At 39.9% G+C, this 144,179-nt stretch overlaps 9 protein-coding genes and 1 pseudogene across 11 annotated transcripts in view; 4 read left to right on the plus strand and 6 right to left on the minus strand.

The window, feature by feature from the left end:
• The window catches only part of LOC135703074 (U6 small nuclear RNA (adenine-(43)-N(6))-methyltransferase), a 1,585-nt gene extending 119 nt beyond the window's left edge, over positions 1-1,466 (minus strand). Inside the window, exons 1-2 of the mRNA XM_065224185.1 lie at positions 1,308-1,466; positions 1-1,233 (exon numbers count right to left, since the gene is read on the minus strand). The exon at positions 1-1,233 is cut by the window's left edge and continues 119 nt beyond it. Coding sequence (XP_065080257.1) covers positions 1-1,233; positions 1,308-1,412 — 1,338 coding nt within the window. The 5' untranslated portion in view covers positions 1,413-1,466. The remainder of the gene's footprint in view (positions 1,234-1,307) is intronic.
• Positions 1,467-3,029: 1,563 nt separating this feature from the next.
• On the minus strand, positions 3,030-3,602 carry LOC135703076 (large ribosomal subunit protein eL20-like; annotated as a pseudogene).
• Positions 3,603-7,400: 3,798 nt separating this feature from the next.
• Positions 7,401-53,812, plus strand: MAPk-Ak2 (MAP kinase-activated protein kinase 2). 2 transcript variants are annotated; one of them, XR_010517731.1, is made up of 9 exons: positions 7,401-7,612; positions 9,755-10,180; positions 30,411-30,550; positions 33,712-33,776; positions 34,566-34,848; positions 49,811-50,021; positions 50,096-50,224; positions 50,304-52,393; positions 52,546-53,812. XR_010517731.1 is itself a non-coding variant. In XM_065224297.1 (8 exons), exons 2-8 carry the CDS (start codon positions 9,974-9,976, stop codon positions 50,385-50,387), a joined length of 1,119 nt encoding a protein of 372 aa, XP_065080369.1. In that variant the 5' UTR covers positions 7,401-7,612; positions 9,755-9,973; the 3' UTR covers positions 50,388-53,812. The 2 variants fall into 2 exon arrangements, 1 of the variants encoding a protein (XP_065080369.1); XM_065224297.1 differs by having other exon boundaries at positions 50,304-53,812.
• Positions 40,145-41,627, plus strand: LOC135703077 (uncharacterized). The gene is made up of 2 exons (XM_065224187.1): positions 40,145-40,621; positions 40,748-41,627. The coding sequence occupies exons 1-2, from the start codon at positions 40,318-40,320 to the stop codon at positions 41,608-41,610; spliced, it is 1,167 nt and encodes a 388-aa protein (XP_065080259.1). The 5' UTR covers positions 40,145-40,317; the 3' UTR covers positions 41,611-41,627.
• Positions 53,374-55,321, minus strand: LOC135703176 (N(4)-(Beta-N-acetylglucosaminyl)-L-asparaginase). Its single transcript, XM_065224298.1, has 3 exons — positions 55,026-55,321; positions 54,584-54,966; positions 53,374-54,526 (listed from the first exon to the last, which is right to left on the minus strand). Exons 1-3 carry the CDS (start codon positions 55,153-55,155, stop codon positions 53,939-53,941), a joined length of 1,101 nt encoding a protein of 366 aa, XP_065080370.1. The 5' UTR covers positions 55,156-55,321; the 3' UTR covers positions 53,374-53,938.
• A 13,055-nt stretch (positions 55,322-68,376) lies between these two features.
• Positions 68,377-84,563, minus strand: Sou (Souji). 2 transcript variants are annotated; one of them, XM_065224295.1, is made up of 4 exons: positions 83,773-84,563; positions 82,586-83,409; positions 82,367-82,521; positions 68,377-69,769 (listed from the first exon to the last, which is right to left on the minus strand). In XM_065224295.1, the coding sequence occupies exons 1-4, from the start codon at positions 83,906-83,908 to the stop codon at positions 69,706-69,708; spliced, it is 1,179 nt and encodes a 392-aa protein (XP_065080367.1). In that variant the 5' UTR covers positions 83,909-84,563; the 3' UTR covers positions 68,377-69,705. The 2 variants fall into 2 exon arrangements, with proteins under 2 accessions (XP_065080367.1, XP_065080365.1); XM_065224293.1 differs by having other exon boundaries at positions 68,377-69,787.
• A 3,613-nt stretch (positions 84,564-88,176) lies between these two features.
• Positions 88,177-93,457, plus strand: LOC135703078 (putative helicase MOV-10). The gene is made up of 7 exons (XM_065224188.1): positions 88,177-88,485; positions 88,542-88,853; positions 88,912-89,653; positions 89,715-89,886; positions 89,945-90,246; positions 90,305-91,996; positions 93,313-93,457. The coding sequence occupies exons 1-6, from the start codon at positions 88,443-88,445 to the stop codon at positions 91,752-91,754; spliced, it is 3,021 nt and encodes a 1,006-aa protein (XP_065080260.1). The 5' UTR covers positions 88,177-88,442; the 3' UTR covers positions 91,755-91,996; positions 93,313-93,457.
• Positions 93,458-102,117: 8,660 nt separating this feature from the next.
• Positions 102,118-116,586, minus strand: LOC135703079 (putative helicase mov-10-B.1). Its single transcript, XM_065224189.1, has 6 exons — positions 116,294-116,586; positions 104,564-105,263; positions 104,377-104,505; positions 103,837-104,319; positions 102,741-103,770; positions 102,118-102,676 (listed from the first exon to the last, which is right to left on the minus strand). The coding sequence occupies exons 1-6, from the start codon at positions 116,316-116,318 to the stop codon at positions 102,311-102,313; spliced, it is 2,733 nt and encodes a 910-aa protein (XP_065080261.1). The 5' UTR covers positions 116,319-116,586; the 3' UTR covers positions 102,118-102,310.
• Positions 116,587-123,906: 7,320 nt separating this feature from the next.
• Positions 123,907-129,013, plus strand: LOC135703080 (putative helicase MOV-10). Its single transcript, XM_065224190.1, has 6 exons — positions 123,907-124,133; positions 124,261-124,306; positions 124,366-125,230; positions 125,294-125,618; positions 125,681-125,985; positions 127,085-129,013. Exons 1-6 carry the CDS (start codon positions 124,092-124,094, stop codon positions 128,703-128,705), a joined length of 3,204 nt encoding a protein of 1,067 aa, XP_065080262.1. The 5' UTR covers positions 123,907-124,091; the 3' UTR covers positions 128,706-129,013.
• Positions 129,014-136,304: 7,291 nt separating this feature from the next.
• LOC135703150 (putative helicase MOV-10) overlaps positions 136,305-144,179 on the minus strand; it is an 18,131-nt gene continuing 10,256 nt past the window's right edge. Inside the window, exons 3-6 of the mRNA XM_065224255.1 lie at positions 140,196-141,069; positions 139,837-140,128; positions 139,423-139,730; positions 136,305-139,360 (exon numbers count right to left, since the gene is read on the minus strand). Of these exons, the coding sequence (XP_065080327.1) occupies positions 137,794-139,360; positions 139,423-139,730; positions 139,837-140,128; positions 140,196-141,069 (3,041 nt within the window). The 3' untranslated portion in view covers positions 136,305-137,793. The remainder of the gene's footprint in view (positions 139,361-139,422; positions 139,731-139,836; positions 140,129-140,195; positions 141,070-144,179) is intronic.

Genomic DNA, 144,179 nt, shown 5'->3' on the forward strand with positions numbered 1-144,179 from the left:
AGCATCTTTTCCAGCAATGCCGCTTAAATAACTTAAAGCTAGATAGTACCCGTCTTCCCTACTCTTCAAGGCAAGTACTGACTTTAGGACTGGTTCAGTATGACTGTTGTCCGCTTTCAATCTCTTGGAAGGTGTTCCTTCGGTACTAGGAGAAGCACCGTTTTCACGCTCTTCGTTTGTTCTATTTTCGCTGCCTGGACTCGGTTTTCTTTGCGCTCCTCGTCGCCTCCGACGTTGATGTGACCAGCTGTTTTCTTGCGCCGACAACTCCCACATGCACTCTGCATCGACCAGAGGTTTCAGCTCAAGGTCAAGCTGCGATAAGACAGCCAATAATTTGGAACGTGCTACATCTAGCGATGGAACGTCGTCTAGAGACAAAATTCTTCCGTCAAGAGGCTTTCCCGGCGCTTTTCGCTTGGACGATTCCTGTTCAAATCTGTCAGGTACTTTAGCCAGAAGAGTAGCGCTAGAAAAACTCCACGCAATTCCCCACCGTGTAGTATTCCCTTGACAAAACCTCGTGGTTGTAATATTATTTATAGAGCGACTTTTCATAATGCGAAGAATTTCCTCAAAATTTCTCTTATGACCAATCATTGAGGTGTAGATCGAGATTCGCTCTTTTAACTTCAAACTTTCGTCAATTATCCTTTCAACAAAACGTAATTCTCCCCCTTCTATACGCAATTCTTGGTCGCAACCGGTAGCAGCATTAGATGGCTCCTTTCTCCTAGATGTACGATTTTCGCTTTCTGATATTTCATCCTCATAGAACGGAGGGTTGCACATGCAAAAATCTAATTCCTCTTGCCCTTCCATGAACCCTGTCAGAATGTTCTCGCAAAATTTTTTCTGCTGTACCACTTCGATATATTCTGCCAAACCATTCCTTTCAACGTTTCTCCTGGCAAATTCGACACTATCTTCGAGCAGCTCCAAACCGATCATTTTCCAACGATGCTTGGAATGTGACACTCCGAGCAAGGGGTATATGCAAGATGCTCCACATCCAATATCCAACCCCCTTACCTCGGATCGGTTTTTCCACCCGAACGCCTCCTCCAAATCCTCGAGCCATAGGATGTAGTTCAAACGCAGGGGCAAGGTCGGCACTAGCTTATCCGGTGGCAGGTCCAATTCCAGACCGAAATCCCGTTTCAGTAGGCAAGCCGTTAGCAGCTGCAAAGCCTTCCGATCTTTGTAGTCAAGTTTGATTCGGCCATTCAAATCCTGAATAAAAATAAAGAATCGTTTATCAATCGTTTCAAATTATGCCTACACCGTTTTTTGGTAGGAACACTTACCACAGTTGCGACTTGATTCATTTCTGGGTATTGCTTGACCAGTACTTGAAAGTCCGGCTTTTGTCGATAGATATTGCGTGGATGCATAAACTTGTTCATAGACATATTTGAAAATGATATTTTTAACAAAAATACAAAGAATTTGTCTTGGTCAACCGTTTGAACCGTGCAATCAATAACATTAAAAACCGCGTGATGCGCGTTATTTTTCTCTTCTCGGTTTTTGTTTTGCTCACGCGTTCATCACAACCAATGAGCTGGATTACCGCAATGAGGTACAGAGAGAGGTGGCGCAGATCGTGAAATAGGGTTGTATTAGTAAACCAAAAAATCAACGTAAACGCAAGTAGTGACGTCACTACTTGCGTGTACTTGCGTGTATCGTACAGTGGTTGTGTGAGTGATTGCTTCACCTCGGTAATCCAGCTCATTGGGATTACCGTACTCTCTGTACCTCATTGCATCACAACTCCTCTCATGAGACGACTCGGACTGATCAGTGTAAACAGAGCTGAATAATGTACAGTATGCCTCCACTAATTCGATTAAATTATGTTTTAATCAGTCTCTACACGGCCACTGAGAATAATGCCGCGGATACACTTGTATGACAAACTATGAACATGAGCATTATTTGTATAATAAATTATGAGCACATCAATAGCACACCTTGGGTCACACTTGTATAGTTTTTGTATAGTTGTTGTGTAGTGCTCATAATTAGTATACAAATAATACTCATGCTCATAGTTTGGCATCACACACAAAAACACACTCCGACACACTCCAAACACCTTGTCACCCAGGCCGAGACCCAGGCAGCCTCCACATAACAGATAGTTTTTCATCAATCCAAGCACTGAAACCGTGTGTTCATCAATCCAAGTGCGGAACCGAACTTTTTGTCAGTGCGAACCTCAACCTGGGCTAGGTTTTAAAAACAAACGATCAAACTGACGTTTGCCAGAAAAAAAAAGCAGACCCGATCTTGATACCCGATCCAGGTTGGAACCAGCTTGATACCTCACAAATAACAATTCTATCATACAAATTGGCATGACCAATAGATCGAGGATTGTCCTCTAATTGAAATGGGCGATATAGAGAACACGATCGGGATCGAAAGTGACCATCAGCAAAATGGTGAAACGACTCATTTCACCGAGACTCAATGTTCATCAACAATACCGTCTCCGTTGGTTGCCAACCTCAAGCTTGAGTCGACAAATGCTACCGAACCTGACGAAGATGAAGATTTCATGATGATAAATTACAATCAAATTTGTCGATCACCCCTTTCTCTATTCCGTTGTATGGGAAATCCGTTTCGAGAGACTCGTGCCCGTAGAGAACTACCAGTCTTATACACTTAGTACGGGGCGAAGTTTACCAGCTGTGAGCTTTCATTCGCGAGTAATCGACGTCTAAAGCCATTGTTTACAAAAGCAATTCGGCCCTTTTGAAATGTTCACACCGCATTACTCAATTACAAAAGTCTGTCATTGCTAAATTTAATGCGGCATGAAATCGCCAATTCAAACTCATCCATCTTCACAAAATAGTTGTTCTCAAGGGAAGCATTGAACCAACTTCCTCCAACCAGTAGGATCCACATTTTAATCCACTCACGGATTTTCTTTCTCAACGAATCACGAAGAATGCTCCCATGGTTTCTTACGGATCTTCCTCGGGATCTTCATCATTTTACTCCCTAAAAAAGAGTGGAATTAACAGTACATGAACGGCGGCTCCTGGTTTACTGATAAAAAGTATCCGGTCTTCGGAAACAGAACAGCTTCCTGTAGCGCTTGTGGTGGTATCTTTGCACCAGCGGGAAGCGGATCTTCGAGTCATGGAACTGCTTGATGTGAGTCCGACGGGTCTTGGAGGCCTCAACTGATTCGACCTTGATGATCTGTTGGGAAAACATTCGCATCAGTGATTCTTTCCGGGTCAAAACTACCAAAAAGCAACTCACCTGAATGGAGTGGGCACGGGCACGGTGGCGCGAAGCCATATCGCTATAGCACTGCGTGACAGCACCGCCAACGGTCAGATCACGATACTCGCGGTACATGTTGTGGGTACGGGACGGGAATCGTAGCGCAGCCAGATGCCGAAGTTCTTCACGCGCAGCGGAGTTTTCTCCAGGATACGCTTGACCGAGACAATCTCACCGGTGGCCTTCTTGAACTTACGCAGCTGCCGCAGGAAGTACCAGAAACGGGACTTGGCCACGATCTGGTCCGGTGCGAAGATGTGCATCAATTCCGCCATGTATCACGCACAGACTGTCGTTTGCTAATTGGATTTTACAGGATTTAACCAGGAGTAAAGAGCTATAGCTGTATACAGTCACCGTCAACGCCAATAAACAACGACGATCGCAGGGGGATCTGTCATTTTCAGCGATGTGGAAGTCATGGTTGCCAGTAAACATTGTGTGTTGCCGCTTGACGTTTTGACAGCTCATTCGACACAGAAACACCCTGAAACACCCAAAAACACACAAGAAACACAATCAGCACAGTCACAAGGTGGCAGAGTGACTTACCCCCTGAAGTGTGGTCTAATTGAAACCTGCATCAAGTGCATCAAGGAGGATTTTTTTTAAAGCTTTATTAAAGAGATTTTTAGCCTTATAGTACGTTCAGACTACAGAGTTATAACAACAATCAATACGAAACTAACGATTTTAAATTGGCTCACCACTTTAGTAGCCTATTGGTCCCAAGCAAACGATTAACGTACCCTATTCTAGTTGAAATTCTATTACTACACTATGTTTGTTTTGATTCGCTATGAAAGTTTGACAGATAACATCAGGGGTGTGTGGATTCATGCAGAACATGCAGGGGTGAGTGAAATAGCTTGGGACTGCTTGGGACCGTTGTTCTGGTACTGAGTGAGCCAAAAATAATAATGATTTTCTTCGGGACCCAGTGGTCTTAGAGTTACCTCTATGCTATTAGGCTAGTTCATCTCTAGCATCACGGAGGAGACGGCAACGCACATCCCGGACTCAAACCGATCGAATTCGACGGATAAGAGCCCGGGTCTCTGTGTGTTGTAGCATGGAAGTTGCCGAACAGGCGCGAAGCAACTGTTGATTTCGGTCGAACTGCTGATTCTAGCCCCGGGAAAAGCCTTACCAATGAAACCCCCTACGAAAAGCAGGTGGAAAAGGAATTCAGGTCATTTTTTCCACTCGGCCAAAGTTTTACCGTCTCTGCTGCTGGTCAAGGGTTCGGATAAGAAAGAGCTAATGGTGAAGTAAGACACCCACCGGCTGATGTATTTCTGTGCGAGAATATTGCGAATCAAATTCCCGTCCAAATACAGCTGGGAATATTAACCGGAACCTTGTAATCCATCGCCATCACCCGTTCCTCCTAGTTTGCAGTTCCGACCTATTCGGTGCGGAACCGTTTTCGGCACTGTGAGCTTTGGTTATTATAGTTGGGCGGTGTCCATTAATTCCGTTTTGCTAAAAATCACTATTTTTGACCCCCCCCCCCCGTTTCGAACAAAAAGTTACACTGAAAATGACCCCTCTCTATTTATTACGTAACGCTCTATAATCCCCCCCCCCGCCTTTTCATTTAATTAATTTTTGATTTCTTTTTGTATTTTTTTTTATTTTTAGGTAATTAATTATATTATTAATATTCAAAACAAAAACAAAAGATCAGCGTACCATCGAGTACCTGCTTTTCAAATGTTAAAGGATAGCAAACATCTCAATTTATAAAATTAAAACAGATCCATTTTGCAAAGCAAGATTTAGTGATGACAGCCTTCGTTGTTGTACCAAAAACGTCAAAAAAGACCTGTATTTTCAAACTTTACATCAAGAAACAAAAAAAAAAAACAAAATGTTCTCTTAGTTACGTAACGCAAAGGTTTACTATTCCTCCCCTATGTATAATTCGTAACGATATAGGTGACACCCTCTCCCCCTATAAGCGTTACGTAATTCATGGATGCTTCATTGCAGGAAATTTTTCTTCTTTTTACACCTATCCTCTTCGCGTTCAGACTCGTATACCTCTGAAATTTTTAACACCCCTCACATCACATTAATTGCCTGATCTATTCCCATCAATTTTTTCTATCCCTGCTCTATTTTCGTCATCACGACACACTCAAAAAAATCCCATCAATTATGTTTTTCCCCGAAAATCCCAATGAATTACTAGACTGAAAAAATACATCCAAATGAGTGTCATTCCCCCTGAGAAATGCTGTACTTTATTGCAGTTTGTTTTTGTAAAAGATTATTTTTACAGTACATTCGTTACAATTTTTACAGAATTGCGGAATCGCAACCATTTACAGTTTCAATCAGCAAATTTGATTTACAGTTTTCGGTAAATTTCTGCAAATTACGGAAAATCAGCAGTTATGATTGCGGAAAATTGGTAAAATAATATTGATTACAAAGCATTCGGGAAAAAATTATATTTCACCGAACAAATCCAGCAAAAAAAGCTCGAAAAAAAGTACCGAACAAGATTTAAGAAATTTGGTGTGTAATTCCACCCGCATAAACGCGAACCATAAATTGACCTTACCTAAAATGGTTAAAAATTGTTTATAATCCCTGCTAAACTTTAACTGAAATGGTTATGGAACCTTACATGAACGTTTGTGTGATAAAGTTTTAACCTTATGTATTATGGTTTTTAGGAAGCGGACCTTACAAATAATGGGTCGTTAAGAACCATTACCATTCCAAATTCTTGTTTTCTCCATACATTTTCGGAAAAAGAACTATATTAGAACCTTTTAACTTATGGTTTGAGAACTTTAATGGCAATGGTTATGGTAGTCAGTAAGGTCCACTAATGGTTTTGTAACATCGATCAACTTTATGTGGAATATATCGCGAATTGGTTGCCTGTAATTTACTGATTACCAATTCACGATATATTCCACGTAAAGTTGAGCGATAATACAAAACCATTAATGGACCTTACTGACTACCATAACCATTACCATTAATGTTCTCAAATCATAAGTAAAAACGTTCTAATATAGTTCTCTTTCTGAAAATGTATGGAGAAAACAAGAATTTGGAATGGTAATGGTTCTTAACAACCCATTATTTGTAAAGTCCAGTTCCAAAAAACCATAATACATAAGGTTAAAACTTTATCATTAAACGTTCATGTAAAGTTCCATAACCATTTCAGTTAAAGTTTAGCAGGGATTATAAACAATTTTTAACCATTTTAGGTAAGGTCAATTTATGGTTCGCGTTTATGCGGGCAGTTTTCAACTGAAGCACAAATACTTAATTTATTTTTATTCGGGTTAATTTTGGGTACTTTTATTCGGCAGTGTTAACGGACCTGATTCATCACGACCCTGCACTTTTTTCGCTTTCGTTTTGATGGAAAATTTCGCGTCACCGTGAACGTCAAAAAGCAAAAGCCCAAAAATCTCGCGTAGCTTTTCAAAAAGCCAATTTAACATATCCGCCATTTTAAGAAAATCGAAGTTGAAGTTCCATCAGTATCCATCATTTCAAACTGTACATGGGACCATTTTTGACCTGATTATCTTAAGTAAATTTGGATGGGTGTTTGTGTATCACATACAATGTTAGAAGAGAAATAGGTTGTATCGATCAACTCGATTTGTTTGCATTTGTTACTTAGGACATTTTTAAAAGTTACGCGAGAAATCAGCTTTGCGTGACGTTTTTCTTTATGGTCCGTCGTCGTCAGGGTGGCCAGACCTACCGATTTATCGGTAGTCCTACCGATTTTCGGGGTGCCTACCGATTCACAGACGAAAGGTTCAAAACTACCGATATTTCACTTTTCCTACCGAGAATCACAGATTTTTAGATTATAAATAGAAAAATTGATTTCGACACAGTTAAATCAGAAGATCTGAAGGACAGTGTATTGTTCTGGAGCACAGAGTATTCCCCCCCCCCCCCGCTCATAAAAGTGTCAATTATCGGGAAATCCTTCTTAAGTCGACCTACCGATAACTACCGATAAAAGTTTTGAGAAGCTACCGATAATGAAAAAAATAATCTGGCCACTCTGGTCGTCGTCCCCATCCAGACCAGATTCAGCCATCAGGCCAAAGTGGTCACAGTCGGAGTTAGAAGTTGTCGCATCTCGCGCGTGTCGTCCATTATTGTCGTTTAAAGTTCTGCCGAAAAGGAAAGCAGTTTCCTGTTCCGTGAGCGTTCTCTTCCAGTGTTAAGTTTCTAAAGTTCCGGTTTTGTGTCTTCGTTAGTGCGAGGTGCTAAAAGTTTTTTTTTTTTGCTTGGCTACCTGTATGAAGTAAGTAGGTAGTGATAATTTCTTTCCTCATCGGATGACGAAATCGAAGCTCCTCGTCCGAAGTGTTTGCCACACAGAACACAACGAGACGTCAAAGAGAGCAAAAGGGTTGTGACGCGTATCACGAGTGAGTTGAAACAAGCAGATCACGCGTAAAAAGTTAAACGTGTGTGTTCGGTTAATGAGGGATGACCATCCATCAATAGAAGTACGTTTAGGCTTAGGAGATGGTTCCAAATTTACTATCAGGTGATCGACCTACCCTTGTGTTAGATACCGAAGAGAATACTGGAATTAGCCGGATTAGAATTTCACAACCGCTGTAAGGAGATCGGTGTTGCCCTTTTTATAACGGCACGAGAAAGGCGGAGTGATCTAGAAAAAAATGAAGCTTTCCGGATGTAATTGTTCAGTGATGCATGACTCATAACGCACATAACATATTGTTTATCTCAGAATTATCTTCTGCGTCTTTCTTTTTTGCATAAAATATACAAGGGCTTGGTCCTTTTAACAATTTGCTGCCAGTCATGTTTACCCGGTAAAGCAAGGTTCACATCAGTAATTACAGGTTTCTAGTCATACATTCCGCATCTCCCAAACCGTGTGTGTACATTAGGGTGGGTCAAGTTTGTATTACGGATCAGAACCCCCTGCTCGTTTGATCGGTATTGAGGTCCCCAACTGTGTCAAATTTGAAAGAATTTTGTTACGGGCTAGATTTTTCGAAGAACTTTAAAGTTTGCATGGGAAATGCAACAAAACTATTCAATTACTTGTTAAATATTCAAAAATTACTAAAAGTCCCAAACCTGGGTTGTGAAAACTGCAAAACAATTTCGTCGAAGATCGTAAATCGATTTGACTTCTGTAGGAAAAGATATTATTTTTCAATTTTAGGCAGTGTGTTTCGCGTATACCAGGCGTAATATTATATGAGCTTGTAGGCGCGGAGCACTTGGCCTAAAGTTAAAGATTAATAACTTTTTGCACAATCAATTTGTTATCTTCGACGATGTTGTTTTACATACTTCCCTCAATCTAAGTCTCGGATTTCGTAAACATCAAGTAATTTCTTATTTTATGTCAAGCATATGCATAAGCGGCGCCGGTATGGGCCTGTTCATTAACTACGTAGACAGCTTTTTTTTTTTTTTTCTTGCCCTTCTCATCCGGCCTCCTTGCGTAGACAGTTGTCCATACTTTTTTTAAATTTGTATGGGTCGTGGATAACTGCCAACCACCCCCTAAACTGTCTGCGTAGTTTATGAACAGCCCTTATTGTAGTGGTAAGCGTGATTGCCTCTTACCCCAGTACCCCTCTTCAATCCCAGTCGGCACCGCCTGTATTTTGTGAGGCATCAAGGAAGTTAAGCCGGTCCATGAGTTGATGGGTCGATAGGCAGGGTCCAGGGGTGGGTGCTGCATTCCTGGCGTCGGTAGCATTGGTACTCAGTACGGAAAACAAATCAAGGAAAAAAAAAAGCAAATTAATAGTTTTGTTCCGTTTCCCATACAAAATTTAAAGTTCTTCCGCAAATCCCGATCATAACCAAATTCGTTCAAATTTGGCACATTTGTTTGAGCAGAGGGTTGTAAACTTGACGCACCCTAGTGTACATGTATGAACGCAAGGTATTTTTTATTATTTGCGTTGATGACACAATTGATTGACTGAGGAAGGAATCCATTGAGACCCGCACAACCGAACGGAACAGAAGAGAGAGCGCTAGCTCTGAAAGATAGTGGCGAGCTTGGGTCGAGAATCGCAACACACAGTGCTTTGCTCAGCGAAGTTAGTGACAATCGCAGATTTCAAGCGAACAAGGGTAGTGATTATGTGTGAAAAAATGACAGGCCGTATGCTCTGCTAGGATAGTGTGTGCAGTCGGAGAAGCCATCTGGTCGATACGTGTGCGTTTTTATCTGAGAATCCCATCTGAAACGAATGCGGTATTATATAATTGAACTCCCGACATCAGGCACCGATATGGCCTCGCCAGAGTTTCGCAGATAAAAAATCGTGTCACGCGTCGATATTGTGTTGTACCATATGAGCATTTCTACGAAAACTACATATTGGGGAAAAACAACATCGATTTCAATCACATTCTCAGAAAGGCTTCGTTTTATTTTTCCCAGGCAAAGTTTGGCAGTATACAAGCAATAGGCTGAACATCATCAACCTTTGAAGTGCAGTGAAAACAGAATACAAAAAGTGCTTGTGAATGAAAAACGAAGAATACCGTCAAAACGGATCAAAGCAATAGCAATAATACCACCAGCAACAACAATAGTGGTAGCAGCAGTGCCAGCAGCAAACGCAGTGGAGGTGGCGAAAGTCGCAAGCGAAAGTTAGCCATGTACAAGATGCCCGAAATCAAGTCGATTCCGATGCAACCCCAGCAACAGCTGCCTCAAGGTGGAGGGGGTCCAAACGGGCGCCAGCCCAAGGCCACCCCCATTACGGACGACTACGAAATCTCCAACACTGTGCTGGGACTGGGAATCAACGGGAAGGTAGTTCAGTGTACTGCTAAAAAGACAAGCAACAAATATGCGCTGAAGGTGAGTACCTCTACGTACAGATCAGCATTGGAATTTCGAATTGTTTTTTTGAAAGATAAACGATTGAATCATCATCATCTGATAAATAGAAATAAGCAGTTTGTGACACTGCCTACGCAAACGTGCCTTTATTTCCTTTATTGAGTCATGATGCATCCGGCGGCGAGGTGGGTAATTCAAGCTCGCTGATGGACGGTATCAGAGATCAGAGTGGACCTGGGGCGATGAGATAATTGAAAATCGAGCTGGTACAGCCGTGGCGGTACCTACATATATAGCTTTTGTAGGTGGTTCGCTATCATAAAGCAGATTTTGAATGGTGCAATTTGTTCGCCGACATATCAATCACTTTGATGGGTGTAGGCTGCTCTAAGAAATGTTCGCTGTTATTTAATGAAGTAACCTAATTTGTTAAATTCGTAGTAACAAAATATTTCGCACAACAAGCTCTTTTCATACATTCTTAATTCAGCTTCTTCAGCCATTCGTAACAGTCGCTCAACATTTTTGTTTATTTTTGTTTGCTTGGCTGACACTTTCATCATCGCTCCCGGTCATTCATTCCAATCAGCCAAGTGACATTGCACTTTTGATCGCCCTGTGATAGCGAGGGATCATCAACTATCAAAACGTTGATTTTCAGCTATTTTCTACTCAATATTGTGAAGAATAATAATTGGAAGTAAATGTCATAAAATGGGGTTTCTTAGCTTTTTATTTGACGATTCTTACAACTTTCAATAGATATTGCCCAGTTAATTTCAAGAGATTTTTTTTTGAAAAAAAAAACGCTCCTAAAATGTTGGAAAATTATCTGAACTTGAAAAAAACGAATGGACTTAAGTAATATTTTTTTTAAGTACATCTTTAATGTTGAGCATGAGCATGATTGACCACCCACGGTTGCTACTCTGTTATTGCCAGACCAGCTGTAATTACACAGAGGAACCAATAGACGATGCTTGGGACTAGCAATCATCCTCAATGTGTAAAAACTGGTGATCTCAAACTAGGCAATACCAGCGCCGGCCGCGCCCGAACGCAGGTCAAGAAAGGAAGGGGTAGGAATGTGTTGACGTGACACTCGCTTTGATGGAATTCGAGAACACCTCTGCACTTCCACGAGGAATCACTGGGATATTGGGTAATAGGGTTGGGTTTGCAGCAGGGTTCGTTTTGGTAAACGATAAGCTGAATTGATGTCCTAACAATCATATAACGCGAAGGAGCTTGGGATTGAACCCACGGTCTTCTGCTAAGTAAGCAAAAACGTTTGCCACTAGGCATACGAGCTCATTTTTAATCATCGAGTTGCTGTTATTACCATGTAGTCATGTTAACAAATAAAACGATTGACGAATCTTGAATGTGGATGGGCTTGAGATTAGACTCATGATGTTCTGCTCAGTAAGCAAAACCTGTTGCTCTAAGGCCACCGAGCCCCTTATATCACATTAGTAAGCAAGCCACTGCAACCGACGATCTTTGAAATCCTAAAACTAAAAGCTACGAAAGAGGCCTTCATCAAGATCCACTTTCACGCGAAGTTCAATGTTTCGATTTTCTCTTTACGCATGGTTCAGGCAATCATAACAAGCTATGACCGACGTGACGATTGTTTAAGACCTGGTTAAACAAGCTATTCAAATGAAATTACGTTCTCGAATTTCACTTGGCATGTAATGAACAACAGTAACGGTAACTAACGGTACTGCCTACGACTACGACGGCGATTACGACAGCGACTACGACAACGACAACAGCGAATTTGTAACTTACCATCTGTCTAGCATAAACACTTCTGCCCGGCACTTCCACTGGTTCTTCATGTCCGCTATCTGTCACTGTTTGCAAAATGTCCAATAGCAATTACCTTTACCTGTATTGCCATGGTCATCTGGGAGGAGGGTCGCATCTAGTGCTTTCCCCAGGAACCGTTCACGGCCACCAGCTACCGCCGTCCAGTCTTGGGCGTATCCAGCGAGACATCCTTCAGCTTACTCACAATCTCCGCTAGTTAAAAAAAAACACACCCGTGCAAAGAAACGGATCCAACAAACGTCACTCTCGCGAAAGCACACCCGTCGTCGTCGAACGGCAAAAAAAGGAATCGGTGGGCAATTCTGTGATACGGATTTCCACAATCAACCGGGAATGCACGAATTTCACCACACCCAACTGCGAAACACGTTCAGAAGCACTTTTGGTACACTTTCGTTCGAAAACACTTAATTTTTTTCAAAAATAGTTGCGAGTGAACCAACATCATCACCGCGTAAATAAACTAAAATAAGAATTATCACTCGCGATTCCACAAATTTCTGGACCGGGAGAAAAAAATCAAACAACGCAGATAGCATCAAATCTTCTGTTGCTTGCAAACATGATGAAACAATATTTTTTCTTGTTATGTACATTTTTAATGTTTATTAAAAACTAGAGAAACATCCTGTCATATAAGAAACCAATGACAATTTATAAAGCTGCTGAAGGAATATCAACTGAAAATGACAACTGATAGGCCTTTTTTTCTGATTCAGAAATCTTATAACAGTTTTGACATTTTGAGCTAGTCTAACATTTTTCGAATATTTGCTCTAGAGTATTTTGTTAGACTTAAATCAAATGGATAGTTAAAGTAGGCTTCAAGCATTACGCCTGCAACAGATTTTTTTGTAAAATATGTTCAATAAGTTGATTTTTAAGCGGGTACCCACATTTCCCCATTGACCATATTGTCCCACTTTCCTCTCAGTGAAATTAGAAAGTTAGTTTTTGAATTTCAAATAGGGGAAAAGTTGGCTTCGGCAATACCTTAACCTATTATCGTCAGGGGGGTAAACAACGTCCTTGAGAGCTCAATTTTGGCATGTGGATTCATTGTGTTTCAGAGCAACTATTGGCCAAATTTGAGTGCTCTAGGACTTTGTTTACCCCCCTGACGATAATAGGTTAAGGTATTGCCGAAGTCAACTTTTCCCCTACTTTCTGGGTCACCCTAATGTTTAGAACCTCCAAAATAAGGAACTGTTTAAACACAAAGCAAAGGCACCAAACGTCTTACTAATAAAACAAAAGTTCTAGGGCTACTTTCCTGCTAAATTCCCACCCTAGGCCACTGTACAATGTTAGGCTACATTTCTTTAAAATAACGATCTCTAAAATACTTTCTGAATGATTTTATTGAAGCTTCAGACATAATCACCCAATTATACTATTCAAAATTGGGCCATGCTGAGAATTTTGTTCGAAGAAAAAAAAAATTGCGAGTCCTTAATTTAATTGTATTTGAAGAACTCAGAAGCTGGCTTTAGGGTCGGCACGTCATAGCTGCTATCCGAGCTACTATCAGGGTCTAGAAGAGGTGCCGAACAAGGTTCCAGCCCAAGTAACATTGAAAGCTTTATAGAGGCTTTTTAGCATTCTACAAGTCTGCATCTTCGGCTATAGAACCCGCATACAACCAAAATTGTTACTAGAGAGGCAAGATTCCAATAGTAATTCAGGGCCAAAATCAAATAGAGTCCAGGCAAGATTCTGAGCGGGATTCAGAAAAAATTGGCGAGGTTTCGGACGAAAATCCGGAAGCTGTGAGTGATGATTTTTTTTTCAAGCCGCTCAGGGGCTGTTTATTAACTACGTAGACAGTTGAGGGGGCCACGGCAAAAAAACCTAAAGACCTAAAAATTAATCCTATTTCACGACTTTCCATTTTCTGGATGATTTTATAAGCTTGACATATAGTTAATAGTGTAATCTATCATCATGCATCACTAAAAACTAAAAAAAAACACATCTAAATCTAAATCTCAATTCTAGCGAATAAATCTTCGGAAAATCATCTTTCATTTCTCGCATCTACTTGCATCGCGCATCATCTTTTTGCAGGAAATCTTCAAAATCGTGATAAATCTTCTTTCTATCTACTCAGCGTACGCGCAGTTAGCCACAGAAAAACACAATATTTCCTGCATCGTAGATAGAGTCGTCCCCCTCGATACGCTCTGATAATTTCTTACATGTTGTTACCCCCCGAATCTTCCATTCTTTGAACTGCCAACACTGGTGATACGCCGTGGAAATACACCCTCGGGATTTTTTGTTTGTTGTTCCGCCTTGGTTCTTCGTTCGCAAATTTTGTGAGAGTGGAATTACGCCCGGAGATTTTTTGGTCTTCTTATTGTTCGTTGTTTACACGTGAAATATCAATCGGATACATCGGGCGTGACTAGATACAACAGAATCAGTACGTTTGGCATATTAAAACAATATAATTCGTAGTTCTGGTGCAAGGCGTAACAACCAGATGCATCATAGAGTTGAAAGTTGGAAATACGTTATGTCAGAAGAAACGCTTTTGGAAGATTTGAAGTGATATTTTCTTCTACTTTTTCGTGTTTATCGAGTAGTTTGTGAACTGTTCTCTCTGGTTTACATCTCACTGCAGTCTGAAAAATTATCGAGAAAATCTACCATAGAAAAAATTGTAAACAGTACCACTGAACTGTCATCAGATTGAGGTTAACCCCGACGGTGCAAAACTTTATAGGGGGACTTTTATGAAGAGAGGAAGAGGAAGTTTGCCATTTATGGCACTACCCGAGCAGGAGAAAATAACTAATGAATACCTAATTCTGACCTGATATCAAAATTTGGTATTGATCAGCATGGCATAAGAGGTAAAATACCAAAGAATAATACCAAAAAATTACATGCAAAATACTTTGCAAATAACAAAAATTGATATTTTGATACCAAAAGAATACCTGTGTGGTATTGTTTTGGTATTGCATTATCATAATTTGGTATTGGAATGGTATTGTGGGAACATTTTCTTGGTATAATTTTTTGGTATTTTACCTCTTATGTCAGGCTCATCCATACCAATTAAGGGTATCGAGATATTTGTTCCTGCTCGGGTAGTGCTCCCCTAATTTACTATACAGCCTAAATCATGGTCAAAATAAGTTTTCCAAATTTTTCAACGTAGGCATGCAGAACAGAATTAAGACTAACGTTCTGTGGAGGTTGTTTGAATTTAATAATAATTTTGAGCTTTTAGGCCATATGCCAATTAGAGGACCACTAGTGTCATAACTGGTACACTTCCCTTAAATACTTAAATGCTCTCTTGGAAGACTTGATTAGTACAAGCCAGTGGTGGGTTCGAATTTTGGTACAGTCGAGGGAATTTTCTCGTCTTTACTTTACTTAAGTAAGTATTCTAGAAAGTTGCTTGTTTTGGTAAATGAAAAAACTCGAACATAGTATGCCATGAAAAAATCAAATAAAAATGTTATGGTTGAAAAAACGATTTGAAGGGACCTTCCTTAAAAAATACTTCATATTTCAATGATAACGATGATTTAAACAATTCTCGATGAACATTTCAAATGGTCCTATCTGCTTTGATCGATTCTCTTCATCGACTTTCTCTTTCGTTAATAACTCAGCTGCAAAACCTTTCCCTGTTGTATTTGACGTTTTGGACGCTAGATAAGAACCTCCTTTATTAAACTATGCGGAAGAATTAGCGCGAAATCTGTTTGCATAGCAGTGGTTATGAAAAGAGAAAGTCGATGAAGAGAATCAATCAAAGCAGATAGGACCATTTGAAATGTTCATCGAGAATTGATGTTTTCAGCAAAGTTTGTGGAAATGTTAAGATCTACAACTTTGTGGAACATTTTATTTTTCTAAACCACATAGAAAAAAGTTAGAAATTTTATTTTTTGTCTTAAGGGATTTAAATTATGGACGACCCCTTCATTAGATGCGCCTTTTCTCAAATCTAAACTTGCTTGAAGACATCAACTTGATTAAACTGCATCTTTATGCACTTTTTTTTATTTTTTACCTGAAAAACACCCTCCTGGACCACTGTGCAGTGGTGGGTTCGAATTCTGGTACAGTCGAGGGAATTTTCTCGTCTTTACTTTACTTTAAGTACAGTGGCGACCGGTAACCTCACTTTTTACCTGTGCACCAACTTTCAATACCAGATTTAATGCCATATTCATACTCGAATCGGTTGAAAAATACATTTAATTTTCTAGTTTACTCGATATCTATCCATTGCAAGCAATATTTTGATAATTGTTTATGTTTTGAGAGTTGGTGCACAGGAAGATTGAGGTTAATGAAACCCCACTGCTTAAGTATCCTGGTCACCTTTAGCGCCCTTTGCCATCGTGAATGACTTCCATCCTGGGTGGCTCCATCTCGTCTTTACTGGGCAGGCTTTTAAATTTGGGACGTTATAGCCAATAAAAAAAAAAGATTGCATTGTTATTACATTGGTATTTTCATTTTACTTCCATTTCGTACGCTGCACAGAGGAGTAACTTAGCCAAAAACCTGGTCACAATTATGTACTGCTGTTTTGAGTGATATTAGGCATGGAAACAATGCAAAAAGTAGTTATTATTTAGAGTTGGTTGGAAATGCTATCTAACATGAAGCTTTAGTGTGTAGATTTGAAGACATACTTAAAATCTCCGCGTACATCGTACGGGTTAGACAAAGAGTGTGCGTTTGACTTGCACTGTCGCATTAATGGCCCTTCGCTCATTTACAACTTCTATTAAATTTTCATACTGCCGTACTCTAACGGAACTATCTACCTACCCTCTTCTAAGACCATTATCTATAGTTGAAGATGCTAATTTCAAATAACAGACTAAAGTGGTCATTTTTATACGATAGATGGAGGAGATGAAAGTCTAGAGTTGATAGTTCCGTTAGATTACGGCAGTGTGAAAATTGCATATAGATAGTAGATAGCGAGCTAGGACAACTTCTAAGGAAGGTACAAATCGGTTTTTTCATCTCTCTTTACCAAACTCTTTGGAGAGGAATGGTGAGGGGTGTCCTCTAACGGAACTATCAACTCTAGACTTTCATCTCCTCCATCTATCGTATAAAAATGACCACTTTAGTCTGTTATTTGAAATTAGCATCTTCAACTATAGATAATGGTCTTAGAAGAGTCTGTTATGTAACAAGTGTAAGCGTTGCGTCCAAGATTGGTGAGATTAATCGCGTGTAGTTTTCGTATATTTAGTTATTAAATTCCAAGAAAAGTTTAAATGTTCGTAAAAGGTAAAACGTCCCAGAATCCTCACGAACGCAGCCAAGGAGACACTTTCGTATAAACTGTAGAACAATGCCACTAGTCACCACCAGAGCACGCTGTGTGCAGTCATGAATGGACGTCCATAGGGGTGGCGTAATCGGGCCATTGCGTGGAGAATTCGTGGCACGTACGACGGTTCAACGGTCTCGGTTCGGGGTCATCGTCCACCAAGAGGCACAATGATAAGCCTGGTGATCATTATAGACTACGGTCACATAGCGAAAGTCAAAGCTAAAAATTAATAGTTTGAAGGTGAAAACTAAAGCTAAAGTGCTAAAGTGAGCTAAGTTGGAAGTTTGAAGAAGTTGTAGAGGAAGTTGCCACATACCATTGGACAGCCAGGACCTCGCGGTTTTACCGTAACATTTGTGAACTCCACGTATTTTTCCGGAGTCGACCACGCCAATCGCCGGTAGTGTGACCGAATCGCAGTTCGAGAATCTGATCCCTCAGCTACAGTGTGCGCCACCAATCCAGGCAAGTCAACTTACCCTTGTGGTTCGTTGAAACCTCGAGTCCGTCACCATACTCGAGGGGCGTACGGGACAGGTAGAGGCGTCCACCCCTGGCCCAAGAAGGTGATACGGTACCAGAGGAAGGAGAGGAATGACGACGACGGCAGTGGCAGGTGAAGGGGCCCCGAAGACAAAAGAAGAGTAGTGCTAGCACAAGGTAGGAGTAGACATCTAAGGAAGTGGGAGACCGTCCGTGAAGTGAGTGTCGTCAAAACGAATAAAGTGGGAGTTTGTCTTAAGTGAACTTTAAACTTTTTCTTGGAATTTAATAACTAAATATACGAAAACTACACGCGATAAATCTCACCAATCTTGGACGCAACGCTTACACTTGTTACACTCATTTGAAATTAGCATCTTCAACTATGTAAATCGTTGACTTCACGCAGAAATAATACTAAACATATAGTCAAAGTACCATTATCTAGCTAATAAATTATCACACTAAAGCTTCATGTTAGATAGCATTTCCAACCAACTCTGAAAATAGCAAACTTCGCGTATGAAGTAACATAAAAACACTTTGAAACGACGTTATTATTTAGTTCAGTGCTAGGGAAATACGGTGATGTAAAGCGTGTAGAACGGGAGATATTTCCAGCTGCCTTGAGCCTCGATATGTTGACTGGTGTACGGGGAATTTACATGGATGTAAAAAAGTAGATTGCAAACTCACTCGCTGCATTTCTTCAATCGGAAGAGGAATATATCCTACCAAGGGAACACAAACTTATGTTTTCTTTGGAAGATGGAGGGACATCGAATGAACTCCTGTCCCAAATGGAAGGATCGGAAGCAGTCAGTACAGCAACAACAGGAAGAGGAAACCGAACAGTGAATGGAGGTGCATCGTCAATGGACAACGATAAAGGCACAGAGGAAACGGTTGAAGTGCTATAAGAAGAAAAAAATCAGCGGAGATGGATGTGACGTCCAGCAAGCGGAAGCAAGCACTGGTGAGAAACAGCAGCCGCCTGTTTTCAAGAGAAAGAATGATGCGTGTTACTACTACAAATTTGAGATAGTGGAACATACCGAGAAGGAGCGGATAAAGGACGAAGACGAGGCCAAGCGGTGGGTGCTTCTTCTTCTTCTTCGCATTTCAAGCTTATTGCATATCGCATATTAGCTTATTGCGTGCTCTCAACTTAGTGTTCTACAGATGCACTTCCACAGTTATTAATTGAGAGCTTTCGATGCCTGTACCATTTTTGCATTGGTATAATTGTGTGGCAAGTCCAATCATACTTCTATGCCCAGGGAAGTCGAGAAATTTTTCAACCCGAAAAATTCCTAGACCGGACCGGGAATTGAACCCAGCCACCCAGCATGGTCTTGCTTTGTAGCTGCGCCTTTACCGACTGAGCTAAGGGAGGCCCTTCTGAAAGAAAAACAATTGGAAGAAGTAAGGGAGTTGATGGCACGCCTGAAAGCGGAAGCTAAGCTCATGTCGCCTCACAGGAAGAGTAAATTGAACTCATAAACATTGTCCCTCATTAAAATGGTTATTAAAAAATACTGTTTTTGGGCTCCGTGGAGTCCTTTGGACATTTGAGCCTTACAAATAAACTAATTGGAATTTTGTTTTAATTTTGAGACCATTATCCATCATCTAGTTGGAATCCCAAAATTTTGAAACATCGCTTAGAGTATTTCAATCGTTGCCACTTTGTGCAGCATATATTTGAATATATGTACAACAAAAATAAAATTACATAGGGGAATTTACGTATTCTCGGCAACCTAAGCAGCGATCATCTTTCTATAGCATTTTTCTCTAAAGAACGCACACATATGCAGTATTGGTTCGTTTACAATATTTTGCTGCCAGTTGCTTTAACAATTTCAGTCAAAGGAATTGTCAAAAACTGTTTTGAAACGCTTTTACAAAGCGCCAATCTTCTCTAGTGAGAGCGACTATTGTAGGCAACAGCTTTTTATTCGGCAACCTTTCTATTTGGGCTGCGTATTAAACAACTCAAGACCAACAATTGAAATGGCCTTAACTCCATTTTGTAAACAAACCTTGTAAGGCCATTTTCTCGCGAACCGAAACCTTCATTCGCAAACCTAAACCACAATCGGGAAGAAGAGAATTTTCCCTACCTGTTCATTATGTTGGTTTACCTTTCCGGACTTCGGTTCGCGAGAAAATGGCCTTACAAGGTTTGTTTACTAAATGGAGTTAAGGCCATTTCAATTGTTGGTCTTGAACTGTGCTTTCATCGGCAACTCGAAATCGGCAGCATTTTGTAGTGCGTGTGTTTCATTTCAAGAAAACTCTACTAGATTACTTTTTCTCAGTGGTAAAAATATGATCACATTGAAGCTGAAAGTCTACAGAACCATTTGAATGCATTCAACGAAGTGTTTTCATAAGATAATCTAGTGAAATTACCGTATCAATTTGGGTTGCCGAAAAAACCCTGTCATGCCGAAGCCATCATTTCCCCTATAAAATCCCAAAAAAGGTTTTTCTTATTTTGGCCAACTTTTTGTTTTAGGTGTTCCTCTGTGCGCTGATTCTTCGAAAAACAAAATCAAATCGATAAGGCATTTTTAAAAATAATCTTCTGGCCGTTAGGCACATTCTGGTAATAGTACATTTGGTTGTCCCTTATCTCATGCAATACGTTGGCAGATTAGGCTTGCCAACTAGGTTGACAGATATTTTATCTTTACTTTGGGAGCCGTGCAGGATCAGCTGATTCGCTCCAGTAAAGTTTAGGATTATTTTTAGAATAATGATAATTTTAATCATCTAAGTAAAAAGATAAAAGCAAGTATAAGTTTTGCTTTTGTAATTGAACAACCAAAAAATAAATTCACCCAACACGCAACCCAATACAAAGAATTGTCATCTGAACTGCTCGAAGTTCATAGCACATCAATACGCTAACAATTAAACTAATTAAATTCCAATTACATTCGCACCGTTTCGTTCCAGTTCAATGGCAGGCCCGTAGGTCAAACTGTTCGTGACAGTTGATTCAATACGATTAACGTACTGCCTCAGTCTGTGGTAGTCGGTGCTAATGACAGCAACATTTGTAGAGTAAAAAAAAGTCCTATTGACGTAGGCATAAGCTTGTGAACAACCTACACCTAAAAGCGCTGAAGAGAAAAGACAATATGGAAATTTTGCAATGACACATTGCTTGGGGCAGTCAAACTCAAACGAAGCAAAAACCACCACCAGAAGCCAAAAACGTCCTGCTGCGAGCGGTCTTACCGTAAATCGAAGCGGATAATGTGGTATTGTAGGGCCTACACCGAGTAGTACGGTTCCTAATTGGCTTTTAAGTATTCCTAATTAATTATACGTGTAAAGCCGTGCAAATATACTACGTAATTACAGGCTTACTAGTGATGTGTGGTGGCGGAAATTTCTTTCAACTCGAAGGATTATGCCTATCCGCATCACCTTTACCTAGCAGTTGTTGCTTTGGTTGTCCAGCAAAAAGCATTGGGCTACTGATTAAAACTGTCGCCGTTGGCTGCTGCTGGTGATGTTTACCTACCAGCGTGTCTGGTTCTGGTCTGCAGTGACCTACTTTGTTTTATTTTATTCCGATGCATCATGCATTGCGCCCAGTCGAGAGCAACTACACGTTCAAAACGGTTGCATCATTCATAACACTCCCGTGATTTCCTGATGGTTGCTGGCCCAGCTATCTGCAGCACCGGCAGCACCTCCACGCGTTAATATGCCCATTTGCGCACCACCAGATTGTTTACGATATGTTTGTTTTATCATTTTTATTTAGTGTCTGCTGTGCGGTCGACCAGCATAGGGTAACGGAGGTATTTTGGACCGAAAAAATATGATCTTTTAACAATAAATGGTTAATTCATCAGGCCATTATCAAGAGCTTAATGTTTTTGTCAGAACAAACCGTTATATAACACAATTTGATAAACAAATAAGCAGGAAGTATCACAATTACTGAAGACGCTTTTTATTTTATTTTGGACCACAAATAAATCATATTTTGAACCAGGTGGTGAAAATATGTTTTGTAAAAACAATCTTCAGCAAGTTTGTAGCTGAGAAAGTTTCCTACGATAATAGGTGTTGAACTTTCTCTCAGAGCAATATAGAAAAAAGGTAGAAGGCAATGATCAATAAGTTTAGCATAGTAATTCTCATACAAATTTCAAATCTCGCGTCACTTTTCAAATAGACCAGTGTAACATATCCACCATTTTGAGAAAATCGAAGTTGAAGTTCGAAAGAGATGAACTAGCCCCAGGCTAAAAATCTCTATAATAAAGACTAAAAAAAAAAAAAAAAAAAAAGTTGAAGTTCGACAGATTATTATTTAAACTGTTTAGAAACAATACATTTTGCAATACTATTTTTAATGGAGTCAGTGAATAATAACGTTGAAAATTCAGTAGAAACGATAAAATCACAATTTAACTTTGAATTTCATGCTATAACATAGAAAAAACCACATAGGACGTTTTGACAAGTCGCATTGTACATCGGACATGTTACATTGGACGATTTTTCTCACTGACATAATCAATGAGTGTTACATTGGACGTTTTGATCTACATGATACTAGATTCCCTTTCACAGATTTCATAGAAGAATACCTAACTTTAGATTTGCCCCGCCTTTAGAAAACGAGCACCAATCATGTTAGGCAGTCCGAATGACCGAAGTAACAATCATGTACCCTTCATTTCAAACTTTACATCGGACAATTTTTGAGCTAAGATTTTCTCAAATAAATGAAAGTAAATTTGGATGGGTGTTTTTGTATCCCATACAATGATAGAAGAGTAATAGTTTGTATCGCATAGCTCGATTTGTTTACATTTGTTATATTGGTCTATTTGAAAAGTGTCGCGAGAAATGGTTTGTGCACAGTCAGTTTCTAACCAAATGAGTTCAAACTTTAGGAGGCTATTCAGGACTCGATTTGGAACCAATTTGTATTTCAAATTTTGCATCAGTCTAGTACGCATGCAGACATTTTCCGGTCTCATCGAGCTGGTATAAAAGAAAGTTCTTTAAAATTAAGCAAACCAGAACAACTTAATCAGCAGTAAACACAACACTTCAATTATGTTTTAAAAACTGTCATTCAGATATGTGTATAGATGTTTAAAAATTTAGACTTTGTTAACATCCTTACAATAGATACGACTAGTCATAGTATCAGGGTGGCCAGCGAACCAGGAAATAAGTAGGAATTTGAAAAGTAACCTGGAAAACCGGGAATTCGATGGGAGAACCGGAAAAAATCAGTAAACCTTAGCATATGGTCACTTTAATTAGATGTTGTATTTTTTACTTAAAATATTCGTAATCGCAGAAGGTAATAGAGTAATGACCCGATTTTGCCAACCTATCTGCCCATTAGACGTTTATTTTTCAAAAATTTCACATAACCCGTAATTCCAAATCTTTCTCATTTATCTTCAAGACGGATGTTTAAGGTATACTTTGGTGCAATAAGACCACTGAAAAAGCACATGGGGTTCTTAGAACATTGGAAAAACATTAAACAATCGGGTCATTACTTTTGGCCTGAATCCAATTTACTACCAGTAATTTGGTGAACATTTCCTACAACAAAATTAAAGTAACATGTTTTATGTTCTCATGCACAGTTCTCAAACATCCTTAGTTTGAAAACTCCTATTTCATTTAATTATCCCCTAAAAATTTGGATAGTAGGGTTAATTTCCCTAATGTCGGCCTAATTGTTCCTATTATTGGGCCCATACAAAATTAAAAAGGATAGCATTTTTTGACAATGTTTCACTAACAACCAATAGCATTGTCCAGATGACGCATTGTTCTAGGACAAATAGAACAGGAGATATTTATCGATGGGCCGAATCATTAGAGCCATTTCCCCAATTAGTAGTAATTTTAATTTGACTTACAATAAGTGAGATATAACGTTGAGCTATTACCTTTAAGCTTTCTAAGATATAGATCTCATGCATTCTTATATCGAAAGCGACACATCAATAAGACTGTCGAGCCCATAATTCTTGCATACGACCGCTATGAGACAGGCACAGTCGTGTTATCTGCCGCTCAAAGGTCAAGGCTCCAAACGAATTTGATAGGTATGATACCAATCTCAGAAGAAAGGTTTGTGTATTTGCTCATTTTACTATGCGATGCTACCACCTTCGCTGAAGCGCAGAGCTACTGGATATGTCGCATGGATGCTGGAAAAGTTAACAGTCTTAGTGATATGATGTCTTAGTTTATATGGAACGTATTTTTTTCAGTTCTCCTATCAAACGTTTTGCTGTGATTGTTTTTCTTTCATTTTTGAATATCGTCTTACCCGGAAAAAATAACAATAAAATAATATAAAATTTATTGTCAACAATCGATCTTATTGCATCATACAAATAAATTTAAAATATTGTTATTACAATAGATCCACCGACAAACCGACATGACACTTAATTCTCACTTATGCCCGAAAATCGGAAACGGCTGATTTAAATGTGCAGTGATCCGAACTGTCAAAACCATATGATTTTTTAATCTAGATAAAAATAATTTGTCCAGAATAGATCAGACACGAACCAATTCATAACTTTTGCATGCGGGTTCATGGCTTAGCTAAATATTTCCCGCGAACACGGAGCCAGATGTCAGTAGTATGCTTTGGTCAGAAATTTTATTGTTTTTGCTATGGTCGTTCATGTCGGTTTGTCGGTGATAGATCTACAATACGTCCCATATAAAATCTAGATAGAGCTGGAATTAGGGCGAAACAGCTTTTGTAAACAATGACTTCTCTCGATGATTTCTTGAAAGTCATGGCTCTAGCTGGTAAATAGAAATTTCCATCGAGTAGGGGAAGACTTCCCCTACTCGATGGATATGTTGCTTTACGTAGGCGTGCCTTGAATTCCTAGAAATTATCAAGAGAAGTCATTGTTTACAAAGGTCGTTACGCCCTAATTCCAGCTCTATCTAGAAATGAACTTTCAACAATAGAAAAACAATCAAATGAATGGTAAATGACTCAAGTTTGTTCGACAAAAAGGGATTTTTTGTACAGTTAAGATACGTAACAACACCCTTGTTCTATTGTAGATTTCCCCATTTACCATAGATTCTATTGTGGAAACAATAAATTCTATGGTCATTTTATCGTTGTGGACAATACAATTTATTTTAAATACAATAAATTCTATTGTATGGTTACAATACATTTGATTGTACCTCTATCGTCTTTAATTTCTATACTGGGGGTCACATTAAAAAAAATTAAAATTCAGACATGTGACGAAAAATTCCAAACACGGACGCAACAATAGAGCGCAAATCGAACAAACGACACATGGCGCATGCTCACATGAGTGAGCTCAATGCTGGGTTGTTCTCACCATTTCACCAATGAAAGGAAGGGAGGAAGCAGCGATAATAAAAACGCTTGTCAAATCGGTTTTTTTTTGTCATTTGCTTTCGAGCAACGGACGGATAAGCGTCGGACACGACGTTTGAGTGGAACAGCACGCATCGCACCAATACAAAGACGACGCAGTCTTGTCACATTATTTCCATTTTCAATCTGTATTTTCACGGTTATTTTTTTAAATCTGTTTCTGGCTCGTAAATATACTTTCATTACGTTTGAAGTTCAGAAATAGTTTTTTCATAGCTTAGAATTTTGAAGAATAACTTAAGTTTGCTTTCTAAAGAATTAATCTATTCAAAAGACCTTAAACCCTGAATCTAGATTTTTTTTTATCTTTTCCAAAAGTACAAAAATTCAAAAATTAAGTTCCAGTAATGAGAGACAAACCGGAAAAACAATTAATGAAGAAACATCACATTTTCGTAAAATTTTAATTTTTCATGCCCAAGATTGCGAAAAATGGCAAAGGTCACGTCATTTGTTTTTTTTTTATTCAAGAATTAAATTTTTATGAAGTATTCGTTGTAAAATGTTACGCTCGATGTATCATTTTTTCAAATTTATCTAATCAAACCAAATTTCAACTTTATTTGCCAGATTAAAGGAAATTGAATTCGCTAGCTGTTGCTCGAACCTACAGTACTGGACAAAATAAATCATACGCTCAACCCAAAAAAGTACATTACTTCATATTTTTGCTATTTTGCACGCAATTTCAGCAGTATATTCAGAAAAGTTCAAGTATTTCTCATGGTGCATTCAATTAGCTGAATGAAAATTTCTGCTATTTTATTTTTGTTACAAATTTAAATAAATATATGCTCACTTTTGTGATTGGACAAAATAAATCATACACTCCTAAGATTTTTTTTAGCCATCGAATAAAAACAAAATCTGAAGATTTGGCATCATGGCGTAATATTTGACAGTTCTTGTTCCGGGAAGCGTGCGCATCGCACCATTGTGTTTTGTTTGCGTCATTTGAAAAGTGAAAAATGTTGGGGAAGCAGATTTCGCTCGATGTTAGAAATTTGGTGATTCTTTTCGGAAAATTGCCGAAAAGTACTCGATACCAGTTGGAGCTGTTCAGCACATATGGAAAAACTACGAAACACAAGCAATTGTGAGGAATTTATCCGGACAAGGACGTCATCGTGCGAGAAGTAATCGTGATGACATCATAATTGTTCGAATGGCTAAGCAGAATCCGAAGTATTCGTCGAGGCATATTGTGGAATCGATGGATCTCAATGTAAGTCGACGTACTGTTCGCCGACGACTTAATGAGACCGGTTTGAAAAGCTGTTTGGCATCGAAGCGTCCTTTTATCAACAAGCGGAACCAACGGAAGCGACTGGAATTTGGTAAAAAGTACGCCGGAATGACTGTGGACTGCTGGAAACGAGTTCTGTGGACGGATGAGAGCAAATTTGAGTTATTTGGACAGAAAAGGCGATCAAGGGTTTGGCGAGGTTCCGGTGACGCTCTTAAGGAACCATACATTCAAAAGACGATTAAACACGGAGGCGGAAATATCATGGTATGGGGAGCACTTGCGTGGTCTGGGTGTTGGAAGCTTGGCTCATATAAAGGGAATAATGACTGCAGATGTGTACATTGACTTGTTAAGTGAAATTCTGGAAGTTTCGCTACTGAAAACTGGCCTGGAATCCAATTACATTTTCCAACCACATAATGACCCAAAGCACACAGCGAAGAAAACAACGGCATTTTCAAATCAAATCGGATCAAAACGCTTCCCAATCTCCCGATCTCAACCCAATTGAGAATTTGTGGTCTTACTTGGACAACAAAGTGGATAAAGCATCGGTTTCCAACAAAAAACGTTTATTTTGAAGCACTTGAAGGAGAATATCGATTCAGGATATCTACAAAACCTCGTCGAAAGTATGCCAAGACGGTTGGAAGCAGTGTTGAAAGCAAAGGGTGGTCATACCAAATACTGAGAGTGTTAAAATGTAATTTGAAAGTTGAATTAAACAAGAATTTTCAATCAGAAATCAGGCGTATGATTTATTTTGCCCAACTCGAAATTCTCCTTTTACAACTTATAAATGATGATTGAGAAAGTCATGCAATATATTGAATATTCTATACCTGCACAGTTTAAGCAAAAAACATACAGAAGTATTGCAGAACAAACCATTATTGTATGTTTGAATCTACCTGATATATCGAGCTCCAAAGAAAAATTATATGGGTGTATGATTTATTTTGTCCAGTACAGTATAAAAAGGGTGATACGGTCAAAATTTGGTCAAGGGAAAACGCGTGTAAATCGGTGAAATCGTTTATTTAAAAAATCAAAGTAAATTTCTTTTTCAAGTTCAATTAGTATACAATTCAGGAAAAATATTCAGTTAGGCTTCCGCTTTTCCAAATCCGAATTGCCGGGCCTTACGCTTGACCCCTGCCATCAGATTTTGTACAGCCAACTTGTCCACCTTCTTCGCCGCAGAAAGCCAGTTTGCCTTGAACTGCTGCTCGCCCTTAGCAGTTTTTTTGGTCTTCTTTAGGTTCCGCTTGACAATAGCCCAGTATTTCTCAATTGGGCGGAGCTCTGGCGTGTTGGGAGGGTTCTTGTCCTTGGGAACCACCTGCACGTTGTTGGCGGCGTACCACTCCATGGCCTTTTTACCGTAATGGCAAGATGCCAAATCCGGCCAAAACAGTACGGAACAACCGTGTTTCTTCAGGAAAGGCAGCAGACGTTTATTCAAACACTCTTTCACGTAAATTTCTTGGTTGACAGTCCCGGAAGCTATGAAAATGCTGCTTTTCAAGCCACAGGTACAGATGGCTTTCCAAACCAGATATTTCTTCTTTGACAGTTTCATGTGCTTGAAAACATCTGCTAACTTTCCCCTTCCTTTTGCCGTATAAAACTCCTGTCCCGGAAGCTGCTTGTAGTCGGCTTTGACGTAGGTTTCGTCGTCCATTACCACGCAGTCAAACTTCGTCAGCATCGTCGTGTACAGCCTCCGGGATCGCGCTTTGGCCGTCGTATTTTGTTTATCATCGCGATTTGGAGTCACTACCTTCTTGTAAGTCGATAGTCCGGCTCGTTTTTTGGCTCGATGCACGGTTGTAGACGATACACCCAGCTTATTTGCGGCATCTCGGAGAGAGAGGTTAGGGTTTCGCTTGAAACTACCGGCAACTCTCTTTGTCGTCTCAGCGGCTTCCAGTTTTCGATTTCCCCCCGATTCAGACTTCCTGGCTGTCGACAAACGTTCCCCAAACACTTTAATTACATTTGTAACGGTTGATTTGGCAACTTTTAGCGATTTTGCCAACTTTGCGTGCGAGTAGCTCGGATTTTCGCGATGCGCGAGCAAAATTTTGATACGCTGCTCTTCTTGCTTGGACGGCATTTTGACAACTGAAGAGTGAATTCCAAAATCAAAATAGGAGCAACATTCTACACACACACACCTTCAAAATGAGGGGTGTTCAGGTTTTTTAAATGCAAAATTGAAAGAAATACGTCAAGTTGATATTGACCAAATTTTGACCGTATCACCCTTTACTTAAGTATAATCAGTATTTTTTGTGAAAATTTTGGGATGGTTTCATGTGTATTTCTTTATTTGCAATCGTGCTCATATGTTTTATCAACTTTATTATATCTTGTCACAACACATAACTTTTATTTGGATGTTTGGTAGAATTACATAGAATATTGTTTATCTCTGATATTACGCTAGTCAAATGTCAAAATATCCAGTTGACTCTTCGACTCACAAACTGTAATCAATCAGCTTGTGGGTTGTTAAAACGGCTTGTTTGCCTATTCGACAAATTAAAAAAAAAATAGTACCTGTCACCATGTGATATGGTTAATTAAATAATAAGAATGAAAAACTAATGTCCCTTCTAAGCAATCAGGCATCAGAATATCTAAGCATCAGAAGTCCGTTCAAAATTAACGATGATAATAAAATAAAAATTGAAAAATTGGTATTTGGTTAGTTGCTTGTACCTACTCAAAAGGAAGAAAGGATTTTTTTTTATGGATTTTAAATAATACAATCCAGAGTTAAACAGTAAGTAGAATTATTTGAAAAATCTGTATATTTATAAAAATCTGTAATCTGTAAATACAGATAGATATCTCAATTTTTTTAGAAAAATCTGTATCATTACAGATAAATCGGTATATGTGTCAAGGCTTCCCGCAATAGGCACCATGGCTAGACCGCCGTCATCCGGTCGGCATGGTGTGGCCACCATTTGAAAAACAACCGGCCCTTTTCAGGGCCACCAATTCAAAGAGAGTTAAGAACTAAATGAGCAACATATTTGTTCCGTCCACTAGCGGTCCTACGTCAAGCCTCCGTTCGTGTCCCTAGGCACAGACTCTTCTCCTTTTTTTACGGGTAGGCTGTCCCAATTGGCGAGTTAAATTTAACTTGTGGTTAAAAGTGACCAATGGAAAGTTATCGAATAACCCTGCTATCCGAGCGTGGTTATTTCTGACAGACAAGAAGTTAAATTTTGACAACCGTGGGTAAGTTCTGCTCGAAAACCGATCGAGAGATTTTCGAACATGGAAAATAGCTTTCGAAATGTCACTTTTAACCACGAGTTAAATTTAACTCGGCAAATAGTTCAGAGTCTTAAAATAGGATGTTTCCGGTCACCAATCGATTTTTTTCATTTCAAGACCAACAATTAAAATGCCCTTAACTCCATTTTGTAAACAAACCTTGTAAGGCCATTTTCTCGCGAACTGAAGTCCGCAAAGGCAAACCAACATAATGAACAGGTAGGCGAAATTCTCCTCTACCCGATTGTGGTTTAGGTTTGCGAATGAAGGTTTCGGTTCACGAGAAAATGGCCTTACAAGGTTTGTTTACAAAATGGAGTTAAGGCCATTTCAATTGTTGGTCTTGATTTGCCGGTTAAAATTGCACATCCAATTCGTGGACATTTATTTTAGTGTATCGCAGTTTCTGCTTAAGAGAAACTGCGACAACCCGGGGATATTTTGCAATTCCGAACTACGACTGATGAAATCTGGTCACACTAAGCTCCCATACATAACCCCTTGATAATTATCGTTACTAAACCGCGGTGAATCTGATAATTTCTATCTGCTAAGCATTATGTCTCTTTCTCTCTCTCTCTCTCTATTCCCTATCTTACAGGTACTACACGACAATGCCAAGGCCAGACGCGAGGTGGAACTGCACTGGCGGGCGAGCGGTTGCCGGAACATTGTTAATATCATCGACGTGTACGAGAATAGCTACAGTGGCAACCGGTGCCTGCTGGTCGTCATGGAATGGTAATAAGACTGATTTTCACCCTCCTTGTGTACCATCATTTCACTATCTAGATTTGAGTGTGCGCCGCGATGTAACTACCTATTAATTTGTTGGCCTGGTGGGTTATTTCTGTTACTATGTGCCCTTCAGCTTCAGTCTATGCATGCTCACTAGGGTGGGCCAACTGCTCTTTCGATTCGTATTGAGGTCCCCAACAACTGTACCAAATTTGAACGAATTTGGTTACGATCTGGATTTGCGGGAGAGCTTTATAATTTGTGTGGGAAACGGTCTAAAACTGTTCAATTGCTTGTCAAAAATTCAAAAATCGCTAAATTTTTACCAAACATGGGACTTTTAATTATTAGTTTTTATTTATGATAATGTGTTCCGCGCATATCTACTACCCCAGTACATTTAAGCTTGTAGATATTCGGGGAGCACCAGGACGACAGTAATCAATGTTTAGCACAGAAGTCGAATCGATTCGCCCTCTTTGACAAAGTGGTTCTGTATAGTTTTCTCAATCTTACACACTAAGATTATTTTACAGATTTCGGTAAAATTTTACCGAAATCTCAACAGCTGAACGTTCGGTAAATAATTTTACAGTTTTCCTGTAATTATTTACAGATATTTGTGAAAAATTACAGGAAATCTGCGAAACTGTTTACCAAACGTTCAGCTGTAAAACAGATTTCTGTAAAAATTTCTAAGTGTATAGTCTCAGGTTTGGTGAACAATGAGCAATTTTTGAAATTTTGTCAAGCAAATGAATAGTTTTGTTCCGTTTCCCATACATTTTCCCATACACATTTTAAAGCTCTCCCGTCAATCCAGATCGCAACCGAATGCATTCAAATTTGGCACAGTGGCTGGGTATCCCGATACGAATCGAAAGAGCTATGGGGAGCCGGGGGTTGTTATCCGTCATATAAAGTTGACCCACCCTACTGTCCACATATTTAATTTCATTATCCCCCAATCCAAAGAAGATTCCGAGGTGGTCGTTGCTTTTCTTCCCTGATTGGGCATGTGTGTGTGTGTGTACACGTAATCTTGGCATGATCGATAAAAATTACCGCTTTTTGCAAATGAGAGGAAAAAGTTCAGAAATGTGTAAGGAAATTTTCGTATTTTTGAGACCAAGTCTTCGTCTTTTAGTTGATTGAGAGGGAATTACCAGATGGAGGTTGACAACATTTGAACAGCATGGGAACTGTTCAACACACCACTGTTTCAAATGTACAGTCATTTATACCTAGCCAGATATTGGAAAGCCGTTCCTCAAACGTGTAGAATTGGTGTTATATATTATGCTAATGTTATTTATATGCCCATACATTATCGTACAACTAAGGTATATTAGAAGCGCTATGAGGTATTAAGGTCGCTTCAAGTGTTGGAATAATTTCTTAACGATTAAAAGAAAAGCCTTTCTGAATTTATCATAATAGTCGACGTATTATTTTGCTTGCAATGTTGAATTATGTTACGGTGCCATTACCTTCAAGGTTGATGGAAACAACATAACCATTACATGTAGACGCAGATCAGTGTATCGTTTGCCTTCTGACGATAATAGGTAAAGGTATTGCCATTATTTCCCCTTTTCCGCGCGGGGCGAATTAACATATTCATCGAACGTAACGATCCTTGAACTCTCGGGGACAATTTCGTTTGTTATTCCGGTTAGGGTAGGTTTACCAGTAAATAACAGTGGTGTACCTTAAAACTTGCCACCCTTAAAAATATGCTAAGATTATCTTGAAAAAAGCATCCAAAAATATGTTTCCCTGTTACTCCTGTAATTTTTCTATAAATTTCACAAAGGTGAGCTTCGAGTTACAAGTGCTTGTTGGTAATTTTCTCTTGATTCATAACTTATCCTCGTACTGTACTGTTAGTTTATTCGATTAACTAGACTTCTACAGTGGAATTTTCGATCATCACCAGGTATTTATCATATTAATACTTATTTTTTACAATGTGATCAACAAATGATATCTATGTAGGTATGTGGCGGACACATACCTAATATGTTTACATATAAAAGCCATGTGTGACCACACCTCCCGAGCAAAGTCTGAGATCAAATAGAAATCTAAATTTGATGTTGTGATTTCACTGATAATGATTACTCAGGTTGTTGTCGTTTTGGTCGTGTTAATGGTTAAAATATCAAAATTGAGAGCAAACATATCATCCTGTGACATCACATAGAAAACAATTTCTGCTATCAGTGAGATCAAACTGAAAACCAAATTTGCTATCCATTTTTCCTGTTGATAACAAAACAAGTATTCAATTTGATGTTATGCTAAGGCAATGAAAACAAACCCGTAACAACATATTTTTAAAGAGCAAATGTACAGCAAAATGAAATCTAAATTTGGTATCAAATTTGTCAATGTGTAAACTGAAATCAAATTATGATTTCAGTTTGATGTTGATATCAATACATGATTTCAATTTGCTGTCATTTTGATGCTGAACTTTGCTCGGGCTACTACTCATTTGACACATACATTTCATGTGTACTTCTGAGTTGATTCTGTTTATGTGTGGCCACATTAAAATCATGTAGATTTTCACACGGAAATTCGTTAAATAAAATTTGTGGAATTTTTTCACTGTATGTTCGACAACGCAGATCGTTAAATTATTTTTAAATAAATAAATTCTGTGCCAACATTTCAAAGGGGCGTAATTGCTTTTGTAAACAATAGCTTTAGCCGTCGATTTCTCGCAACTAAAAGCTCGCCTCTCAAAATTAATAAAGCTAGCTGGTAGAGGTCATTTTTCGTGAGTGAGCTTTTTTTTCGAGAGAAATCAATGGCTAAAGGTATTGTTTACAAATGCAATTACGCTCCTTTGAAATGTTGGCACTGTATTAGTTCCATCCTATTATTTTTACCTTTGAGGTTGCTAGCTGCAATGAGTGTCTAGCCTCCAGCTGCTACCTACAGTTTTATGCATTGTCAGTATTACTATTACTAACATTTTAGAGCTCCATAAAAAAAAAGATTGCAGGTGCGATGCACCAACAGAAAAAAAAATGTGCACGTGACAGTAACACATGGCAATGTTGCGCAAAAAAGTGCAGGGGAAATTCCTTCTATAATGTTTATGACCGTAAATTACTTACATCAATTTTTTCTACTTTGTTGTAACATTGCAGTATGGAAGGAGGTGAACTATTCCAACGAATTCAGGAACGACAGGATGGACCCTTTACAGAGAGAGGTAAGTTCTATGATGGATTTAGAGGGCTAGTAAAATATTAAAATGAAAGACAACAACTAGGAAGTACAAGCATGTTTCATATTATTAACACCGATGTATGTTTCGAATACTAAGGACTGAGGACAAAGATAATGATTTCGCCTAATACTAAAACAACCGAATGGAACTTTCAGTAGGCAGAAAGAATGTTTAGCTCGAATCACATGAAACAAAATTAATACATTCTTTACAATTGACCAGTTCACTTGTGTTTCATGTACTCTCATTTTCATGCATGGAAGTACTCCTGCTTCGAACGCATAAATGGTATGATTAATAGTTCAGAAATGTTCAGGGTGTTTCCAACTCGTATATAAATACATACACACTCACACGAAACCTATAAGCGCAGGGCAACTCTGCGAAATATTTTACTGTTTGTTTGTAACTCTATACCTTCCCACAAAGTTCTTCCCACCAGCAGCTATCGCAATTTATTATACGTAGTTTAGACATTCCGATGTACTTACCTTTTCCATACGAAAATAAGCATTATATTTTTTTTCTTATTGATGTTTTTCTTCCTCTCTTTCTCTTTTCTTTTTCCATACCTTTACCCGACCTGTGACCTGTGTGCTTCCATTTGTCGAAAAACGTTACTCATCCATCACATGTGCCATGTGCAACCCACCAACATTTCCCTCTCCACCCTATATTGCGCTCATTTCAACCTGTTGCCATGTGAACCGAACCGAACCGTTGACTCTCACTACCTCGCGAACACGCACACTATCGCAAAACCCAAAACAGAGGCTGCCCAAATTATGCATGAAATCAGTGTCGCTGTCAAGTACTTGCACGATTCCAATATCGCACACCGGGACCTCAAGCCGGAGAATCTGCTGTACACCTCGCCCCACCCGAACGCGATACTGAAACTGACCGATTTTGGCTTCTCGAAGGAAACTTTCGTCAAGGACACATTGCAGACGCCCTGCTACACGCCGTACTACGTCGCACCGGAAGTGCTGGGACCGGAGAAGTACGACAAGAGCTGTGATATCTGGTCGCTCGGGGTGATCATGTACATTCTGTGAGTATCGAAGCATTAGTAATTGCCATTACATGTTGCCGTGCAGTCAAATTACATTTTCAAGATTGCTACTTAAGATAATCACTAACACTTAAGGTTCAATCAATTGTGGATGGTTTGGGTATACCATAACGGGGAATGTGTGTTTGTTTTTTTTTTTTTTTAATTTAAGAAACCTCCTCCTCCAACGATGATGTGCTTTTGAGACGAATCTTAACTACGTAATTTGTCGTTTCCTAATTATTGTCATTTCGTGATCAAAAATCAAGGCTATTATTTGTTCAGTACGGACGGAGGTATGTCTTCCTCTTAACGTTTGTCTTGAATTCGAACCACCTACGATATTGTGCAACTTGGTCTATACTAGGTTATGCTTAAAATCATAATGCATAATTTATCTTTGATGCAGACAACTTCTTGAAATTGACTTATCTGTTTACTTCTCTACCAGAGCGATAAAATTATTGGCAGCTTAGGCTGTACCAAACGGTAAAGGATAAGACACTAAAAGAGCCAACAAAACATTCAGTCACTCACGAACAGACGACTTACACTTAGATGGATAGATGTAAAGGTGGTCAAGAACTCACGGTCCGAGATGGGAAATGACAGGTGGGCAGGAACTCACAGTCTCCCAGTGTTGGTGAGTTCTTTGCCGTTGTTGCTAACACTGCCAGTCCGAACTTTTCTACTCGGGTATCGCAGTCGTCGCGCCGTCAACCGTCAGGCCACCCCTGAGCGTAACCATAGCAACAAAATAACGATCGGGGCAAGCGGGTGTGAGAAAATAGTAAAAAATTTGTTCAGAGTGAAAAAGTTAGTTGACTTGTCTCCAAGTTTGTAAGAAGTTTTCCCCAATAAATTAAAAAAAAATAGTTAATCTCGTTGAAATTATTGTCCAAAAAGGTGGTCAGTTCTGAACTGAAATTCCTTCCCCAACAAATAGCCTGGACACGAACTTCTCTCGACAGGTGAGAAAACACCCGGCCGTCAACGACCAGGACGATTCTTACATTTTGGTCCTTCTCTCGACAGGTGAGAAAACACCCGGCCGTCAACGACCAGGACGATTCTTACATTTTGGTTCTTCGAATGTCAAACGACAGTTTATATGGAACCGCAGTTACGCCGCTCCAATAGAGAAACTCGGGGCGCAGTACCGAGACGATTCGAAAACTTTCTCGTGGGCCTTCCACGTCATTCGAACATGTATCGAACTCCTCCAGTCAACAGCAATTCGCAAGATCAATCGAACCTGCAATCCAGGAACGATGAGTCCGTTCTAGCTTCAAATGAAAATCGCACGGATAAGGTATATGTCACTAGTTCCCGTGGTTCAAATGGAGCGCCCTCGTCTGATCGACGTTCAAGTAGAAGCCGGTCTTTCAAAATCAGCGAAGCTGATAGCCAACTCAGAGCCCTGTTGTTGGAGGAGCAGATTGAGGAAGAAGAACTAAAGGCTTCAATCGAACGAGACAGGATCCTGGCTGAAAAGCAACTGGCTGCGTTGCAGATTCAACAAGATCTAGCGCTGAAGACGGAACAGAGGAAAGTGGAATTCCTAAAGCGAAAGCATGAACGCGAATCGAAGAAGAATGAACTGAGGTCTGGTTCAAGTCACGACTCGAGCATCTCCAGCAGATCGAGTGCGTGAACCAGTACATCGAGACGTGTTTGCAAATGGCTGTCTGAATCAGATAAAATGAAGACAGATAATGGAAACATTGAGCCGTCTAACCAATTGGCCCGACCATTATTTCACGAACCTGGAGCTAGAAATCATGTAACTGCTCCTGAGCCAGGAGTGAATGAAATCTTGTCTCAGGCTTTCAAGGCGTTGCAGAGTCGAAACGTAAAAGACCTGCCTTCGTTTTCTGGTGACGTAATGGAGTGGACGATTTTTGAGAGCGAATTCAAAACGTCCACTGAAGAGTTTAAGCTGACCGATCGCGATAACCTGAGGCGGTTGAATAAGTCGCTGCAAGGTAAAGCGCGCAAGACCGTGGAATCATTGCTTTCATCTCCTGATAATGTACAGCAGATCATGAGGATGCTGAAATCTAACTTTGGACGCACGGAATGGGTGGTGGCGAATAGATTGGAAACACTGAGAAACCTGGAGAGCATCAAGGAGGGAAACATCGAGTCCTTTCGTGTTTTCTACAACGCGGTGATTGGAACCAAGGTTGCGATGCAGAATGTCAAGGCGGATAATTACTTGATGAATCCGGAACTCATCTCACACCTGACTGAAAAACTGCCTGCATTCAGCAAGCAGATGTGGGTTCGACACAAGGCCGCTTTGATGAAGGAAGATGTCGTAATCGACTTCAACATTTTTTCTCGCTGGTTGGAGGATGAGATGGACAATCAACTCGCAAGTCTAAATCCTGTCTTCAGTGCCAAGAAATCAAACTTCTCACTGAAGCCGAAGCAGATTGTTCTCAACGTCAACAGTCGTGAGGCGGAAGAGACAGCGAAGTGTCCGCTATGCTCGTCAAGATCGCATGCTAGTTTGGAGAAGTGCGAGCAATTCCGCAAGTTATCTGTTGCTCAACGTCGGTCTGCTGCTAATTCTTGCAAGGTCTGCTACACCTGTCTGAGCGCGGATCACACAAGAAGAAACTGTAAATCCAAGAAGAAGTGTTCGATCTGTGAGAAGAATCATCACGAACTGGTCCATAATGATGAACTTCCAATGACCACCGCGTCTCGCCGACCGGATACTCAAGACAGTCAGATGAACGTATGTAACGTGAACGGTAAAAACGTCAACACACTGCTCCGAGTGGGAAAAGTGAAGATTCGTGGTCCGAATGCCGTCGAGGAAGTGTTTGCCCTTTTGATGAAGGCTCTTCTCTCTCGATGATGGATGCTGCTGTAGCGACGAGGATTGGAATGCAAGGGCCGATCTCTTCCGTGAATTATAGATGGACTAACGGCATTTCACACAAGGAGGAACATTCCATGATGTTATCTTTCCAAATCTCTGGACCGTCGGAACAAGCGAAATGGTTCGTGGCAAACAATATTCGCACGGTGCAGAACATCGACTTGCCACGGGTTAAATTTGACGTTGACAGAGTAAAGCTGTTGTACCCGATGTTGGATGAGGATAAACTGGCTGCGATACAAGATGCTCGTCCCTGTATGCTGATTGGTTCGAACAACGCTGGTCTGATTGTACCCCTGAAGACGGTGCAATACTCACTGAACGGTTTGCAGTTGACTCGGTGCCATCTGGGTTGGACGATTCACGGAGTAATTGAACCGAACGCTGCTGGATCAAACGATCATCATGCTTTCCTGATGTGTTCTGAAGACGATGACACCGAGCTAACGGATCTGGTGAAGCAGATGTACAAGGTGGAAGACTTTGGCATCACTGGTCAGTCCCCGAAGATACCAGACGAAGATCAACGTGCACTGGATATTATGAACCGTACAATCACGCGACGAGGAGAACGCTTTGAGGTAGGACAGATCTACAAGTACAATAACTTCGCATTTCCGGATAGCAAGCCACATGCACTGCGTCGACTTCAAATCACCGAGAAGAAGATGGATTCCGATCCTGATTTCGCTGAGAAATACTGTAGTAAGATCCAGGACTACGTGGAGAAGGGATATGCTCGAAAACTGGAGCCTGAAGAACTTGCTGAAACACCGAACACCTGGTATTTGCCTCACTTCAGCGTGGTAACTGCCGATAAGTTCCGATTGGTTATGGACGCCAAGGCCAAATCTCACGGATTTTCGTTGAACGATCTGCTACTGAAAGGTCCTGATTTCGTTCCCGCATTGATTGCGATTCTGATGCGCGCTAGGAAGAAGAAGATTGCTTTTGTGGCAGACATTATAGAGATGTTCCATCAAGTCATCATTCGTAGATTGGATCAGGACTCCCAGCGTTTCTTCTTCCGTGGTATGGATCGCTCTAGCCCTCCCAGCGTATACATTATGATGGTGATGATATTTGGCGCTGTGTCTTCTCCTTCGATGGCACAATTCATCAAAAACTTCAATGCAATGGAACTGGAAGAAAAGTACCCTGGCGTTGAACGAGCTGTGCTGGAACAACACTACGTCGATGACTATTTTGATTGCGTGGACACGGAGGAAGAAGCCATTGAACTGGTGCAGCGAGTGGTGAAGGCACATGATCACGGAGGATTCAAACTGGTGAAATTTGCATCGAACTCTGAAACTCTTCTGGATTCGCTTGACCCTTCTTTAGTAGCCGAGAAGAAAGGAAGTGACACTCGTGTACTCGGTATCAGGTGGGATCTTCTTTCAGATGAATTTGTGTTCCCGTTGGATTTTCCAAAACTGGATGAGAACTTCCGTACTGGTGGCACGGTGCCTACCAAACGGCAGCTGCTGAAGTTTATGATGAGCATCTTCGATCCATTGTGTTTACTCAGTCCGATTACGATACACCTGAAGATTATGTTCCAAGAACTGTGGCGGTTGCAATCCGGATGGGACGACGAAATTCCTGATAGCCTGGTCCCGAAATGGATGGAGTGGTTGAGCGAAACTGCTAAGCTGGAAGAAATACGTGTTGCGAGGTGCTACTTCCCGGAGGTATCGTCCTTTGCCGATGCTGAGCTGCATGCTTTCTGTGACGCAAGCGATAAGGCTTTTGCATGTGTGATTTACATGGTTCATCGTCGAAACGGTAAGTCACACGTTGCATTGGTGTATGCCAAGGCAAGAGTTGCTCCACTGAAAACATCGACGGTACCACGACTTGAACTTCAAGGGTGTGTTCTTGCAAGTCAAATGATGAAGGTAGTTCAAGACGAACTAAAAATAGAAGTGAATATGCAGTACTTCTGGACCGATTCTAAAATCTGCTTGAGTTGGTTGAAGACGAGTCAGAAGCTCACGGCATATGTTGGTTCTCGTGTCATGAAAATTAAGGAGAATGGTCATGGAGTTGATCTGTTGCATTGGGTTCCATCACAGCTGAACGTAGCTGATTTGGCTACGAAGTCCTCCAAGTTTGGTTGTATGCAGGAATGGTTGAAAGGTGCTGACTTTCTGTATCGGGATAGTGTCCATTGGCCGAACAATGAACCGCTAGAGATGTCCTCGTCTGAGTTGATAAATTTCCATATGGAAGTGATTGCTGACGTTTCCGTGGATCCGATGTGTTGTACCGTGGTTGAAGTTGAGTTAGTTGACCTTCCCGATATTGAGAGGTTCTCTGATTTTAATCGCTTGATTAGATCTACTGCGTACTACCTGAAAATGCGAAAGATTTTAGCACTGCCAAAGTGTAAAAAGCCTAGATATTTGACAATCTCCGTGAACGACATGGATGAAGCTAAGAGTGCCTGGTACAGGAAGGTACAGTCGCAAATTTTCTGTGAAGAGTTGCGCAGTCTGAAGTAGACCGGATTCGTGAAAAGCAATAGTCGTTTGAAAACATATTCGCCGTTTCTGGAAAACGGAATCATCCGTATGCGAGGTCGTGTGCAGGATGATGGAAAGTCGTTTGAAGTGAACAATCCTGTGATTCTTCCTGACAACCACCAGTTTTCAACTCTACTGATTCGTATGTACCATATCGCCAACGCACATCAAGGAATGGAAACCGTTGTTAACAATATCAAGGAACGGCACCGTATCCTGAAGATTCGCTCACAGGTAAAGAAGTACACGATGTCCTGTGTCAAGTGTCGTGAGCTTAGAGCAAAACCGACCGTTCCGCAAATGGGAAACCTACCACCGGAAAGAACAACCCCGTTCGTGTTCCCGTTTACATGTACGGGTATTGATTATTTTGGACCGTTGTCTGTAAAAGTTGGTCGTCGTGTTGAAAAGAGGTGGGTAGTATTGTTCACGTGTATGACATCAAGAGCTGTACACCTTGAAGTCGTGCCATCTTTAGACACGGGCAGCTGCATAATGGCCATCCGCTGCTTCATGTCCATCCGTGGCTTACCACAGTGCATCATGACCGACAACGGTACCAACTTTACTGGTGCAGATGCTGAACTGAAGAAACTGGTGAGAACTCTGGATCAGCCGCAGATTGAAGATTCGCTGAGCGTCAGAGGTGTTAAGTGGAAGTTTATTCCACCTGGTGCTCCTCATTTCGGAGGTTGCTGGGAACGTTTAGTACGCTCTGTGAAGACTGCCCTTCGTGCAATGTTACGGGATAGGCACCCTACGGACTTGGTGCTGCGTACTGCTTTATGCGAGGCAATGAACACCGTAAACAACAGACCTTTGACACACGTTCCGGATGACCCCCTGGACCCTGAACCGATAACTCCAAACATGTTGCTGCTTGGCCGAAACAATTCAATCCAGTTCGACCATAATTTTGATGAACGAGATCTTAACTGTCGTGCTGCCTACAAGCATTCTCAGATTTACGCGGATCGTTTCTGGCGCAGGTGGATAGCCTCGTTCCGTCCGGAGTTGATCAGAAGCCGCAAGTGGCCGGACAGCAGGAATTACCACGATTATCACGTCGGTGATCTAGTGATGATAGTGGACGAATCGCTACACCGAGGAAGCTGGCCGAAAGGAGTTGTAGAGAAGATCTACCAAGGACCGGATGGAAAGGTGAGAACAGTTGCAGTGCGGACATCAAAGTCGACCTACAAAAGACCTGTAAGCAAGGTTGTGCTGCTCCAGGCAATCAGCTCGGTTCCTGGCCCGGAGAATGTTGCTAACACTGCCAGTCCGAACTTTTCTACTCGGGTATCGCAGTCGTCGCGCCGTCAACCGTCAGGCCACCCCTGAGCGTAACCATAGCAACAAAATAACGATCGGGGCAAGCGGGTGTGAGAAAATAGTAAAAAATTTGTTCAGAGTGAAAAAGTTAGTTGACTTGTCTCCAAGTTTGTAAGAAGTTTTCCTCAATAAATTAAAAAAAAATAGTTAATCTCGTTGAAATTATTGTCCAAAAAGGTGGTCAGTTCGTGTCGTCTTTTGCTGAGGGAACCCCTGGCGAATAAACTGAAATTCCTTCCCCAACAAATAGCCTGGACACGAACTTCTCTCGACAGGTGAGAAAACACCCGGCCGTCAACGACCAGGACGATTCTTACATTTTGGTCCTTCTCTCGACAGGTGAGAAAACACCCGGCCGTCAACGACCAGGACGATTCTTACATTTTGGTCCTTCTCTCGACAGGTGAGAAAACACCCGGCCGTCAACGACCAGGACGATTCTTACAGCCGTTAATGTTCACGAAAAGTTCACTATTTTGCTATACAGAAATTCAAAACAAAAATTTTTATCTGCGGATTTGGACAGTTTTTGACCTGTTTCATACTACCGGAAGGTGTATGCTGGTCACAAATGCTGTGCCAAACTGATTTCCTACTCAATTAATCAATCTTTGATGTGAAATTCGCTAATAAACACGAGGAGCATTTCTTATAGCAAACATGCCATAACAAAATGGGCATGGTTCATTTAAGTAAACAAACTAACACTTCTTCCGACTGTGGCACCTCTCTTACTCGCCTGGCTCACGGTCTGCTAGTGCTGGTGAGTTATTTGTTCATGAAAAGTTCACTATTTTGCCATAAAAGGTGTCAACACACTACAAGGGACAGCCCTATGGGATTGTACGCAATGGTGACGTAGGACTATGTGGTCTTATATAATAAATCTTATTTGTAAACTGCAGCAGGAGCTTTTGTTTTGTGTAGGAATAGGAATTTGAGCGGGGTTCTCTCTGTTTACACTCTTTAGTATGACTATGATTGCCCTGAATAGAACCTTTTGATATGAATTTTAATTGGGACATGTTCAGAAATTTAACTCTTTTGGAAAATCTTGGTGGCTCCGAAATGGACCGATGGTAGTACAGGCTTAAAGCCTTTGGAAGATGATGATGACGTGCAAATCGGACCGGACAATCCCATATTCTTCGGATCAATGATTAGGCAGTCGCGGCCCGTCCTTTTTAGTGTTTCTCATTAAACTCCTACTCTCAATAAGTTGGTAAATCTTAGCCTTTAGGAGAAAGACGCTTAATACTTTTTTCGGCGAAATTATGATCCTGTTTCACGTCATGGTTCTTCTCTATGCCTGTTCCGATAAATTAACAATTTTATTTATTTTCTCTACTGCGCTAAATCAAACGAGTAGAAATAAGAAGGGATATCGGTTACGCGCTCGAATAATTGAAAATTCGATAAATATTTAATCGAATAGCTGGAAAATCTTTACGATTAATTGTTAATCGAATAATTCAAGAACAACATGTAAAAAGGACATACAAGCTGTTTGTAAACAAACATTCTTATGCCGTTTTCTCGCCACCCATATGACACCAACGCAAACCATCAACATCGCCGGATAAGGGAAGGTTTCCCCTTCCCGATGATGTTGTTAGTTTGCGTGGGCGACCCTGGGTTGTCGAGAAGAGGGCCTACAAAGGTTTGATTACAAAAAGCTTGTATGCCCTTTTCACATGTGGCTCTTGAATTGGACTTAAAGGCATCCCTAGAAAATAGTGTAATTTCATGTTTTTTGGTTCGAAAATATCGAACAGCAGAATTGCTACCAGCAAGTATAACTCAAGAACCAAAAGCGGTGCGATTTCATACTTCCTATTCGCACACGCCTGGAGATCGGAGGCGAATGCCACTTCGACTTATTTCGTCTACTAACGACTTTCTGATGACTGTTTTGGGGAAGCAGCAATGCTACATCGACATGTTTCGTTTACACACGATTCTCTGACGACTGTGTTGGCGAAGCAGCATATGCATGTACGTAATTGGTTAGTTATTTCAACGATTTTGGACAATGCTTGATATTTACCACTTTTTCAATATTTTCTTATTGAAACTCAACAGTCGAAAGCACTGCTATTGATGGGTAAACATATTTCTGATCGATTAGTGATAAAATTATAGAAATTGGTCCAGGTACAGCTGAGTCATTAACGGTCAAAATCTTTCATAATTTCGTTACATGTACCATTTTCCGTTTTTACTAAGTGTACCCCCATATAGAAATCACAGACGTAGTCCTACGTAAAAAATACGGGTGGATTTGGACAGATTTGGACTTGCTTCATACGACCAGAAAGCGCTGGTCACAAATGCCTTGCCACATTTATTTCCTATGCAAATAATGTGAATTTCGTGAATAAACACGAGCAGTGTTGATTAAAGCAAAACTTGCCATATACAATCGTCTTAGTGCATTTAAGTAAACAAACTAACACTTCTTCCTTCTGTGGCACCTTTGTATTAGGCGCCTAGGACTCCCACTGCTTGCCTTCGCTCACACAGCATGTAATCGCATTTTTCCATAGAAAATGTACGCTCAATCGTTCAAAACAAGGATTGCGCACCATAACGGAAGAATAAACGTGCTGACTGAGCTAATTTGACTGAGTGCTCGGCTGTCGGTGATTCGTTTACTTCCCAATCATCAGACTCTCACGAAGCAGTGAATGATGAGGCAGATTGCAGTTCATATTCATACGAAAATGACTCATTGAACCTGACTGTTTTGTGCACTGTTCTCTACTGTATCTGTCTGCTTTATGTATGTACCAACAGTTTTTGATACCTAACTAGGCGTACGCACACATTACGGTGCGTCAAGTTTGTATGGCAGGTAACAACCCCTTCCCACTGTTCTTTCGATTTGACCCTATTGTCAAATTTTATAGAACACTAGCTGAGTGTGCCCGGCCTTGCTCGGAATTCAATATTAGCTTGAGTTAATGTGCCAATTGAAAAAAAACATGCTATATTGTACGTAGCTCCCCCCCCCCCTTATCTAAGGGGCTTCCCCCTATGACCTCCACATGCCAAATTTGGTTCCATTTGCTTGATTAGGTCTCGAGTTATGCAGAAATGTCTGTTTCATTTGTACGGGAGCTTCCCCTTAAAGAGGGGGAGGGGTCTCGAACCATCATAAGAACCTTTCCCTGCCCCAAAAAAACCCTGCATACAAATTTTCAAGCCGATCGGTTCAGTAGTTTCCGAGTCTATAAGGGTCAGACAGACAGACAGAAATTCATTTTCATATATAAAGATTGTTGTGATCTTGATTTGCACCAAAATTTTAAATTTACTATTGGAAAGAAAACAATCGAATATACCTCAATATCTGCAATCTAGATTGAGCAAACCATACAACACCATTTTTTAGAAGACCGAAAATTGACTCAAACTTGAATGCTTTGCAAAAATGTATGCTCTACTGGCGTATATTATATGTTAAGCATAATTGGGCGGATCTTAAGAGGGATCCTAGAACATTTATAGAAGAACTTTGAGTCTATTTAAATTCTGGAAATTCGAAGGGAATGTTGCGAATAAAAAGAATTTCGAAAAACAGAACCAAGGGAATCTATTAAGGATACAATTCCCAACGAATTCCGAGAAGAGTTTCAAGGGAATTCTGGGAATAATTACTAAGGGCACTCGGAGAAAATTTTATAGAGAATTCAAATAAATTTTCAGAAGCACCCAGAGAAGAATTCCAAAGTAGTTCTGAGCAAAATTTCAAGGCATTTCAGGAGGATCCAAGCGAGTTGTATCGCAATTATAAAAGTCAAACTTCAGCAAATTATTGGAGAATTGGAGAAAGCTTTAAGATAGGGGGAATTACCAGTCCAAAGATTATGGTGAATTGAAAGAGTTTTTTTTTTAAGTTTACCGCAGTTATGTTTGGAACTGTTATAAATAAACATTACAAAGCAATATCAGAAAGAATGTTTATTTTAGGGAAAATCTTGTAACTAATGAAGACTTCCCACCGTATTTGGCGCGGACGTCTTCTAGCCAGCCGAGCTGCTCACCTCTTTAATAATTGGGTTCTTTAATTTTGAAAAATATATTCGTTTTTATACATCATCTTAAAGAGCTTCGTTTTCTGAGCACAGGGATATTTTTTTCGAACCCACACACTTTCATCTTGATTTTTAAATCAAGATTTAAAGCAAAATAATAACTTCACTGTTTGACACTAAACTAACAAACTGACAGCTCGCTCCCATACAAAGTAACACCGAGGGGCGCTAATAAGGTGATTTTTGCAAATGTAATCGCACTTATATAAAATAGTTCCAGTGTACCAAAATTGATGAAATTTTGGGTTTGGGTTCCATTTTTAATGCAAATTACGAATATGCATTTACCTCAATACCCTTAAAGAACCCAATTCTCAGGGTCGACCAAACGCACTAGTGGAAACTCACCTGTCCCTTTTGCTGCCGAAAGCGAACCAAGCTGAAATCAATTTTCGGTGCACACAAGAAAAGTATTCAAAGCAAAAATTTACGGAAAGCAAACTAACTAACGGTTTATTCAAATATTTAACTCCAAAATTTATTGGAAATTTACTTCGAGAATAAAAAAATAAGAACGGACTCACTGTACTCATTGCTGCTCCTGCTGCTGGTCGTGATACCGTCACCACGGTACTAGTCTATGTGCCGACTTCTAACGTCTCGACCGGTGAAGTAATGAAATGAAGTAATGAAATTGGGTTGTTAGCGGAATGCTAAGTAAAACAGCAAAAAAGGTTATCTTCCATTTAATTCCACTTAATTAATTTTGGTATCCATGACAGATACGTATTTCGACTACAATGTGCAGTCTTCATCAGTGTCATTCCCACTAAAGAATTTATCAAAATCTAACCCCCTTAAGTACTCATCCCCTAGGTAAAAAAGTCAAGATCATAGGTATAAAAATGAAACTACAATGTGTTGAATCGGAACCTACCTAACTAATAAAAACCAAAGATTTAAGTAAGCTAAAGGAGAAAAATCTATACAACTCTCTAATAAGGAAAATCCCCAAGGCTTGGTAGCCATCATAATGAAGTAATGAAGTTGGGTTGTTAGCGGAATGCTAAGTAAAACAGCAAAAAAGGTTATCTTCCATTTAATTCCACTTAATTAATTTTGGTATCCATGATAGATACGTATTTCGACTACAATGTGCAGTCTTCATCAGTGTCATTCCCACTAAAGAATTTATCAAAATCTAACCCCCTTAAGTACTCATCCCCTAGGTAAAAAAGTCAAGATCATAGGTATAAAAATGAAACTACAATGTGTTGAATCGGAACCTACCTAACTAATAAAAACCAAAGATTTAAGTAAGCTAAAGGAGAAAAATCTATACAACTCTCTAATAAGGAAAATCCCCAAAGGCTTGGTAGCCATCATAATGAAGTAATGAAATTGGGTTGTTAGCGGAATGCTAAGTAAAACAGCAAAAAAGGTTATCTTCCATTTAATTCCACTTAATTAATTTTGGTATCCATGACAGATACGTATTTCGACTACAATGTGCAGTCTTCATCAGAAGATAACCTTTTTTGCTGTTTGCTGCTACCTGTTAGTTTATGAAACAGATCCTAGAACATAGATTTTTCTCCTTAAATACGTGTGGGTGTTTTGTATAAATGATATTTCGGTTGTGTAGTGTCGGTTGTGAACCTTGAGAAATAAGAATGGTACTCATAAATATTTAGAATGATTTTATTGTCCTCTTGCTGTTTTACAAAATAATTTTGTTAAACATAACTGATCAATCAATGTGGTCGTAACGAGAATTCTCCGATACATACTGCGCTAAAATATTGCGGACTTCAAATGCAGTCCGAGGAGCATTATGTCATCGACTCGGGATCAACATATAAGCACCATTCTCCATCAACCACATTTCCTACATTGTCGATTGTATCCGTGAATCCTGGAGCAGCGTACTGATGGTTACTGTGATTTTTCAAAAAAAATATGCAACACCACAACAGCCTTAAAAATGTTTTCTGCCGACTCTGGTGACAACGGTGACTTCAAAATCCTCCACCGTGCGACAGTGATTCCGAATGTGTTTTCAATTGTGCGGCGAGCAATAGAAAGCCTTTTATTGAAATTTTCTTGAATTTGTGGTAGATTCCTCCCTGGGAAGGCCAAAGTGTGGCGCGTGGTCCGCACGTGGTGCTTGGATCTCTATGATGCAATATCCTCAGCTTGATTTTCTTTTTGTACTTCGAATGTATGGCCGAAATGATTATTAAATACGCAAAACTCAACTTTAAATATGATCATCGAACAAAGATACATCTATTGAAAAAATAGGCATGAGCACCAGGCATGGAAAATCATTTGCATTCATTTCATGCATTCATTTACATTCATTTGCCTCTAACTTTTTCCATCAATAGCATTTCACAAAATGGTATAGAGCTTTTGTAGGTTTTGTTATTAGCTACAACTTTTGTCCATAACTCAAATCTATATCCCTTATGCATCACGAACTAGAGCGGGCAGAACTTGTTACTGTTTTTCAGTGAATGTAAAATACATTCACTGAAAAACAGTAGTGGCTTCTGTTCGCTCTGGTTCGTCATGCATAAGAGTTACGGATTTGAGTTGTTAACAACAGCTGTAGTTAATAACAAAGCCTACAAAAACTCCATACAGTATTTTGCGGAATTCTGATGTTGAAAAAAGTTAGAGACAAATGAATGTAAATGAATGCACGAAATGAATGCAAATGATTTTCCATGCCTGATGAGCACCACTGACTTACATCAACGTTAAAAACAGTCGACAGGGTTTATTGGCTTCCTAATCGAATGCTTTTCCAAGTGCGCTTTCAGAATCAGCAGAAGTTTCTCGAACGTTTCTGGATTCATCCGAACTGACCTGACGAAGTACTCGGGGTCCTTTTCCTTCATCAGGGTGAAAGCTGTTTCATAGAATCCTTTCAAAAAACCATAGTTTAGCGAAAAGAAATAAATTATGATGCCTTCACTTTCCCGCACTTGATTGGACGCGAGATTGGACGGTCTCGCCCAATGAGCTGGATTACCGAGGTGAAGCAATCACTCACACAACCACTGTACGATACACGCAAGTAGTGACGTCACTACTTGCGTTTACGTTGATTTTTTGGTTTACTAATACAACCCTATTTCACGATCTGCGCCACCTCTCTCTGTACCTCATTGGGTCTCGCCCACCACCGACGATGTTGCGAGGAAATATCCTGCAGATACCTCAGTTCCCGCACATCCTGCACAATTTTCACAATATTTGCAATGCGTTCCATTTTAACATGAACACAGCACACTGGAAACACAGGAAAACTCGAGAAAACTAGTTCAAAAAACACTTTTCACAGACCGAGAAGCTCTTTGTTTACGAACGATGACAGGTGGAATAACAATCGGAACGTTTATTTACGCATGCATTGTGGGTTGAAATGGTTGAAATGCGGTAGCGGCACAGCGGTAAAAGCGGTTTAGTACAATGCGCGTTTGCCGCTGTGCCGCTGTCATTGTGTTCAGCCCTCTAGTCTTGGCTACCTAGACCAATTTCGTAGAGATGCGAGCAGTGAAATCCCCCTACAACCCCTACGCTATAGCTATGTTCGACTTTCGAAGTCTACATACGCTACTCTAGCTCCTGATTGGCCAACCGGTTTGAGGGGGGTCTCATTTGACGACACATCGACTCTTTTTGCCGTGCTGCAAGTTTTCCGATTTATATTTTTTTTCGAAAATTTGCCTGACAACCCAATTTAACACCGGCAGCCAGGAATCGTTTGAATATATTCAGCGAAGTTTTTTGATGGGAAAATACAGTGAAAAACGTTTAAATCTTGGTTGCCGAATACAGTCAATGGGTGCCGAAGCCGACATGTACCCTAGAACAACCGGAAAAATTTCCAAAACTTCGGGGGAATAAAACGGGACAAAACCGGAAAATTGATAATCGGCATTTGCTGGTCACCATGAGGATGTCTTCGAGAAAATTGCAGTGTCTATCGTTTAGAAAATATCTGTTACTTGAATCTTCTGAAGTCTACCGGAGATTCGAATATCTTTAGGTGGATTCGTCGATTTTTTGCCACCAATTATTGATGGATAGTGTTCATGGATGACAGGTTTTTATAGCACATACTAACGAAAAATATCCAAAAATTCCGTTCCACCCCGCAGGCTGTGCGGATTCCCGCCGTTCTACAGCAACCATGGGCTGGCCATTTCACCGGGAATGAAAACCCGCATCCGCACCGGTCAGTATGATTTTCCCAATCCGGAATGGAAGAACGTGAGCCAGGCGGCCAAAGATCTCATCAAGGGTATGCTCAGCGTCGAACCGGAGAAGCGTCTCACGATCGACCAGGTCATGCGGAATCCATGGGTCCGAGTATGTATCATGATGACTGGTGGGAGTTCATTGGTGTGGAAGTTTCAAATGTCAATTACTTTTATCGTACAAAGCTTTACACGGAAGTGCCCCAGACGCCACTGCATACGGGTCGAGTGCTGAAGGAGGCTGAGGAAACCTGGCCGGAAGTGCAGGAGGAAATGACACGATCGTTAGCCAATATGCGTGTGGATTATGATCAGGTAGAAAAAACTCAATGATCTAGCTTCATTCATATAGGTAGAAGAAGCATTAATTTTTTGCAATATTTCCCCATTTAAGATGCACATCAAAAACCTGGATAGCTCGAACAATGCCCTGTTGAACAAACGAAGGAAACGGGGTGAGGACAAAGTTAATAACTAAAACTAAGGCTTGCAACCGTTATGGAGCTGTTGTTACCCGCTTCCTGACACAGACGAGAAAAACACAAAAACTTAAAGAAATCAATGCTGCTGCTTATTGCGCCCGAATTGCTGCAAATTGTTGCGTTGTTCCCCCGAGTGGGAACCTCCATCTATTGTTCAACAGAGACGAGGAAGCAGATGTCGCGAGGGTGATCCGTGCTGGTTCTTCCACTTGACGTGTATTTTATTTTGTACATACTGTTGTAAGGAACCGGCACGGTGGTACCGAACCGTTGTAGTCTGTAAGGTAGAGAGTGCAAAGTGAAAATAATCTATTTATTATACCTAGACGATTGTTTGCGTAGCAAGCGATTACCCTTAAATCACCACAATACATACTAAATAGACGGAAGAGAGTGCGTGTGTAGCAAGTTTGAATGCTGTTAGGGAATGGAGAATAGTTCAAACGTTTTAACTATACATATACACGTGGTGAAGGTGGAGGCAAGGTAGAGCAAAACAAGTAGGTGTATCGAGTCGATCGGACCCAAGCCGTAATCGAGAAGGCCAAATGTTATGGAACGGTTTATAGCAAGTACTGAGCGGGAAAGGCGTGTTTATTTTTACTGTTAGTTTTACACAATACTGAGTAACGAGACAGTAGCATTTTTGTCCGAGCATTATGATGTTTTAATCAACTTGAACGTATTTTTTATTTTATTTTAATTAAAAACTTCCTAATTTTAGTTTTAGTATTTTGAAAGACGTAACAAATGTGACGTAAAGCTTATTTTATAGGCCACTTAATACGTAAGTCATTGTTTTACTTTGAATGGCGCTGAATGCGAAACAAAACATCACTTTTTATATGTGCTAAATACCGGTAAACTTTCCAACAATCAGGTGTATTTTTTTTCTACTTACCTACAGATAATCATTTTTACTCTAGCGATTTTGAGTTTTGTAGATTTACAAACTGCTGCATTTTGGACAATTTAATTCTGGAAACTTGGAAAGCTTTGTTTGAAGGAGAAACCTAGATTTTGAAAACTGCTCATGAGTTCTGGGTTGGTTTTCAACAATAGTAGGGGATGTTATATTATGGCTTCAAAACTATTAAAACTCAACAACTAACGATTTTTTTTTTCATTTGGGAAATATTTCAGATACAGTGAACTCCCGACAATTCGATATTATTGAGTTATAGAATAACAATCCCATACTAAATCGCTATCACAGTAGCCATGAAATTATGTTTTACTATTTTTCTATAACTCGATATCGAGTTAGTGGACATCGAGTTGTGGAGGGTTGTCTGTATTCTGAAAATTTGTACATCTTTAAAGTCTAACGTCCTGCGTAAATTTTAGAATACCCTTCAATAAACCTGTGCATTTCTCTAGGAACTCAATGAACTCCTTTAATATTTATTTTTTTAATTAACGCTGCAATTTTACCAAATCTGCTTCTAGAATTTCCTTAAATTCACCGAAGAATTCATAATTATTTTCAGAATTCCCTGAAGTATCTGAGCTTTTGATAATTATTTTCTGAAATTCCAAAGAAGACTTTGGGGCTTATTACGGATGTCACTTCACGGTGAAAATTTGTCACTTGTCTGTCGTCACGGTGAAGTAATTCCCATTTGATTTGTACGGCAATCACGGCTCTTATTCCGAATATCACTTTCTTATCACCGTGTAGTGACACCCGTAATAAGGCCCTTTATTTCTTCTATATAGAATCGCCGGAATTGAAGGCATTACACACTTAGATTATTTTACAGGAGTCAGTATTTTTTTACTGGGTTTTTGAATTGCTGAAAAAGTCGGTAAAAATTCCAATTCCGTAAAGGAATCAATGAAATTGACAAATTTTATTTTCTATCATTAAATGGGGTTAACAGAACTAAGTCTGCACAAGTTTGGAATAAATTTATCATTATTGAATTTTCCACAGATTTTTAAACTTTTACCAAACTGTTCCGCAATTCAAAAACCCAGTAAAACCTTAATGACTGAACTAGTGAGCCTTATTACGGGTGTCACTATACGGTGAAAAGGAAGTAATTCTCATAATAAGAGCCGTGATTGCCGTACAAATCAAATGGGAATCACTGCACCGTGACGACAAGTGACAAGTTTTCACCGTGAAGTGACATCCGTAATAAGCCCCAGTGTGTACTTTACACTGCAAAAAATCATCGCTTTAGTTATAAATCAAATTGCAAGGGATTTTTTATCCGTGCACGTAACTAAAATTCTGATAAATGAGTTCTGTGAAATCATATCAAAATTACTACAACTCGTAAGCTTACTACCATCATTCACGAGGAAAACACCAGCAGTTTGAAAATCTAGAAATCCCTAAATCATAGACGAATCAACGGAATATAACGCAAGACATAGCTAACGATGCCGACAACGAGAGAGAAAACTAGTATCAATCATAAAATAAAAGAAACAACACACAGTAGCGTCCCGAAGAGTTTAACAACTAAATCCGATAGAACCAATTCTGTCCCAACACGTCGAATGTCAATAAACTTAAAGTTAGAAGCAAACGCAAAACGGTTGTACACAAACATACATAACACGAAAATCAAATGTGAGATAGTTTTCTATATACTTAAACATAGACTATAAAAACACATGTAAGAAGACCAGCAAACCAAAATATCAAGAGTTACGCATTATTAGACGAGTGTCGTCCGATTAACTGATTATTCGGATTGCGCGATAGGAATTTGAACAAACTGAAACAAATGCACCCAGCTCAAAAGTGTTTTTTTAGTAGGAAAGATCCATCCAATTACGACACACAAAACGAGCCACAGAAAGTCTGAGCTGAAAGAGATATCAAAGTTATTGCAGAAACAAGCATTTTTTTTTTCTTTCTAAAAACCTAGTTGTTTCCGATGCATGAACAGTTAAATCAAATAGTCTTCAGCATCCAAGATTGACGTTTGAACGGATTTGACTGTTAAGGAATGGAAAATCAGTTGGTTAGGGCGCTTAGATGCGGCAAATTAACGAGGTATATGTATTTATTTCTCATTTCCTGTCCCTCATAAAACAAGAGAAGGAAGTATTTTTGTGTCGGGTATGTTTCCCAAGTTGAAGCTTTTACCCAAATTCCAGCTAACAATCTACTATATCTACTTACTTGCTTAGTTCGAAAGGCATAAACGATAAAACAAAATATGATCAAAAGTTGTAACTTGTGTTCCATCTATACTGTAAGATGCTAATCGGTAATCAAAAAAGAATCGGTAATCACGATCAAAAAAGAATGATTTTTGCGATCTAGTAGCGCAGCCTAACACCAATAAAAGTGTCATAAAGAAAACATCACAAAAGATGGTTCGATGCAAGAAAACCGACCCCCTGTCTACAATCCAGATTTATTTCCACTTTCCAATGGTTACGGAAATATATTGTTGAACCTATGAAACAAAGCTGCACGGGTTGAAAATGCTTCATTTTTGTATCAGATGACATCCCTGCATTCGGATTACAGTCCGGAAGGCATCGTACTTTAAACAACTTATAGGTCTACAATCTACTTCACTCACAAATTTCTCTTCTTCCGGCAATTAACCGTTTTGACTACCACTTTCGTGTCGGAATCGTTGCCCTCTGCCACCGAGTAGGGAAACTGTGTTAGCCCATGACAAGCTGCGCCGTATTCTCCGTCCTTCGTTGCCACCACAATACCTCCCACAAAATCGGGATAATGCTCGGCAATGCGTGCCAGCGCGGCCTCACCAGCCAACATCGGGCTCAGGCCCTGCCTCAGTCCCTCCACGGCAAGTAACGAGGGCATAAAACGCATCATAATGTCCCCATCTCCGGTGGCCGCTGCGGCTCCCACCGCCGAATCGGCGTAGGCACCGGATCCAGCGATCGGCGAATCTCCCACGCGACCGGGTATTTTGTTACGTGCTCCATTAGTCGATGTGCCGGCTACCACGTGGCCATGCGAATCGATCACGATCATTCCGATCGTATCATGATTGTAGCGACCGAATTCCGGTTCTTCTGATTTCAGTTTTTGATCGACATCAATCGTCGAAGATGACCAAAAGTTTGAGTTAACCGAATTTCCGGAAACCGGTTCATATGGACCACACGACATCGACGGCGACGGGATTACATCCTGAAATTTGTATTTTACTTATCAAAGCTAAAATCAAGTCAACCTGCATGATCTTACCGTCCAAAAGTTCGGCTGACAGTGATTGGTTTTCCACTGTTCCCACATCTCCTTGGACCGATCGGTTTCGAGCGTTTCCCGTTGAAATCCCATCATAACTGCGAAGTCGGTGGCCTGATTGCCAACCAGCAGCGTATGCTTCGTATTCTCCAGCACATGCTTCGCAACTGCAATGGCATGCTTTACTTCCCTGAGAGCGGCCACCGCTCCCACATTCATTGTGGTCCCGTCCATGATCATCGCATCCAGTGTGGTTTCGCCGGTTTCATCTGGGCTTCCACCGTAGCCGACCGTTCCATCGCACTGTTCACGTTCACATACACTGCATCCTTCCACCAGGGCATCGACAGCGCTGAACTCTCCTACCGTGAGCGATTGGTGAGCTAGATGCAAGTAAGTCCTTATTAGAATCGATTAGTTTCAATCAACGGCACATCATTACCTCTCAAAGTAGAATTCGAAAATCCCCAGGTGTTTATCACCAGTGGAAGAGCTTGTCTACTGTAGTCTGCTTGGAGAGCAACCAGTAAGAATACTATGATTGTTTTTGTTGCTTTATTCACCAGATACATCTTTTCACTTCTGTACAACTCATCAAACACAAAACACAAGCACTTTTCAAACTACACTGTCAGACCAACCTATGGACAATATCGATGGAGACAATTATCGTATTATGGCTTCATGATTGTTCAGATCATCTTGAAGCAATTGCCTGACTTTGCACACATTCTTTTAAGCTGGTCATACATTTGCTTACCAATATGTGTTATCGTCTTCGTTGTATGTATGCTAAATATAGTGGCTATTGATAATATAGGACTGAGTGGCACGCTTGGATTGATCTTGCAGGCTGATGACGACAAGCATCAGCAGACACGTTGTATCAATATGAAGTATTTTTTTTAAAATAAATTAATGTCGTCATTACTCTTAACCCTTAGCATCACAAAATATTTCCGTTGTTTTGAGATGCAAAAATGCGTTTTTGAAAAACATGCTAGAACATACAGCAAATATACTGTTACATTTTCAAAGTGTTTTTTGTTACTTCATACGTGAAGTTTACGATTTTCAGAGTTGGTTGGAAATGCTATCTAACAGGAAGCTTTAGTGTAATAATTTATTAGCTAGAGAAAGGTCTGAAGAGGGTAGGTTGATAGTTCCGCTAGAGTACGGCAGTATGGAAATTGAATAGAAACTGAAAATGATCGAAGGGTCATTAATACGGCAGTACTAGTCAAACGTCAAATATATTGTATTAACAATATAGTTCACTCTTTTGTTTTTTTTTTTGGAGACATGATTGTCGGCCAACGAGCGCTCCTTGCCTCAGAAAAGGCAACCAGTGCAGGTATTCTATAAGTTCATTCCTTTATTTAACGTCGGTCTCTGTTCCGCAATCTAGTGCCAATCACCGACGGACATCGATTGCCATCCATTGACGGCAATCGAATGTGCAGGAAGGCAGCTTCCACACCTGCGTAGGATATCGCACCCATTCAACACACATGGGCCGGGACCAACGGCTTTACTTCCCTTTCGAAGGAAGACGTGACCAGAGATTTTTATGCCTCAGAAAAATCCCACCGACCTCGGCTGGGATTGAACCCAAACCCATTGGGGTGAGAAAGTAGTCACGCATACCACTACACCACCGGCGCCGGCTTCTATAAATTTTACGAGGGATGCTTCGAAGCTACTGCAATATACTGTAACGACTGTAATCAAATGACATGACATTTTCAGTGAAGATCTTTAGTCCATAACATGCACAAGTAATTTTTAGAGAGATTAGATATTATGTGCTTTATCTCGAGTAACAGTCATGAGAACAACATGCGGTCTTAAAAAATGTCCAATTTACTAATCAAATTACTACTGAAATGAAGAGAATTGTGTTCTGTATAATAGTGACCCAGACTGAGTATTTTCGAGGGGCCGAAGTTTCATCCATTTTTAGGCCTAATATGGGAAAAAGTAGGCCGAGATTAAATCCATGCGAACGAAACAAAATTCATAAAATTTGGGGTGGTAAATTTTCTTGGAAAAGTATTCGGATTTTGTGACACATTCGACCTTTCGGGAACTTTGACCGGATTGCGTCGATGGTGGTAAGACGGAAGAGCGGCGCATGGTTCTGACGGTCTGATGCGCTTTGGGACTGATCAAAATATGGGCGATATTTATGTCAATACAGCGTTTTTCCATGATTACAGAATTGTTCGAGGGAATTAATCGGATTATCGAAATTGGGAGCGGGTATTTCGCCTACGTTTTGCAACTGGTTATTTCGCCACCAATAACACTTCTTTTTTTTTTTTTTTTTTTAACTCTTTATTTGTTCCACATTCAAAATAAATTACATTTCATTTTTAACCTAGGTGCTCCAGTTACTACAGTAACTTACCAGCCTTAATTGTTATGATATATATCTAAGTGTTTTTACATTGTTCCTGTCTTGGCAATTCAGTATTTTAAACAGGTTTTTTAAACCTGCATGTCAGTATAACAATTGATATCTTAAAACTAAAAACTAAAAACTAAAACTAAATCTTATCTAAGTATAAAGGGAATTAATCGTTGCAATTGAGGATTGTAACGATTTTTGCCGGAAATTATTAATTATTTTGTTGGACATTTGTGCTAAAGTCTCAACATTCGAAATTCTATGTACTTCGGTAGTACTGTACCAGGGAGGCAACTTCAAAATCATCTTCAGAATTTTGTTCTGAATCCTTTGAAGTGCTTATTTCCTGGTAGTGCAACAACTAGACCATATTGGCACAGCGTAAAGCATGGCCGGTCTAAAAACTTGTTTAAATATTAGAAGTTTATTCGTCAGGCAAAGTTTGGATTTCCTGTTAATAAGAGGATACAAACATTTTATATATTTGTTACATTTGGCTTGAATGCCCTCAATGTGATCTTTAAAAGTTAATTTATGGTCAAGTATTAATCCAAGATATTTCACTTGGTTTGACCAGGAAATTGGAACTCCGTTCATAGTGACTATGTGACTACACTGAAACAAATCGACATGTACCGTTTATTGGATCCATCTTATAACATAGCAATGTCAGCAGATTTATTCATTCTATGTGATGATTGATAGATTCCATTGGATTATCACTTAAAAACTATGACTGCGATATGGAATGATTTCTATCGTAATTTCACATACTAAGTACTTGATAATACTTTGCTTCGAACGTGGTTAGCGATAGGTAATAAGTATATGAATATTGTCTGATATATTTCCTGGTGAAAAACTGTTGATATGTCATGGGTGGGAACAGACATCTAGAAACTAATGGAAAATCATATAAGTTTGCACTATGAGAAAATCCAGTAAAATATACCTGTTTTCACGATGAATATTGCTCACTAAAAGGTATATCTTATAAGATAATCATGTATATTTTATTGGAGTTGCTTTTAACGATTTTTGACGTTTGTTGATATTTCGCGTGTAAACAGACATGTAGAAACTATTGGACAGTCATTTAACTTTGCAGAATAGGAAAACATGTATATCTCATTGGAATAGCTTCCTTTGATTTTTGACGTTTAAAGATTGTAAACAGATCTATCCCAATCATTATATAATCATATAGATTTGCCTTTTAAGAAATCCAACAGCAAACATTTGTTTTGGCATGGGTTTCTGGGGTGAATATCGCTCTCAATAAAATACATCTTTCATGATTGTTCTTTATAAATTATTGAAACAATTTTCAACGATGTTATCTACTTATCTACTAATACTTTTACTCATTAAAATGATAAGTCGAATTAAATATTGCTAACAACAATGATATTGTATTGAATAATCTTTGTTTGTTATTGTTCCATAAGATAAGGGGTTCCGGAAAAGAATGTATCGATATTGAAAAAAAAAATGATTTTACTGTAATATTTACTTTGCCAAGATTCTAATAGTACGCCTTCTATATGGCTAATTCAGATTCCAGGACAATTCAAGAACCAGTTCCATGAACTTATATAATGTAGTCGTTGTTTTATTGCACACAGGAGCATTAAGAAAGATGTGAATACACGACACAACCGAAACGGAGCATATATTGGTCAGTGTTATTTTTCTTCACTCTAGCAAAACGAGCATAACGTTGCACTACATTCCATGTCGGGAGAGCTGTTCTTACTTCATGCTATTTGAACGAGCTCAATCTTGAAGTAAGTCGTGGACCAATGAAATCGAGCGCAGACACCGAAAGCATCACACCTTAACAGTCCTTGATCGAATCCCAAATCAGCTACAATAAAAAAAAAAAAAAAAAAAGGCACAACTGTGAAAGCTCCCACTGCCTGATGTTTATTTTTCGATTTATTTTTAGAAATCGATTAAATATATGTGTCAAAAGAAGAAGTAAATTTCATGTGATTTTCACACAAACTTTACTTCGATTGATTTATGGCACATATATTATATTGTGGTGAAAAGTGTAGCTTATGCTTATGGGTTTCAAATCCATTTCAGTTAATTATTATAATTTGATCGATTTTCATTTATCATACGACGATCATATAAAAGTTACCAAATTATCAGCATTGTAAATGTATCAGATATTCATATAGAATTTACCTGGCACATTTTCAATCATATAATTTTCAATGGATTATCTTATAGCGCAAATTTATAAGATTTCCACATAACAGGAATATGTCATATTGGTTCAGTGTACTACTAGGTTTCAAAAAGGAAGCCCTGGGCTTATGTGGAAATATTATAAGTTGAGTTTTGGAAGCGTTGGGAGAAATCTTCCATTTTTGTAAATAAGAAGAGAAAATATCTAAACTTTTCTGAAGTCTGCTGCAAATAACACGAAGACTTCTTCCTTTAGCGGAAATGCCTGTGTCATCAGCGAACAAAGATTTGTGGCAACCCTGATGCAAATCAGGGAGGTCCGAAGTGAAAATGTTATACAATATAGACCCAAGAATGCTACCCTGAGGAACTCCTGCTCTAACAGGTAGTCGATTAGATTTGGAATTTTGATAATTTACCTGCAGAGTTCTGTCAGTTAAATAATTTTGAACTAATTTCATAATATAAAGTGGAAAATTAAACTTTTTCAATTTAGCAATCAAACCTTCATGCCAAACACTGTCGAATGCTTTTTCTATGTCTAGAAGAGCAACTCCAGTTGAGTGGCCTTCAGATTTGTTTGAACGAATTAAATTGGTAACTCTCAAGAGTTGATGAGTAGTTGAATGCCCATGGCGAAATCCAAACTGCTCATCTGCAAAAATTGAGTTCGTATTGATGTGAAGCATCATTCTATTCAAAATTATTTTTTCAAAAAGTTTACTTATTGAAGAAAGCAAACTTATTGGACGGTAGCTAGAAGCTTCAGCTGGATTTTTATCCGGCTTCAAAATTGGAACAACTTTTGCATTTTTCCATTTATCAGGAAAGTATGCCAAATGGAAACATCTGTTAAATAATTTTACCAGGAAAGACAAGGTACTCTCTGGGAGTTTTTTGATGAGGATATAGAAAATTCCATCATCACCTGGAGCTTTCATATTTTGAAATTTTTTAGTTATAGACCTTACTTCGTCCAAATCAGTCCCCCAGGAATCATCAAAAATATTTTCCCGAGAGAAAATATTCCGAAAATTCCGAGCAACCTGATTCTCAATAGGACTAGTAAGACCCAAACTGAAATTATGCGAACTCTCGAATTGCTTAGCAAGTTTCTGAGCTTTTTCCAAATTTGTGATCAAAATTTTACCACCTTCTTTAAGCGCTGGAATTGGCTTTTGAGGTTTTTTCAAAATTTTTGTGAGTTTCCAAAAGGGTTTGGAACTCGGGTCTAATTTAGAAACATTATTTTCAAAAGTTTTGTTCCTCAGGGCAGAGAATCGCTTTTTAATTTGTTTTTGCAAATCCCGCCAGATAACTTTCATGGCAGGATCGCGTGTTCTTTGAAATTGTCTCCTACGGACATTTTTAAGACGGATCAAGAGCTGAAGATCATCGTCTATTATAATTGAATCGAATTTAACCTCGCATTTTGGTACTGAGGCAGCTCTTGCTGCAACTATAGAAGTAGTCAGAGATTCAAGAGCATAATTAATTTCATCTTTGGTTTGCAAAGGAATGTTTGGATCGAAGTTATATTCCATAAATGTTCGATACTGCTCCCAATCAGCTCTATGGTAATTGAAAGTAGAGCTGTTGGGATTAGAAATTATTTCTTGAGATATTTCAAAAGTTACTGGAATGTGATCAGAACCGAAGTCAGCATGGGTAACCAATTGGCTACAAAGTTGACATGAATCAGTTAAGACCAAATCAATAGTTGAGGGATTTCTCGCAGAAGAAAAGCATGTTGGGCTGTTTGGATATTGAATAGTGTAATAACCTGCAGAACAATCATCAAACAGAATATTACCATTGGAATTGCTTTGAGCATTATTCCATGAGCGGTGTTTTGCATTAAAATCACCAATAATGAAGAATTTAGACCTATGACGGGTAAGTTTCTGAAGGTCACCCTTGAGAAAATTCTTTTGCTGGCCTACGCATTGGAATGGCAAATAGGCAGCTATAAACGTAAGTTGTCCAAATTTTGTTTCAACAGAAACTCCCAAAGTTTCAAAAACTTTGGTTTCAAATGAAGAAAGAATTTTATGCTTGATTCGTCTATGAATAATGATGGCAACGCCACCACAGGGTCCATCAAGACGATCATTTCTATAAATCAAATAATTTGCGTCCTTCTTAACCTTATGGTCAGGTTTAAGGAACGTTTCAGTTATAACGGCAATATGCACGTTATGAACTCTCAAAAAATTAAATAGCTCGTCTTCATTATCTTTAAGAGATCGAGCATTCCAATTTAAAATGTTTAATGCTTTAAAATCCATTACTGAATTTTAAAGTCATGACAATATTATTAGCAAATTTTACTCCAGTTTGAATAGCATCAAACATGGAGTTAGATTTAAGCATATCAGAAATCATGTCAATTAATGAATTCTGTAAAAATTCCATTTTAGGGGCAGTAATGCTTCCTAAGTCAAAATTGTCAAAATTTCCGTTAGAACGTTGGTTAGTATTTTGATTTCTACCCGCTGCAATAGCAGCATAGGTAGCTCCATTAACTCGCTGAACATTGTTAGCAGCGAGGGGAGTAGGTACAGATGAAACATTTGAAGCAGGGGTGATATTTGTACCTACGGGTACGAATGTAGAATTTGTTCCTCGCTGACCGTTGTTAACAGCAGAGGAATTTGTACCTGGTCGGAAACGTGGAGCGTTTCCTACCTGTCGGTTAGAACGAGATTGTAGGATCGCTTTGCGAGTCTTACATTCCCAAAAATTGGATTTGTGGTTTTCACCACAATTTGAACATTTAAATTTCTTAGGATCTTCCTTCACAGGACAGTCGTCCTTTGCGTGAGAGGAATCACCACAATTCATGCATTTAGCTGGCATGTAGCAATTTTTAGTTCCGTGACCCCATCCCTGGCACTTACGGCACTGGGTGAGGTTTTGGAAATTTCCTCCAGTCTTCCTGAAGTGTTCCCACTTCACTCGGACATGGAGCATAAGGCTAGCTTTTTCTAAGGCCTTAAGGTTGTTTAGTTCACTAGACTTGAAGTGAACTAAATAAAAATCATTAGAAATCCCGTTGCGCGAATCGCCAGGACGGGATTTCATTTTCATTTTGATTACTTGGAGTGGCACAACTCCAAGTAATTTTGCCAGTTCATCTTTGATCTGATCCAGGGATTCACCACTGGGCAGTCCTTTCATGACAACCTTGAACACACGTTCAGTTTTGGTGTCGTAAGTAAAAAAATTGTGCTTCTTCTCAGTAAGATACTTGAGAAGACATTTAAATCCGTCCAAGGTTTCAGCCAATACACGGCATTGACCCCGACGTCCAATTTGTAGTGAAAACTTAACTTTTACGAAATTCAAAAGTTCCATGCGAAGAGCATGGAAATCGGTAGTGGTTATCACAATAGGGGGAATCTTTTCCTTCTTGGCATTAAGCCGGGAAAGTTTACTAGAATTTTTCTTGGATGATGGATCATTCTCATCATCCGTGAGCAAATCAAATTGATTACTCAAATTAATTTCTTCAGAAGGGGGGTCAAGAGTTTGCCCCTTTCTTTTGCGTTTAGGCGCCATGGCGGCAGTAAATTTTTTATCCAAATCGGCTTCCAAGCAGATTACTATAAGAATCTGAAGGATCGAAGAGGAATTTTCCAAATCGATATCCAAGAAGGATTACCTCGGGTAGGGTCCAAACAAGGATCGAAGAGGAATAAGAGGAGTTGAACAAAGTAGAAAATTTTTACAGGTTGAGCACTGAAAAGTGCGATTATGCTATTATCCAAATCGACTTCCAAGCAGATTACTATAAGAATCTGAAGGATCGAAGAGGAATTTTCCAAATCGATATCCAAGAAGGATTACCTCGGGTAGGGTCCAAACAAGGATCGAAGAGGAATAAGAGTTGAACAAGGTAGAAATTTTACAGGTTGAGCACTGAAAAGTGCTGTTTAAATTTGTTGTAGCTTTAGGTAGTAGTAACACTTCCTTAAGCAAAAAGCAAATAGATCCGCACGGCAAGAGAGCACGATGCGGACTGAATAACACTTCTTGACGTCAATCTATTCAGCAGGACAAACTTAACGTATTTCAAAGTTGATACGTGTTTTGGAATGTACCAATAGCGACCATCGAGGATTTTGAACGTATGTACCTCAAGCTTCCCGAAAAACCCGTGTCCCGCTGGATAGACAAACGATTTCGGCATTGACCACGTGGATCAACCAGATTTCCACGAAAATGTGATGTACCAAATGCGTACTTACGAATCTGTAATTCATTTTTAACGTACCTCTTAATTTCACTTAAATGCTTATACTATAATATTAATTCTGACCATGGAATTGGATTCCTCGGAAAATTTTAGCCCGATTTCATATAAAAAAAACCTCCATACACAACAATAGGCTTCTAACGCTGCGTACCGCAACAATAGGGCTGTTTCCTCTACTTAAGTACATCCTAGCCAATTTGAAGACCAAAAACATTTTTCTGCATCCCTTAAAAATATACAAATTTCGAACAAAAACGTTAAAAATCGTAAATAATTATGAAGACGCATGGCACTGTTTGGAAAACTTCATCATAAGACATCCCTTGAACACTTTCTGATCGGTTATGACCAACATACCTAACTGAAATTTACATTTTGATATAACTTACCAGTGATTTAAATAAAAATTAATCTTTTTAATTGGTCGAACCTCTTAACGGAATCCCTTTATGAAGAGCTTTGAGTGTGTTGGTTTATTTCTTTTAAATTCCGTTATAATTGCTTATATTTTGACAGATACGCGTATTTCGTCTACTACTTGCAGACTTCATCAGTGCCAAGTACTGATGTGGTGTTGGTCCTGGGCCCACTTCAATCTTTTTTTAAACTTTTTTGTGGACAACCATGGCTTCTTAAGAGCTACTCTGCCCTTAAGACTTTTCTTATGAAGACGATTTCGTACGGATTGTGATGTCAGTTGAATGGAAAACTCGCTTTCAATCTGTTTCGCAATTTTCGGAGCTGATAGTCCCCGGTCCAGCTCCGCCATCTTCACGATAGCTCGGTCAATTCGACCAGTTGTCTTTGAAGGACGCCCTGATCGCTTAGCTGGTGAGATAGAACCACGCTTTTTGTACATCTACACAATTCTAGCGACCGTATCTTTGTGAAGCTAGACAATATCGGCAATATCACGGTAGTTTTTGCGAGTTTTGTGATGTTCAATAATCAAATTTCGCATTCTGATCGAAATTTGATCTTTTTTACGCATTTTGAAACAAATAACTTCCAATTTTGAACACAAAACTGAAATTTTAAGCAAAAAAACTTCAAGAGCACTAAATGACAGATAGACACAATGTTTACATTCGATAAAATTGCAGAATACACACTAAAACTCTGTAAAACACACTTAAATCATAATATCCGTTTGGGGGTGGATAAACTTTTTTTGCGTAATTTTTTACCATTTTTCATAATTTATCACATGAAATCTCAAAAAAAGATATAAACGCCGTATTTTCAATGGCAATGTGATAAATAAACATAAATTGATAAATCATGGAGGCATACTCATAAAATTAAACTGATTTTCACCAGAAAAATAAAAAAAAATGTTAATTGGTAGGGGGGTGGATAAACTTTTTTTGCATACTGTATACGATTTTTTTCCGTCTTTTGAACATGAGCAGTCCTTTTTACCATTCTAATAAAAACTAATGTTAAAAATTTGATAATATTATTTTTCCTTCTTTTAAAAGCTGTTTGTTCTTTTCTCCAAACAATCTACTATGCTATTAGGTTCTGCAGCGTGACGTCACGAATAAACTCAGTGCTAATCGGCTGAACCTTTTTGACATTGCTGTGGTACTGTTTACAAGCACTTAGTCATTTAAAAAAATATTTTAAAGTTTCCTAATTTTAACTTGAAAATTGTCGAGGAACAGCGCGGTGAAAGCATAAAGGTAACTCGTAAGGCTAGTAGCACAAACGAAGTGACAGACGACTAACTGGCGAAGAAATCCATTTAAATAATGTGGTTCACTGTAATAGAATTTTCTTGGAAGCTTGTGCCATCATCCACCAGATGGGTTAGTTTTTTTGTTTTGATTTGAACAAAGTTGATTTTGTGTACAATGATTATTTGACAGTGTGCAAAGAGTGCGTATCATTTTGTCATTTTTTATGCATTTCAGTTTTGAGTAGAGATAGAACCAAAACATTCTAGTACATTTGGTGAAAATGCTAGTTCAATCTAGTAGTAGCAACAATCAATACGAAACTAACGATTTTAAATGCTCACCACTTTAGTAGCCTATTGGTCCCAAGCAAACGATTAACGTACCCTATTCTAGTCGAAATTCTAGTACTACGCAATGTTTGTTTTGATTCGCTATGAAAGATTGACAGATAAAATGAGGGGTTATTGGTTTTTCCTATGTTTCGAGGGGTGATTCAACAAGCTTGGGACCGAAGATAGTACCAGAGGTGAGCCAAAAAGTTGAACACGTTTCTTCGGGACCTACTTGTCTTAGAGTTACCTCTATGGTAGTAGTGCTGCCATGTGGTACAGTCCAGTAGTAGTGGCATAGAGGTAACTCTAAGACTAGTAGGTCCCGAAGAAACGTGCTCAACTTTTTAGCTCAGCTCTGGTACTGTCTTCGGTCCCAAGCTAATCGATTCACCCCTCGAAACATAGGCAAATCCAATAACCCCTCATTTTATCTGTCAAACTTTCATAGCGAATCAAAACAAACATTGTGTAGTACTAGAATTTTGACTAGAATGGGGTACGTTAATCGATTTGCTTGGGACCAATAGGATAGTCAATTAGTAAGCCAATTTAAAATCGTTAGTTTCCACCGGTTGGTAGTGGTGTTGCCATGTGGTACACTGAAAAATTGCAATAGCAGGTTAGTCACCAAAGTTTTCGAGCCGCTCCGTCTGTCACTTCGTTTGTGCTAGTAGGTCCGGAAGAAACGTGCTTAACTTTTTGGCTCAGCTCTGGTACTATCTTCGGTCCCAAGCTTATCGATGCACCCCTCGAAACATAGGGAAATCCACGAACCCCTCATTTTATCTGTCAAACTTTCATAGATAATCAAAACAAACATAGTGTAGTACTAGAATTTCAACTAGAATGGGGTACGTTAATCGATTTGCTTGGGACCAATAGGCTAGTCAAGTAGTGAGCCAGTTTCAAATCGTTAGTTTCGTATTGATTGTTGGTGAAAGGATGTTGCTCGTGGACAATGCAGAAGTGCGGTTTACATCTCACTGCAGTCTGAAAAATTATCGAGAAAATCTACCCAAGAAAAAATCGACTAAGCCCACATAAACAGTACCACTGAACTGTCATCAGATTGAGGTTAACCCCGACGGTGCAATACCTAATTGGTCCCAGCCAAATCGATTAACGTACCCCATTCTAGTCGAAATTCATTACACTATGTTTGTGTTGATTCGCTATGAAAGTTTGACAGATAAAATTAGGGGTTCGTGGATTTTCCTATGTTTCGAGGGGTTAGCTTGGGACCGAAGAGAGTACCAGAGCTGAGCCAAAAAGTTTAGCACGTTTCTCCAGGACATTCTGGTCTTAAACGCAGGCGAGACTGAGCAGTTATAACATGTTAAAACGATTGTCAAATAATTGCAACACAGAAACCACCATCAAGATAGCGCTATAACATGTTATAACCATAGAGGTAACTCTAAGACAAGAAGGTCCCGAAGAAACGTGCCAAGCTTTTTGGCTCAGCTCTGGTACTCTCTTCGGTCCCAAGCTAATCGATTCACCCCTCGAAACATAGGAATAGCCACTAACCACTCATTTTATCTGTCAAACTTTAATAGCGAATCAAAACAAACATTGCGTGGTACTAGAATTTCGACTAGAATGGGGTACGTTAATCGTTTGCTTGGGACCAATAGGCTAGTCAATTATCGAGCCAATTTAAAATCGTTACTTTCGTATTGATTGTTGTTATAACTCTGTAGTCTGAACAAGGCATTAAACGCTGTACAAACTGGTGACATTATTATTTTAGATTCTTGTAAATCTATTTCTGGTCCCAAAAATCTATCATTTAACACGCCTTGAACAATTTGAATCCGGCCTTAATTGGTAGAGATTTACACAAATTTATCTTCTTAGTAGCTCTACTATACTGTTTTGAATCTCGATGGTTTACTGGAATAATCACAAATATTAGAATCTTAATAATACAAATAAAAATGTTCTCACCAATGAAAGCACATCATCGCACAACTCAAACGATTTCAATAATTTTAAAATTTTAAACTCTGTAATGACGACTACTTTCGACGAGTCCATTTTTCCGTTTGCGTGATGTAATTAAATAGCGGAGGCAATTTTTGAATCTAAAACCAATATCTTTGTTTCTAATGTCAATATGTTATAACTAATTATGCCCGGTATTTGAATCAAAGATTTTTTTTGATTCAACAAAAACCTTTGAATCAAAGCGTTAACATATTTGATTCTAATCTGCCGTATTTTACTGTGTGTTCTTTTTTACTATGGTGCAAAATGATGGGGAGCAAAAAAGGAGGTTAGGAATCGTGCCTTGATATATGAACTGAAAGCGATTGCCACAGGACCGAGTCTAGAGGAATTTAACGGAGTGGATTTCAGAGCCCATCAAGTATCAAATAGTTGCTGACTGTTCTTTTTTTTCAAATTGAATCAATACTGATGATATACGACAAAGAACTCATCCAAATTTCATCGTCATATCCCATTTGGTCTAATGGTTTTCGGTCTTATGGCGTTTAGCAGTGGCGTCGCCGTTACCTCAATCGATCTGTTACAACAACTCTCAAAACGATGCAAAACCTATATGGATATAAAACAGTAAAACTATTATATAATTCTGTGTATTTTGCTAACGTTTTGAGTATAAATATGGCTATAAATCAGGTTTTCAAAGTTGTTTATTAGGGGTGATGCATATGTTATGTCGTACTCTAAGGGGGGAGAGGGAGTTTATGATTTTGTGACAAGCAATGTATAAGGAAAACATGACAGAGGGGGGGGGGGGGGAGTTTGGGGTTAATTTTTCCTCAATTTGGCGTGACATAATAAATGGATCGCCCTTTAGTACAATTCGGCCCAATGACCCACTTCAAATCATGCTCTTCTGTAGGTTTCTTTTAGTTCTATAAACATATAGAAAGTTCCATCTCGTGAGTTTCGCATTTATTTCGTTTTATCATCAAAATTCCTATGTACATGTTCATTCTGTCTCAATCATATGGACATCTTGTCCTAGAATGGTTCAAAACCATTCCCTGTCTAATTTTTATAATTTTAGTTTTTAGTTTTCTGCTATCCTCTACATTAGTACATGTATGCGTGTAAAAATTTGTATATGTTTTATTTTGAAGATTTATTTTCTTCGCTAAAGAGAAAATTGAACAAAGAAAAATCGTAATTTAATTCACTTAAACACTCTCTAACGTTTTAGTTTTTTTTTATCTAAATCCTACACCCTTTCGAACACTGCCATCACATACACATACATTCATAAGTTTCATGATTGAGATGAAAACGTGATGCAAAACTCAATAATAGGCATAATAATTTCCGCATACAAAAACAAACAAAAATAGGGAAAAAATAAATCTATCTATTCTAACGTTACACATGGTATAGGATTGGCGTATATTATACCCTAAAGCAAAAGATGAACAAACAAATGGAAGTAAAATGTTTCATACTCTTAAGGTGAAAGGGAACGTCATTAATGTTCAAAAATTCAAAAGCAGTTTTTTCGTTCAAAACCAAAATTACGTTCATTTACAGAATTTCGGTTTTAAACGAAAAAACTGCTTTTGAATTAAAAAATAATAATAACGTCCCCTTCCCTTCTAATGAGCTAACGAATATGAATATGTGATGGACGATTTACCACACCATATCAATAGCATATTTTCAACAGTAAAACATATCAGTACGAAATGTGTTATTTATTCCTCTCGCCGCACTCATTCCTGTCGAGTTTTATAATTGAACCTTTTCGTTTCCATTTTCAATGTGGCCGCAGCCGATAAGATTGATACTCCTTTTATAATAGTACATGTAGGTATATTTAGATGATCTTGATTTCATTAAAGTCGCAAACTTTTCGTCGAATTTGTTGGAAGTGAACGAAAGGAAATTATCTGATCGAGGGCTGGCCGCCCCTCGTTCCTAAAACTGTAACGAAACTGCTCAGGTAGTTCCGGTGGAACGATGAAAACTGGAACCCATTTTCGAAGACTGCTGCTTTCTCTATAATTGTCGTAAACTTGACTATTGAATGTTTCGTGATTGGTAATGGATAATTATGCAGTGAGATTTTTAACGAAAACAACAAAAAACTGTATCTAAATAATCTTTTGTCTATATATATATATATAAATATATGAATCTATAGTGTTCACTCCGTCGTGTACAGTGTGGTTTTCATCAGTTCAGTTCCTTGCACATTCCGGCGACGGAGTTTTCGCGCATTCGTGTTGCTGTCCAACCGGTTAGAAGTAGATCAACTTCGCATCTTGTGGACACTGCTCCATCGGGCAGTAGGGACACTTTAATCTGAAAGTATTGTTCATTCTGAACATTAGATCAACCAATTTTCGTGACACGTGATCCGGTGATTTTTTTTTTAATTGCATTGTTTCGTTATGGTAAGCACATTTTGTACACAGCGCATTTGGAAGAAGCGAAGATGGTCATGTGTGGCGGCATGCAGGAGAAACAAGAGACCGTTGAAAAAAGAAAGAGAAAAAACAAAGAAACGGAAGCCAAAATTAGATGACTTATTGAAATATGATTGCGCTGTGGTTTTTAAGTTAATGTTAGTTAAGTTATCCTTCCATTACAAAATGACTTACCGATATGAAATAAATATAGTGTTATACTACCAACATCACATACCTATATCTTAAGCGCTGTACACACCTTGCAATTAGCTGCTTGCCATAAGTTGCATGCACATTTTTAACAAGGCAGTTGAACAATGTTTTATTTAACTCTTTCTAGCATACAACCAAGTCGCAGTGTTTGTACAGCGTTTGAGAGATAACAGCATGCAGAAACGAAATTCAACCTCTACTTAATAGGATAATTCCTATCATAAGAAACATACCAAAGGCTTTCATTGTTTACCGAATGTTGAATCAAATAATATAATAACTTCTTGCACTTACTAATCTAACAATAAAAGTTGGTTGGAAATGTTATGCTATATTTAGTGTGACGATTTATTAACTAGAGAAAGTTCTGAAGAGGATAGGTTGGTAGTTCCGCTAGAGTACGGCAGTATGAAAATTTAATAGAAGTTTAAATTGAGCGAAGGGCCATTAATGCGACAGTACTAGCAACAATCAATACGAAACTAACGATTTTAAATTGGCTCACCACTTTAGTAGCCTATTGGTCCCAAGCAAACGATTAACGTACCCTATTCTAGTCGAAATTCTAGTACTACGCAATGTTTGTTTTGATTCGCTATGAAAGTTTGACAGATAAAATGAAAGGTTATTGGTTTTTCCTATGTTTCGAGGGGTGAATCGATTAGCTTGGGACCGAAGAGAGTACCAGAGCTGAGCCAAAAAGTTGAGCACGTTATTTCGGGACCTTCTAGTCTTAGAGTTACCTCTATGGTACTAGTCAAATGTACAATCCTTTACCTAACTCGTACATTAATGGATGAGGGGACTTGAAGTTTTTCTTCAAATCCTCAGGCAAAAGAGTGCGCGATTGACTTATTCATATACTGTCTGCGACTGTGAAATAGTTCTAGTGACAGCTAGAACGCAACACCACCCTACCCATTAGACTGATGCAAAATTTGACTTTTTCGCTCCACAGTGCTTAAATGGTTTCAAATCGGGTCCTGATTAGCCTCCCAAAGTTACAACTCATTTGGTTAGAAACAGACTTCGCACAAGCCATTTGAAGTTTACATGTAAATAACTATGGGAAATCTCAACTTTTTGTTCATTGCCTTCTAGTCTTTTTTCCATATTGAGCTGCGAAACAGTTCGATAGTCATTCTTATAGAAAATTTTCTCAACTACAACTTTGCTGAAGATCGTTTTTATGTAAAACGAGACAGGAAAAAGTTATTAATTATTTAAGATATTGGTAAACTTATGACACGATCAAGCAGCTGCTCTGTAGGCAACACTGTATTTTGCAGTGTGACATAGTAGCCATGATTTTTGTGTCCTATTCAACGCCCCAGAAACACCAATGTTGCCTGCTGAGCAGTTGATTGAGCATGATCGTAAGACATCAGCGCATTGAACCATTGATAACTTTCGATCCTTGCATTTAATCAAAAAGTTGTAGCTGGGAAAATTTCCTACAAGTACAGTTGAAAATTTTTGAAGCAGACCGATATGGTGAATTATTAGATAGACATGAACAAAAATCTTGGTTTTACCATAGTAATTCCCATACAAACTTCAAATGGTTTGTGCCATCTCAGATTCTCACCAAAGGGGTTCAAATTTTGAGAGGTTAGTCAGGATCCGATTTGGAATCGTTTAAGTATTGTGGAGTGAAAAAGTCAAATTTTGCATCAGTCTACTACCCATAGAGGTAACTCTAAGACTAGAAGGTCCCGAAGAAACGTGTTCAACTTTTTGGCTCAGCTTTGGTACTATATTCGGTCCCAAGCTAATCGATGCACCCCTCGAAACATAGGAAAATCCACGAATCCCTCATTCCATCTGTCAAACTTTCATAGCGAATCAAAACAAGCATAGTGTAGTACTAGAATTTAGACTAGAATGGGGTACGTTAAAAAATTCAAAACATCGGCCCTGCCTCAAGCATTATGGTCTAGCTTTGGTATGAAATTTTCCAATCAGCGGCCCTTCTACGCCACTAGACTTATCAATGAAATTAAAATTTAATAAATGAATGGTTGGCCGTTTTAGCGTGCGGGCCTATTAACATAGAGGCAACTCTAAGACCACTGGGTCCCGAAGAAAATCATTATTATTATTGGCTCACTCAGTACCAGAACAACGGTCCCAAGCAGTCCCAAGCTATTTCACTCACCCCTGCATGTTCTGCATGAATCCACACACCCCTGATGTTATCTGTCAAACTTTCATAGCGAATCAAAACAAACATAGTGTAGTAATAGAATTTCAACTAGAATAGGGTACGTTAATCGTTTGCTTGGGACCAATAGGCTACTAAACTGGTGAGCCAATTTAAAATCGTTAGTTTCGTATTGATTGTTGCTATTAATGAATCGAAAAATTTCGTTGATCGGCCGCTTCGAAAATCGAGCTATTTTTAATGATTTTTCTCGATTATGCGGAACTTTCCTACACGGTTAGTAGCTATCAAGCGGTGCTAAAGAATGGTATCACAACCCGTTTTCTTTACGTTTTGGACATAGACCCATTTCAAATGTTACTCGAGAATTGCATTGTCACACAACCAGTGGCGTCGCGTCCACATGTGCAACCTGTGCACGACACAGGTGTAAACAATTAAACAAAATGCGTTTAGATTTTTATAGATTTTATGGTCACATTATAGCTGTACTTCTTTACTCCATACCACAAAAAGGGTTAAATTCATTTGTGATGGTCTGCCTAATCTCTAATGCATTGATTTCTAAGCATGTCGATATTGTTTGCTGGAAGAGATATCACTACCATGACAAAACTCGTTAAATAGTGGGCTCTTTTGGGTGGCTTGTGGCAAGTTTGTGAATGGCCAAATGCCTGATGTAAGCCAAAAAGACCTTACATCACCTCTTGAAACATACCACACACCACTGGTTGTAATTCAAGCTTTCAGCAGTCACGCATCAAACGGGAGCAACACGGAAACAGCAGTCTGGTACGCTTTGGACGTTATCATACTTGCAGACCGGTTTGAATGTGTGAGTTTAAATTAGAAGAACATTTGTGATGTATGGGTGCCCGAAGTGTGCATTTCTCGCTATGCACTTGGATATCTGATTGCAGACATAGAGAGTAATGGAGAAAGAGAGCGCAAAAGCCGGCTCTCACTCTCTTGTCAGTTGTGAATCTCTCAATTACCGATAGTTGCGCCGGTGCGCCTGTCAAAACTTATGAGCTTCCCCTGGTTCATTCTGATAGTGTTGTTCTGATGAATAAAGAGTTGATTAATTCAAGTTCGCTACCCAGGGGACTATGAATTTTGTTTTGTATCAAAAAATGTTTTCGGAAGTGTTTGACGGATATTCTTTATTACACTTCAGTCAAAAGAGTTAGCCTTTTGATAAAAACGAGAATTCAAGCTAAACATTGCATTAGGTCCTAAGTAACATTGACAGATTCTCTCCGTCGACATTCTCTTTGTATCTCCACGGCCATGTAAATACATTGCCAAGTATTTTCAGCAAACAGATCGATAAAAGAAGCTTTTATCTAGCATCTAAAACGACAAACACAACAAGAAATGGTTATGTGCTCAAGTTATTAACGAAATAGAAAGTCGACGAAGAGAATCGATCAATATTACTTAGAACCTAATGCAATGTTCAGCTGGAATTAGTAAAGTTTTGCAATTCCTCCTACTTCGGTTAGCGCGAAAAGGGCCATACAAGTTTTGTTTATACAAGATGATAGGTTCTTCAAATGTTACGTTAGGTAGTGATTAATATAGTGATGGAGAATATGTCCCTCGAATTCATGGAGCATTGAAAAATAAAACCAAAAACTAACATGTGGTAAACTATAACGAACAAAGCTTGGTGCACAGGTAAACAAATGAGGCACGCGACGATTGCTGTCCTCCAGCCCAACACGGAACAAGTGAGCGTTTAACGAGTAGTGATTGGACATGAGGCGAGACATCATACGAATGAAGTCTCGACCCACATCCAACCCCTTGAACCAAGGACTCTTCGACACCTTAGGGATGGTCGAATATAGCCATCGTCCCAAACTCCCTTCACTCCACTTATTCTGCCAGCTGACGAGTGACTGTTGACGGTAAATGAAGAAAAATTCATCGTAGGCGATTTGTCGATCGTAAATATCGCCTTCCATAGCGCCCACCTTAGCAAGTGAGTCCGCCATCTCATTGCCCGGAATCGAGCAATGAGATGGGACCCATGCAAAGGTGATGACAAAAGATCTTAAAGATAAAGCACTTAAAAGCTCTCGTATTTTCATGAGAAAATACGAGGAGTGCTTTACCGGCCTCATGGAGCGAATAGCCTCGACAGAACTGAGACTATCCGTAAAAATAAAGTAGTGATCTGGTGGAAGTGAGGCGATCGTTTCTAGCGTATAGTATATTGCCGCCAGCTCAGCAACATATACGGAACAAGGAGCTTGAAGCATTCGAGAGGCGCTATGAATCAGTCCGCATCGTGCTCTCTTGCCGTGCGGATCTATTTGCTTTTTGCTGAAGGAAGTGTTACTACTACCTAAAGCTACAACAAATTTAAACAGCACTTTTCAGTGCTCAACCTGTAAAAATTTTCTACCTTGTTCCAACTCTTATTCCTCTTCGATCCTTGTTTGGACCCTACCCGAGGTAATCCTTCTTGGATATCGATTTGGAAAATTCCTCTTCGATCCTTCAGATTCTTATAGTAATCTGCTTGGAAGTCGAATTGGATAAAAATTTACTGCCGCCATGGCGCCTAAACGCAAAAGAAAGGGGCAAACTCTTGACCCCCCTTCTGATGAAATTAATTTGAGTAATCAATTTGATTTCCTCACGGATGATGAGAATGATCCATCATCCAAGAAAAATTCTAGTAAACTTTCCCGGCTTAATGCCAAGAAGGAAAAGATTCCCCCTATTGTGATAACCACTTCCGATTTCCATGCTCTTCGCATGGAACTTTTGAATTTCGTGAAAGTTGAGTTTTCACTACAAATTGGACGTCGGGGTGAATGCCGTGTATTGGCTGAAACCTTGGACGGATTTAAATGTCTTCTCAAGTATCTTACTGAGAAGAAGCACAAATTTTTTACTTACGACACCAAAACTGAACGTGTGTTCAAGGTTGTCATGAAAGGACTGCCCAGTGGTGAATCCCTGGATCAGATCAAAGATGAACTGGCAAAATTACTTGGAGTTGTGCCACTCCAAGTAATCAAAATGAAAATGAAATCCCGTCCTGGCGATTCGCGCAACGGGATTTCTAATGATTTTTATTTAGTTCACTTCAAGTCTAGTGAACTAAACAACCTTAAGGCCTTAGAAAAAGCTAGCCTTATGCTCCATGTCCGAGTGAAGTGGGAACACTTCAGGAAGACTGGAGGAAATTTCCAAAACCTCACTCAGTGCCGTAAGTGCCAGGGATGGGGTCACGGAACTAAAAATTTCTACATGCCAGCTAAATGCATGAATTGTGGTGATTCCTCTCACGCAAAGGACGACTGTCCTGTGAAGGAAGATCCTAAGAAATTTAAATGTTCAAATTGTGGTGAAAACCACAAATCCAATTTTTGGGAATGTAAGACTCGCAAAGCGATCCTACAATCTCGTTCTAACCGTCAGGTAGGAAACGCTCCACGTTTCCGACCAGGTACAAATTCCTCTGCTGTTAACAACGGTCAGCGAGGAACAAATTCTACATTCGTACCCGTAGGTACAAATATCTCCCCTGCTTCAAATGTTTCATCTGTACCTACTCCCCTCGCTGCTAACAATGTTCAGCGAGTTAATGGAGCTACCTATGCTGCTATTGCAGCGGGTAGAAATCAAAATACTAACCAACGTTCTAACGGAAATTTTGACAATTTTGACTTAGGAAGCATTACTGCCCCCAAAATGGAATTTTTACAGAATTCATTAATTGACATGATTTCTGATATGCTTAAATCTAACTCCATGTTTGATGCTATTCAAACTGGAGTAAAATTTGCAAATAATATTGTCATGACTTTAAAATTCAGTAATGGATTTTAAAGCATTAAATATTGTAAATTGGAATGCTCGATCTCTTAAAGATAATGAAGACGAGCTATTTAACTTTTTAAGAGTTCATAACGTGCATATTGCCGTTATAACTGAAACGTTCCTTAAACCTGCCCATAAGGTTAAGAAGGACGCAAACTACTTGATTTATAGAAATGATCGTCTTGATGGACCCTGTGGTGGCGTTGCCATCATTATTCATAGACGAATCAAACATAAAATTCTTTCTTCATTTGAAACCAAAGTTTTTGAAACTTTGGGAGTTTCTGTTGAAACAAAATTTGGACAACTTACGTTTATAGCTGCCTATTTGCCATTCCAATGCGTAGGCCAGCAAAAGAATTTTCTCAAGGGTGACCTCCAGAAAGTTACCCGTCATAGGTCTAAATTCTTCATTATTGGTGATTTTAATGCAAAACACCGCTCATGGAATAATGCTCAAAGCAATTCCAATGGTAATATTCTGTTTGATTATTGTTCTGCAGGTTATTACACTATTCAATATCCAAACAGCCCAACATGCTTTTCTTCTGCAAGAAATCCCTCAACTATTGATTTGATCTTAACTGATTCATGTCAACTTTGTAGCCAATTGGTTACCCATGCTGACTTCGGTTCTGATCACCTTCCAGTAACTTTTGAAATATCTCAAGAAATAATTTCTAATCCCAACAGCTCTACTTTCAATTACCATAGGGCTGATTGGGAGCAATATCGAACATTTATGGAATATAACTTCGATCCAAACATTCCTTTGCAAACCAAAGATGAAATTAATTATGCTCCTTGAATCTCTGACTACTTCTATAGTTGAAGCAAGAGCTGCCTCAGTACCAAAATGCGAGGTTAAATTCGATTCAATTATAATAGACGATGATCTTCAGCTCTTGATCCGTCTTAAAAATGTCCGTAGGAGACAATATCAAAGAACACGCGATCCTGCCATGAAAGTTATCTGGCGGGATTTGCAAAAACAAATTAAAAAGCGATTCTCTGCCCTGAGGAACAAAACTTTTGAAAATAATATTTCTAAATTAGACCCGAGTTCCAAACCCTTTTGGAAACTCACAAAAATTTTGAAAAAACCTCAAAAGCCTATTCCAGCGCTTAAAGAAGGTGGTAAAATTTTGATCACAAATTTGGAAAAAGCTCAGAAACTTGCTAAGCAATTCGAGAGTTCCCATAATTTCAGTTTGGGTCTTACTAGTCCTATTGAGAATCAGGTTGCTCGGGATTTTCTGAATATTTTCTCTCGGGAAAATATTTTTGATGATTCCTGGGGGACTGATTTGGACGAAGTAAGGTCTATAACTAAAAAAATTCAAAATATGAAAGCTCCAGGTGATGATGGAATTTTCTATATCCTCATCAAAAAACTCCCAGAGAGTACCTTGTCTTTCTTGGTAAAATTATTTAACAGATGTTTCCATTTGGCATACTTTCCTGATAAATGGAAAAATGCAAAAGTTGTTCCAATTTTGAAGCCGGATAAAAATCCAGCTGAAGCTTCTAGCTACCGCCCAATAAGTTTGCTTTCTTCAATAAGTAAACTTTTTGAAAAGATAATTTTGAATAGAATGATGCTTCACATCAATACGAACTCAATTTTTGCAGATGAGCAGTTTGGATTTCGCCATGGGCATTCAACTACTCATCAACTCTTAAGAGTTACCAATTTAATTCGTTCAAACAAATCTGAAGGCCACTCAACTGGAGTTGCTCTTCTAGACATAGAAAAAGCATTCGACAGTGTTTGGCATGAAGGTTTGATTGCTAAATTGAAAAAGTTTAATTTTCCACTTTATATTATGAAATTAGTTCAAAATTATTTAACTGACAGAACTCTTCAAGTAAATTATCAAAATTCCAAATCTAATCGACTACCTGTTAGGGCAGGAGTTCCTCAGGGTAGCATTCTTGGGCCTATATTGTATAACATTTTCACTTCGGACCTCCCTGATTTTCCTCAGGGTTGCCACAAATCTTTGTTCGCTGATGACACAGGCATTTCCGCTAAAGGAAGAAGTCTTCGTGTTATTTGCAGCAGACTGCAGAAAAGTTTAGATATTTTCTCTTCTTATTTACAAAAATGGAAGATTTCTCCCAACGCTTCCAAAACTCAACTTATAATATTTCCACATAAGCCTAGAGCTTCGTTTTTGAAACCTAGTAATAGTCACATAGTCACTATGAACGGAGTTCCAATTTCCTGGTCAAACCAAGTGAAATATCTTGGATTAATACTTGACCAAAAATTAACTTTTAAAGATCACATTGAGGGCATTCAAGCCAAATGTAACAAATATATAAAATGTTTGTATCCTCTTATAAACAGGAAATCCAAACTTTGCCTGACGAATAAACTTCTAATATTTAAACAAGTTTTTAGACCGGCCATGCTTTACGCTGTGCCAATATGGTCTAGTTGCTGCACTACCAGGAAAAAAGCACTTCAAAGGATTCAGAACAAAATTCTGAAAATGATTTTGAAGTTGCCTCCCTGGTACAGTACAACCGAAGTACATAGAATTTCGAATGTTGAGACTTTAGCACAAATTTCCAACAAAATAATTAATAATTTCAGGCAAAAATCGTTGCAATCCTCAATTGCAACGATTAATTCCCTTTATACTTAGATAAGATTTAGTTTTAGTTTTTAGTTTTAAGATATCAATTGTTATACTGACATGCAGGTTAAAAAACCTGTTTAAAATACTGAATTGCCAAGACATGAACAATGTAAAAACACTTAGATATATATCATAACAATTAAGGCTGGTACGTTACTGCAGTAACTGGAGCACCTAGGTTAAAATGAAATGTAATTTATTTTGAATTTGGAACAAATAAAGAGTTAAAAAAAAAAAAAAAAAAAGAGGCGCTATGAAATTTGTTAAAAATACCAAAACCAGCGGACGACTCTATTAGTGATCCATCTGTGAAGAACGATCTTGCGGAATCAACTTGGCCAAACTTTGCAGCGTAAATTGACGGAACAATCATGGAACGATGATGTTCTGGGATTCCACGAATCTCCCGCGTCATAGATAAATCTAAACTAACTGAATTGCCGAAGTCGGAGAAGCATACACGATGAGGATTATGCTGTGAAGGGCTGACATCCTGTGTTATGTACACGTAGTACAATGACATAAAACGAGTTTAAGGGTTCAGCTCAAGAAGCTTTTCAAAGTTTTCGATTACCAGTGGGTTCATAACTTCGCAACGGGTGAGGAGCCTGAGGGACAATTCCGAGAACCGATCCGATAGTGGCAACATACCCGCCAACACCTCTAGACTCATCGAATGAGTCGAGTGCATGCATCCTAACGCGATACGAAGACAACGATACTGGATACGTTCCAGTTTGATGATGTGAGTTTTAGCCGCCGACTGGAAACAAAAACTACCGTATTCTAAAACCGATAAAATCGTTGTCCGGTACAACGTTAGAAGATCTTGCGGATGGGCTCCCCACCACGTTCCGGTAATTGTTCGGAGAAAATTGATCCTTTGTTGGCATTTTCGTCTCAGATACTCAATGTGGGATCTCCAGGTGCATTTTGAATCGAACCAGACCCCAAGATATTTGAAAGACATAGAATGAGTGATCGGCTTACCCAAAAGTTGAAGCTTCGGTTGTGCTGGGCTATGCTTCCTAGAAAAAACGACCAACTCAGTTTTCTCCGAGGAGAATTCGATACCTAGCTCGATAGCCCAAGTAGACAAATTATGTAAGGTATCCTGGAAGGGTCCTTGCAGGTCGACCTCTTTGGGCCCTGTCATTGACACTACTCCGTCATCTGCAAGTTGTCTCAACGTGCAGTTGTCACTTAGACAATTGTCAATTTCTCTGACGTAGAAATTATACAAAAGGGGGCTTAAACATGAGCCCTGGGGGAGACCCATGTAACTGAATCGAGAAGCTGTAGAGTTTCTATGAGAAAAGTTCATATGTTTCTCTGACAGCAAATTGTACAAAAAGTTATTAATTAATGGAGAAAGGCCACAAACGTGGAGTTTGTCTGACAGGACTTCAATCGATACTGAATCAAAAGCCCCCTTAATATCCAAGAATACAGAAGCCATTTGCTCCTTTTTAGCAAAAGCCAACTGAATTTCTGTGGAAAGCAACGCAAGACAGTCGTTCGTTCCCTTGCCCCTACGGAAACCAAATTGAGTATCTTAGAGTAGGTGGTTCGTCTCAACCCATTTGTCCAAGCGAAAAAGGATAATTTTCTCCAACAATTTTCGAATGCACGATAACATCGCGATGGGACGATACGAGTTATGATCTGACGCGGGTTTTTCAGGCTTTTTAATGGCTATAACTGTTGCTATAACTCTCACTTGCCTCCAATCATCCGGAACAATATTGAGCTCTAGCAACTGACAAAACAAGTTCAACATGCGCCTCTTAGCGACGTCTGGGAGGTTCTTCAACAAGTTGAACTTGATTCTATCAGCCCCCGGAGCCGAATTGCCACACGAAAGGAGTGCGAGTGAGAGCTTCAGCATTGAAAAAGGCTGACTGATCTCGTCTACCGAATTCGTCGTTTCGCGAGGAATCATCTGTGCCGGCACGGAATCAGGACATACTTTTCGCGCGAACTTGAGAATCCAACGATCTGAGTACTCCTCGCTCTCGTTGTTCGAAGACCGGTTACGCATCCTTCGCGCCGCGTTCCAAAGCGTATTCATCGACGTTTCGCGCGATAACCCGTCCACGAATTGCCGCCAGTATCCGCGTTTCTTGGCTTTGATGAGGTTTTTGAGTTCGCGTTCAAGAGCCAAGTACGCTTCGAAATGCACGGGTGTTCCACGTTTCCGGAAAAGCTTAAACGCGTCGAACTTTTTACGATAAACCTCAGTGCATTGGTGGTCCCAAATGGGTACCCTACATTTGATGGATATGAGAGATCCTACTCAAATTTAGCAAAATGGCAAAATCATGTTGAAAATGTTCTAAATTTGTCCCAAAAAATAGGCAATTAATTTACGGATTACAATTTCACAGCAGATGTGGTATTAGTATTTCATTACTATTGTGTATTATTGCCGAATTAGTGAGTTATTTGCTTGATAGGACGAATTAAAGCCTAGGCTGACATTACCCAAAAAAAAAAAGACTTGAATGTGTCTCACAATCACAACCAATAATCAAGAATTAACGTGTTCACAAAGAGGTAGAAAAAATCAACCCTCTGGTACAACTTTTATCTTAAAATAGTTGTTAATTTACTGTAAAAACGAACTGTGTCGTTCCCATACTCTTCACAAGTTTACTACCAAGAGAGAAAGCTATTTTGTCTCTCACATAATTCTCTCTCTCTGACGAGCTCAATCTCTCAACTTTCAACTTTCCATACATTTTGATAACACATGATGTGTGATTTCCCCCTAACAGACTTCAAAACAGAGTAGCTGTTGCTGAACAAATTTCAGGTATCCTTATTTATAACTTTAGATTCACGTTCAAAACTTCGCCTTATTAGCATTATCAACACAAAGATTACTTAAAGCCCCTCCCCAAACAGAGTTGCACCGTTTTCTGACAATGAAGTACAGAGAGAGGTGAAGCAGATCGTGAAATATGGTTGTATAAGTAAACCAAAAAATCTAAACCGTTTGCTTCACCTCGGTAATCCAGCTCATTGGTTTTCTGGTTGGAGCAGAGCTTAGCCAGCAATACTTCTGTCGAGAATGCTAAAAACGAGGGACTTCGATTTGAAGTCCGAACCGGGAAACGAACACAGTCGCCTCCAACCTGGTATTGCTTTATAGTTCAAACCTACCGGCCGCTATTTTCCAGAAATCATTGGGAACCATTTGAGAATTCAAATTCCCCCATTGTATGCCAAAAAGACATACCTACATCAAACTGATCTAGCACATGATTGACGGAATCATTTTTTCTTCTCACATCTGGCGATTTACTTAATGTACGAAGCTCAGAATGTATCTGAGAATGTTCTGCATATAGAAGCAAACACCGCTTCTTCCATTGGCTCCAGTTGAAGCAAAAAATATGAAGCCTGTTAGGGCTTTCAACATTGTGTAGTTTTCCATTCCAAGTTTTAAGAAAGTAAAATAATGTAACAACACTAAACGACTTATTCCGAAGAATACTTAATTAATTTAACCTAATAAGCAATGAAAGCCTCGTTTACTCCGTTGTTAGTAAGTGAAACAACAATAGAAACTATTATTTATACTAAGATTTTTAGCAATCAAACATTTGTGCAAAGTACTTACATCGGCCCGTTGCTCAGTTTGCTCAACGCGTCACGCGATATGACGTGACCGCAGAGTAACTTCATCGGTGGATTGTCCTCGGAGCTCTGCTGCCGCAGAATCGGGCAGGCAAAGATCGAGTGGAATCGATTCTCCGGGTCGAGATCAATTTCAATCTGTGAAAGTTCAAATACATTAGTGGAGGTGGTTCCAGTTTCAGAGCATAATATACCATCATACCGGCAGTTCGTCCCGTCCGTTCCAGATACCGGTCACCTGGCGGGACATCATGACCTGTTTAAGGTTGAGCAACGCCGGCAAGGCGGTGCAACCTGCGTTAACAATCACGGAAAGCGGCGAATCCTTGTTGATTCCCAGCAGCGTGCAGGCATCCTTGAGGAACACATCTGCCGCTTCAATCCACATTTCCGGTGCTGCTAGATATTTGTAGGGCGAGTTTTGAATACCAATCGGAAGATAGATCAATGTGCCCATCAAGATTTGGATCTCCTTTTCGTATCGTCGTACGAATTTGGAGAAATTGGTACGGGCATATGTAATCGCTTCAGTTTGAGCATGGATACCTCCGTTCAAAATCTGCATGAAAGCTAGTCGGTGCAGTTTGAATTCCAGGGAACTGTTTCGAGCATCTAGCTCTGTTGAGTGGCGTGAGGCCCATTCGAGTGCCGGCCCAAGATTATGATTATGAATTGCTTCCCATATTCGATGCAATTCTGCGTATGGTTCCGGAGTGATTTCCTCGGCCGGCAAACCGGATTCTTTAATCAGTGCATGGGCCACATCGTCCATACCCTGGCGATAGAAATGCTGGGCCATAATCTTATTCAACAGGGTCACGTTTCTTTCCGCTTGGAATACGTCAGTACGTGAAGTGGCAGTAAAGTCGGCTACAAAGTTACGGTCGATCGCTTTGCCCACCTTGCTGACGGTGCCGTGTAGATCGCGGTGCTCCGCAGTCAAACGCTGCAGCTTGTCCTTCGTTTTGGCCATCGCATCATGCAGGACATCGATTTGGCCGGGTGTGAGTTGTTCATCCGCTGGAGCTGCAAAAGGGAAATAATTAATTAAATATATATATGCGTCGATTCGAGTGATTCAGAGAAATTCCTACTCCAAACGAACGATCATAAGAAAACGAAAGAAAAAAATCGGTCCCGTCCCAGCTTTAAGAGTGCGTGTGAATTGCGTGGCATATTTTTATTAAATAACCAGAAGCCAGCCACAAAAAGAAATTATTTTTTCATAAGAAAGTGTACCATTGTAGCGTAACGTTGAATGAAGGTTTGCGCCAAGCTATACATTGCTCGATGTAGGTAGGTTGTGTTTTATTCAACTTATGTTATAGAAAACTCTCTATGTTTATTACAGTCATTAATTGAATTGCCTACATAGCAACAAATACTCACCTTCCGCAATGGATGAACGCAGCTTCTCAATTAGGACGATAACATCGCCTATAACGCGCTGTGAGTGATCATTCATGGCGGAGAACTTGGTAATGACTTTGTCAACTTCCTTTTCCACGGCACCGCAAGACTCCATCCTTTCACTTTGTGTAGCAGCTGATTCCTGAACGATTTTCTCCACCCGCACACGAAATCAACAACAACAGCAGAACAATGCCTTTGTTTTGATTTTACGCTGGTTGATGAACTCGTAATATTTTTCCCCCAAAGTGGATTTTTCTTCTTGTCACTCTATGACGATGATGCCAATCAACTCCAGATAAATACTCTTGATGATGATGGAACGGGAACGGGTTCCAAACGCCAGACAACAAAGACGATTTTCACCACTTTCACTTGGAAGATCTGGTCAGATTCACGCAATCTTTTAACGCTCAGAATAACACACTTTGCATTCAAGTGGACCAATAATACCTATTAGGTTCACTAGTTGTCAGACAAGACGGAAAAAGGTCAAACTCTTTCCTAATGCTTTGCATCCATCTTTTCGATCTACTCGAGTTGCTGATGGCAACTAAAATCCATACGTTTTCCTACACTCTACAGCCTAGCTTAACTGATTTTCACCAAAACATAACGTAACACACTTCACCATTGGATCTGCGGATTCGAAATTGTAAAATTTACTACTTTTCACCCATTTAAACACTTGAGAACTGGCAATAATAATGCTCCGATGGTTTGAAAAATATTTTCTGCTCCTTTCATTCGCGACGACGACGACGGACGAAAATAACGATCATCGATGATGATGATTTTGCACCATCGGTGCTGAATCTGTCGGAAACTACTGCACGCACTTCTTGTTTTCGCAAATGTCACCGACTGGCCCATGTGGTAAAGCTGAAGAATTTGCAAGTTCCACTGGGTCACTCATATATTACGCTACAATAAAAAAAAGTGGTTTATAAGCTTATAAGCTGTGTTCTATTTAATGAATTTTCACTTAAATTTAACAGATGAAAATTCTCCAAATAAACCTGCTATTGTAACAGGTTTATTTATGACAGACCAATAAATTTTGACAAGCACCTTCTCGAAAATCGGACGATCAACAACAGAGGGACAGATGAACAACGTCGATCGGATTCATGTCGATGTTGTTCATTTGACAACAGGATGAACGTAATTCAAGCTGATTTATGAAATAATTCAGTGCCAACATTTCAAAGGGGCGTAATTGCTTTTGTAAACAATGACTTTAGCCGTCAATTTCTCGCGAATGAAATCTTATCTCACCAAAATGACAATGCTAACTGGTAGAGAAAACATTTCTCTACCTGCTGGTGTCATTATTTTTCATGAGTGAGCTTTTAGGCTGTGAACCATTTGCCAAGTTAAATTTAACTCGTGGTTAAAAGTGACATTTCGAAAGTTATTTTCTATGTTCGAAAATCCCCGTGCTGTCGATCGACCGGTTTTCGAGCCACGGTTGTCAAAATTTAACTTCTTGTCTGTCAGAAATAACCATGCTCGGATAGCAGGGTTAATCGATAACTTTTCATCTGTCAAATTTTAACCAAAACTTAAAATAATCCACCAAATGGTTCAGAGCCTTATTCACGAGAAATCGATGGCTAAAGCCATTGTTTACAAATGCAATTACGCCCCTTTGAAATGTTAGCACTGAATTATGTATTGCTGATTGCATCTGAATCTGGACTGTCCCAAAAATGCAAAAAGTGTGATAAAAGTGCACGTTTCCGTCAAATAGTTTTGATGTCTTCGGAGCACTTATTGCTTGCATCATAAGGAATAAGTGCACCGAAGACACCAAGACGATTAGACGTAAACTTGCAGTTTTATCACACTTTTTAATAAGTGAAAACGCGCTTATTAGTCCAATTTGGTGTGAAACGTGCAATAATAGCGAAGACATCATATCAAGAAGACTGCCCTAATAAACAAATACCATAAACGAACTGTATCCCGGATGGGTAAACTATCCCACAAATGGTTTGGATGATACCCCGAACACGTCGTTAAGCTCTCTTTTATGGTTATTTTTATTAGGGTGGCAACTTTGCCAGGATCCAAGCGACAGATACAATAGCGCTGCGCTTGAGTCAAGGTGGAAGTAACGCATAGAAAATTGAGCAAATACACAAACCTTTCTTCTGAGGATGTAATCTTTGCTATCAAATTCGTTCGAAGCACTTACCTTTGAGCGGTAGATGACGCGACTTTACCTGTCTCATAGCGTTCGTATGAGAAAATGGAAGAGTTGCCAGTATTCTTGATTTGTTTTCGTCGGTAATAGCAACCGGTGAACACTCGTGTTTATTTCAGTTACCATGGAGACGTAATTTGTGATTAGCCCCAGTCCCTTTCAAATTGTATCATTATTTATGAACGGCCTTATATTTGAAATGACGTTTCACATGTATCTAGTGATGTCCGATTTTCATTCGAATAATCGTTTAATCGATTAACGAACCGAAAAGTAAACTATTTATAATCGGTTAGATCATGCCGATATAAGCATTAACATCTCCACAGGATCATCACCGATCGTTTCAAACATGTGCTGTACTCTCATTCGTGGAAAAATGGCAGCACAGCCAACAAAAAATAATCGATTAGTTGTTAATCGAGTAATTAAAAAATGGGACACCTCTGATTTTGGTGTGATTGTTTTGATAAAAATGAGCGCAAAATTTCATCTCTTCCGAGGGGGCAGCAAAACCACAAAATTACCTTGAATACGGGGGGTTCTCATTGGATGAAAGGGACCGTGAAAGAAGACACTAAAATAGAAAGTTTTTCTTCCGACAGTTTCATCTTAGTATTCATCTTTGGTAATAGCCAGGGTTGGTCCCGAATGGTCAATTTTCACATTCAAAATTAATCTGAAACAAGCATTGAAAATATCGAGGAAAATATAATATACACTGATAAATTGAACTATTCCCATTTTGCTTGAAATCTAATCAATTTGACATTAAACTCAGTTTAATCATATCGAATGATTAAAAATTAATCCTCTCTTTCTAAAAAAATAGGCATCTGATATTAATCCCAGTTTAATCATGGTTGATTAGATTGTAGATTATCTTTTTTTGAATAAATTTTAATCATTTTTGATTCTATTTGAATAATTTTTGGTTGAATTTTAATCTTTTTTGATTATATATCAGTCTCGATATCAGTATTGAAAAAGAATAAAATTTAATACTGGAAAGATTATTTCAAATTTAATCATGCATGACTACTGCCGAAGTAATCATGGCTCGGACTCAATAAGATGAAGCGGGAATCTGCATACTTTTTAAGCTTTTTTTTTATCTTTGTGTGTATGAGTCACGCTTGAATCACCGACAAACCGACATGAATTACCATAGCAAAAACAATAAAATTTCTGACCAAAGCACACTACTGACATCTGGCTCCGTGTTCGCGGAACCTGCATGCAAAAGTTATGAATTGGTTCGTGTCTGATCTATTCTGGACAAATTATTTTTATACTGATCAAAAAAACCTACACTGATAAAATTTCAAGATTGTTTTTATGTGTCCCACACATGAATTTTTGCAATGTGATCAACAAATGATTTCTATGTGTCGGACACATACTTAATATGTGTGCACATAAAAGCCATGTGTAACCACACATACTGTTCATTTGACTCATAAATTTCATGTGTGCTTCTGGGTGGATTCTGTTTATGTGTGGTCACATGAAAATCATGTGGAATTTCACATGGAAATTCGTCAATAAAAATGTGTGGAATTTCATTAGTATATGGTTTTGACAGTTCGGATCACTGTACATTTAAATCGGCTGTTTACGATTTTCGGTCATAAGTCAGAATTAAGTGTCATGTCGGTTTGTCGGTGCTTGAATGCCATGATTAAATCACAATTAAATGGCATAAAGTTGCATAAAGTTTACCTTATTACATGACGATTGATTCCATATTCGTTGAAGATTTCATCGATGCTCATCAGCAAGATTTTGTTATCCTTCATCACCAACAACCCGTGGATGACGCGTCTACGCTTCGGATCTGGTGGCTCGGCATTGTTCTTTTTAGCTTCATCCTTTAGCATTCGCTGGCCGATGTGGAACTTTTCTTTTATCTTTTGCTTCAAAAAATCCATCTTTATTGCTTCGACCAACATTATGTTCTTGGGTTTCACACTACTGGATCTGCATTAGCACTGAAACCGGTTTGGTACTGTATACCCTGGCCACCACTTAACGAAAAAGAAAGTCGACGAAGAGAATCGATCAATGTTACTTAGGACCTAATGCAATATTCAGCTTGAATGTAGATTGGTCTATTTGAAAAAAGACGCGAGACTTTCATTCTCGTCCTTCTCGTCTCATTTTCCCGCGTTCTTCTCTGTTTAGTTTGTTTTCTGAGCAATCAGTTACTGAAGTTTCCGGCCGTCTGGAAGGCGTTTTTCTGTTTTTGTCTGTTTTTTAATCAGATCACAGCGCTCGTTTAGTGTGTTTTGTGATTTCCGCTGAGCAAGTCATCGTCGTGTTTATTTTTACTAGTTATCTTTTATTGTTTAGTCTATCAAGCTTGTACTTACTCTGTTTTTAGTACTTTTATTTGTGACCATCGTTTTTACCCTGCTAGCGATAGTATCACGGAACAAGCATGGAACTAATTCCGAGCAAATTCATGCAACAACGCTTCGAACGTAACTACCGTCCTAGTAGCGTTGGGCTAAATATAAGCATTCTAATCGCTTTACAGGTCAAAAACACGAAATCGAGTCCTTTATGGTGCGGATCTACCGGCACAATCTTATCAAGGACGGTGGCATTATCAAGAAGAAGCTGCGGGAAAAGTTGCTCGAGGATATTCGGCTGCGTCGAATCACTCGAGTCAAAATTGACGAGCTGGGCTGGGTGTTGATGAACCATGGTCTGATCACGCGCAACGGGTTGACGCAGCAACAAAAGCAGCAGCAGCAAAATAAGGGAACAGCTGAGCAACAGCAGTTTAAATTTAACATGGAACGACTACGGGATCTGCTGGAAAATCACGAGCAACGTCTCAACGATGGTAATGAATATGGGATTATTTTAGGTATTGATCGGGACTGAGGGATATTTACTTTCAGAGCTTATTGCGAAGAAACAGAACAAGAAAGCAATCGCTCAGAAAGCGCTCGTTCAGAATGATAAAGCTCTGAAAGAGATTCGCGACATGGTGGAAGCGAACCGGCCACTAGCGGAAATCCGGCACGTAATGACCGTCGAACGATTGCTGAGATATCAACTCGAACCATCGTCCCGAAACTGTTTTGTTTGTCGGCTAAGTTTCCCAACGCCGGAGCACTACACGGGTCACTTCGAATCGAAACACGAGAATAATTTTAAGATAACTCTCGGAAGTGATTGTTTACGAACGGAACAAAAGCTGGAAGTAGTTCAGCACTATGACGCTCTGAGCCCGGTAACGCTGTTTACGATGCGTAATGCGAGTCACACGGCCATACACGTTGATTGTGTGTATCTGTACCATACGACAAAGCAACTGATGCCGGTGAATCGAGACGTGTGGCCTATTACAATCAATCCACGTGACTGCTATAAGTTTTCTATTACAACCGGCATGTTCCTGGTCACTGAACATGACTACACTATTTTGGTGCAGTTTAATCGGATCTTGGAGTACGTCGAACAGTATCACTTTCGGGTGTTTAAGGAACCGGTTGAGCTGCGGGTGACACAAAATCCGATCGCACTGGGAAAGTTGAAAGATTATTTCCCCGTCACGGAAATGGTGAGCGTTTTCAAGAACAAATTCGAAATGGTAGATACGTATTCAGGAAAGGAGCGAACGCTGTGTGAGAGAATTCAGTAATGTGCTTGAGGTTTTGATCAGATTGATCCGAAACTAACTATTGTTATATTGTTAAAGGTCGTTCCTGGATACTAACGAAGCAAGTCGACTAAAGGCTGGTAATTACGTCGAAATGCTACAATTAATGAACAACATTGAAGACTATAACGTGCAGTATGAGTTGTCCCGGTACGATATGAATGATGTCAAGCTAGCTTCATGTGGTACAAAAAGATTCTACAGTCTTCAGGTATGATGGAGTGTATTGGTTGATTATTTCTGGTAATTACGTTCAAATTTGTTCACAGCTAAACCAGTTCAGAACAGCTCCAAAATCGCTCGTCGAAGGAGACTACGTTGAACTGACCTACACGCGTCCAAACAAATCGATCAAAACCGTCGTCGGTGTTATTTCGCAGATTTGCTCCAATAAGGTGCTGTTCGAAACGGAAGAACCACTTCAATACGACATCAAGTGGCGTATGAAGTTCAACCCCAACCGAATTCCCATTCGGATGGAGTATCAAGCACTGGATATCGTCAAACGACAGGAACTGAGTGCCTTCTTTTTCCCAACCAAGACAGGGGAAAAGTTAAAAGCTTTTGGCAGGTAAGATTCCATAATCCGAGAAACCCTCTGCGATAGAATTTCAAAGAACCCATTTCAGTGATCAATTCGAGTGGTTCAACAGCAATTTGGCAAGCAACAAGGAGCAGAAAACGGCCGTCATCAATATTGTCAACGAAACGGCCAGGCCTTCACCGTTCATTCTGTTTGGGCCACCCGGAACGGGGAAAACCTCGACATTAGTCGAAGCGATTGCCCAAATCTGGAAGCTTAAACCTAACGCCCATGTCCTCGTAACAGCGTCATCGAATTTCGCTTGTAACGAACTTACCGAACGGCTGCTGAATGTCGTTCCCAAGGAACACATCTGGCGCTTTTTCTCCAAACATGCCGAACGTATGATGGCCGATATACCCTACCGGCTGATCGAGTGCTCTAATCTCAACACCGGATCCTACCGGCTGCCCTCATATGAGGAACTATACGAAAAGCGTATCGTCATCTGCACTCTGATCTCCGCCGGTAAGCTAGTTCAGGCTCGCATCAAACCAAACCACTTTGGATACGTATTCATCGACGAGTGTGGCAGTGCCACGGAAGCGTCTGCCCTTGTTCCCATCGCAGGTATCATTAGTACTCCCAAAAAGCTCAATGGTTCAATCATCCTGTCCGGCGACCCAAAGCAACTGGGACCGGTCACTCGTTCGGAATTTGCTGCCAACATGGGCTTACGTATCTCGATGCTTGAACGACTGATGAATCTTCCAGTGTACATGAAAGATCCCGCAACCAAGTGCTACAACACCAACATCATCATTAAACTCCTACAGAACTATCGTTCCCACGAAGTCATCTTGCGATTCTCCAACAAAATGTTTTATCAGGACGAACTGCAACCCTGTGCCTCGCCGGATGACGTCAATTGGGCCCTCGATTGGTCTGAACTGCCATCGGCCCAGTTCCCCATCATCTTCGAGTCGTCCATGGGCAAGTTGGCTCGCGAACAGGACTCCACCAGCTACTTCAACCGAAAGGAAATCGAATTGGTCGAATTCTACATTCGAAAGATTCTCTCCAACGGGATTAACAAACGGGCCATACCGCAACACAGCATCGGTGTTATCAGTCCGTACAAGAAGCAGTGCATCAAGTTGAAGCAAATGTGCCAACGGCATGGGTGGAACGAGATCGATGTTGGCTCGGTCGAAGCTTTTCAGGGTCGCGAAAAACCGATCATGATTCTGACCACAGTTCGGTCCGGTACCACCGGGGTCGGTTTCCTGAGCAATGTGAAACGCTTGAACGTAGCACTGACCCGAGCCAAGGCACTGCTCATTGTTATCGGGAATCCGCAAACCCTGCAGCAGGATCCGAACTGGTTCGAGTTCATTCGGTATTGCCACGCGGCGGATGCCATTCGGGGAGTAAAATTCGAGCTGGACGTAAAGCGTCACGTGGTCCAGGAAATCGCCGTCAAGGACGCCTATCTGTCGCAGATGCAGGAGAAGTTCGATAAGATCACCATCGCCATGGCAGCGGTGAAGTTGTAAGTGTATTATAGGATAGCTATGTGATATTTTTGAGGAGGCGATGAAGCAGATATTTTTTTGCGGGCATTTTATATTGTTTTGTTTTGTAACGACTGTTAAAGCGGCATAAGTGAATAAATTGTCGGTGTTCATTTTTCAAATCTACGATAATTTACACAGCCGAGTAGGTAAATTTATTCTTCTTGGGAGGCGGTTTTCCCATAGCAGGCCATCTAAATTCATGTTTGTGAAGCTTTAGTACCGTTAAAAGCCTGGTACGCAGCTGAAAAGTAATGACGTTTTTATGTGCTACCGGATAGGACACGGAATGCAAAAGAAATTACTTTTCCTCAGCATTTCTTGACCCATGGCAGTACGCAGTTCAAAAGAAATCGGTAAAGGAAAGATCGATTACATTAGTATCGTGATCGACATGAAGGTGGCGCATTCTGAATGCAATTTCACTTTCCTTGCGGAATAATTGGAAGATTGCCTTAAAAGCTCAACGCAGATGTCGCCACTGCATGATGATGATAATGTTGACAGACTGCATATAAAATTCGTGAAAATTAGCGTTAAATCATAATTTTCATCAAGCCTGTGTCAAAGCCTTGCAATATAACATTCGAATTGAAGAAGAAAACGTTTTTACGATCAGACTGCTGTGCATCTTTGACTTTTCCAGTTGAACTTTCATAAGATATATTCATTTCATTTCGGGGCTCCATCAATGCTGCATCGTAAATATGATGTAAACAGAAGTAAATTGACCAATTACTCAAAATAAAGATGATTTGTCATCTTGTTATCACTTCGAATACCATCTAGCACCATTTTATAGTATGGTGCGTGTTGAGAAAAGCAAGTTCCGTTGCGTTTTCCGTCGAAAATTGTGAATATCAATATGTTTGCTTAGAAAAGGCCAAAATGAACATTTATTGAATATTGGCGTCCTATACAACCAATTCTCCATTACCACCAGCATGATACAACCTTTCCTAAGTAAATTAACTTAATTTCCACTTTCATCTTAGTGGAAATCGCACATATTCACCATTTTCCGAAAAATGTAGCTGCGCAGGAGGTAACCTCTCGCTGAGGGTGCAAACTTGTTATGCATTATTTTCCATGAAAACCTCTCCGATCCATACCGAAATAATAACAATTAGTTTTCAAACACGTTTTCTTACACGATGCAAGCAAAAGTTTCCACGGGAAATTATTAGTTTTTCTTTATGGACCGATTTGCCCCAAAAATCGTCTGTTTTACTTGGAAAATTTAGAAACTATCCTCCTTCTAGTAGTTCTCACTTCGAAATGTAGGAGGCGAAAGCTTGGAAAAGTTTCACTGCAAGACGCCAATGGTCTGATCAATTATTCCGTTAGGTAATGTTGGCGTTTATTGCAAAACTAATGTTTTGGATGCATTCAAACAACAGAAACACTAATAAGTGTTGATTTTACAATTTGACCACATCTCCCTATAATCTCAAAATTTAGCAGACTATAGCTGTCAAATTTTCTTTTGGGAAAAATCCACAAAAATTACTTTTCCGTTTTCTTTTCAGCTGCGTACCAGGCTAAACGAGGTAACTTTGGAAATTTTCAATCAACTATCAGTAGGGCTTAGATCTAATTTTGAGCCTACTAAGGACAACCCGCCCTTTTCCTCTGTTTTTCGAGTGGATTTTTTTTTCATTAAATGGAATGTTTTCACTGCAGATGACTTCTAAATTTATTCACCTTTCCGTACCGTAAGATTAGCTAAAGAGAAACAAATTGTTGTGATATTATTTAAAATCTAACACTGCTTCTTGATCCCAAACTCGGCCTACAGATTCTAAATTGCATTCACTTCGGCCTATCGGATGAAGTTAAAAATTGGTACTATGGATATTTTTGGTCGCTATTGAAAATTTAGTCGATTGCTGAATTTATGTATGGGCCCAAATTAGGGGCATTTAGGCCGACATTACATTCATTTTCCCTATATAATCAGAAACATCATACGTAATAAAAGGACAACATTGAATTTATGATGGCTATATCGGAAATACATTTCATACGTGCCTTTTCAATCAGGCGAAAGATAAGAAAATTGTTTTTTTTTTCAGATATTTGAAAAATACCTATGTAAAACATTCTAGGTGTAGGAAAACCCCTCTATACTGTATGAACGCCAATACCCTAAGCTACAAAATGGAACCAATTTGAAACGTTGGTTCCATTTTGTAGCTTAGGGTATCTTATCGTATAGAGTTTTCGGAAATAGTACAGGGAATAAATTTAATCATTATATTCTACTATCAAAGTATTCTATTATCAAAGATACCCCGTTTTACGGTACTAAAATTCGGATAATCTGTGGAGTGATACGTATAATGAAAATTCGGCTGAAATCGTTGAATTGATTGAAGTGCGATTCGAGGCTATTTCGATCGAAGAACTAGGGTAAATGTTGGCTTCGGCAACCCATTTTCAAACGATAATTGCACTGAACTATCCCAGCAGAACATCTTGTTAGATGTATTCAAACGATTCCTTGGTTAATCAGCTACAAACTGATTACATTTTGATGTCTGAAAGGCTGCCGAAGAAAAACAAGCTGCCAACAATTGTCACACTCACCTGGGAAGTTTGAAGCGTTGTAAAAACGATTATAGATCATTTTGGACATTTAGGTCGATTGGAATATACATAAACCAGCAGGCAGCAAAAGAATGTAAGCAAACAAGGTCTTCAGTTGTGTGCGTGAGAACGAGAAAATGTAAAAAGGAGCATGCACACTGCTTAGACTGACCAGAATACGTAAATTTCCCTATATTAGGGGAAATGGCTCTAATGTTGGCCTATGGATCTACACACTTAATTTTTTTCGCCGAGATCCCAACAGCCGAGTACACTGTACACAAACATCATCCTCTGATCGAATGAAACCTCAGACCATTCAAAACAAAACACCGAAATCGCTTTTTCGAATGATAGCTGCAACCGGATGACGGTTGTTTTGAAATCAGATGATTTTCCTCTCGAATACAGGATGAAACTTGTTATGAGAAGGGATAGGGTTGAAATGCGTAATGCTCTCTGCAGAATGACTGTCATACTAAATGGAAATGCATATGGTATTGGTTCAGCCCCATAACGCAAATCATTCAAAACGATGAAGTAAATAATTCTATCGAACATCATTTGCTGATCTGAGCTGACAAACCAGGTGGAAGCATATGCATCGCTATCAGAGCTGTTACGAACATAGGTAAAGGATGAAAACCAATGTTTGGCTATTTCGTGATGGAGGAGGTTTTCTCCACCACGAAAATTTTTTGTACCCATAATGGAATGGCTTATTATGGCTATTCAGTATGGAATTGTAGATAATCAAGTTATAAATCTAATTAAAAGCACTTGCATGTCACACTATTCTTAAATGTTTGTCCTCTGAGTGCCGTATGTTTTAAAGCTAATTTTCAAACGAAAATCATCCTGTATTTGGATGACAGTCATATGGACGTTCATCATCTGACGACAAATTCAACCATAAGAAAATCATCCGAAATTCGAATGCATATTGTTAAAGGGCTCGAGCAATGCAATAATCATTCGAAGTATTGCGGATGTTTTGGTTCAGTGTAGTCCTGAAATTTATTTAGCTGAGAATCAGTAAAACAATAATTGCCGAGACTCAGCTAAGAGCATCTCCACCGCTGGTTCTCATTTCGGTCGTTAATTGATGCCCCGAAAGGGTCTCTATTTAGTTTAGAAACCCGACAAAATTCGATTTCCCTCCGCTGGGTGGGTATAATTATAGAAACTCAAACTCCCACCGTGGGTTGCCAAATCACATCTTCTTCTTGATTTTGATTTGTTTTTTTTTTTCGAGGTTTTGTTTTGTTTTTGTTTTGTGATGGTCGGAGCAGGAGGAACAAAAGTATGTTTAAGAAAAGTGCACTTGGATGTTGAACCGGAAACCGATGCAGGATCCCAAAAGGGAGTAGATAAAGGTTAGTAAAGTTTACAAAAAAATAAATTAATTCGATGGAGATTCCGTAGACGGATCCCGATGGGGATTCCGCAGACGGATCCCAATGAGGAAATCGCAAATGGATCTCGATGGGGAAACCGAATACCTTCATCACAATTCGAGACGACAGCCCGGTCCATATACTAAACATAGCCCACTTAGGGATGATGCACATATTATGTCACGCTCTAAGGGGAGAGGGGGCCCAACAAACAATTTTAATTGCAGACTAGCTTATACAGGCAAAAATTAACTGTATAAGCCAATTTTTGGCTGTATAAGCTAATCTGCAGCTAAAATTGTTAGTTGGGGGGTTCATGATTTTGTGGCAAGCAATGTATTCGGTATAGGAAAAACGTCACGAAAGGAGGGGGGGGGGGGCTAGAAATGTGTTTTTCTTTGAAGTAATTGATAGATTAGGATCATAGTTTACTATAGATATACAAAGAGTAGGTAAATCTTAACATTTGAATCAAAACCAATGAATTTTTACACTTAAAGTCCGAGATGTGTAGCGTGCATTTCTCACTTCATTTTTTACAACGCAAAAACAAATACAGTTTTTTAAAAGAATTAAAATCTATTTTTTCACGTATCTATACCAAGCTTAAAATCTATTCTATCTACTGCTTCAAAAAGAACTAACTTCGCATTGTAATATGTTGGTCCTGGAAGCTGTCCGAAGTCGGCCTTTAGATTTCATCATAAGTATGCACCCACCGAACTTGGTCAGCAGGTTGGCATACAGCTTTCGAGCACGGGTTCTAGCTACGGTATTCTTCTGTAGTATTTTGCTTGAGTAATCGATTTTATTGCCTGCTGGCGCGGTATGACCATATGACGGTAAGCCTTCGCGGTAGCGAATTCGCTGCACTGGGTTGCTTCTGATGAACCTCACGACCTTTACGTGGAGCTGACGGTTGGCAGTTCCACCACAAACGAAGTGACAGACGGAGCGGCTCGAAAACTTTGGTGACTAACCTGCTATTGCAATTTTTCAGTGTACTACATGGCAACACCACTACTACTGGATTGTACCACATGGCAACACTACTACTAGATTGAACTAGCATTTTCACCAAATGTACTAGAATGTTTTGGTTCTATCTCTTTCACTCTACTCAAAACTGAAATGCACAAAAAAATGACAAAATGATACACACTCTTTGCACACTGTCAAAGAATCATTGTACACAAAATCAACTTTGTTCAAATCAAAACAAAAAAAACTAACCCATCTGGTGGATGATGGCACAAGCTTCCAAGAAAATTCTATTACAGTGAACCACATTATTTAAATGGATTTCTTTGCCAGTTAGTCGTCTGCCACTTCGTTTGTGGTTCCACCGTCGACGAAGTTCCACTCTGGCGTTTACTTTAAGGCTTCCGATTCGTCGTCAAGGTTTCCCTGTACGTTAGGAAAATTCAGCACTTTAGCCAGATTGGACGCGGACAATGATATATTTTCCAGGTGACTGTGCACGATTTTTTTTCTACGCTCCTCTTGCATCACAGAACAGAAGGGGAACTTCGGATCAGAAAGTGGCTTCACTTTTCATTGGAGACCACTAGCGCACCTAGCGGTAGAAGGCTTCTTCTGCCTGCGGTTATGCGATAGACAGCATGCTATGATAGTCCCTTATAGGCCCTTATTCAAGCTCACTGTCGATTTTATGAACTGAATTGATGAATCTATGTTACAGCAGATGGAAATGATGAGAAAATGAAAATGACGTTTTCCTACCTGTCAAATCGTATATAATATTTTTTAGTACATCATCACTTTTGTGGTTTTGGATTTCAGACCTAGGTGTCGCATGCACTGGTGCAGTTTCGCGTAGATTCATCAATACATACACTGTTATTGATGAATTTACGCGAAACTGCACCAGTGCATGCGACACCTAGGTTTGAAATCCAAAACCATAAAAGTGATGATGTACTAAAACATATTCCATACGATTTGACAGGTAGCCATGCTTGGCATGCACAGTTGTACACACCAATTGCTCATTTGGTGATAACTTTTCACTCAGATGTTGAAATTTTTTTTTCTGTTAAGTAATTGATAGATTAGACTCATAGTTTACGATGCGAAGATTAGGTAAAGCTTAACATTTGAATCAACACTAATCAATTTAACACTTAAATTACAAGATGTGTAGTGAGCATTTCTCGCCTCATTTTTACATATCTATAACAAGCTTACACTCTATTCTATCTACTGCTTCAAAAAGAACTATGTTCCGTCAACTGTGTGCAAAGTTATTAGCAAGTGAGCAGTTCGTGACCAAAACTGTGTATGCCAAGCATGCAGGTAGCAAAAAGTCATTATCATTTTCACATCATTTCCATCCATCAAATTCATCAATTGTTATTGTTGTTTTCAACAAATAGATGTCAAAATATAAAGAGAGAGGGAAGGATTAGTTCCATTTAATTCCACTACCTTATTTGCTTATCCTTGACAGATACGCGTATTTCATCTACAATGTGCAGACTTCTTCAGTGTCTTGTACTAATTGCTAATACTCTTTATACAGGTATTCCACTAAGACTCGAGCATTGTATACTGTATAAAGCATTTATTCAATCTATATGGGCAGTGTTGTGGAATAATAAATCTAATACGTTGTTTATAAAGCATTTACAAAGCATTCCATTAAAACATGGACGCATAGTGGTATACGAGCTATTTTGCTGACTGTATTCACCTTTATACAGTAATATTGTAAAGCAATGCAATGAAATCTAATAATGGAACAAGAAAACATTTATAAGACGTCTAATAAAGCATTTTATTAAAGCAATTGAAAACAGTCGAATTAAAGCGACAATGTATGTGAAAATTACACTTATTCAGTTTGTTATTAGATTAAACTTCTGGTTCTGAATCAGGAAGACAGTCAACGTTTATAAAGCTTTTAATAAGTAAATTAATCATATCAGAGCAAACGGCGGAATAAAGGCGCATCTATCGATCTAAAGGGTGATACGGTCAAAATTTGGTCAATATCAACTTGACGTATTTCTTTCAATTTTGCATTTAAAAAACCTGAACACCCCTCATTTTGAAGGTGTGTGTGTGTAGAATGTTGCTCCTATTTTGATTTTCGAATTCACTCTTCAGTTGTCAAAATGCCGTCCAAGCAAGAAGAGCAGCGTATCAAAATTTTGCTCGCGCATCGCGAAAATCCGAGCTACTCGCACGCAAAGTTGGCAAAATCGCTAAAAGTTGCCAAATCAACCGTTACAAATGTAATTAAAGTGTTTGGGGAACGTTTGTCGACAGCCAGGAAGTCTGGATCGGGAGGAAATCGAAAACCGGAAGCCGCTGAGACGACAAAGAGAGTTGCCGGTAGTTTCAAGCGAAACCCTAACCTCTCTCTCCGAGATGCCGCAAATAAGCTGGGTGTATCGTCTACAACCGTGCATCGAGCCAAAAAACGAGCCGGACTATCGACTTACAAGAAGGTAGTGACTCCAAATCGCGATGATAAACAAAATACGACGGCCAAAGCGCGATCCCGGAGGCTGTACACGACGATGCTGACGAAGTTTGACTGCGTGGTAATGGACGACGAAACCTACGTCAAAGTCGACTACAAGCAGCTTCCGGGACAGGAGTTTTATACGGCAAAAGGAAGGGGAAAGGTAGCAGATGTTTTCAAGCACATGAAACTGTCAAAGTTCGCAAAGAAATATCTGGTTTGGCAAGCCATCTGTACCTGTGGCTTGAAAAGCAGCATTTTCATAGCTTCCGGGACTGTCAACCAAGAAATTTACGTGAAAGAGTGTTTGAATAAACGTCTGCTGCCTTTCCTGAAGAAACACGGTTGTTCCGTACTGTTTTGGCCGGATTTGGCATCTTGCCATTACGGTAAAAAGGCCATGGAGTGGTACGCCGCCAACAACGTGCAGGTGGTTCCCAAGGACAAGAACCCTCCCAACACGCCAGAGCTCCGCCCAATTGAGAAATACTGGGCTATTGTCAAGCGGAACCTAAAGAAGACCAAAAAACTGCTAAGGGCGAGCAGCAGTTCAAGACAAACTGGCTTTCTGCGGCGAAGAAGGTGGACAAGGTGGCTGTACAAAATCTGATGGCAGGGGTCAAGCGTAAGGCCCGGCAATTCGGATTTAGAAAAGCGGAAGCCTAACTGAATATTTTTCCTGAATTTTATACTAATTGAACTTGAAAAAGAAATTTAATTTGATTTTTTAAATAAACGATTTCACCGATTTACACGCGTTTTCCCTTGACCAAATTTTGACCGTATCACCCTTTAAATGAGCTTTTTTCAGCACATAATTCGACATCCTCTTTTATTCAGCATTGTACACTGTTATACAGCATTTATTCAATGTGTATGCTTATTTGTGATTGTGAATTGTTTGTTGGGTCCCTCGTTCATCAGGAGACGTCAAAAGCTTCCTAAAACGTCCACAAGAAGCGCTATAATAAGCAATAGAGTTTGTTCCATTACTAAGTCGGCCATAGTTTACCCAGACAGTTTTTAATAGGTTTTAGAGGTAGGGGTACGTGCGTAGACAATCATCCATACACTGAGGCAAAAAAAAAGAATTTCATAAGAACTGCCTTATGGACAATTTTAATTTCATTATGAATTTCATATGCATGAGTTATGCATTTCATAGCCCCGTAACGTGGGTAGATCACCTTTTCGTGGTACGTTACGGGATGTAAGATCTACCACCGATTCCTAGTCCTAACTTCTTCAAACTAGGGGAACAGGATTTTTCAGTAATCAAAGGAACACATCTTAGTCCTTGTTACTTTTTATGCCTTGTTGATAGTGATAAGTCCTCGGGTTGCCTGGACCGAGGATGATCTTGAAACAAGGAAAAAATTAGTTAGTTAGTCTTCACCTATGTGATTCCTAATCTTCTAATCGTTGTTCCCTAGTTTGAAGTGGTTAAGACTAGGGTTCTGATGCATGGTCATTATCGGTGTCATAGCTTGTTTTTGTTGTTAAGGAATCCAATTTTGACTGACAAAGGGGCGCGCCTTTGGAGGGTGTTCCAACTCCGAAGGGTAAAAATAGCTGAACCTTTCAGTTAGAATCGATTCCTTGCGATGAAGACAAGAATGACAACTGTATCAAAACCGAATACTTCATCATTTCTCAATAGTGATGGAGTAATACGACATGCACTAAACTAAGGACACGGGATATACTACAATAGATCAAATTACTGGTCGCAGTGGTGTTATGTCCCGAACAGAGAAAAAAAAAATATGCATTTCATAAGCACGACTTTTGAATGATTATCGTAATATAAGAGGTACTACGAGTGGTTCACATGTGGTCTATTTCCCAAGCGTTGATAGACGTGGAAACAAATCACGGAGTCAATTCCGGTCTGCTACGTTTTATATTACTTTTTTTAAGTTCCATAAGTTAGCTTATGAATTCTGTTTCACATGCAAAACTAATGATTTCCATAAGAAATCATTTTGTCGAAATTTCATAAATGGTTCTTATGAAAGTCTAACGTTCCTTAAGTACCATCATCACCTCCAACTCTCGGCCAAGATTCGTGCTAGTCTTCGAAAGCCGTACCGCATCTCGCACAACTGGTAAAACAGTCCAACCTTCGCTGAAAGGGTTATCCGCTCGTGATGACCTTGCAGATTCTCCCACGCTTCTTTCGTTGAGCTAATCTTACAGATGAGAGCATGCTGATCGCGTCTCCAACTCTTCATGTAGCAACTTCCGTTGCATTCAGGGGGGGGGGTATTCCGTTGCAGCAATTTCTTGGGTGGTTCTCCTGGGTTCACAAAACGCCAAAGATCTGGACTATTAGACGTGGCGTGACTTTCCGGGGCTTTGTGCGAATGGTTTTGATGCAAAAGATTGGCGTATGATCGCGGCGGTCCGATGAATTGTGATTGTTCGTAATGGTTTGTTGTTATGTGAGGAGCTCAGTGACCCAGTGGCAACCGTATTTGATAACTGAGCAGAATATTGTGGGTTAACTGTTTGTAAAACGTTCTTTTCATATAAGCCAGGTGGGACAATCATTTTGAAAATAAACACATTTTAAATGCTAGCTCACCCATGACACTATAAATGGTGTTCCTATGCAAAACTCCGATAAATATCCACTATTTGGCATATACTGAACGTACAATTGTTAAGGTGGCACTCTCCCCCCCCCCAGACTTACCATTTGTAGCCATGCAGGCTAGGCTTTAGACAGCTCTCAATAAACAGTGGAAGAGCTCAAGGAACACTAACCTGAGGGCACGCGTTCGTTAAGTTCCAGTTGGGACATGATAGCTCTGAATAAGAAGCAACAAGTAAATATGTATATAGAAAAATAACTTTATTTGATTGAAGGGTTATGATTGTAAAATAAATTGCTTCTCAGCTATAAAGTAGAACGAATTCAACAAAACCGACATTATATCAGCGAACGTCACATGTTTCGCTTCTCGCTTGTCATTTAGTAAATGGCACTTTTTTGGTAATTTTTGATCTTTGAGGCATAAATACGTAATGAAAATAAAATACTGAACCAAAATAACACACTAAGCAAAATCCTCCTCCTCCAATGCGAAAGAAAACGAATGACCGGATAGATCGATCTCCGGCTTCTTAAGTTCAAACTCGACACCGCGGTTGCCTTGATTGTCCGCTATGTACCTCAACAACCGATACCAGTGGGGATCACGTTGCAATGTATCTGGGTTGCCCACGATGATCATCAGAGCCCGCGCACGGGTAATGGCCACATTGAGCCGTTTGCTGTTCGACAAAAATCCCACGTGTGTGCAATCGGAGCGCACTGTGGATAGGATGATGATGGGTTTCTCACGACCTTGGTACTGCTCCGCAGAACCTACCTCGACGTTATCCCAACCATAGTTGCGGCAGCCCTGCCTAATATATTCAACCTATAAATGAAACGGGAGTTCAAGCGAACAAATTCTTAATGTTGATGAGTGTTCTTCTACTGACCTGTTTTGCGTAAGGTGCCACGACACCGATGTCTTCCTCGCGGATTGAACGCTCGTTGATTCCATCGGTGAGGATCTTTTGGATGTACTGTAGAACACGACGGGATTCTTGTTTGTTGTATGAACTGCAAGACTGACGGTTCGTTTGGGTGACACCGACAACCGAATGCATGATGATTGGGAATGCTGGGTTCGGGAGGTAATCCCAACCGATTGCCCAGTCCGTGAGCACATGTGAAGCTCGGGCTCGCAATTCACCGTCGTAGAACCACTGGTTCGAGTAGTGGATCAACGACGCATGCGAGCGGTAGTTGTCCAACAGTTTGGTAATGACGTACGGATTGTAATGACCTCGGTTCCGTTTGTAGATACCCTGGGACATAAGACGTTCCAACATCGATGTGTTGTGAACGGTTTGTTTCAGGTATTCGGTGCGAACAACAGGTCCGAGCTGTTTCGGATCGCCAGCCATGATGACGCTTGCGTGTATCTGAGCGCCTTCGGTGCCAACGCCGGCAATCGGAACCAAAGCCGATACCTCCTTGGCACTTCCACACTCGTCAATAAAGATGTAATCGAAGAACGTGGGACTGATACGGGCTTGCGCAAACCGCCCGCAGTTGGTTACGGTGCTGACGATAATCCGACTTTGGTAAACGTGTTCGTAGGATGGAAGTTCGTAGATACCAGTTGCCAAATTGGATATCTCCAAGATTCCGATGTCAATTCCATCGATCTTGCGCTCACAGGAACGGGAGTAGAATCGAAAAATGTCTTTTTCCGGTACGAATTGCTTCAGACGTTTCGTAAGTTCATCGCAAGCAAAGTTGGACGATGCGGCCACCAGGACGTTTGCCTTCGGTTGGTTCTGCCATATCTGTAGAACGGCTTCAACGATGGTGGACGTCTTACCGGTCCCGGGTGGGCCGAACAGGATGTACGGAGCGGGGAAGGATGTCATGTTAACGATGTTCCGGATGGCGGTCATTTGCTCTTGATTTGCGGCGATCGTAGGCTGGAACCAATGGAACCTGTCAGGTTTTGAAAAGGGCATTGAGACCTAGTTTGATGAATTCGAAATATCAAACGATACTTACTCGGTTTGTCGGACTGGCTTCTTCTTGCTGGGCAACGATTTGGGAAATAGGAACTTTTCCAAATCAATTCGACTGATCAGGTTTAGCGCGTTGTATTCCAGCTTGTACTGGGTACGATTCAGCGGAAACTCCACCCGGCAGGGAAGGTGGAAACGAATTGGCTGTTGCATGGTAACCACGATCTCCCCATCACTGATAGCGTCAATGTATCCGTTGATGAACTCCAGATGATTTCTACCTTGGACATTATTGGTCTTCTGGACGGTGATCCTTACGTAGCCGTCCTCTTCCAGCAGCGTTGGAGGGACCTTAAACTGATCGACGCTTATGATGTACCGCCGAATCTGCTCGGCCGGTGTAATAGTAGCGTTGTAGATCGTATAGGTGGCAAAAGTCGTCTGCAGATCGTAGTCCTCGATCATGTCAAGTAGCCGGAGATGTTCTACGTAGTTGATCGCGGTCAAACCTTGTTTGATATATTGACTGTGTGTATGAGAAGGGGGCTTGTAAATTCTTAAACTTAAGAGCACAAAAACTTACCGAAGATTCTCTAGGCAGAGGATCGCCAAGCGATTGAAAGTGTTACTGTGCTCAAAGTGATTCTTATGCAGCGCAATCAAATACGCGGGAATGTGATGGTACGGCAAAATGTCCAACTTCAGAGGGTTCCTGCGTAATGGATTATGGCATGAGTTTACTTTAAGTTTAGAGGACAGTTCTAACTTACCCTACGATCTTCGTGTTCTTCAACATCTGCACATGGTACTGCTCGACCAATTCCACCTGACTATCGGCAATGGTAGCCATCAGGACCACCGTATAGACATGGTTCGGAATACAATTCCCGATTGAATGTTCAATCTCGTACCTATAGCCCGGGTTCATTCGGACAGCGCCGCCAAGAGTTGGATCCAGCCGTTGATCCAATTGCAGTAGATAAACTGATCGTAGTATCAGCACAGAATTCGAATCGTTCTCAACTCGAATGATCATCCGCGAGTACTTCGGCAAATACTTAATCTCCAGGCGAAAAGCATTGCGAGTAATGCGGCGATCCCCAACCTTCAAGAGGTTGGTGAACTCTTTACCGTGCTCGCTGAAGTGATCCAGTCGGTTCTGTTCCGAGTGAAAATTCAGACGGCAAACGGCACAGCCCATCTCGTCGTAATCGATCAGCTGCTCGCACAGGTTGGTGGACCGTCCGTAGGACATGACCCAGCGACAGATGCAGCGGCGCATGTGACCACCGGCGGCTCGGTGGCGTTCCTCGCGGCCCACGATGCTCAACTCGTTGCAGGATTTGCTCTTCATGTTGGATCGCTTGGGCTTGTTCGTACTAGCGGCGAGGTACTTTGAGTGATCAAGATTTTCCGTACTGGCACTGTGTTGCGGTGCCGAACGGCGACCTCGTCTCCTGCGCACCGGTACTGCGGAGAACAATAACAATGATTTAGGTACTTTTGACGATAAGGTTGGCCGCGCTCTTTGATTGGCTATGTAAAATCACAACTGATGGATAGACAAATGTAAAATGTACGATAGGATGTTGGCTATACAGGAAAAATATGGAACGACAAGTTTATAACCAGATGGATGATCCAGATCTCCAAACCGTCATGAAATAAAGATTTCTGCGAAATTTAGTGTTATTTATGAAGCGATCTGAATTACTCATGATCACATGACGTAGTCTATACAAAATATGGGAAAGGGGGACAAGATGGCTAGCCTGATAAAACTCGAATAAAATTCCACTATTTTGAACCAGAAAATAATTCTTCATATAATCATTCAGAAGCTTCAAGGGGTTGGCCTATAATCCTATGCTTGAAGAACAATTATACAACATTGTTAAACTTCGAAATAAGGAAATAATTTCTACTCAAGGGGCAATTGTAGGCATAAATAGTTTTTCTGTCGAAAATTCGATAATTATTGTATAATCCCAGTTGGCACAGTTAGCTGTTTCAAAGTACACAAAGATTAGACAATCTTGATTTAAGTTTCACGAGATTTTACTTGAAACCACATTGTTTTCATATATTTTTGAACTTTTAAGTAAGTTATTATGATAAATTTGATAAATTTCATTAAATTGTTGTGTGAGAAATGAATTTTAGGCATTATAATACATTCAATAGCAGATTTTCAGAACTTTTTCAATTTTTAAAGTAAATTTTCATGTGACACCTATGAACAATATTGAACAAAAGTAAAACTATGGTATTGTACAGGCAACCAATGCTCAAATAGAACACGCATTTTAACTTATTTAATTGTCAAAAGATGTGATTTAGAAACGATGCTCGTCTTGCCCCATATGGCCATCTTACCCCGCTTTCCCCTATTGTTCAATCCATATCTGAATATTTACACGATTAGCAAAGTCTTATACGATATTCGCTCTATCGAAAGACATCCAGTCCGGTTCATATAGGTCTATGATTAAGGTTAAACACGAAAAAATCCGGACACAAATGCGTTTTATTTTACATAATTCAAAGTAACAGCTATATACTAGTAGGTATTATGCCATTGTCTCAGTCTTCCTTCTTACCATAGGCCATTGCTCGAACTTTTCTTCGTACACGGCCCATCATCTTTTGCCCGAGCCCTGTTCCTACTTGTTCGGCTGCCCAAATCGATTTCCGCTTGAAATCCTGCAGTTCCACCATTTTCCTTCAGTGTGTGCTTCACAATTGACCAGTATTCCTCAATTGGCCTTAGTTCCGCAGTGTTGACCGGATTCATCTCCTTGGGAACCACTGTGACGCTATTTTCGCTGTACCACTGTTTGGTGGAATTTGAGTTGTGGCAGCTTGCCAAGGCCTGTGAGAATAGGCAATCCACCTCGCACGCACTCCTCGTGATAAATTTGCTGGTTCATGGTCCCAGAAGTAACGAAAATTTCGCTGTTCAACCCACGACGTTGTTCGTTAGTTTTTGCAAATTGGACAATTGGAGATCTTCAGAATAATTCCTTATCACCTTGATGTTGTGACAGAATATCCAAAGAACTGTTTGTAAGTTTTTGATCAATTGAAGGTTTTCGAAATAATTTCTGATTAACCTGCTATCTTGCCGTACTGTCTTAGAGCCATGATTTGATATGTTTCATAATTCAAGATCTTCAGAATAAAACAAACAAATAAAACAAAAGTCTTCACAAAATATCCAAAGGATTTTATACTGGTCTATGAAAAATTGAAGGTTTTAGGAATAATTTCTAACTATCCTGTTATTTTGAAAAAAATATCTCAAAGACATTATTTGATCTATTGAACAATTGGAGATCTTCCTGGCGACTAATTCCTTATCAACCTGAGGTCTTGATATTAATTTATTAATGCATTGAATAATCTGCAGAATAATACCAGATCAACGATATGTCTAGACAAACTATCCTAAGAGCTTTCTGGAGATCAATGATTAACTGTAGTTCTTTGAAATAATTCCTGATCAATTTTAGGAATAATTCCGGATCAAGCTGTTCTCTGAACGAAATATCTTAGAAACATCATTTGACTTGGAGATCTACAATATAATACCTGATCAACTAATAGTATTGCATTCCACTGCGTCCTAGCAAGAAGTACGGTCGACTTAGTTCGCGCTCCGCTATTCTGGAAGTTTTCTCGCTATTCGCTTGATTTAAATTGTCAGTTTTTTCTCGCTTAGAGTTCCCAGCTAAATAATTAACTAAAAGTGAGTTTTTTTCTGAGAAGATAGTGTGTTTTCGGCATCATCGGAAGGAAAATTGTTTTTACGATTGCCAATTCGCCAACCATTTTGCGCACCATCGGTGCGTGGTAACGCATACCTGCACACGGATCATCGTCATCGAGTGTCAGCATCTGCTTCCGCATTTACACCGCTCATCTATCATCGTGTGTTCAGCTGAGTGCCGACCCTCACATAAGCACACACCAACGAAGACCGCCCGCACACGCTGATCGAAGATCATCCACGCTGCGCGTCGCTCCGCTGCTGCCGTTTAAACGCTCGGTGGTAGTAGTATAGGATTATCAGATAAGTTTTTGTTCTTGTTTCTCTCTTTCGCCCACAGTTAATTTTAAGTTTGTGTTCTGTGTTTGTAGTTTTTTTTTTGTGTATTGTGTCCGAGTGATTATCGTTTCAGTGGTAGAGCGTTTTTCGCTCCCACTAGTACGGCAAAATTGACATTTTGTCGCAAGACGAAATGGACGTTTTGTCGGAAGATGACACCACTTTGCCACGCGATGGCAAGAAGGGTCGAAAACGTACGTCATCTCTCCCTGGTTCATCGTCTCAGTCTGGCAAAGGACAGGCTCAGATAAACCCCCGATCGCGAGCCTATCCAGATGACTCGACTGGCCCATGGGTTGTCTACTTTCAGCCCAGAAACAAACCTTTGAGTGTAATGCAAATTACTAATGATCTGACGAAGCGATACTCGGCCGTGACTGAAATCACGAAGGTTAGGCACAATAAACTTCGTGTCTCCGTCTCTAACCTGAAGCAGGCTAACGAGATTGCTGCCTCCCAGCTCTTCACGCTCGAGTACAGAGTTTACATCCCAGCTCGTGATGTGGAGATCGAAGGTGTGGTCACCGAAGCGAGTCTGACCCCCGAGATCTTGGAGAAGCAGGCGGTTGGCCGTTTCAAGAACCGTTTGCTTCCTCCGGTGAAGATACTGGATGTCCAAAAACTGGGCTCAGTATCTGTCAGCGAGGGTAAAAAGAGTTTTACCCCCACAGACTCGTTCCGTGTGACCTTTTCTGGTTCAGCCCTTCCTCACTACATCGAGCTGGGAAAACTTCGACTACCTGTGCGTTTGTTCGTTCCCCGGGTCATGAACCGCCAAAACTGTAAGCAGTTGGGACATACGGCCTCCCACTGTGGCAGCAAGGCACGCTGTTCCAAATGCGGAGAGAAGCATGGGGATGACACCTGTGCAGCTACCGCACCAAAATGCGTGTACTGTAAGGGAACTCCTCATGGTATCTCGTCATGCCCGGTGTACAAACAACGCGGGGAGAAATTACAACGCTCACTTAAGGAACGTTCCCGGCAGTCTTTTGCAGAAATGCTTAAGACGGCCACGCCATCGACCAACGACAAAAATCCCTTTTCTCTTTTGTCAGATGACGAGACTGACTCTGACTTAGCTGATGAGGGAACTTCTTTCTGTTTTTCAGCACGGCAACGAAAACGCATCCGTTCGCGGAAAGTTGAGAATGAAGAACCCCAAATCAGCTTGCCCAAATCAAGGAGTGGTGGAAAAAAGGAAGTTTCTACTCCTCCTGGATTCAGAAGAACTGACTATACCCATGATTTTCCACCTCTCCCGGGGACATCCAAAACCCCTGATGTCCCATTTTTAAGAACAGAAGCCCCTTCTTCATCTGGGTTGTTCTCATGTGATAAAATTGTGGACGATATTCTCAAGTACCTGAATATTTCTGATCCTCTCAAAAGCATTGTTCTGGCAATGCTTCCTACTGTGGAGACCCTCTTGAAGCAATTGACATTGAAGTGGCCCCTCATTGCAGCAATCATTTCCTTCGATGGATAATTTTCCAAACGAGGTCGGGGATTTGATCACTATTCTACAGTGGAATTGTCGAAGTCTTATTCCTAAATTAGACTCTTTTAAGTTTTTAGTTCACAATAATGATTGAGATGCATTTGCTCTTTGTGAAACTTGGCTCTCTTCAGATATAGATCTTCCTTTTTATGATTTTAACATTATTCGACTGGATAGTGAGGATTCGCGTGGAGGAGGGGTACTTTTGGGGATCAAAAAGTGCCATTCTTTCTATAGAGTGAATCTTCCACAATTTCCAGGTATTGAAGTTGTCGCATGTCAGGCTATTATTAAAGGTAAGAGCCTTTGTATTGCATCTGTTTATATTCCTCCTAGAGCCGTTGTTAATCGAAAACAACTTTCAGATATATGTTCAGTACTTCCTGCTCCACGGTTGATTATGGGAGATTTTAATTCCCATGGTACAGGCTGGGGGGAACTGTATGATGACAACCGTTCTACTTTTATATATGACCTCTGTGATAACTTCAATATGACAATTCTTAACAATGGAGAAGTAACACGTTTGGCTGGACCATCTTCGAATGGAAGTAAATTAGACCTCACACTTTGCTCTAACTCATTATCGTTGGATTGCACGTGGAATGTGATCCAGGATCCCCACGGTAGTGATCACTTGCCGATCAAAATTTCGATTGCCAGTGGTTTCAATCCGTCGGAATCCGTTAACGTCGCGTAAGACCTCACCCGTAATATCGATTGGACAACGTTCAAGACCGCGATAGAGGAAGCCGTGTCGTCGGTAGAAGGGCTTCCACCGTTGGAGGAATATAACTTCCTCTCCAATCTGATCTTGGACAGCGCGCTTCGAGCTCAAACTCGGCCGGTTCCTGGAACGTCTTTGCGTAGGAAACCTCCTTCCCCTTGGTGGGACCACCAATGCACTGAGGTTTATCGTAAAAAGTCCGACGCGTTTAAGCTTTTCCGGAAACGTGGAACACCCGTGTATTTCGAAGCGTACTCGGCTCTTGAACGCGAACTCAAGAGCCTCATCAAAGCCAAGAAACGCGGATACTGGCGGCAATTCGTGGACGGATTATCGCGCGAAACGTCAATGAATACGCTTTGGAACGCGGCGCGAAGGATGTCTAACCGGTCTTCGAACAACGAGAGCGAGGAGTACTCAGATCGTTGGATTCTCAAGTTCGCGCGAAAAGTATGTCCTGATTCCGTGCCGGCACAGATGATTCCTCGCGAAACGACGAATTCTGTAGACGAGATCAGCCAGCCTTTTTCAATGTTGGAACTCTCACTCGCGCTCCTTTCGTGTGGCAATTCGGCTCCGGGGGCTGATAGAATCAAGTTCAACTTGTTGAAGAACCTCCCAGACGTCGCTAAGAGGTGCATGTTGAACTTGTTTTGTCAGTTCCTGGAGCTCAATATTGTTCCGGATGATTGGAGGCAAGTGAGAGTTATAGCCATTAAAAAGCCTGGAAAACCCGCTTCAGATCATAACTCGTATCGTCCCATCGCGATGTTATCGTGCATTCGAAAATTGTTGGAGAAAATGATCCTTTTTCGCTTGGACAAATGGGTTGAGACGAACCACCTACTCTCAGATACTCAATTTGGATTCCGTAGGGGCAAGGGAACGAACGACTGTCTCGCGTTGCTTTCCACAGAAATTCAGTTGGCTTTTGCTAAAAAAGAGCAAATGGCTTCTGTATTCTTGGATATCAAGGGGGCTTTTGATTCAGTATCCGTTGAAGTCCTTTCAGACAAACTCCACGCTTGTGGCTTTTCTCCATTAATAAATAACTTTTTGTACAATTTGCTGTCAGAGAAACATATGAGCTTTCCTCATGGAAACTCTACAGCTTCTCGATTTAGTTACATGGGTCTCCCCCAGGGCTCATGTTTAAGCCCCCTTTTGTATAATTTCTACGTCAGAGAAATTGACAATTGTCTAAGTGACAACTGCACGTTGAGACAACTTGCAGATGACGGCGTAGTGTCTATGACAGGGCCCAAAGGGGTCGACCTACAAGGACCCTTACAGGATACCTTAGACAATTTGTCTACTTGGGCTATTCAGCTAGGTATCGAATTCTCCACGGAGAAAACTGAGTTGGTCGTTTTTTCTAGGAAGCATAGCCCAGCACAACCAAAGCTTCAACTTTTGGGTAAACCGATCACGCATTCTATGTCTTTCAAATATCTTGGGGTCTGGTTCGATTCAAAATGCACCTGGAGATCCCACATTGAGTATCTGAGACAAAAATGCCAACAAAGGATCAATTTTCTCCGAACAATTACCGGAACGTGGTGGGGAGCCCATCCGCAAGATCTTCTAACGTTGTACCGGACAATCCGGTAGTTTTTGTTTCCAGTCGGCGGATAAAACTCACATCATCAAACTGGAACGTATCCAGTATCGTTGTCTTCGTATCGCGTTAGGATGCATGCACTCGACTCATACGATGAGTCTAGAGGTGTTGGCGGGCATGTTGTCACTATCGGATCGGTTCTCGGAATTGTCCCTCAGGCTCCTCACCCGTTGCGAAGTTATGAACCCACTGGTAATCGAAAACTTTGAAAAGCTTCTTGAGCTGAACCCTCAAACTCGTTTTATGTCATTGTACTACGTGTACATAACACAGGATGTCAGCCCTTCACAGCATAATCCTCATCGTGTATGCTTCTCCGACTTCGGCAATTCAGTTAGTTTTGATTTATCTATGACGCGGGAGATTCGTGGGATCCCAGAACATCATCGTTCCATGATTGTTCCGTCAATTTACGCTGCAAAGTTTGGCCAAGATTCCGCAAGATCGTTCTTCACAGATGGATCACTAATAGAGTCGTCCGCTGGTTTTGGTATTTTTAACGAATTTCATAGCGCCTCTCGAATGCTTAAGCTCCTTGTTCCGTATATGTTGCTGAGCTGGCGGCAATACATTATACGCTAGAAACGATCGCCTCACTTGCACCAGATCATTATTTTATTTTTACGGATAGTCTCAGTTCTGTCGAGGCTATTCGCTCTATGAGGCCGGTAAAGCACTCCTCGTATTTTCTCATGAAAGTACGAGAGCTTTTAAGTGCTTTATCTTTAAGATCTTTTGTCATCACCTTTGCATGGGTCCCATCTCATTGCTCGATTCCGGGCAATGAGATGGCTGACTCACTTGCTAAGGTGGGCGCTATGGAAGGCGATATTTACGATCGACAAATCGCCTACGATGAATTTTTCTTCATTTATCGTCAACAGTCACTCGTGAAAAACCACTGATCATCTCGGAACCTAGCACCATTGGTTGTTCTTTGTGGCTCTTTGTGTTCCTTACAAGTGGGTCAGATTCTCCGTTTAGCAGCCTGAATCCATTCAGCCACAATTGTGCTTTCATCATCTGACTAATCAACTGATTGGCCATACAGGATTTTTGGTTCGCTTGTCCGATACTAAGAATAGGAAAACCTATTTTCGAGCCCAGTCAACCAACCCTTGAGTATGGAGATCACTGTAACAGGACATCGTTCATGGATCAATTTGGTGAGTCCGTTGCAATTTATTCTGGTGCTTATAATTGGCAGGATCCAATATTGGACAGTTTGATGTTTATAAAGTACTATCAGTTAAAACTGTGTTTTTGAGATTTGTCTATATATATTCTTTGGTGCTTCCTACATCGGTTGCAGGACAGTGTTACCGATTTATATTGGATAATCCAAAGCTATGTTGATCATTATAACATTAAATTTTGAATAACAACCCTAATAAACAAATACCATAAACGAACTGTATCTCGGATAGGTAAACCATCCCACATAGGGTTTGGATGATACCCCGAACACGTCGTTAAGCTCTCTTTTATGGTTATTTTTATTAGGGAAATGATAAGACAATCTTATTCAAATGTCGTAATAATACCTCTGACCAAGGAAGAATGATTTATATAGTTTTCATAAAAGTTGACGATACAAATACTAATGAGGAAAGGAATTCCGCATTTCCTTTTCCCAAGTCCTTTTCCTCTCCTTCCCTTCCCTTCTTCTCTTTTCAGAAAGCGAGTAATGGCGCTATAACCATATGCCATATAGGGCTAGGACAAGAGTTAGTGCTCAGGTCCCAACCGCTAGAAGAAAATGGTAGCGAGCAAGGGCGCTATAACCTAGGCGAATACAGCATTCCCTCCGTATAGGTTACGTCTGCACACCGCTCTCCGTTGTCCTTCGACTGAGGTCGGCTGGATCGATTGAGGGATGGCAGTGGGTTGGCGGTGCCGTCCACGCTTGTACGGAGGGAGGACTGTACGCTCGAACACAAGGGGTAAATACCTGTGTTCCATCCCAGGAGATCGGACAATCAAGGAGTGTACATTAACTTTCTTAGCTCTGTCACTCCCAACGATTTATATAGCCTATTTTCAAATCCTGCATACGGAGCGGTTGGTACGGTATGTCCCCGCTCTTTGATTACCTGTGGATTAAATGTTAACCACTGTCTATACTTATTAAGTAGACATGGTAAACATTCACTTCCACAAAAATTAACTTAACGCTACACAGTAGGTCTGGCCGCTTTATTGTTTGTTTCACATCCTTGATGTGCAGCAAGCATTAATAATGACAAGAAAAATGATAGATGTATCATTTTCCAGGATTCTTTCAAGTACTGGCTGTGTATATGTGTAGACTAGACTAGACTAGACTAGATTTATCGTCAACAGTCACTCGTCAGCTGGCAGAATAAGTGGAGTGAAGGGAGTTTGGGACGATGGCTATATTCGATCATCCCTAAGGTGTCGAAGAGTTCTTGGTTCAAGGGGTTGGATGTGGGTCGAGACTTCATTCGTATGATGTCTCGCCTCATGTCCAATCACTATTCGTTAAACGCTCGCTTGTTCCGTGTTGGGCTGAAGGACAGCAATCTCTGTGAATGTGGACAAGGTTACCAGGACGCAGATCACATTATTTGGTCTTGTGCTGAGCATCGCGGAGTCAGATCTGAACTGTACGATTCCCTTCGGGCTCGAGGTAGACAACCTAATGTTCCAGTTCGGGATATTTTGGCTAGACGCGATCTGGAGTTTATGAAACTCATATATGTTTACTTTAAGAATATTAACATTAGATTGTAAGTTTGATTAACCTTGTGTTTAGTTTGTATTTTGTACGTGTGGGTTTTTTATGTTTGTTTTCAAGATGAATAGAAATTAGTTCATGTTTTAGGATTAATTAAATATTTGTATCGTAAACCACATTTCAAACCTCCCTCTCCCTTTTCCCATCCAAAAAAAAATGTAAATCCCCACTAACCTCGAGACAACCGCGAGTATCCGGTCCAGCTCCTTTAACTTCAAATATAAGAAATCAATAATGTATAACAAAAATGATAACTCGGCTCTGTAAAGTTTATTCGATTGAGCCTGTACAAATAAAGTAATTAATAAAAAAAAAAACTAATAGAATTGAATAATTATCCAGAGAACCTTATGACGATCATTGATCAATTGAACGTTTTTGGAATGCTATCTTGCAAGAATATCTAAGAGGCATGACAAGATAATCATTAATCAACTAGAAGAATTGCTAAAATATCCAGAGAACATTATGCAGGTATTTGACAAACTGAAGGACATTAGAATAATTTCTGTCCAACCTACGTTTTGAAAAATACCTGAGATTTGAATATGTGTTTTGTTACAGAAAACACAATTTTTCAATTGTTGCCGAAGATGTTTTGCAACGTTTTGGAACACTTTCGGAACTGGTGGTTTTTAAAATAATTACTGATCCTGAATTAAATATAGCTTAATCAGGTATGGCACGGTATCATCAAACCGAAGACGATGGGTTTAATTAACAGTGATCGAACGCCAAATTCAATTTATAGATTTACTACAACATTCTTTAGAGAGTCTGACCACTTGCTCAGGAGTGGATATGAACAATTTACCGTATGCGTGATAATGTTTGCACCATCGTACAAATAAAATTCCCGTTTCACCTGTACATACAATGCCTTGGTTTTTTTGCATGCACATAACCTATAGCTCATACAGTAGTAGCAACAGTAGTAGCACAAACGAAGTGACAGAAGATTTTAAAGAGAATTCAGAGGATAATTCCAAAAAGTATCCAAAACTCCACAAGTCCAAACAAATTCAGACAAGAGTACCAAAGCAATACTGACAAGAACTTCTTAGGTGTTCTGACATTAATTTCAAAAGAATTGTGATAAGAATTTGAAAGGAATCTGTATCTGAAGTTGATTCAATTCCAATGGAATCTTAAGGAGAATTTAATATTTTCGACAACGTCAAAAATAGACAAGGGGTGGTCACTCTACACACTTAATTTTGCGCCAACATTTTTCTTAGTGTACCTCAGTGTAATATGGTCGTCACCTAAATGTTAAAGGTAGTTAGTATTTTATAAGATTTATTGTCCCTTAATCCAATTCAAAACCACATATATTTATTAAAAATGTCAAGATGTGACAGAAAAAAACTAACATTAATTCATAACCGACAACGGATTGTAACCAATCAAGTATCAATCAGATAGCTCGATAATTAAAGAATATTGACAAACAAGTATAGGTTTCCGAGTGTTCGACACATATTTATTTTCGTGATGGTATCGGTAATAATTACCAACTGATGATAACCAACACTCGATGCGTTTTTGCAGTCATATGCACGATGGAGGATAACTCATAGCTCATTAAAGTACTAAGTAGGGCATCGCACATCTTCGTCAGTCGTAAAAAAAAGGGTTTACTTTACAAAATTGCTGAAGATACTGATGACAAATTACGTTACCTACCCCCTACCGGGAATACATAATGCAAAAAATAAAGACGTGCGATATCCTATACTTGTTGCAAACTATTCTTGTTATCAGCAATAAAAAAAAAACACTTACTAAAATCCATAGCCTCCTCCTCCATTCCAGCAATGCTCCAACAGTGAATTTATTCTTGGGATGAATCCAGCCAAACCGATCGCGATATCTTATAAACACAAATAAATAATTCTTTTCCTCCGAAGCAAATTAAATCCACTGTAGCACTTCGCGCAGTTAGACTTTTAAAAAATAGTGATCAAATAATGTAAACAGTCAGCACTTTTTCTTTTATCAAACAAACGAAAAACTAAACATTCGATTTCGAGATCACAACAAAGGAGTCACAAACAATCAACACGTATGTTGCTGGATTGCCGGCAGTTGCACGAATGCGAAATGCGATGCGATGCCGAGGCAAGCTCTTTTCGGGAAGCTCCATTTCCGAACCGAAGCACACCAACAAACGTAGACACTCAAAGCCACGCCACTGCAGTTCTCAACAAACAAGACTTAGTTCCCATACTGGTATTCAGTAGGAGTGGGAACCACATCAACCGAAAAACTATTTACACGTGGTGAGTAGTGACGTCATTCCATTTTGGCGCCTTAGATATTACTCACGGGATGTAAGAGATATTGCTCAGTGAGTGAGTTTTTCTCACTTTTCCGGGAAAACTACACGGCGAATGAGAACGACTCAAATTTGAGTTTAGTTCACTCATAATCGCCAAAAGTGCAGGAACTCAGCGATGAGTTAATTTACCTCATGTTTTCCCAGGTTTTTCCAGGGAAAAATTCCCGAATTTGAGAAAAGTAAAGATTGGATTCACTCAGTCTATTGGTACTACTCCGAGACTGAGTAAAATTTTCGTCAATTTCCTTATTTTCCGGCAGATGTTTTAGGTTTTCCACAGGAAACCATGAGACAAATTTTCCTGCACTTTTGGCGATTATGAGTGAACTAAAAGTCAAATTTGTGTCGTTCTCATTCGCCGTGTACTTGATTCAATTTTAATCAACAGTGAATTTTCAAATAGCCGCATCTCCTTGAGCAAACAAAGATTAAATCGGCAATTTGTCGAAACTCTTAGCTCACCCACGCAAACTAACACCATCCGTAAAGCGAGGGATACACGCAGAGAAATGATTATTAATTCAAATGGATATATTTTTGTCTCATGGTCTAACATATTTTTGGTATTCATTCAAATATATTATTCGATTAATTAATTATATGATTTGAGTAGTAGCTATACTGAAGATCCGAGAGAAGTCGCCCCTTCAGTGGTAGGAAATTATTTTTTGCAGTATGGAGAATATCATAAAATCCACGATTTGTGACTAAACATGCTTTCACAGAAGGAAACAAATAAACGAGTGTTTACCTTATCACCATAGTAATGTACTCGGGCAATTTTTGTGCATCTTAAACTGCCCATAAAGACGATAATGAATAAAAACTGAAAATTTTCATGCATTTCCAAATGGTTTCCTACCATTCCCATACATTCGAAGTGACTGGCCCTCTGGATGTGGATGATGTCAAAAACAACAAAACATGATTAATTCAAAGAAACATATTTTTGAATCAACAAACCGGTTGTAGAGTCAATAATCTGTTTGTTGATTCTAAAAACCATTTTGTTGATTCAAACATATGTTTTGTTTAAATAGTGACATAATATATTTGAATCAATAACAAAATACATTAAAGGCCCTGAAACAAAAATCAATTTTTCTGCGTGCAAAGTTTCCCCGAGGTTTCCCCATCATTATAGTGGTATATCTCGCGTCGCGTCACTTATTTGATAACTCCTATCTACCTTGATCGATTCTCTTCATCGACTCTCTTTTCTGATCAGATATTTTCGACCTCGTTTTCGACACACATTTCCATGCAACAAACAATCTAGCATCTAAATACGACAAAGACGACAGGAACAGGAAACATTTTTTGTAGCCAAGTTATTTACGAAAGAGAGAGTCGATGAAGAGAATTGAATTGTCTATTTGAAAACTGACGCGTTAGTTTGACGAAAATGAACTATGAGCATTTCGTATTTTAGAATTCCGAAGTCGTATTTTTTTTTTGCATAGCATTGCAAAATAGTGAACGTTTCATGAAAATTAACGGCAAATAATTTACCAACACTGGCTGACCGTGAGTACTGTACCACCTATACTACAAAATAGTTAGTTTTGCATGAATTTTAACAACAGAAAATAACTCACCAACGCTACTGTGTTACCTGGCTCATGATGAATATACACAGAAAAAAAAAGTTGTTGAATATTACATCCAAACTGCTGCAACCAGGTCAATCCATCGGTTGTGTAATATAACGTTGTACGATGTACATCGATTTTGCGAACAAAATTACATCCATTTATGTAATATTGTATCTGCTTTTTGCTATTACATCATTATTTCATACTTCAGTTTGAATTACATTGATCGATATTACATTTTTTTTTTTTGCTGTGTACTTAAAGTGAGTATATATCCGGGAAAACACAAGCTCGTCTAATTTTACGTTGATTGTTAAATGTTAAATTAGACGAGGTATACATTCCCGCGCAAAGAATGTATACCGTGGGACTCCCGCTAATCTGACCGTTTTTAAGCTGCACCTCGTGCAAACTTAAAAATGCTTAAAAATAGGTTGCCTGTAAATTAATGATAACCAATTCGCGGTATATTCCACGTAAAGTTGATCGACAATACAAAACCCATCCATGGTCCTTACTGACTACCATAACCATTACCATAAAAATTCTCAAATCGTAAGTTAAAAGGTTCTAATATAGTTTTCTTTTCGAAAATGTATGGAGAAAACAAGAATCTTGAATGGTAATCGTACGCTCAATTTTGCGATACACTGTATACACGATATATAATATAATATTATAATATATTATATCGTTGGGTCGAATCTCTCGTTCCTTTTTTGACAACAATAATGAGTGCCAGTGAGAGTCAAATTGAGGATACTATTTTTTCTCCGTGCAGAGCATTGACCAATGAGTACACTCAAAAAATATTGAAATCTAAATAGTATAAAAGTTAAGGCTGGCGTACAATGCATAAGTTTCCGCGTTTTTTGACAGATAATGCATGGGCTAACTGTCAAAAAACCCGAAAACTTATCCATTGTGCGCCGGCCTTTACACTAAATCGCAACTCTCCTGACCGAGCTCCTGACCGATGCAGCTTGGTATAAAGACAGAGAATGAACGCCTATAGTATACATAAAACTGGATTAAGGATAGTACAGTTTAAACACAGACAAACAGACATAACACTCGTAAGTTGTTCATCGAACAAGCATTTAACGGTCATTTTAAAAGTATCGTAGTTGGTAGTACCGCCACCTATGGCGCGCATAGTCAATATCCTTGCGTTTGACGTTTACACACTACCGCCATCTGTTCAGTTTACTACCCACCACAGTGTATTCAACAGATGGCGGTAATGTTATAGCGACGATGTTTTATACCCCGTTCACATTACAGCGTATATCACGTGATATACGCTGTCTTGCAATGAGCACTCATACATCTAGTTTTCACTGGAAATCCTATGTATGAGTGCTCAATGCAAGACAGCCTATATTACGTGATATAGGCTGTAATGTGAACGGGGTATTACAATGAGAAATATGCAATGTGTTATGTCTGTTTGTCTGTGGTTTAAATATACTTTATAAATGCAGTGATTATTCTTGCTGTATGCTGGTTTTAGATTGCTTTGCGTTTTTGTTTTGATTTTTGGTTTCTTTTGAATTTATAAATTTCTTCACAGGATTAAAAACATTGAACCATTTTTATTTTTCTAGCAATAATCATTTACATTGTCATCATTTTACTTTATCGCTTAGTGCTACATGCTAGGCTACATGAGGATGTACCAATATTAGCACGGATATATATAGGTGGATATAGTTTTACTACCGACATCGACGAATTAGGGCGTAACAGCTTTTGTAAAGAATGACTTTGAGTTTACTCACTCGACAAAAAGTGACACAACAGCGGGGCCCTGTTTACTAAAAATGAACACATGAATAATGCTAATGAGATTCGCAATGTGACCCAGTCCTACACTCTTAGCTACGATTACCTAAAATTATCGGTAAAAAGTTATCGGTATTTTTTACCGATAAAAATTGTTACTTTTTACTTTAAATAGGCTATTTTTTACTATAAATTAGGTAATATTTAACGTTAATTATTAGTAATCCATGATTACCGATAATTTAGGTATGTGCACTTTCTTCGATTATCGGTAATTTCTACCGATATTTAGGTATTCTTTACCGACTTTAAGGTATGTCAGGCATAACATTTGTTAACGGCACAAAAGCATTTGTAAACAAACATTCTAAGGCCCTTTCCACGCGAACCAAAGTACGCTCACGCACACCAACAACATCATCGGATAGGGGCATTTATCACCTAATCAGGGTGGCCAGACCTACCGATTTATCGGTAGTCCTACCGATTTTCGGGGTGCCTACCGATTCACAGACGAAAGGTTCAAAACTACCGATTTTTCACTTTTCCTACCGAGAATCACAGATTTTTAGATTATAAATAGAAAAGTTGATTTCGACACGCTTAAACCAGAAGAACTGAAGGACAGTGTATTGTTCTAGAGCACAGAGTCATCCCCCCCCCCGCTCACAAAAGTTTCAAGTATAGGGAAAGCCTTCTTAAGTCGACCTACCGATAACTACCGATAAAGTTTTGAGAAGCTACCGATAATGAAAAAAATAATCTGGCCACTCTGCACCTAATGTTAATGTTATGCCTGATGTGCATCTTAAGGTCGGCGCACAATAGATACGTTTTCAGTGTTTTTGACAGTTAGCCCATGCGTTATCTGTCAAAAAACCCGAAAACGTATCTATTGTGCATCGGCCTTTAGCGTGTATTGTTGCGATACGTTAGAAGCGTTAAGGCCCAATTACAATGACAGCGGAAGCGGAACGGCAACGGCAGCGGAAAAGCCCGATATGAGTAAGCCATCTTGTCGGATTGAAAACTTGTTGGAACCAAATCGACTTCGGTTACACGCTAACTTGAAAGAACCCATTAATGGTTGAAAAAGACCCATTTTGAAAAAAAATGGCTTAACTCATTAAATGAGTAAATTTTTTACCCATTAATGAGTATCTGTTACCCATTAATGAGTAATTGTTAATCATTAATGGGTAACAGATACTCATTAATGGGTAAAATTGTTTAATCATTAATGAGTTAAGCCACTTCTCTTCAAAATGGGTCTTTTTTTACTCATTAATGGGTACTTTCAAGTTAGCGTGTAGGCATCTTGATGTCATTTGTGACAACTGTCAAACTTTCCGTTTCCGTTCCGCTTCCGTCCACATTGCGTTTGGGCCTTTAGGAGCAGGGTGGCCAGATTATTATTTTTCAATATCGGTAGCTTCTCAAAACTTTTATCGGTAGTTATCGGTACCCGAACAAAGCCTGAGATCAAATTGAAATCTAAATTTGATGTTGTGATTTCGGTTATAATGATTACTCAGGTTGCTGTCATTTTGGTCGTTTTAACGGTTAAAAAATCAAAATTGAGAGCAAAAAAATCTTCCTGTGACCAGTGATGGAAAAGTTCGCAAAAAATCACTATGACTCGCGAACTTTTCCCTTGGAGAACTTCGTGAAATATCGCGAACTTTTCCAACACTGCCTGTGACATCACATTGAAAACTAATTCTGCTATCAGTGAGAGCAAACTGAAAACTCAATTTGATATCATTTTTTCATGTTGATAACAAAACAAGTCCGGAGAACTTTGAGATTAGGGTGTAATTGCTATTGTAAACAAAAATGAATTTACCGAGTTCTCGCGAATTAAAGTTTTATCTTAAAATCTAACAACACAAACAGGTAGAAGAATGGTTCCTCTATCATTTGGTATAGTTTGTTCGCGAGAATGTTCTTCAAATTGCGAGAAATTGGCGATTGACGTGTTTGTTTACAAAAGTAATTACGCCCAAATCTCAAAGTTCTCCGGAAGTATTCAATTGGATATTATGCTAAGGCAATGAATACAAACCCGCAACAACATATTTTTGAGTAGCAAATGTACAGCAAAATGAAAACAAAATTTGGTATCAAATTTGTCCATTGCGTAAACTGAAATAAAATTATGATTTCAGTTTGATGTTGATATCAAAATTTGATTTCAATTTGCTGTCATTTTGATGCTGGACTTTGCTCGGGTAGGCCGTCATAAGAAGGCTTCCCGAAACATAAAACCTATGTGAGCGGGGGAAGGATGATAACAAATCACGCGCAATTTTGGACTTTCGAACCGAGCCATCAGTTCTTCAACCTCACACATTGGATAGTCTAATCTACAGTCGGTGTCGGGCTACCTATCGTGCAAAGTAAACAAACATTACAATGCTATGAAAGGTACACGAAAGGTATTGCAATAAAATATAAAATATAATCGAAGAAATGATCATAAACACGCAATTGTCATGGGATACCATTGGTAATGATCAGTAATGAGAATTTCTACTATTTTTATAAGATAATTCGACAAAATCATTGATATAATGATTTAGTACAGCCGCTATTTATTTTTCCCGCTAGAAGTCATTTGAAGTTGATGTAGATCCTCTGTTGCCAAGTGATAAGAAGGGGAATCTTTCAAAAACAGTGATGCGAGTTCAACTGTTTTTCTCTAGGCGTAACTCATTATACACCAACTCTAGTCTAATCATAACAAGTAAGTGTGAGTAGGACGAACGGAATACGGAACCAAAAAAAGGGAAACACAGAAAATAGCATCTCCGCTATGAGACAGAGACGTTTGGATTGAAGTTGCAAAACGCACCGCGTTCGATCAAATTGACTGACTTCATGGAAAACAAAACATAGGTATTGAACATTTTTCAAGATTACTTAAAATCTGTGATTCTCGGTAGGAAAAGTGAAAAATCAGTAGTTTTGAACCTTTTGTCTGTGAATCGGTAGGCATCCCGAAATTCGGTAGGACTACCGATAAATCGGTAGGTATGGCCACCCTGTTTAGGAGCCAATTTATTGTTGTGTATTGAGATTTTCACGTCCGGTTGTATTGGTGCGATATGTGAGAGCGTGTTAGTGGAAATCCGAGGAAAATACATAACAAATCGCAGTCAAACTCATTTTTACAGATCTAATTTCATACATTTTTAGGTTAGCCAGAGGAAAATAATAAACAACTTTACACGGTGTACACGAAACGAAAATCAATTATTTTATTCATGTGTTTCACTTATACATTTTTGCCAAAACATCAACCTTATACCACAAACTCTCCGTCTGTCACTTCGTTTGTGCTTATACATTCCATAAGACAAACCACATAAGTTCTATAAGAATGCATAAAAGGTATGTGTGACCGCTTATACATTTCATTTGACACATGATCTTCATTAACTTTTTGCAAGGCGTCTGCTTATTAGTTCACTTATACATTTTATGAATAATCAACAATAGAAATTTGCCAAAAGGTATAAGGAGATTTCTATCCGTGTAGACTCCCGTTAGTGTGTGTGCGTTAAACGTCACTAATCTCGGCGGATGTTTTGGTTCAGTGTAGAGATTGCTGAAGCATGTGTTTGTTTTACGCTAAGAGGGTTTTACGTTGGTTGTAAGTGTGTAAGTGAAGCATAGCAATGACGTTTAAAAAATAAACCTAATGGAATGTTCAGCTTGAAATACCTTATCGTCAAAAGGTATTTAATTTTAATACTTTTCGTTCAAAATATTGTTATCTTGTGAAGCTTGTGTATTTTGTTCATGTTATTCTTCGAATATGTCCGTGATGATTTAAGCAATCTGTGAACCAAACCACGACATGAATTACACACTTGACGAACTGCTTGAATCCATCGCGCTGGTAAGTAGCTAGTATTTAGGTTTAAGTAAATAGGAAATTTTGGAGATATGATTCTCGTTTGAAGGTTAGGGTTACTTTCGAATCTTATTTATTCTGAATAAATCTTCAATATTTATAATATCTTCAGTTCGCACGTCGTGTGGAAACTAATTTCTTTCGACGGATTTCGGATGGTGAGTATTGCTTTGGATTAAAACATTTTTTTGGGATTAACCTCTTTTACTTACCAAAGTACATGACGAAGACGAAGAAGGAAAGAAAGTATCATCGGAACATCAATCAGAACAACCAAAACCAGCTCACGTTGCATCAAAGGATGATGAAGTCATTATTGGTCAAAAGAAAGAAATTTCCAAGAGCCATTGTACAGAAAAGAAGAAGCTGCCGTCGGATCGTCAGCCAGAGATACCAAAATCAGCTCAGGATGCCTCAAACAAGAGCGGTCCGGCAAAGAAACGCGGGAACAATAAGAGAGGATCAAAGAAGAACAAGTCCCAACAGAAACGGAAGACAAGAAAGGAATATCTGGGTGTTGTGCGCTCTTGGAATGTGAACCAAACAACCACGATCGTACGATTCCATCCTCAGGATCCTCAGCACATCGACCTTCAGGGCTCCCGAAAATGGTGCGTCTTTTGCCAAACTTCATTCCAATCGGACAGGGTGCTACAACACCACTTCATCAGATCGCATGGTGACAGATTTGACCTTTCGTCGCTGCTGAGTATCGACAAACGCAATCATATAATAAAACGGAAAATTGTGGAGGTGAATCTGGAGCAATTGCCCCGAGCTGATATAAGCTTCCTTTTGAAAATTACAAACCAAACCACTGTAACCCTTCTGCTCAAGTCTGTGTACGTGTTTGATGGCAATGAATCGTTGATTCCGATATTTGTCGAGGGTGGAGTTTTGCGTATGGCTTCCGGTTATTGTCACGAGGATGAGATTCATCTCGAAGGACTCAGTTTGATTGCCGATTGCGTTTATTCACTCTTGGTTACAGTTAATCCGATTGATGGTGAACGTCTACCGTACGATATCGTTGTGCAGTATCACTTCAAGGAGTCAAAAAAGAAGAACCATCGAATTGTTGGGTAATTACGTGATGGTTTTTTAACGATTTAGTATGAGTCTGACTGTTTGGGCATTTTTTTCAGGACTCGTCTCAGATTGGCAAAACTTCCACCCTATGTGATCCCAGAGGCAATCAAGGTTTTGTACCAAAACAATTTCAGAAAACGAGGCACCTATGGACCCCAAGAACGGCACATCCTTCACCAGGTGGAAAATGCAAAGAAGCCTTCATCGCTCACCATCGATAACTACACAAAACAGCTAAACTTACTGAATCGAATCGAAGCCGAACATTTGCGGTGCGAATTCGAAGGGTATACAATTGAACGGCCAAAGTTTAAAACAGTGAAGAAAGTGAAAAAATGCAAAGATGGTACGAAATACGAGCAGATCCTGTATACTCTATCGGTATGTAATGTACCATGTTAGTAAAAGCTTGACTGGGCAAAATTAACGTACCGTTTTCGCAGATTGATCAGTTCCAGAATCGTCCAGCATTGATTGACGAGGACATCTTCGTTTGTATAAGTGTCGAAGTTCAACAAACAGTCGCATGTTACAAAGGCATAGTAGAGTGCGTTGAGCCGACGATGATTATTATTATGCTGTATGAGCATATTCCAATAGGAGCCAACGCCATTAGGATCGAGTTTCACTTCAACAAAGAAACATTCCAGCTGGAGCAACAAGCGCTGAGTCTTTTGTCCGAATGTCGGAAGGAGGACATTCTATTCCCCTCCGGTATGGAGCGTAAACCATTGGAGGAAATTACGTCGTAAGTTGTGTTTGTGGCCGTAGACTGACCGATACTGTTGAGTTTGTCCAACCATGTCTAGAATTGCGAATTTACAGTTTGAGAATGCGTCCACTTGACTTCGGAAACGTTTTCCGAGCTTGTATGAGTTCGATGATAAGAGAAAATTGTTTTAGGACCAAATAAGATCGTGTGAACAGGCCCTGCACACTTAAAAATTATCGCCGACTTCGGTAATTTTTACCGAAATCTGAACAGCTGAACTTTTCGGTAAAATTTCTGCAATTAAATTTAATTGCTTTTTATTTGTTAATATGACTACATGGTAATAACAGCAACTCGGTGATTAAAAAGGTGCTCGTCTGCCTAGTGGCAAACGTTTTTGCTTACTGAGCAGAAGACCGTGGGTTTAGTCCCAAGCTCCTTCGCGTTATATGATCGTTAGGACATTAATTCAGCTTATCGTTTACCAAAACGAACCCTGCTGCAAACCCAACCCTCTTATCCAACATCCCAGTGATTCCTCGTGGAAGTGCAGAGGTGTTCTCGGCTTCCATCAAAGCGAGTGTCATGTCAACACAATCCTTCCCATTCCTTTCTTGACCTGTGTTCGGGCGCGGCCGGCGCTGGTATTGCCTAATTTAAGATCACCAGTTTTTACACATTGAGGATGATTGCTAGTCCCAAGCATCGTCTATTGGTTCTCTGTGTAATTACAGCTGATCTGGCAGTAACAGAGTAGCAACCGTGGGCGGTCAATCAAGCTCAAGCAAGCTCAAGCTCAAGCTATGATCAATTGAGCTGAAACCATAGTCACAGAACTACAAATATGTTCAATTTTACGATTACAATATACCAAATTTTTCGAAGCACCTGCCAGAAAGTGAGATACTGGGTAAAATTGTTCAAAATAATAGTGTCCTGAAGTGACATTTCCCGGAATGATACGTTTCCCGGCGGAATTATAAATGGGCCATTTACCGGAATCTGTCTTCCTTGAATTTTGGACTGATATGGGTCAAATTACACTGGACTTAAGGGAGACAACCTCAAATTCTGTTTGAACCAGTATTCAGCATAATTCTACAACAATGAAACACTCATCTTATGACCATTACAGCTTCCAGTGGATTCGCACGAGCATCGCCTCCAACGAGGAACAGATGACGGCCGTACGGAACATTGTCAACCGCACTTCATTCCCGGCTCCATACGTCCTGTTTGGCCCACCAGGGACGGGAAAATCATCCACGCTGGTGGAAGCCATCGGTCAGATCTACCGGCTACGTACTTCCGCAAACATCCTGGTGGTGGCTCCGTCAAACTTTGCGGCCAATGAAATCACCACTCGGCTGTTGGTAGGCATGCCCGAGAAGAGTATTTATCGTTTCTTCTCTCGGAAATGCCTTCGCAAGGTAGATGACATCGATGGCGACATACTGGAGGTGTCCAACTTGATCGACGAAGACTATGATCTACCATGCTACGAGGATATCTACCTTGCGCGAGTGATTGTGAGCACAATGGCAACAGCGGGTCGTTTGGTACAAGCCAATATTGTAGATAAGCATTTCAGCTACGTAATCATTGATGAGTGCGGCAGTGCTAAGGAAATTTTGGCCCTGGTTCCGGTTGCTGAGCTGGCAACGTGCGGAGGGGAAATTCACGCCAGTATCGTCCTTGCTGGCGATCCGAAGCAGCTCGGACCCGTAATTCGGTACGATTTTCTAAAGCAAACCACTCATTGCACCTCTTTACTGGAGCGCATCATGAAACTGGATCTGTACTCGATGGATCCGACAACCATGAAGTATGATACGCGGGTCATTACGCAGCTCCGTGATAGCTTCCGGTCACATACAAAGCTGTTGCAATTTTCCAACAACACGTTCTACGATGGTCAGCTGCGCGCGAAGGCTCCCCCCGAGATTACGGACTGGGCTCTCGGATGGCATCGACTTCCCAATCCTAAATGCCCACTGATCTTCCGGTCCGTCACCGGGCAGATTAAACTAGATAATAACAGTTTCAGTCTGTACAATGTCGAAGAAGGTGAAGTTGTTCTGGACTATGTTAAAGATATTCTCACCAATGGTATAAACGGACATAAGGTAGAGCAAAGCAAAATCGGTATTATATCTCCATACGCTCGTCAAGTGTTGCACTTGAGGGAATTGTGTAAGGCCCATGACTGGACAGGTATCGAGATTGGCTCAGCTGAACAGTACCAAGGGCGTGAGAAGGAAATTATAATCATTTCCACGGTTCGGTCCCAGTGCAATTATGTTGGTTTCCTGTCCGATGTTAAGCGATTGAACGTTACGATTACTCGGGCCAAAGCTTTGATGATTGTTGTCGGTGATAGTACGACTTTGCGATCGAATCTGCACTGGAAGAAGTTTATTGCATACTGTCGGAAGAATAAGGCTTATATCGGCGCCAGTCAGACGGCAACACCAGATGGACCGGAGCCGAAGAAACCAAAGAAGTCGAGGAAGGCTAAGAAGTCCGATAAATCCAAGAATTCGGCTAACTTGAAGAAAACGGAGAAGTCTAAAAAATCGTCCAAGAATTCAGAGAAATATGAACAATCGAAGAATCCGGTTCGGTCTGGGAGGGCACTTTCTCTTTCGGCAAAGGACTGTTTCAGCAGGGTGGTGGAGGAGGCGCGCGTTGATCGGGAATTAACTCCTGAAAGCTCTGAAAAAGCTGGAGGACCAACGATGGATGCATCGAACTAGGGATGGGTGCAGCAAGAAATTTGAGCGGGACGGCCACCCTCAGCGAAGAAGAGCAAAGCGAAGGAAGAGAAAAGCAGCTGCTTCAAATACTGGAGATTGTTAAAGATTTCCGAACAAAAGACGAAGAAACGGAAGAGAAGCTTAGGCTGCGGATGTCTAAGCACCTGATCGAATTTCTTCTAAGAACGGTAAGTACTCACTTGATAAAAGGATTGAATGTAGTGTTCTCCGCCTGTCCACCAAAATTCTTGGTTCTCAACTGACACAATAAATTCGTTAATACCTCACAATTTGATGCGATGCGGTAAGAAATTGCAAATATAGATTGGGCCATTAACATGAGAAAACATAATCGCTATTTGACCCATGATTTGGAATGCTACGTTATCACAGAAGGTAAGGCTTTGAAGGCTTGTTTCCAGTTATTTTTTTTTTTTTTTTTTTTTTTTGATAGTGGAGTATAATTTTAGAGATCGAAGTGTGACCTGTTTCTAAACAGACGCGAAAACATTTTTTAGAAAAGTGCGCGATTACCTATACTGCCCATAATCGCATATCAGTCCCATATGGATAGAAAATCAAGCAAAGATGGGACTGATATGCGATGATGGGTAGTATAGGATCTTATGGCCAAGCGAAGGATATATTCCGCTATTATCGCTTTAGTTTAGTATTTTCTCCTGTGAACGCGAAAGAATCTATTAACTTCAGATGATGTTCTGTGTAGGTTATGCAGGCGAGGAGAAGGCGTTCTTCAACAAATTTAAATCGAAGTATGCATTATGTCGTGATGCATAACCCGGAGCAATAAACATTCGAATATGACACTTGATCTTTGAACGTCAGTGAAGAGTCAAGAAGTACTCCAAGATCTTTCACAGTGCTGTCACGTTTTAGAAAGGTTTCTCTTAAAACGTAGTCGTGGAGAGCCAGTGGACGTTTTCGTCCAAAGGAAATAACCAAGCTGCGAAGGCCTCTAGTTGTTCTTGAAGAATTAAAGCGTCACTTGGTTTGTTGATAACATAATATAGCTTGAGGTCGTCAGCGTAAGTTGTGGCATTCCGGGCAGGCTTCCAGTGCGCGCGCTACCGTATGCGAGACGCAATACGAATAGTCTCATAGTCATAGCAGTCTCATGCGCAAGAGATTTGAAGCACTCTGCTTCTCTCTCTTCAGTTTTGTCGCATCTCACATTCTCATAATGTCTGTGTGTCGCACTGTTTTGTAAGCACAGCACACACTGTAACTGGAAAGTACCCATTAATGGGTGAAAAAGTGCCCATTTCGCGGTAAAGTAGGTAAACTCATAAAATGGGTAAAACATCTTTACCCACTAATGGGTAAAGAGCTTATACGTCAAATCATGGGGTACTTTTTACCCATTTCCAGAACGCATTGTTTTCCGTAACTGGGTAAAAAAGTACCCATTTTTTAAAATGTATTTATGGGACTCAAATTTGTGGAATGAAACAAATATGCTTTTAAAAACGTTATAAGCTAAGAAATCATTCAAATCATATAGCATTTCTTACCTTGAAGCTTTCTGAAGCTATCACCATTCTTTAAACTATTCATATATATCACTTTTTGTAGTTTTCGGAACAAATGTACTCGAAAATGTAAACCAAGTATGTCAGCAACGTTATGGTGCAACAAAGATATTTTTCACCCAATAATGGGTAAATATGTACCCATTTTTGATCCCTGAACAGGTTTCGGAAATGGGTGAAAAAGTACCCACTATTTGAAATTTTCATTTACGCATTTTTTGACAGGTCCATACACTACCACAAAATGGGTACTTTTTCACCAATTAATGGGTACTCGCCAGTTACAGTGCATTTCCGGATGTGTGCGTTTCATGAGAACGCGTATCATGCGACGTCGCGTGAGGCGAAGCTCATGCGCTTTTCTCAATGAGACGTCGCTAAGCGACGTCTCAATGCGACACGAAATAATAAACTCAACTGGAAGACCAACTTGTGTTCTTGATGTGGGAAAAGTGTTGTTTTGTTTTGAAAACGATGGAAAGCGACCTAGCTACTACACTCTTATCGAACATGGAGAAGAGGTGTCAGATGGCTATGACCAACAAAGTTTTTCTAGCGGCAATTTTCGTTGACTAAAGGATTAACTTGAAAAATAGCCCATTCATAACGAACGAAGGAAGAGATGTGGCTTTGGTAAGCGAAATGTACAATCAAGTTGTGGTTTATTTGCTCGTTAATATGCTTTTTTTTCAATTTCACCAAGGGTCCACGGTACTAACACTAGGACTTTTTGGAAATCTGCTGTCGCAAATTGATTGTTTCAATTCAGCACCATGGTGGCTGGTATGAACTATCCTGTGAGCACTAACACATCTGAAGAATTCAGATGCTGCCGTAGTAAGTTTTGTTGATTGACAGGTATTCAATACAATTCCTGAAGCAAGAACCTTAGTAACAATCCGTAATTCAGATATGACACAACTTTTTCTTAAATTTATTACATTAACCCTAATCCAGCATTTCGTACCTACGTACACTGTGGTGCAAAGTTGATCGGACAAAGGTCGTTTTCATACAAATTAGCCAAGTTTAACATGTTGTAAATGTATTCTGTTATGATCAATTGAGCTGAAATTTTGACGCAAAAAGAAATACCAATTTTTTTGAAGCACCTGCTGGAAGGTGACATTAAAATTAAAATTTGTACATAGCTGATCGGACAAAGGTCAATGGAAAAGCAAGTTTTTAGTCAAAATTTCAGCTCAATTGATCATAACAGAACAAATTTACAACATGTTAAACTTGGTTAATTTTTAAGTGTAGACTTGTGTGTATGTAATGAGAAGTCACCACCAATGTTTTTGCAGCAATGTACACTTTTGCGTTGAAAATAATCCCTTAAAATAGTGTTCACTCAAGACAGACAAAATACAAATATTAATCTTCAGAGTTCTATCATTACTAGCCTGTTGCGAACCGTGACATTTTTTTTTTGATTTCGAGAAAAACGAATTTAAAGTTGGCTGTTCAATATTGTGTCTTATGTAATGGGACAAATCATTTGACCGTTTTCTCTTGCTACTCTAATTTTTCAAATCTGGCTGAAAAAGTGAAATGTAGCTGAGGGAATTCTTGATCTTATGATATCATTAACTCGTTTTTGTTTTTATTTTGCTACTTAGTCGATTTTGACTTAACGCCGACCATTTGATCTTGTATAGTAAAATATAGTGCTGTTTTACATTCAAAATCGTCCATTTATATTTTTACTGGTGTGAGTAAAAGCATTCTGAGGGATTTTTTTAGCGCGGCAGTCTAATTTGGCGCAAATGCGCAATAACTTGTTTATTTTTCCACCAAATGGACTAAAAGCTTCAGAGGATTCCAAAAAATGTATTTTAGAAGATTTCCGCATAAGGACTTGTTGAAGGACACATAGTTCCAGAGATATTCCGGTATTATTTGGGGTGCTAACATGCTAACGGTATCCCAACCTTCCTTTAGCATCCTTTCGACAAGCAATTGCGTCTTCCTAGGAGCATGAGTGGTGATCTTACGGTGATTCCAGTATATCTCTGGAACCATGTGTTGAGCCTGCTTGAATCTATACTAGAAGATATTTCTGGAACCATCTAAAAACTTCACCCCATTTCAAAAGCCACATGCGAAAAGGGCACACAAGTCTTCTGTGAACAAACCCTTCCAGTCCCTTCTCTCGTCACCCGACAACATCACATATGATGGGACCGCGACAGTCAAGGCATGCGAAACAGCACACGGCGATGGCGCCCTGAGAGAGCGCATTGAGATGTTTCAATGAAACAGTCGCATGTGATCGAATACATGCGTCGCATTGAGAGTGCAATGCGATGAGACAAAAAAAATTGAAACGCTCGAATTTGTTGAGAGCGTGTAGCTTGTCGCGCGCATCGTTCTGGTCTCTCTTTTGTACAATTTTTGTAGCACACCATGGATTTGAGAGTCATGCGACGCTCCGTCTCACAGCTCGCTCTCGCATTTGTGTACGCGTGAGATTTCCGGAAGCCTGATTCCGGGACGTTCATTACATCGTTCATGTATGGAAGGAAAAGGAATGGTCCAAGATGGCTGCCTTGAGGTACTCCGGACTTAACAGCTTGATGGACATATTCCGTCCAGTCAGGTACGGGCGCAGCCAAGAGTGAAGATTACCGTCAATTCCTAATCTGTCAAACTTGACCAGGGCGATTTCGTGATCAATTTTTTCGAAAGAAGTCGACATATCCGTATAAATCGCATCTTCTTGCGAACCTTTCTCCGCATTTGGCGAACAACGAAAGAAGTAAATGTCACAAGGTTAGTGGTAGTCGTGATTGAAGGAAGTCGTTTTTCGTTGATCACTAACGTAGCGCCAAATTCCTTGCGGTTTCCATTTTAGACTTTATTGCAAACGATTTGGATGTGCGTGAAATAACTGCTTATTCAGTCTTTTATATACAATATTGGCTCTTAGGTAACGGGCTTTCGACGACGCAGTTTTTGCTTTGCTGATTTTTTTCAATTCTTTCCTTCTAACCTTTCTAACCTCTAACGTTTCAAGCGAGAGTTGGTCCAGTCAGAGTAAACTTGTTCTTTTTGTTTCTTATTTGGAACAAATTTGAGCGATTGCATACAGTAATATCACAGAGAACAGACATCCAAGCTTAAACAAATTTATCGAAAAATTATGTATAAGAATTCAAATTAAATTACGTTAGAAACACTACCGCCGCCATACGGAATGTTGCGACTGGAGTTATCTCTTTTTGCGATTAATGAGTTAACTGGACTAAAATTTGGGTTGATCTTATTGACAGTGTATCCGAATTAACTGTCAAATCAGTTCAAAACAAACAAGACAAAACAACGGAAATCAATCGAGTTTCTGCGAAACCATTATTTTTGAATAAAAAACTAAGCTCTTTTACAGTTTCCTGTAGATCTACAACCGTTTTTCTTTTAAATGGGCATAGTAGTCAGGAGCCAAACTATTTTTTTTTAAGTTCGCTGGCGGCGTATCTTCAAATGATTCAGTGAGGGTGTGAACTCTAATTAGCCCTCATTTAAATTCAGAAAAATGTTGTAAGATTTGAACACTGCTTACTCTGCATCCGTTCATCCAGGAATTCAAAAAGCCTCCGGCGGGAACTTTTTTTTTTTTCTTTATTAGAGAGATTTTTAGCCATAGGCTAGTTCATCTCTTACCGGGGGGAACTGTTCGGAACATAAATTTTTCGTTGCAAGCGCTTGCACTCCTCGTGAGAAGAAAATCTCCTGTAGTTCGGGCAATTTAGCATCCTTAGGAAAATTGTGAAAAGGTTTTCGCTTGGTAACACCTTGTTTATTTGCGCACCAATGAAACTCGTACTTGCCGTCTGCCGGTCATTGACGTCGATGGGTAGCAACACTAGCGCCACCACGATATTGCTAGTTTCAAATGTCTATTCAAAATAGCAGTTAAATTTCTTACACACTTTAGGAATTTGACTTGGATGTCTGTTCTCTGTGGTAATATGTTACAGACAGTGATAGCAGCTAGGTTGACATCGCTATCATTTATTAGTTCAGCCCAATCGCTACCCGTGAGAAAGCAGTTTATAGTCGGTCTCTGTTCCGCAATCTAGTGCCAATCACCGACGGACATCGATTGCCATCCATTGACGGCAATCGAATGTGCAGGAAGGCAGCTTCAACACCTGCGTAGGATATCGCACCCATTCAAACACAGCAAACACGGAAAAGCAGTTTATACTGGCGTAATCGGCTTTACTGAAGTCGTAGTATATGGTATGCATGAACGAAAGTACTTTAAACGATAATTGCGAAGGAGGATGATGCATGCAATCTTTTACTTACGAACATGGGGCTGCATTGAGTACCGAGTTCATCACTATCAAAACAGAGGTCCAATAAACGAAAGCTGTGCTGAACGCGTCCGGATGTCAAACGGTATTTTTAAGCAATTAAAACAGCCTTTTTTATTTGCCGCGGATTAGTATTTCTTTTGAGGAATCGTGGATTTCACGGTTCAAATTTTAAAAATCTAACAGCCCTGCATTTGACAACACTGAGCGCTTCATTTTGAGCAAACTATTCTCTGAAATATGTAAATACAGTCGAGTATCCTTATTATCGGATGTTTTTTTGTTTGCCCGTACCCCTTATGTGGATTTCTAGATGCTTGAGCTTTAGCAGGTAGAATGTTAATCGGACATTCTATCCTTTTCCAGCGTCCAAGTATCCGGAAAAAATAATACGGACGAATAAAAAACAAGGATTCCCTAATAAAAATACCATCCCCGAACGATAACCCAAATGATAGTACTATTCCACAAATGGTTTGGATGATACCCTGAGTGCCCTGAACACGTCGTTAAGCAAAATAACCATACACATTTTATTAGGGTTGCTCAAAATAGTCTAATACAAAAATGAGCCTGAGGGATATTTCGAAGCTTTTCTATGTGAATAAATTCAAACTAATTTTAAAAATTAAATCGTCATGTTCAAACATGTACGATTTATACATGTGCATTATTTTGTACCATTTGATATCACAACGCGTTAGCGGTCAGCGTTAACTACGAACGATTTCAACACCGACAAACCGACTTAAAAGAAAAACCTTTCTGTTGCTCAAAAATATCTATTGGTCGATTTAAATGAACAGCGATCCGATTTGTTGTTGTTTGCAAAGATATTTCGTTATGTCTTGAATATTTAAAAACAGCAACCGGTCAACAGAACAGTTCAGAGATCTTGCTTACACGGACTTAAACTTTGTTCAGTAACGACGCTATGAGTGTTTATGCTCTAAAAATGATCAGGATTGAATTTAACATCCTAAAGTGCAAATGTTACAAGAGTTTCAAAATCACTTCGAACACAATCTAAAAACTTAAATTTAGCCACCTATGGTGAGATCTGACCCTTCTAAGTAAATCAAACTTTGAGCAACTTCCCTGGGTGCATCCCGAGGGGGACGACTCTATCTACGATGCACGAAATATTGTGTTTTGCTGTGGCTAGCTGCGCGTACGGTGAGTAGATAGAAATTTTATCACGATTTTGAAGATTTCCTGCAAAAAGATGATGCGCGCTGCAAGTAGATGCGAGAAATGAAAGAAGATTTTTCGAAGATTTATTCGCTAGTGTGAGATTTTTTGAGCATTTAGAATTGAGATGTCGCCCCCCTCGGTGTATCCTGATCCTGGATTCCTGAACATGATCTGATGTGATGAGCACTTAGTATGGTTGTCATTGGTCTTAATTTTGAATTCTGATGTTATTTTATGTGTCGCATGACGGGTTTTGGTCATAACCAGATACTGACCACTTACTCCTGGACAATCGATTTGGATGCCATTGATCTTGTTTTAGAATTCCCATGTAATTTGATGTGTCGTATGATGGGTTGTGGCCCTGGGCTGTGACTTTGGCTTTCATTGATCTTCCCCCTTATTACGGGAATCACGTCACGTCACGGTGAAGACGAAATGATGTGATAAGCTGTCATGCATGGTGAAGTGATTCCCGGGCAAACCTGGAGGCGAACCAGCCTAAGGCTGAAAGCCTCCTAAATAAAGCTAAATAATAATAATAATAATAATTCCCGGGCAAATGAGAATCAGTTCACCGAGAGTGAAAAGTTGTTACTTCACTTCGTATTCGCCGTGAAGTGACACCCATAATAAGGGACCTTGTTTTTTTTAATTTTGATGAAGTTCGATGCGTCGCATTATAGTTTTGGTATAATTCAGATCCCTTCTGCTAGTCTCCAGACCCATACCCACCAGAACTTGTTCCGGTCATATATCCGGAACCGGTTTAACGATTTCAAAAATATTCAATAGCGTTCAATGGTACTACAAGAAGCGTAAAACGACAACGTAAAATTTCGTTCTTTCGATTCAATTCCAACACCTTGTAAACAAGCTCCCTGACCTGTCAAAAAGTGGGGTTTAATCAATGATCTATGCACACGTGTTCATGGCTTAGCTGAACGTTTTCTGCGATGTATTATTCAGACTAACCATAAACGCATAACACTCCAATTAGAATAAGAAAACAAGCAAAGATGTGATTGTTATGCTTTTATGCACAGTAGGACACGTATCGATAGAGTGCCGTGGCCCGCGATAAGAAATTTAAATGAAATCAAGCAAATATGGGAGTGATATGCGATTGTGGGTAGTGTAGGTTTTATGATGATAGGTTAGTGCACAATCTGAATCATAAGGGCCTAACTGCAATGATCGATTTTCTGCATCTTCTCTTTTGTTGACAATTTTGCTGGATTAACATTTCTCGGTTCTTGCTTTTGCTAGCCAATACAACCATTTACACAACCAATTGATTGATTGGAAATGTATTGGATAAATTATTCGACAGTGAGTATCAATAAGCGCCTAACTGCGATGGTTGATTTTCTCTTTAAAATGTTGCAGCTAAGGCAAACAATTTTCAGAAATTTGTCCAAAACACTGCTGTAACACTGCTATCAAAAGGAACAGTAAACGCACCGAAAAATGTTAATCCAAGCGAATTTGTAACGAAAGAGAAAATCGACGAAGAGAATCGATCATTGCAGTTATGCATGTTCACTGTCGAATTCTCCAGTATTTTATTACAATATTAGTAATTCAAAGAGAAAACCGATGAAGAGAATCGATCGATTAATATCAATATCTGACTTTAGGTGAATTTTTTAGCTAGAGCAAGTGATGAAAGTACAGAACTGATAGTTGCGATTGAATACGGCAGTTTGAAATTGTGCATATAAGATGAAAATAAGCAAGGGAAATTTTGGTGACAATACAATCGTATGATCTAACGGTAGTTTGAATTGCTAAACAAATTACCTTAAGTCAGATGTTTATAAATATGTAAAGAATCTCTTGGGATGTTTGCTTACGAAAGAGTGTCGGTGAAAATTGCGGGACGAAAAAGTTGAGGTGATAGAAGGGATCGTGCATTTATCTCAGTTGTTCATAAACATACTAACTCAAACTACCAAATGCCGTAGAAAAATTCAGATCGTGCACTTGTCTACTCAGTTCGGTTTGTCGATGATTTTAGTACTATTCCAATGAATTATTGTAAAATCTATTAATCATTTCCTGAATTTGGTCTCTATTGTCGCTCCAAGAGACACCCTCTGATACCCTTGGACGCAAAGGTATAATTGGCGCGGGTTTCGATTTTTGTCGCTGGTTTCCATTTCTATTCAACGGTTTAGAGGCTTTGGATATGATTGCTTTATCCGATTGCTCCTCCAGTTGAGTCGTCTTTTTTGTGTTAGGTGTCTTAGAGCTTTTCGGACCTTTCGGTTGAGCAATGGCTCCATTTTGCCGGCAAAATTCAATAAACTGCTTCCACGTCGGATCCTGCCCTAGTGTTTCCGGATTGCCAACCACTATCATGAGTGACCGCGCCCTAGTGAGTGTTACGTTCAGTCTCTTGACATCGGACAGAAATCCAACGTTATCGGAACCGGATCGGACGGTAGAAATGATGATGATGGCTTTCTCCCTTCCTTGATACTGCTCCGCGGAGCCAATGTCTATATCAGTCCATTTTTTCGATCGGCAGAACTGTTTCAAAAACAGCACTTGTTTTGCATAGGGCGACACAATGCCGATATCAGATTGCTGTATCGGCTTCCCGTTGACTCCATTTTGCAAGAGATCACCTACATAGAACATGACCTGACGGGCTTCCGTCTCGTTAAACATACTGAAAGTGTTTTTATCCTGCTTCATTTTGCCAACGACTGGATAAAAGATAAGTGGACAGCGTCGATTAGGCAAACGATACCATCCAACGGCCAATGATTTGATTTCGGCTGGAGCCTTTGCCCGAAGTAGTCCATCGTAGAATTGGTTGTTACAAAATTGCAGCAACTTGTCGTGTGACCTATAATTGTCACGAAGTTGCGTGATGGCCCGTGAATTGTACTCCTTCGTTATGGGATCTTTCGAGTACAATGGAAGGTTCATCATACGCTCAAGCATGGAAATACCATGGACAGTTTGTTTGAGGAAATCGTACTGTATTACCGGTCCCAGTTGTTTCGGGTCTCCGGCCAATACGATGCTGGCGTGAATTTCATTTCCATTCGTTGCAAGTCCGGCGATCGGCATCAGTGCGGAAATCTCTTTGGCGCTGCCACATTCGTCGATGATAACGTAGCTGAAGTGCTTCTTCACAATATCCGCTTGCACTAGTCTGCCGGCCATGGTTAGAGTAGCTACGACCACTCGGCACATGTAGATGTCTTCGTAGCAAAGATTGCTGTACACCTGTCCGGCTATATTCGAAACTTCGATGACATTCCAATCGATATCCTTTAGCTTACGCATGCATGAGAAGGCAAAAAATCGAAAGATATTCTCGTCGGGAATGACGTCCAACAGACGACTGGTCAACGCGTTGGCGGCAAAGTTTGACGGAGCAGCCACTAGTATGTTCGCTGTTGGCCGAAGTTTGTAGATTTGTCCGATGGCTTCCACAAGTGTTGACGTCTTACCCGTTCCCGGGGGTCCAAACAGAATGTACGGTGCTGGAAATGAAGTCTGATTGACAATGTTCCGAATAGCTACCATCTGTTCCTTGTTGGTTGCTATACTCTTCCGGAGCCATTGGAAACTGCAAAGATCAAGACATTCAGACGATCTGTTGAGATGCCCTCTACAACCTCTAAAACTTACTCGGAGATGCTCTCCAGTGGACTGCCAGTAGCCGTGACAGCAGTCGGAAAGCAAATGTTCTGGATCAAAGATGTGCTCAATAGGCCTAGAGCGTTTTTCTCAAGTTGAAACGAGGATCGATTCAGAATGAACATCACTTTGTTGACATTCTTGACGTCGATCAACTCCTGCATCAGAAAAATAACGTTCGTAGCAGTCACCTTGTCAACCACTCCGTACGTTTTTTTCATCTTACATTTGCCTTCCGTGATAAATTTGACCTTCACTTCTTCGTTCAGAAGCGATGGTCGCTTTTTGAATTGATCGATCTGAAAAGTAAGTAACGTTTGTTAACACATTTTCTCTTTCACTGTAGTAATTTCACCCGTAATTTCTATTCGACTTTTATTCCCTAGGATTAATATTGCTACTTACCGATACACTGTAGAGTCGAGAATTTTCCGTCGTGGTCAGGACCGGATTCAGAATGGTATAATCGAAAAACTCCTGTAGCAGATGTTGAGCCTCGAACAAATTGAGCATGTGAATCTGTTTCGTGTACCTGGTTAGCGTGAGCATGTGTTCTTTCTGGGACAAATCAACAAGATCGTTCAAATCCTTCTCCTGGGCTGTATAGGAATCATTGGTTTTGAAGTTACTTTTGTAGAGAATTACAACCGATCTGGGAATTTCAAACCGTGGCAGTTTGCTTAGCTTGATGGGGGTCCTGAAAAAAGTTTGCAATCTCAATAAATCTACCCATCTAGACATTATCCTCCTCATCATATACAAACCTTTTTCCTACGGATGTGGCCGCCTTCTCAGTGAAATGATACTGTTCGACAACCTGGCGATCGAAGTCTCGGTCGAGAACAACGGGAGTTGCGGAGATAGTCAACGAATAGATTCGACCCTCGACCAGCACCAAATCGTCGAGTGTCACCTCCTCTTCGAAGCAATAGCCGGGAACCATTCGCAGTACTTGATTCCCGGAAAATACCGATATAAGCTTGACGTTCCCGTCAAAGACGTAGATCGAGTTCAGCAGTACGGGTACGGTGGCCTTATTCGTAATCTTTATCATAAATGTAGGCACCGCTCGTGGTAGTTGTTTCATGTCCAGTTTAAACACCTGATGTTCGATCCGTTCGTTGCGAGGATCGAAGCTTAGTAAAGTTTCAAGCTGGAAACTGCTGCTTCCATGTGCGCTTGCGAGGTGACTACGGAAGACTCGTTCCGATCGAAATTGTTCCTGGCAGATAGGACAATCTTTGATCGGATCGAACACCTCCAAATGACGAGGCAGCCGAACGATCGTACAAACTGGACGGATATCCCATTGTCGGTCAAAAGAGTGGCGGTGCTTCTTCGAACTTTCAGGCACAGGTTGGTCGTTGACTGTTTTGGGCTCATCTTTGTCCGCTGTTGGTTTCTTGCTGTTAGTTGTGTATTTGTGTTTAGTTGGAGGTTTTTTGGGTGTTTCAGGATTACTATCTGATTTTATATCTTTCTCCGCTTTTGGTTTCTTGTTGTTCGTTGTGTATTTGTATGTTTTTGGAGGATTTTTGTGTGTTTCAGAATTACCTCCAACTGGTTTTACTTTATTAGTTTTGGGCGATGAAGCGACATTCGGGGATCGATAATCTCTCGGTCTTGGAGTAACATGTGCTGTGGATCGATTCAATTAAGAGAACGCATGTTATTTTCTAGTAGGAAGATCCTTAATTTAAAACAAAGGTAACGGTTGTGTCCAAAGCACGACCGCATTGTTGATGTAGAACTACGGGAGTATTTTTGCTGCTAAATATATTCAGCCATTCCATAGAAAAACGATACAGTGGTTCTCAGAATTTCGTAAAAATTGGTAGTTTTGTTCCTTATCGCAAAATATTAGACCCGTATTTTTTATTTTGTCATTAGGGTGACCATTTCCATATAAGGGTGGTCCAAAAATCGTTTTTTAGCGTCTCCATCGATTTATAGCGACTGTAACATGGTCACGACGCATAGTAGTCTAGACGCAGTGGCGTCGTGTCCACATGTACAAACTGTGCACGACACAGGTGTAAATAATTTAAAACAAAATGCGTTTAGATTTTCATAGATTTTACGGTCACATTTTAGCTGTACTTCTTTACTTCAGACCACAAGTGACCATGAATACACTATTTTATAGTGTGGCTCTTAAATTTTCGACCTTGGCTCATACATAAATTCAACAATCGACTAAATTTCAATAGCGACCAAACATATCCATTAGTACCGTCCCAATGACGCGTTCATCTAGATAAAATTGATAAATAACAGATTTTTAGCGATGGGCCCAATCTTAGATCCATAGTTAAGTTTTGCAATTCTTCCTACTTTGGTTAGCGAGAAAAGGGCCATACAAGTTTTGTTTACACAAGATGATAGGTCCTTCAAATGTTACGTTAGGTAGTGATTAATATAGTAATTGAGAATATGTCCCTCGAATTCGTGGAGCATTGAAAAATAAAACAAAAAGTAATATGTGGTGGTAAACTATAACGAACAAAGTTTGGTGCACAGGTAAACAAATGAGGCACGCAACGCCTCTGTCTAGACGCATAGGAGTATTGAGCGAAAACCCAAAGCTGTATTGTAAAAGTAACATTTTTTGCGGTTCGTAATATTTGAACGTAAGTCTCAATACCGCCGATTTATCCCAGGAATAACTCTTTCTGTAAAAATTTGTGGTCCTGAGAAGGAACGATTGTTCGATCTCCACTACGTTCTCCGATGCGAAAATGAGCTTCGGTACGACATCGTTCTTAACTTAAAGTTCATCCCACACCTGTCCGATATCATCCGGTCGACTCTCCACAAATGACGAATGCACGACGGCAGAGGGAAAAACTCCACCTTTTACCACTGACTTGCTGCTGGTACCACGCCGTCCGATGCGAAAATAAGCAGAGGCACGAAAGCAGCGCTTTTTTATACCTTTTCAGGTTCAAGCAGAACGATGTGCAACAAAGTGGTACTCGATTATGACTGAGTACTGCGAACTACCTCAAAATGCTTATCATCTGGGAGCCGATTCAAACTGTCAAATGGGAGCCAAACATTCAAAAGAGCTCAGAAGTCACGTAGATAGTTACTGTTTGAACCACATGTAAAGGTGTTTCCACCTACCAGTGGCGTCGCGTAACCTCACTTTTTACCCGTGCACCAACTTTCAAAAACAGATTTAATGCCATATTCGTACTCGTATCAGTTGAAAAATACACTTAATCTTCTAAATAACTCGATATCTATCCATTGCAAGCAATATTTTGATAATAGTTTATGTTTTGAAAGTTGGTACACAGGTAGATTGAGGTTAAGGCGACGTCACTGCCACCTACAGAAAGCAAATTAAGAATTATGATAATGAAACTGTTGAAACATCAACCTTAGTAGGCGGATAGTGTAAATCATCGAGCGTGATGCTCGAAAAAGTGTTTTTATTTGATATTAATAATGCCAAAACTGGGTTGCTGAAACAAGAATGTAATCAAACTTTATAAGAGTCATGGGAGCTTTGTGGGCAGGTGCACTCCCATCACCATGTATACGTTATTTCTGGAGCAGAGGAGGAGGAGCCAAGAGTGCATTTGACAGCATGTATATACAATTTCATGAGCTGTTTCGGCAAAACAATTTGAAACTTCGGAAGATTTTCAAGATGTTTTCTAGCTCACTTGAAAAATAAAATCGGCTGAGTTTGCAGTATTCAGGATTGTGACGACTGGCTGTGGGGGAAACGTGTATTTCTTGAAAACAGTGATACAATTATCATTTGTACTTTTTCAAAGGTTATTTTTTTATGAAAAAATGGAAAAGTATTTATTTCAGGAGAGTAGAGTTATTTCTTATCGATTGGTGTATTTGGTTTTTTTTTCATTTTGTTTATTTGGCAGGCTCAAATGCTAAAAGAATAACTTAGCGGAGCCGAGTAACATGGAATACCAATTTTGGTACTCAAAATACAAACAAAAGATATACAAATGCATATTATTAAAGGATTTTCCTGGGTGGCGATCGAAGCGGCGACAAAGCGATCTTCTCCCGTGCACGCAACTTCTTTCTTTCCCGAATTTGTTCCTCATTTTCGTTGAACCCGAAACGTGATCGCTGCTGCTGCATCTGAACATCGTTTCCCGTTGCATGCTTTCCGCTACTCTCGTCGGTCGTCGGGGTCGTCACGTCCATTTCGTTATCTTCATTCAACATCTCCAACCCCGTGTCCGTTTCCTGGTCGCTAATGACAAACGACGCACCTTCCACCACTACACCAGCATACGTACTGCTGCTGTTTTGTTTTCTTTCACTTTGCTTTCCTTTTTTCCTTTAGTTGCTTCTCCGGTTCCTTCCGAGCCTTCTGCTTGGGACAGGAAAGCTTCCGGTGTCCGTCCGCCTTGCACATAAAACATTTATCTTTGTTGCCATCATAAAATATATTTCCTTTGCGGTTGAAGAAATACAATGACATGGGGATTTCCTTCTTCACATCCATATATATACCGCGTATCCCTGTATAAACCTCAAAGCACAGATCAGATGGAAATTTCTCCCGGACGATGCGTTTAATTTTTCCATATTTCCCCAGCACTTTATCCAGCTCGTTGTCCGGTACCTCTGGTGGCAAGTCATATACACGCACATACTGGATAAATTCACCAGCATGCGACATGCGTACCTTTGCCGTCGTTCCATTCGCATAATGGAAGATTAAATCCTCCGAATTGTATGTCAGAGCATGGAGCATCGCTTCA

Source organism: Ochlerotatus camptorhynchus, unplaced genomic scaffold (assembly GCF_037179485.1).
Source record: "Ochlerotatus camptorhynchus isolate MF236.1 unplaced genomic scaffold, CSIRO-AGI_Acam_v1.1 ptg000209l, whole genome shotgun sequence".
In the NCBI taxonomy this organism is placed as follows: domain Eukaryota; kingdom Metazoa; phylum Arthropoda; class Insecta; order Diptera; family Culicidae; genus Ochlerotatus; species Ochlerotatus camptorhynchus.

Excerpts from the sequence above, each read along its gene's own strand:
- MAPk-Ak2 (XM_065224297.1), top strand. The coding sequence starts at position 9,974 with ATGTACAAGATGCCCGAAATCAAGTCGATTCCGATGCAACCCCAGCAA. Across the intron at positions 34,849-49,810 it reads GGGGTGATCATGTACATTCT|GCTGTGCGGATTCCCGCCGT; the intron begins GTGAGTATCGAA and ends TCCACCCCGCAG. Across the intron at positions 50,022-50,095 it reads TGCGGAATCCATGGGTCCGA|CTTTACACGGAAGTGCCCCA; the intron begins GTATGTATCATG and ends TATCGTACAAAG.
- LOC135703077 (XM_065224187.1), top strand. The coding sequence starts at position 40,318 with ATGCGAGGTCGTGTGCAGGATGATGGAAAGTCGTTTGAAGTGAACAAT. Across the intron at positions 40,622-40,747 it reads GTTCGTGTTCCCGTTTACAT|ACACGGGCAGCTGCATAATG; the intron begins GTACGGGTATTG and ends TGCCATCTTTAG.
- LOC135703176 (XM_065224298.1), bottom strand. The coding sequence starts at position 55,155 with ATGTATCTGGTGAATAAAGCAACAAAAACAATCATAGTATTCTTACTG. Across the intron at positions 54,967-55,025 it reads TTCGAATTCTACTTTGAGAG|CTCACCAATCGCTCACGGTA; the intron begins GTAATGATGTGC and ends ACTTGCATCTAG. Across the intron at positions 54,527-54,583 it reads GTCAGCCGAACTTTTGGACG|GATGTAATCCCGTCGCCGTC; the intron begins GTAAGATCATGC and ends TACAAATTTCAG.
- Sou (XM_065224293.1), bottom strand. The coding sequence starts at position 83,908 with ATGGAGTCTTGCGGTGCCGTGGAAAAGGAAGTTGACAAAGTCATTACC. Across the intron at positions 83,410-83,772 it reads GCGTTCATCCATTGCGGAAG|CTCCAGCGGATGAACAACTC; the intron begins GTGAGTATTTGT and ends TCCCTTTTGCAG. Across the intron at positions 69,788-82,366 it reads AAACTGAGCAACGGGCCGAT|AATGAACAATACTTTCAGAT; the intron begins GTAAGTACTTTG and ends TCTAATGTTCAG.
- LOC135703078 (XM_065224188.1), top strand. The coding sequence starts at position 88,443 with ATGGAACTAATTCCGAGCAAATTCATGCAACAACGCTTCGAAC. Across the intron at positions 89,887-89,944 it reads AAAGATTCTACAGTCTTCAG|CTAAACCAGTTCAGAACAGC; the intron begins GTATGATGGAGT and ends ATTTGTTCACAG. Across the intron at positions 90,247-90,304 it reads AAGTTAAAAGCTTTTGGCAG|TGATCAATTCGAGTGGTTCA; the intron begins GTAAGATTCCAT and ends AACCCATTTCAG.
- LOC135703079 (XM_065224189.1), bottom strand. The coding sequence starts at position 116,318 with ATGGAGGAGGAGGCTATGGATTTTA. Across the intron at positions 104,506-104,563 it reads AAGAACACGAAGATCGTAGG|GAACCCTCTGAAGTTGGACA; the intron begins GTAAGTTAGAAC and ends TCCATTACGCAG. Across the intron at positions 104,320-104,376 it reads CTCTGCCTAGAGAATCTTCG|TCAATATATCAAACAAGGTT; the intron begins GTAAGTTTTTGT and ends TCATACACACAG.
- LOC135703080 (XM_065224190.1), top strand. The coding sequence starts at position 124,092 with ATGAATTACACACTTGACGAACTGCTTGAATCCATCGCGCTG. Across the intron at positions 125,619-125,680 it reads AGATCCTGTATACTCTATCG|ATTGATCAGTTCCAGAATCG; the intron begins GTATGTAATGTA and ends CCGTTTTCGCAG. Across the intron at positions 125,986-127,084 it reads CCATTGGAGGAAATTACGTC|CTTCCAGTGGATTCGCACGA; the intron begins GTAAGTTGTGTT and ends TGACCATTACAG.